Below are 144,179 nucleotides of genomic sequence, written 5' to 3'. Positions count from 1 at the left end.
ACACCAAGTCCAGCCACCTCAATTACTTCCAATAAATAGCAGGGTTATACAACGGGCAGCACATTGTCATTACCTCTAAAAATTACCTCCCCTCTTTGATAGTAAATTTCCATTTGACCCTTAGCTCCAGACAGTCCCTAATCTAGTATCTGTCTCCACACATGTAAATAGAGTTGAATGCACAGCGGCCTCCTTTGTGACCTGGCTTCTTTCAGTCAGCGTCATGGGCGACGATTAGTGAAACCACAGTGAGCACTGCACACAAGTCTTTGTACAGCAGCTTAACGTTGCTCCTCCGAGGCCCTCACTTCAGAAGGGCCTGTGTGTCAGTCTGTTTTTAAACTATCAGTCTATGTCCCAAGCACCTTACCATTTCGTCCCCACCAATGAGGTCTGAAAGTGGTCATTTTTCCAAGTCCAGTTCAACACTTGTTACCCCCTTTCTTTTTGGTTTTAGCTTTGCCAGTGGGACTGAAAAAACGTAACTAGTGAGGCTGGAGAGATGCCTCAGTGGTTAGGAGACTAACCTGTTGCTCTTGCAGAGGACCAGGTTCAGTTCCTGGCAACCACAAGGTGGTTCACAAGCATCCATAACTCCAGTTCTAGGGGATCAGACATCCTCTTCTGACCTTCACAGTCACCAGGCTTGCAGGTGCTGCACAAATCTACAAGCAGGCAAAACCCTCAGGCACTCCAAAAATAAAGTAAATGTTTTTAAAGAGACAGTCATGTCTTTAACTTGAATGTTCTCAATGTATATGTTCTTTGATTATTTGAAATTCCTATATCTTATTTAGTGAAATGTTTCTTTAGATCGGTTGACCACTTTTTGATTAGATTATTTTTCTTATTGTTGAGCTTTGAGTTCTTCATATGGTATGGAAGCCAGCCCCTTATTAGGTATATACTTTTCTTCCAGTGTATAAATGTTCTTTTTTTTTTTTTTTTTTTTTTTTTAAGGAGGATCTCTTAAAATTCAAAAGCTTTTTAAAATGATTACTCCTTTTGGATTGTGCTCTTGCTATGGTCAGTTCCCTTCTGGTTCTCCCATGAGCAATGGCACGAAAGCACTCACTCTCCCGTCTTCTCTGCTTTGTCACCAAAGCGGCTCCAAAAGATTTTGCCAAAGGAAAATAGTGACAAGCATTTCATATGGTCACAGTAAAAGAATTCACTTTGGATAGAGGATTGGGGGAGCTAAGACACAGCACAGAATTTATTATGAGAGGAACGTTGCACCAAACATAAACTAGAATGGATCGCAACAAGAAGATGAGAGCATAGGAAAGAAGGGTGTGGCTAACATTGAGCATCGTTGGTTTCTTTCTGGGGATAATGGAAAAACACCAGAAGCCTTTTGAAAGGTCTTGAGTGCAAGATGGCTAATGGGAATGCAATCTCCTCACCTTGGCTCTCTCATTCCCCCTTCCTCCCAAAATGGTGTGGCATGAGAGAGTGGTTCATAAATTATATTTAAAAAAGGAGGGAAGTGTGATACTTCTTGGTATTATATACAGAAAATAGTGATGTAAGGAAACACCTCGGGTGAGTAACGGCGAAGAATGAGGTTTATTTGGCTGCACATGGTTCCGGAAGTGCAAGGTGTAGAGGTGACATTGGGTGGTGGCTTCTTGTTTCCAGTACCCCAAGGCAGTGCAACGCCACAAGATTATGCTTTTCCTTTTGCTTATAAAGCGGCCAGGATTCTATCTCCACTTGACGAATGCACTTCATCACAGTCTTTACCCAGAAGCTCTGCTCCCAAACTTCACAGTCAGGTTGAAGTTCTCACCTTCTTAACCCTTCTCAATAGGGATCAGAGGTCTGCACACCATTGTTGGGTAACACTGAAAACATACCTGTGGTATACAGATGAGAAATATCTCCCATATCATCTATCCGGATACTTCGCTCTTAGTTGCTGGTGCTAGTTGGGATGGTTATGGAGCCTTTAGAAGATGGAGCCTTGATGGAATAAGATTATCACTGTTAGCCTGGCTCCACTTCCTGTTCTCTCTCATCTTGTGTGTGGATGGAAGTGTGGTCAGCCAGCTTTCTGCTCCTGGAGCCATGCTTTCCCTGTCATTACAGGCTCTCTCCCTCTGGAACTATAGGCCAAAATAAGAACCTATAGTTTCTCTCAGCTGACTGCTGAGAGAAATGTGAACTGTAGAGTCCTGGTCTGTTCAGAGGGGAAACCCTCTGTGCAGGCTAGTCTTATGTCAACTTGACACACAAACTAGAGCTGTATGCAAGGAGGGAACACCACTTGATAAAATGCTTCCATAAGATCCAATTGTGAGGCATTTTCTCAGTTAGTGATTGATGGGGGAGGGCACAGCCCATTGTGGGTGGAGCCATCCCTGGGCTGGTGGCCCTGGGTTCTATAAGAAAGCAGGCCGAACAAGCCAGGGGAAGCAAGCAAGTAAGCAGCATCCTCTGCATTACCTCCTGCCTCCAGGATCCTTGCCTGACTCCCTTCAGTGATGAACAGTGCTGTGGAAGTGTTAAACCGAATGACCGTTCCTCCTGCAACTTGCTATTTGGTCATATTATTTCATCGCAACAATAGAAACCCTAACTAAGGTTAACCCTTTATTAGAAACAGAGCTACAGGATACTTGTAATAATTTGACAAAAAAAAATATGGCTGTATTTTGTCACCTCTAGAGAATTTGTGTGAGGCTGAATTTAAAAGCATTGGACTAATTTCTTTGTCAGAGGAAATTTCAAAATGGCACAACACTGAGTCTGTGGGGTGGTACTTACTGAGAGCTCTTATTCAATTTATATGAAGAAGAACAACACGTGGGCAGGAAAAATGTGCCATTTGGGAGCTTGGGGTTGCAGGTGTCCCAAGAGCAAGACATTACCAAGGTAGGCCTCGAACTTGTGAACAGAGAGCCCACTTAGAAAGCAGCAGCCTAAGGGATGTCTTTCACCAGCGTCAGCTTACAGATGTTAGTGCCAGTGCCCTGGTGTGATCTGGGAGATCGGCTCTATCCCAACCTGGCATCCAAACATGGATTCTACCATTCTACCGTCCTAGCTCTGGAGACATGAAAGATACAGGGTTGAGGGGGCCATGGACTCTCTCCCCACTGTAGCAGAGAACCACTGAGACCAGGCAACACACAGCAAGGAGGCCTCAAAAGGCCACAGAATGAGGCTGTGAAGGTGAAGCCTGGATTGCGGCAGAGGGCTCAAGATGTTAGGGACAGCAGAGTCAAGTCGAGCGGAGCTGCAAAGAGTCCAAGAGAGATACGATTACTGTGGGCAGCCAAGCTGGAGGGGCGGGGCCATCTGAGACCCGCGAAACTGAGCTCACTCAGCTACTGGCGATGGACCTACAAATGTGGGGCCACCAATCTGAGTTTATTCCCGACTACCTTACAAATATATGAGACTCAGACTTTGGTTATTTTACTTGGCTTTGGCAATTACTGGGGGCATCACCCCAATCTACTTTCCTAACTGCTGGCCTGGCTATCTCCCTAGTGATGTGCCCAAGTACTTGCTGTTTCTCCGGGCCATGAGTTCATGGTCCATCTCCCCTCGTGGCGGCTTCCTCCTCTCCTCTTGTTCTTCCTCCTCCTCTCGAGGTCTCGTCTCCCAACCACGTGACTCAAAACACGCCTTCCTCTAATCCCTCCAGTAATTGGCTGTAGCCAATTTTATTTAACTGATAGTTTTAAATTAAGGAACAAAGTCTGCACAACAAAAGCTGGTAAGTGTGAGAATTCACTCGCAGGCTTAGACCCTTGGGTACAGAATTCAGCAGTATCATACATAGTGACAGACCAAACCTCAACATACATAATTTAGAAATTGCCCAGCTGTGTTTCCAGCTTAATCCAATATCTCTTTACTATGCCCTTATGACTCTTCTTCTTAAAATGTGAATGTGCAGTCCATGCTATTGTATGTTGAAAACTACACACACACACACACACACACACACACACACAGAGTCTTTATACATACATACATACATACATACATACATACATACATACATGTATATTAAAAACAGGGTGCCAGACCTGCCTTGAGTCTCAGAAGAAACTTTGGACTTTTGAACAATTAAAGCTTATGGGCTCTTTGAGTTCAGACTAAATGTATTTTGCATCATAAAAATCTCAGGGAGCCAACAGAGAGCAAGGACAGAATGTGGTTTGAATGAGAAATGTCCCCTCCAGGCTTGCGTGTTTGAAAATGCCACACCAGGTTAGCAGAGCTGTTTGGAAAAGCTGTGGGAACTTTAGGTGGGAGAGCTTGTTGGAGGAAGTCTGTCACTAGGGGTCGGCTTTGAGACGTTGACAGCTTGTTGCTCCCACTTCCTGTTAGCTCTTTTTCTGTTTCCTATGGAAGGATAGAAATGTGACCCACCAGTCCTGTCACCAAACTTTCCCTGTCTGTTGCTATTTTTCTCCCACCATGATGGGCCCTATCGATCCCTCCGGAACCACAAACCAAAAATGAACCCTTTTTTTCCCTTCGCTGTTTTTGATCATAGTATGTTATTACAGCAGAATGTGTAGAATTGGCATATTTTCTGACTCTATCCCCAGCTAGCTAAATTATCTCAGGATACCTGAGCTCAGAATCTTGCTTCTTTCCCTTTAAAATAAAGCAGTAATTGCACTTTGGACCAGACTGGGAATAGGAGCAGAGATACGCTTCAGAATGTACCGCTACACATCAAGAACCCAGCAGACCCACCACACAGATTCAGAAAAATTTTGTGCCAGAGCGTCTTCAGGTGGAGTTACCATGTGCTGGTTTCAGAAGCCTGGAGAGGAAATCGATGACCTAGGAAAAAATTGCGTTGCTACTATCTACCAGCTTGGAGGACCCTGGCACCACGTTGACTTAGGGAGTGCCATCTAGGGGGCGCACTGGGGGAGGAAGAGTGTTTTTGTTCCTATCTTAAATTTAGCTAGATTAATTGAGAGATGAATGATACTGGGAGGCAAGGTAGAAGTGTTTAGTTTAAATTTGGGGATTATAATAAAGAAAGAAAAACCAGGAAGATTTATATTAGGCAAATGAAGGCACTGGCAGGACCACCTGAGACTCTGCCTTGTTTCTAATTTCATCACAAGGGGGATTTCATTGTACAACTCTACCCACCAGGAGAGCGTCTAAAAAAGACAGGGGTGGCTAATGAAATATAACGTTGTCCTTTCGAAGTTGCCCAAGTCACACTTAGGAGACACAGCATTTTGAGCGATGTAAGATGACAGGAATAAAGACCTCCCACCTGAAGACACTACCAGTACTTATGAACTCCTGCTACGTTGTTGTTGTTGTTTGGATTTTTTGAGACAGAGCCTCTCTTTGTAATCCTAGCTCTGGAATTTACTGTGTAACTCCTGACTCCTGAGTACTGGGACTAAAGGTATGTATGCCATCACACCCAGCTTACATTAAAACATATTAAAGATACGATGATAATGGCTAGATTCTGTTTTCACAGAAACCTAGTTTTAAAAACAAACAAACAAACAAAAACCCAGAAACCCAATAAAAGCTGCAAGGGGTAGAAAACTTTGGATACAAACATTGGACACATCAGTGGAGTGTCCAAAGGCTTTGAGATTTGTAAGTAGCTTATGGGAATCAGGAAGCTGACTGAAAGGCAGATCACTTAGCCTGGCTGACATCTGAACTTGGAGCATTACAGTGACCCACACCTGTTAGCATTAAATAATAAATGCCATACAAAGAGAATTTCTAGAGACCAGAAGCTTCCTTTCCAACTCTCGAGGCCTGCAAATCTAACTGTTAGCCCCACCAGGGCTCAGACCCCGAAGGCAGATTTATTTGTGCCATACACAATGGCTCTCAATGAGTTTAAAAAAAATGCATGTTTCAATCCTTGCACATGATTGTGTATTAAAAAGCAACTATTAAAAAGCAGGCATCCATGCCTGTGCTGAATCTTCTCTTTCTGTCTCTTCCACTCACAGCGCTCATCCTAGAAGAAAGGCCAGTAGAGAGGACAATAGATGATGTCAACCCATCCACTGGCCTCTAATCTTCTGTGAGGACTCTGATATCCCCACACTTTAGTGAGAGGTATGTTCAAAGAACACCAATTAAATTCATTAGCCTTCAATTAGGGCAGGAGCCTTGAGTGTGTGTGTGTGTGTGTGTGTGTGTGTGTGTGTGTTGCATGCATGGCTTTTTGCCTGCAGGTTATTTTCTGTGTGTAAAATAATGTGTTTTATTGTACATCCCATTAAGTATAATATATATGTATGCATATATATGTTTTATATACATATACATGTTTTATATATAAATATATGTGTATATGTTTATAAATATGTTATATATTACAACTTCATATATATGTGTGCATATATATGTATATATATAGATGTGTGTGTGTAAAGAGTCTGCATAATAACAAGTTATAAAGTGTCTGTATAAGATTGAAACTACTTTGATAACCAGAGCTGCTTCGTGTGTGTGTGTGTGTGTGTGTGTGTGTGTGTGTGTGTGTAACAATAATAGCATCATATACAGGTTTTGAAAATGTTTTACTTGTATGGGGAGGGGATTGTGAAGTAGAATTTTCATTTGGCTTTCAACAGTATAACTGCCCACTTGGTTTTTTGTTTGTTTGTTTGTTTGTTTGTTTTAAGATTTATCTATTTTATTTATATGAGTAGCTGTCTTCAGACATACCAGAAGAGGGCACCGGATCCCATTACAGATGGTTGTGAGTCACTATGTGGTTGCTGGGAATTGAACTCAGGACCTCTGGAAAAGCAGTCATTGCTCTTAACCCTGAGCCATTTCTCCAACCTCTATTCGTTTTTTTTTGTTTGTTTGTTTTGTTTTGTTTTAAGATGGAGTCTCTCATTATGTTGCCAAAGCTAGTCTCAAACTCATGATTTTTCTGCTTTAGCCTCCTGTGTTCTGGGATTATAAGTGTGAATCGCCATGCCCAGATCAAAATAACATAACTTTTCTTATTTCATAAAAATTTAAATTATTTCTGTACTCATCTTTCAAAGGGTAATGGTCACAGCACACACACACACACACACACACACACACACACACACACGAGAGAGAGAGAGAGAGAGAGAGAGAGAGAGAGAGAGAGAGAGAGAGAGAGAGGAGGGGGAGCGGGGGGGGGGGACTATATCTTGCCCAATTAAAATGGGCAGAAAGGATTAGCACCTAAACAAAACAGATTTGCTGTCAGAACGGACTCTCACAAAATGGGAAGCAGAAAGGAAAAGAGGTATGGTCAGAAAAACAAAACAGAGGAAATGCACCCACAGAGAGGAATTCAACTCACTGGGGGGAAACTAAGAAGAGATTCAGTATTACCAAGTTTTAAGAATTGAAACTTCCAGAGAGAAGTAGAGACAGAGTGTGGTTCACATCACATGGGACTGTGAGGGCTTCTGCAGGACATGATAGGGTCTCCTGCGGGTGGCAGTGGGATGATGCTGGAGCTCGTTGCTGGCTACTCAAGCTTAACCACAGCTGGGTACCGTGTATCCAGTGCTGGAAAGGAAATAGTAGCATGAGCTGAAAGCAATTGGTAACGAGGAGCTATCAGGCAGGCAAGGAAACATCCTGCGAACAATGCTAAGGCTTCCACAATACATTGTTGCTGTTTAATAGCGGCTGCTGGTGATTATGTTTACAGGGTGTGGCTAAGAAAGACCTATGTGTTCATCAAGTCCTGCAGACACAGAACTCTTACTGTTTGGATTTACCAGTACGACTTTTCACAAGTTGTATCTTCTGAGATTTAAAACTAGTGCTCCTTTAGATTTCTTCCTCCAGATAACCAAAGCTAAATGCACTCTTAGAACCAGTCTAGTATTGGGATTGGAGCCCAACCTCCACTTGCATGAGAAAAGAAGATACCAGTGTCCTGCCTAGCTTTCACAGGACTAATTATGAGCTTCAGCCCATTTAGGAAAGACAGAGAAATCTTCTTTAAGGGGAAGTGGGAAGAAAAATGAGGAACAAAACTGCAAGAAAGAGGTAGAGGAGGGATGTTGATGTTGGCTAACTTTGCGTTATTGGTTTCTGACTGTGGTTTTTGTTTTTTGGTTTTTTTTTTTTTTTTTTAAAGAAGCAATAGACAACGAGTGAATAGAAAACGGTAAAGGCGAGGAAAGAGTGGATCCTCACTACTTTATTCCCATTGCTGACACTTGGGTATCAGTCAGGCTTGGAGATAGCTCCATCAGTAGAGTACCGCATGCATTCAGACATGAGTTCAGGTCCCCACAACCCCTGTAAAAATCTGAACCTGGCTGTGCAATCGATAACCCCAGGGGAGCTCCGGGACACAGAAGACCAGCAAACTTTGAGGCTTGTTGGTTAGCCAGCCTAGCTGAATCAATCAGTGAGCTCCAGGTTCCATGACAGACCTTGTTTCGAAAAAAAATAAACATGGAGAACAATCAAGTAAAGACATCTGATGTTGACCTCCGCCCCTACATGCTTGCATGCAGGTAACACATACATCTGCAAGCATGCATACTAACAATCGTGCACACCATACACACACTACAACACACATGCCCCACTCCCACCTAACCAAACCAAACCAAACCAAACCAAACCAGAACAAACACCAAACTGAACTAGTATTTCGAGAAATTGGACAATCGCCTTTCTTGGGGTAGGGGAGCTAAGCTTAGGGATGTCACCTTCCAAGAACCTTCTCAATAACCGAAGGGAGACCAGAAGAATGATGAGGGGGGATTTTAATGAAACCAGAGTACAGGAAAACACTAGCTAGCTTTGCATGAAGCAGGAGGGCAGGTGAATTAGGAAAACAGCAAAGAACCAACTGCCTGTGTCCACCGAGCCTTGTTCATTGAGGCTTTTACTGACTTGGGCACAAAATTGCATTCTATCCACAGAAGTGATCCTTGAACACCAAAATTTTGCCCCGGTTCCTTTGGCCAACCAGGAAGAAATGATCAACCGTGCTCTATTGCTTCAGTTTTAACTTTGCAGTTGTCTAACAGCCTTTCTGTGTGGCTCCAAACGTAGGGTGGGTATTGGAGAGAGTCCATCTCATTTGTCCCCATGAGTCTACAGCTTAGCTGGTGGCAGCTTTGTACTAGGAAGGAATCATTAATTGTATTTACCAGTATCAGTTGACCCTTCAGCTTTGAGCCAGCTTGAAGCACCTGTTGCTGGTCATCTCTGAGGTCACAGGTACAGACCCCAAGCTGTTCTTCTGGTTCGTGTCTCACTAAGCAGTCGTGAACGACCTGAGGATGGCTTGCTCAATTCTTAATGACCGAAACTTTGGGCTGCTCCTTCGAGAACTGGCCTCTTCTCCCCATCCCAGAATGCTTTGCTTTTCCAACAGCAGGTTTCTATTTCCCCCATCTAAGTATATGAACTGGGTATCTGGGAGGATACATGCTGTCTGTACTGTTTTGCCTGAGTTCTTTCATAATACTTTCCTCCCTAAAATATATTCCAACACCGGGTTAACATTTCACTTTTGGAAAACCGTCAGCCAGCAATTCCTTCTAGTTACCCTATAAATGGATGCTCACTGAGGAGCAGCAAACACCAGGAATTCAGAGCAAGATGAGCAGATGAAGGCCAATGAACAGGGATGCACACACTGTAACACACTGGGGGAAAAAAATTAGCTGCTTCCACTTGCAGTGGCTTAAATGCACCCAGACTATAAATGCTAAAGGTCAGTTAATCTACCAGATCCACCGCATGCTTCCTCTCACTGGCTTCATTTTTGATTTTCAGTTACTTAGGCAGAGGCTGGCCTTGAATTCCTGGACTCAAAGGATCTTCCTCCACAGCCCATTGAGCAGCTAGGACTGCAGGTACAGGCCACCAAAGGGCCTTTTAAGTGCATCTTAAATGATTAAATAAAAAATAAAAGACCCACTTGCCCCTCAGCCTGTTGAACACCTTGTTAGGGTTAGACCTGCTCTGGCAGTGAGGGGCAACGAGACCATGGGAAGCCCCAGCAGTCTGCTTGCTGGGCCAAGGGGAGGTGAGAAGCGAAGCAGCTGTGGCTGTGACCATCCTCCTACGCTCTCCTCAGTTCCTTCCTCCTCATCCTGCCCAGCCATGGGCAGTCTCACTGTCTTGGAATTCTCTTCCTTCATTTAGTCTGCTGGCCCCAGATCCTCTGGATTGCTCTGCATACCCCATCTCTTCTCCCATCTTCCTAACCATAGGCTGCAGCCGACCTTGGGCTGTTCTCTCCTCTCCTCCTAGGTCCCAGGTCCTGTTCTTAGGCGCAGCCACTTTTATGCAGACTCCCCGAGACTATGATGCCTGACCTCCCAGGACCACTAGTGGTAAACATTCCATCATGAGTGTTTCCACTCTGCATTGTAAATACCTGACAAAGCTCCCTACTCCCACCCCCATTCCTACCCCCGTACTCTCACCCCCCAACACACACACCTGCATCTCTCAAGGCAGGGGCAGTCCTTTGTCTTCCAGTGTTTCACACACAGCATAGAAACCTCTGTGAACGGCATGCCCCAGGGTGGCGCAGTGCCCTGTGACAAGGGGCTCTGTCAATATTTACTGAATGAATGGCTGAGTGGGTGGTTGAATCTGTTATTGACATTCAGCCATTACATGCCAGTTGTTTGTGCCGTTTGTCTTACAGCTGTCTTCCTTCTTTATGACATGTGTCAGGTTGGTTTGAGTCTAGATAGAGTTGAAGTTCACAATGCTGTAGCGCAAATTACTGACGGTCTAGCACTAACTAAAAGTTATAGCAACGGAAACGGCCCCGGCTCGTGTCTTGTTGTGGATTACTGACTGAGAATTCCAGTGGCAGATGCGATCCAAGTTGGCTGGGAAACAGCACGCTTTCAGAGTCGGCTTACAAAACTGGCTTTGTGCGTCCTCAGGAGGCAAGCTGTGCTTTGGATGTCAAATGATTCGACTGGCCGGTCGGACTTCCTCCCGCAGACACTCACGCCCCACTGGAGGAATTCACAGCACAGGGAGAGCAATGTCTTGTGATTCGTATTCTCATAATCTTAGGAATTTTTCCAGAGGCACATCTGTGCTCATCCTTTCAACAGCCTCGCAAAGCTTGGGCTTCGCCTCAGCTCTGCAGTCAGACTTCAGAAATTGGTTTTAATGTCTCTGATTTGACTTAATCATGGACTGTGAGCACCACACATCAGCCAGTGTTCACAATATAAAAATGGTCCATTTTATAGTTATTAGTTCCTGCAAGAGTCAGTTTCTATCCAGTTCCAACGAGACTTACTCTCTCTTACAGAAGGAGGGCAAACTGTGGCTTCGAACCTGGTATACTTCAGTCTCATACCGGCAGCCCCATCCAAGCTCCTTTCAGATTTTGTTTCTGAGCTTAGCTGTCATGGCTTCCGTGGGGCTTGTGAATTCTAGGCATGCCAACCTCAAAGAAAGTTGTGTTCTGTCTCTAGATGGGGATAGAAGGGAGAAGCACCATCCCTTTGATAGGTGGTGGGGTTTCCAGATCAACGCTCATTTCTAGCTCATGTGATTTTGTCCTCCTTGCTTCACAGGTCCAAATGTCCTCAAGTATTAGCTCCTCACTTCTATTTGTTGAACTTCATGCCAGCTTAAGGCTTAATTTCTCCCTTGGCTGGTTTCAGTGCACTTGATCGCGGATTATAGTTCTCGTTCAATCATCTCTTACTCAAAATAAAATTAAAAAAGAAAACTCCATGAAAGCCCAGGGGATGCTCTTAGACATGTGCTAAGAAAATTTCCAAGAAGCAAATACAGCTCTGGGGTGGGGAGAGCAGAGACAGCATCAAGTTAGTCATGATTAGATATGGCACTTAGGGGGCAAGCCTAAGAAACAGAAAAGTATACCCAACTCTTTGTTTATGATGGGAAGCCATGCAGCTGGTCATTAAGTATTTTGTTTTATTATTTTCTTTCTTTCTTTCTTTCTTTCTTTCTTTCTTTCTTTCTTTCTTTCTTTCTTTCTTTCTTTCTTCTTCTTCTTCTTCTTCTTCTTCTTCTTCTTCTTCTTCTTCTTCTTCTTCTTCTTCTTCTTTTTTGCTTTGTTTGGTTTTTGGTTTTTTGAGACAGGGTTTCTCTGTGTAGCCCTGGCTATCCTGGAACTCACTCTGTAGACCAGGTTGGCCTCGAACTCAGAAATCCTCCTGCCTCTGCCTCCCAAGTGCTGGAAATAAAGGCGTGCGCCACCACTGCCCAGTGTTTTATTAATTTCAACCTCTGCTTTTCATTTACAGATCCTTGTTTTGGATTTGATAAAAGCTTAAGGGGGTAGCTTGCAATTAAATTATTTCCTTTTATAGTATAAATAACCCAACTGGTAGCAATGTTGGCCGGTGGCCAACCTTACTTACAATGATCCAAGCCAAGATTTGCTCTTTCCTGGGTTAAGATTTTTCCAGAACTGTGTTGAGGAGCAACTGCATGGCTTCTTCCCTTATAAAGGCTTGAGCTTTACAGGAAAGAAGGGAAAGGGGGAAGCTTGTCTGTCAGCAGGATTACAAAATGTTCCATTCCAGAAAGCCAACTGGCACTTGGTCGGCCATTCAGAGAGGAAAGGCCTTGAGACACCTGGATCAGGTGCATCCTTCCGGAGTTGACAGTCCAGGAATCACATACTCAGCCGCTACCAACACCTCCCAAATCTCCCAGCAACTTGCCCTCCAGGCATGGTCAGGTGGTGCCAAGAATAGCTTTGGAAGCAAAAATATCCACTCCACTTTCCTGGTTCTCATGCCCAGAATACCACCATTAGGTATTTCTGTATTCATATTGTAGAGTCAAGTTCACAAGCCAGAGGCTTGGGACCCTGCTTTGCAATTTCGACAAGTCAAGTGTCCCTTTCTCATGTATAAAATCTGATTTATAATGCCATTCTTCAGGTCATTGTGAGGATTAAGAAAGATGCCAGTTATTTCCAAGCTCTGTTGAACATTGTTTTGTGGGTTTGTTAATGTTACTAATTATTAGATTCTCTTTAGATGACGGTGTATAACAGCTTCTTTTGTAAGTGCAAAGAAGTGTCAACGTCTGAGTAATTGCTCCCGTCAGGGGATTCCTGGACTGGTTAACATTTTGAGTGGCAAGTGGCTCATCTCATTCATATAACAGAATACCTGGGATATTTATAAAGAAGAGAAGCTAACTCTTACAGTTTTAGAGGACTGGGAGTCATCTTGTGTGGGCTTCCAGCTGGTGAAGACTCTGTGCAGAGGCCAAGACAACAGAAGGCATCAGTGAGACAGAGCAAACTTAGCAGAGGCCTTTGCTTCTTTTACAAAACCATTCTTCTCCCAACCATCATTTCAACAATTCAAAAATAGACTATTACTCCACTCACAAGGACACTGCCAGTCACCTTCAACAGATCCCGCTTCTCAAATACCCTCAACATGTGGCTTTGGGAGTTAAGGTTCCACCATGTGAAATTGGAGGAGAAACATTCACACTGTAGCAGAGTCCATGGCTCACCAGGAAAGAGTGGAGGGCTAAAGAAAGGGTCCACACCCTTGGCATGTGTCGCACTAAGTGTATGAAGCAGGTGCTAGCGCCCCCATTTTACAGTTGAGGGGATTGAAAATGAGGCTGAGGAGGTTGAGACTCTTATTCAGTATCATTGGCTGAACAAGCTGACAAATGACAAGGTCAGCTGGGAACCCCAGTTTACTTGTCCCACACATCCCAGCTCTTTCCACTTCCTGGAATTCATTTATTGATAAGATATAGAGACTTTCTGGTTTTTAATAAGACTTATTTATGTGTGGGGGCATTTTTCCGGCATGCATGTACGTGCACCACGTCTATGCCTGGTGGACAAGGAGGTGAGCAAAGGACATCCAATCCCCTGGAACTGGAACTGTGCATGGTTGTGTGCCATTGTGTATATGCTGGGAACCAAACCCTGGTCCTCTGTAAGAGCTGCCAGTTCTCGTAGGTGCTGAGCCATCTCACCAGCTCCATTGAACTTGTCTAAAAAAACTGTTCAGATTTTTTAAAGATTAAAGAATTATATAAACAAGAGGGTCTCAAGTATGGTTCCTTTGTCCTTGATAGCATGCCAGAGGCTTGTTAGAAATGATAATTTTTGAGTCCCACCTGGGACCTTCTGGATCATAAACTCTGGATGTGTGGCTCAGAGATAGGGTCCTTAAGAAGACCCCACCAATGTTTTCAACACATATTCATGCCTGATGACCACTGCCACAGACCTGAGACACTGAGGGTGACTGTCCATGTCGTGTGTACAGTGGGTAGGGGCGTTTCTGGAAAGCAATATGAAGCAGAAGTCACTTTGAGCAGAGAGAAGGTGAATGGAGATGGAGGTGAGCACCTCCAAGTGGGCTCCCGGATCAAGTTCTGGTCTACACACTGCACGCTGAGGATCGAAGGCTGTCAAGAGAGACGTCTCTACAATGTCCAGACTCACTATTCTTTCATTTTAGTCACAGGAGATTTAGAGCAAACCCACCAAGTTGAGCTCAAACTCAGAATGATGTCACAGTGAATGGAAACTAACACACACACACACACACACACAGAGAGAGAGAGAGAGAGAGAGAGAGAGAGAGAGAGAGAGAGAGAGAAAGTGGAGACAGAATCAGAGACAAAGAGACAGAGATAAAGAGGAGGGGGAGAGAGAGAGATAGAGAGAAGGAGGAAGGGGAGAGAGAGTGAGAGATGCTCTGTTTCCCTTCATATTTTTCATATCGCCCTTTCCTTTATTATCAGGTCAGCACAGGAACTAACCAGCTTCCTTTTAAATCTAAGAGTTCTGCCATCAGAGAGTTAATTGAAGTTTAAAAACTGGGAACTTAGAGGTCAGTGATCAAAGGCACAAGTTCGCTTTAAAGACCATTAAAAGAAGTCCTCAGGACTGGAATAACTAAAATGTAAATTTTGAGCTAGTCAGCTGAGGAATCAAACTTAATCGACGTGCCAGGAGTCGGCTTTCCATATAAATTCTTAATTTTTAAAAATCGTAGGTTTGAGCAAGTGGTCATATTCACATAGTTCAAACATTTTTACGTTCCGAGAGGGATACATGAAACATCTCTCCAGAAGCCCTCAGTCACCCACCTCCTTTCTCCACAGGTCACTGTGGCTACCGGATTATCATCAGGTTTTTTTTTTTTTTTTCTGGAGACACTCTGCCCTAGGTATTTAAACCATCTGCCATGATTTTCAGTATGTCTTGGGGTCTTCTGTGCCTCATTTCTTAAACTTAATGATACATCTTTCAGCGCATTAAAATGAAGTATTCTATATGCACCCGGGAGCCAATTATTCATTCAGTCTTCAGTGCTGGATTAAGACAAATGGGAGAAGGAGCTCCTTACTCAGCACCGCTCTGGAAGTGTCTAGACTCTGCTGCTCAAGACAAGGAGAGCTGAACGGGCGCCTCTGGGGAACACGCTCTGGAAGTTCCGGTGTCTGAACAAGAAGGGAGTGCCACATGCTAGCATCAGGTCCATCTATACTCTTTTCTGCCAGGACTTGGTCCAGCTCAGTGAGTCTCCTAGGGATTATTTATGTCTATAAATTCCATTTAAATATTTAATTCTGTATCTGGATGAATGTTTTGCTTGCATGCACGTCTGTATTCTGACCTGCATGCTTGGTGCCTGTGGAGGCCAGAAGAGGCTATCAGATCCCCCGGAACTGGGTAGAGTGACAGGTGGTTAGAAGGACCCTATGGCTAGGAACTGAACTGGGGTCCTATAGGAAAGCAGCTAGCGCTCTAAATTGCTGAGTCATCTCTCCAGCCCCATGTCAGTTCATTTTAAACAAGAGAGTCAGAATTCCTACTGTGTAGTCTATCTCTCTAGGTGTCTGTATAGGAAACCAAATTACTATCTAGAGAGTATTTGGTGAAGGTAAATCAAACTCAGAGGCATTAGTTGACCATATTAGCTTTTGTCATTGAGCTACCCTACACGGGGATAAGGATATTCTGGTACAGTTGTTTTTTTTTTTTTTAATTATATAGTTATCATTTATGCTTGTTATACGTCAAACACTGTACTCTTCTCACTATATCTGGCTTTCATATAGTGCTGTGCATCAGTATTAATATTCATATTACAGATAAAGAAGCTGGAGCTACGGAGACTTAAAGTGTACTGAGTGATGATGCATTCCTGTAAGCCCAGTACTCGGGAGGTGGAGACAGGAGGGTCGGGAGTTCAAGGTCACCGTTGGTTACACGATGAGTCTAAGGCCAACCTGGGCTGTACATGCCACTGTCTGATAAAACAAAACACAATTGGACAGACCACAAAGGAGCTGGCCGACCTACCCAACTCATCTAAAACTCCTCGCTAGTTCTCTCCACGCCTTTGTAATCTTCGAGCACGTCTTTCTGCAAGTGCGTGTGCTGATTTCACAGACAGAAGAATCTCAGAGACCATGGTATTCTTTATTATGTTCTGGTCCTATGGCACAGCTGGCTTTCTAGGAATCATTCATTTGCAAACCCAGCATCACTGTGGCTCCTTGGGTACCAGAGATACAGTACAAATAGCTTCATTTGGGTGCCCTGGTCTAGTGGTAAAGAAAGATTAATGTACAGTGAATGAAGCTTTATGGAGAAGGTGTATAAACATTACCCGTGGATATATCACAAACGCTTCTGGTGGCTAATGTGTCTTACATGTTTGTTACATAACAGGCACTAAACTAGGTTCTTGTTTTAAATATTTACTCAATCTTCTCGAAAAATCTCCCCAGGGAGGAGACAGCCATGAAGCAGCAGTCACCAAGAGGCTATATAACTGGCCTTCGAGAGAAAAACATGTCTGAGTTTTGTGATATCTTCCCATGACCTTCATGAGACACATGTGTCATTGCAGATCATGTTTTGTGATGTGCTTGATAACTGACATAATTTCTACGGAGAGAGAATGAAATACAAAGGTGCTCCAAAAAACTGCTTTGATTTCTTATATACCCGTGAACTCATTTGATTCAGGGTATGGATTTCATTAGGAAAAACTTTTCTCTGCCTGTGCCAACCAGATAGTTCTTTCACCAGGAAGAGTCTTCTTTTTGAGGTGACCTGTACACGGTGTCGATCAGACTATTCCCAACTCTGTAACAGCAGTCACAAAGGAAACCAGTTTGATTGACTTGCCTTGACCTGTTACTAGTGTTATATAAATAATTCAAGGCAGGATATATTAGCTCTGATTTTTCAGTGTTATTTGTACAAAAACAAACAAACAAACAAACCAGCATCATCCCACGGACCCTAAAGGAGTTCCCTTCAGAATGGAAAGTACACAGAAGCGAACTCCTGAGCCAGATGAACAAGAGTTGGTAATTCACATGGGTGAGAACCACAGTGTCTTAGTCAGGGTTTCTATTCCTGCATAAAACATCATGACCAAGAAGCAAGTTGGGGAGGAAAGGGTTTATTCAGCTTACACTTCCACATTGCTGTTCATCACCAGAGGAAGTCAGGACAGGAACTTGCACAGGGTAGGAACTTGGAGGCAGGAGATGATGCAGAAGCCATGGAGGAATGCTGTTCACTGGATTGCTTCTCCTGGCTTGCTCAGCTTGCTTTCTTCTAGAACCCAAGGGTATTAGCCCAGGTATGGCACCACTCACAATAGGCTGTGCCCTCTCCCACTGATCACTAATTGAGAAAATGCCTTACAGCTGGATCTCAAGGAAGCATTTCCTCAAAGGAGGTTCCTCTAACTCCAGCTTGTGTCAAGTTGACAGACAAAATCAGCCAGTACACATGGGGAAGGGAGCCCATGAAGCTTTTTAGCAATGGCTTGGTCTGTAAGGGAGTGTGGCAGTGGAGACGGGCAGATGGGAATGACTTATCTTAGGAGTCAGTTTAAGATCTACTCCCAGGTTAGGTAACCAAGGAAAGGCTCCAGAGAGTAGAGGTCCCTGTTAAGATCTGGACATAAACTGTTGCACACAGGCTTGTGTTTTAAATGCTTATCTCCCAGCTGCTGATGCTGTCTTCAGGTCTATAGAGTTGATAGGAGGCAGGGCCTAGCCTATAGGGGTAGTCTCTAGGGGCGGACATGTGGCAGTTACAAAGTTGGCCCCTAGTTCTTGTCTGATGCAGAGCTTCCTGGTCTGCTGTGATGTGAACAGTATCTGCCATGTGCCATGAAATAAGTGGCTCCCCACACCTTACCCACTGCAATGGACCAAAGCGCTTAGAAACCATCAGCCAATGTAAATCATTCCTCCCTTGTTTCTGGCAGGCATTTTAGTCATTTGTGTAGAAGTTACCAACACAGAAAATGGATGCCAGAGACACAGGGTAGTTACTGTGACCAAATTTCATCGTGTAGACATAGGCCTGAGGAATTAGTTTGAGAATCTGGAAAATTCTGGAGCGGAAAATTAGAGAATCCTTGGAATTCTATGACCAGAAATTAGTGAGTGACTCTGGTAGGAGTTCAGAAGCCAGGAACTAGGCCTTCAGTAGGCAGATAGACGGTAATGACAGCCAGCAGGGCTTTTAGGTGGAAACAAAGACTCTATTGGAAACTGGAGGCCATTCATATTACATTTTGTTAAAAAATGAAACAGTCTACAGTTTGCAGAAACAATAATAACCTTGGGGGGGGTGGAGGCTTCAAAAGCCCCCTGTCACAGCCAGTGTGCGCTCTGACTACTGCTTGTGGTTTGATACATGGGCACTCAGATCTTCTTGCTGCCATGCGTTTCCTCCACCATTTTGGACTCTAACCCTTGGAAACTATAAGCCAAATTAAACACTTTTTTTTTTTTTTTTTTTTTTTTTTTTTTTGCTAAGGGTTTTATCACAACAATAGAAAAGTAACAAAGTTATCTACCATGATAGGCTGAGGCCCCACTCAAACCAATTAAACTCCATTCAAGTAATTTCTGTCAGGGATATTTTGGTTACAGTGATACAAAACTAAAAACTTTACCTCTTATAGAGTCATCCCCTCCACATCCAGGGCCCTCACTTGCTGAGATGTTGACCCACATGACCCTCTCCCTGCTTAGCCATAGATGTCTTATGCAAGAGAGCCTTGACATAAATAGAGCCAATCAGGGTTGTCTCTGAGGACTTTGCAAGTTAGAAGTTAGAGATACAGACATGAATTATCCAGACTATTGAGTCCAGGCTTGGACTGTTGCTACTGGCTAGAGCTGCCCGGCGCCTAGCCTTCTCACAGGCTGCTCGTTCAGATTTTCCTTCCTTACCGACTTGTTTATATTTAAGCCCTCTGACTTTGATTTCTGTAATTTGAAAGTAGCAGAACCTTATTCAAGACAGCAACCCAGCTGGAGATACCTCTTCAGGCTTCAGTGGCATCTTCTCAACTTTGAAGAAAACCAATTTCTTCTAAGAAAGATTGACAGGCCAATTGGTTAGACATTAAGGGTCCACTAAGATCTGGAACTACTTGAGAGTAAAAACCGAGAAAAATGGCTTGCTCCTTCTCCTTAAATTATTTAAACTGTATTTCAGGGAATAAAATTAGGGTCCAGGTCTGACACCAACTAGGGTCTTGAGAACCCTGCTACCCGACGATCTCCAGAATACATTGTCTGCTGCTAGGCCAGAGTTAATGTTATCAGAATAGCCACCACAGGGCTGGTGAACCTCCACTGGAAAAATCTCTCCCGTTAATGTCAATGCCATTATTTAGATAGATTTTATTTATATAGAGGAATACACAGGGCAAAAGTTCTTCAAAAATGATTACCAGCTACTAGCTTACTGTTTTGTTTCCCAGGGTTTCCTAAACAAGAAAGCACAAACTAGGTCTTAAGCTCTGAAATTCACCACAAATTCCAGCAGTTGCTTTTCCTAGGGGACACTGCTCCCCAAGCCTGTATCTGAATATATTTCAAACAAAGCCATCCATTAACACATGGTGGAGTCAGACCAAATAAAAAGCTCTAGGAGTCAGTATAAAGGAAGTAGTTTTATGTCTGCACGTGACAATGTGTCAGGGACAGCGTGTCCCCATGCCCCCAGTCCCTGGGCTCAGGCTCCTTTAGAGCATAGCATCAGAGGCTTAGCAAATCAAAGGAGCAGACTGTTCTGGGGTTCCTGTCACTAGACCCTTATGTGTATTTCACTTCCTGCCATTACTAGTGTGATGACAATGAGGACACATGGCCACTGTAAGGGGTCAGGGGCATTTTGCTGCTCCATGGAAGCTTTGAAATATTTTCCCCAAAAGAGGTGAGCATAGTCAGTCTGGGTGCTCGCTGCTGTGGAAGGAGGTAGTTGTAAATTTGGAAGGCAGGTGGGGAGAAGAATACTCTCCGTATTAAGCCCAAATGAGGTAAAGTCTGTGTCCATAGATTCAACAAGCTGTGGGTGGAACAGTGTTTTAAAGAAAAGTTTGCATCTGTACAGGGAAAGTACAGACTTTTCCTTGTTATTATGCTGTAAACAATACAGTGTGACAACCACTTATATAACACTTGCATCATGTTAAGAATTATAAGTCTACAGATGGGTTGAGGAGACAGCTCAGTGAGCAAGCATGAGAACACTAGTTTGAGTTCATGACCCATGCAAAAATTTCTCTCTCTCTCTCTCTCTCTCTCTCTCTCTCTCTCTCTCTCTCTCTCTCACACACACACACACACACACACACACATTCATGCACACACACCAATAATAAAGAAATGAATTTGAGATGACCTGTAGGAGACATGGGAAAAACCGGAGGTTGGAGAGAGTTGGGTAAAAATTGCATAAATACAGCACTCATGTATGAGATTCTCAAAAATGGTTGCTTTTTATTTTTGTTTGTTTGTTTTTAAAGCCAGGCATGATGACACACATTTGAATTCCCACCAGTGAGGAGGTGGAAGCAGGAAGGTAACTGGGGCCTACTGGCCAGGCAGCCTAGCCTATGTGATGAAATCCAGGCCAATGAGAAAGCCTATCTCAAACCCAAGGTGGACAGTTCCCAGGGAACAACACCTGAAGCTGAGTTCTGGCCAATACACACACACACACACACACACACACGCGCGCGCGCGAGAAAGAGAGAGAGAGAGAGAGAGAGAGAGAGAGAGAGAGAGATATTGAGAGAGAAAGGTTTTACATTGGAAACTATGACTTGCCAATACTAAGGAGAGAGTCAGAGGAAGCCCAATAATGGGGCAATGCCATGCAGGGAGAAGGCTGGAGAGAAAGGACAGGGATGGCTGCACACACACACAGCAGGCAAAGGTTTGCTATCCACCAGAACAGAAAACAGAGCAAAGCTGGAGATGGCATGGGACGGGGGTGGGGGTGGGGCATATTTAAGAAGCAAAGTTATTATTTTTCTTTAGATAGTGTTTATTTATTAGTCACTGTTAACATCAGGTTAAAAAATTCAAAGAGGAGAGACAACAAGAAGAAATGTACTGGAAAAAAAACCCCAAAAAACAAAAAACAAGAAAACCCCTTTAACCCTACCATGATATTTGACCTCTGTAACATTTTGGTGTGTAGCCTCCTAGATTTTTCTCCCTTTTGTTCAAGCTGCCTTAGCATTACATTGGTAAGCATCCTCTTACATCAAGGCACACATTATCACCTTTATTAAAGGCTGGTATTCATTTATTTGAATATACCTAGATCCACTCAGTCAACTGAATAGCCTCAGTCAATTGCGTTCGTCCTCGGCATTAACCCATTTCTTTGTATCTGCATTTAGTTGCAAGTGTTCAGCGATTTCCCTAGAGCAAACCTAAAAAACTGAATTGCTGGGAGACAGTAGCAGGGTCCTGGCTTTTACTTTCTGAGAGCATAAGCATCGTATGACATGTTCTTCTTAACCAATATACCGTAAGTAGTCTCACAGTTTTCAGTTCAGAAATAAAAATGAATCCAAAGATCCAGAAGTGTTAAGTCTCAGGAACCCACGGGATCCCTTTTTCTCCTATGATCCTGGAGACCAAAGACCTCAGGAGAAACACTCCACTCTTGTATATTCAAAACATAAGTCTCTCATGCTGCGGCAATCCTTAGTTTTCTGAAAATAAGGCCTCTTGGAATCTGCGGCTCTCCTTGAACGTGTATGTGTGTGCATGTGATGGCATGGACACTCATAAAACTGCTGCTGGTGTGAGTATAAAAGACCTCACAGCCTTGCCTCTATTTGTGTGAGGATAGTAGAACCCCACTTTTGGAAAATTCTAGAGTGAGGGAAGGAAAACACAAGAATGACTCCAAGCAGTCATCTGCCGCACAAGCTCTGGAGTCAAAATCAGGACACATCTGGATTCCAAATCTGAAGTCACTGTTATCTAAGAGGATAGGGTGGACAGCAATGAATAGAGTAGCCAGCATTCCTGTGAATGGGGATATGGAGATGGCCATCATGTGTGGCGGGCCTCATGCCTGCCCAAATGCTAAGAGCTGGATGAGACTGGACAAGTAGACAGAATCACCAGGATTCTAACATGTTTCCCCACCAGAGCCATGACACGCTTTGTCTGCCGTCACCTCACCCAGATAACATCTACTTCTTCGGAAGACAGCTCATTTAGTATGCTAGAATAACAAAGGTAAACATGGCACCCAACCTCCCGGCTCCAAGCACATGGTTTTCACACCTAGAATTGCTACCCCCACCCCCACCGTAGACCATTGAAGGACCCAGATGAAAGGATCTTCAATTTTAAACTTTGGATCTTCCACATCAGTGTTACAGGAGGCTCTATTTTACCTGGATGCCCTCTCTCCAATGATTAATGATGGAAATTATATTTGTTCATAGATACAAGTGTCAGAATTACCATCTGGAGGGGTGTGTGTGTGTGTGTGTGTGTGTGTATTAATCCTTACAGATACCCTTTTAAGAGATACCTTTTAAACCCCTGTTTTGCAAATGAGAAAATTGAGAACATGACGCTAGCAGAGCTGAGATGTAAACTTAGATCTTTTGGCTGTAGAGTCCATGAGCTTAGTCCCTGTGGAGATTTGAATGGGATTGACCCTCATTGGCTCATATATCTGAGAATTTGGTTCCCAGTCCATGGAACTGTTTGGGAAGGATGAGGAGGTGTGGCCTTGTTGAAGGAGGTGTATCACTGGGTGTGGGCTTTGAGATTTTTAAAAACGTATACCATTCCTAGTCCCTCCCTCCCTCCCTCCCTCCCTCCCCACTCCCTCCGTCTATCCCTCTGTCAGTCTCTTCCCATAGTTGTGTCTCAATATGTGAGCTTGCAATTATTGCACTAGTGCCATGCCTGCCTGCCTGCATGCCTGCTGCCATGCTTTCCACCATGATGGTCACAGACTCTAACCCTCTGAAACTGTAAGCCTCAGATAAACTCAATTTCCTCCATAAGTTGCCTTGGTCATGGTGTCTTTTCCCCCCATTTATTTACCTATTTATTTGCTTTACATTTTGATCGCAGCCTCCTTCCCCCCTCTCCTCCCAGGCTTACCCTGCCATCCCCTTCTCCTATTCTTCTCTCCCTGTCTCCTCAGAAAAGTGGAGCCTCCCCCAGGTACCAACCTGCCCTAGCACATTAAGTCACATCAGGACCAGGCACATCTCTTCCACTGAGGCCAGACAAACCATCCTAGCTTGGGGAAAAGGACCCAAAGGCAGGCAACAGAGTCCAAGTCAGAGATAGCCATGCAACAGAGTCCAAGTTGGAGATAGCCCCTGTACCAATTGTTAAGAGACCCACATGAAGACCAAGCTGCACATCTGCTACATATGTGTAGGGGCCCTAGGTCCAGTCCATGCATGCATTCGGTTGGGGGTTCAGTCTCTGTGAGCCTCCATAGGCCCAGGCTTTGTAGGTCTTCTTGTAGTGTTCTTGAGCCCTCTGGCCGTCCTCAACATTTCCCCTTGACTCTTCCACAAGACTCCCTGAGCTCCACCTGATGTCTGGCTGTAGGTCGCTCCATCTGTTTTCATAAGCTGCCGGATGAAGCCTCTCGGACGACAGTTATGCTAGGCTCCTGTCTGCAAGCACAGCAGACTTTTATTAATAGTGTTAGAGACTGGCTCTCTCCTATGGGGTGGTGTTGGGCCAGTCATTGGTTGGTCATTCCTTCAACCTTTGCTCCATCTTTATCCCTAAATATCTTGTAGGCAAATTTTAGATCAGAGATTTTGTCCATTGGTAGGTGTTCACCTCCCTCCAGTGGAAGTCCTGCCTGGCCACCCCAGGCTCCATAGTGCAGTTAGGAGTCTCAGCTAAGATCATTCTAATGTCCTCCCAGGGGTCATCTCCATCCCAGGTCTTCAGCTTGTCCCAGAGATGCCCATCCAAATAATAATGGCTCTGGGAGGTGACTGTGCTACAAGCTCCCACCCGAGACCCTTTGGTCCACAGATAAAACACACATACACACACACACACACACACACAGAGAGAGAGAGAGAGAGAGAGAGAGAGAGAGAGAGAGAGAGAGAGAGAGAGAGAGAATTACTTTACAGTTTGTCTTCTTGGAACAATTGCTGGGCATTACTATCTTCTGCCTGGAAAAGTGTACCTTTACCAATTTATTACCTCCGTCTCCCACCTGCCCTAAACTTAGTGGCTAGTTCTACCTAGCCCTGCCAAACATCCTTGGCCACGCACCTGTAGCAGAGGCTGCAGGCCCTAGCTTTCTCCAAGACCTAAATGGTTGCTGCATTCTTCTTCCTCCAAAGCAGCGGAGAAAAGCCCCCTCTCTTTCCCTGCATCTGTTTTTGCCCCTGGGACCTGGAAGTCCCATCTGTACCTTCTGCCCAGCAATTGGCCCTGGCCTTCTTACTGACAAAACAAGAACCAATGGGGAACAGGATGCTAGCATCAGAACTTCCCCATATAATGTCCCCCTTTTTCTTTTCTTATTTTATTAATTTGGATACTGTCTTCTGTCTTTTGATCAGTTTGGCTAAGGACTTGTCTATCTTGTTAATTTCCTCAAAGAACCAGCTCTTGGTTTCATTGATTCTTTGTATTGTTTTCTTTGCTCCTAATTTATTGATTTCAGCCTTAAGTTTAATTTATTTCCTGTCATCTACTGCTCTTGGGTGTGCTCGTTTCAGAGCTTTCAGGTGTGCATTTAAATTGTTAAAATGAGATCTTTCTAATTTCTTTATGAAAGTACTTAATGCTATGAACTTTCCTCTTAGCACTGCTTTCGTTGTGTCCCATAAGTTTGGGTATGCTGTGTCTTCATTTTCATTGATGTCTAGAAAGTTTTTAATTTCTTTTTTTTTTTCTTTTTTTTCTTTTTTTAAGATTTATTTATTTATTTATTATGAGTACGCTGTAGCTGTCTTCAGACACACCAGAAGAGGGCATCAGATCTCATTACAGATGGTTGTGAGCCACCATGTGATTGCTGGGATTTGGACTCAGGACCTCTGGAAGTGCAGTCAGTGCTCTTAACCACTGAGCCATCTCTCCAGCCCCTAGTTTTTAATTTTTTTCTTTCTTTCTTCCCTGACCCAGTGGTCACTGAGTAGTTGTTCAGTTTCCATAATTTTTTACGCTTTCTATTGTTTCTGTTGTCGAAGTCTAGCTTTAATCCATGGTGATCTGATAAGATACAAGAGGATATTTCAATTTTCTTGTATCCATTAAGGCTTATTTTGTGTCCAAGTATATGGTCAATTTTAGAGGAGGTTCCATGATGTGCTGACGAGAAGGTACATTCTTTTGCATTTGGATGAAATGCTCTATAGTTATCTGTTAGTTCCATTTGAGTCATAACCTATGTTAATTTAATTAATTCATTAATTCTGTTGAGTTTCTGTGTCAGTGACCTGTCAGTTGGTGAAAGTGGGGTGTTAAAGTTCCCCACTATTAGTGTGTAGGCTTTGATACATGATTTAAGCTTTACGAATGCTTCTTTTAGGAATGTGGGTGCCCTTACATTTGTGGCATAAATATTCAGAATTGAGATGTCCTCTTGGTGGGTTTTTCCTTTGATGAGTATAAAGTGTCCTTCCACATCTCTTTTGATTAAATTTGGTTGAAAATCTATTTTATTAGATACTAGAATGGCTACTCCATCTTGCTTCTTGGGTCCATTTTCTTGGAAAACTTTTTTCCTAGCCCTTTACTTTTAGGTAATATCTATCTTTATTTCTGAAATGTGTTTCTTGTATGCTGGGGAATGATAGATCATGTTTTCACATACATTTGGTTGGCCTGTGTCTTTTATTGGGAAATTGAGTTCATTGATGTTGAGACATATTAAAGACCAATGATTGTTAATTCCTGTTATTTTGATGTTGGTGGTGGTAAAGAGAGAGAGAGAAGGAGAGAGAGAGATGAACGAGAGAGAAAGAGTGAGAGAGAGAGAGAGAGAGAGAGAGAGAGAGAGAGAGAGAAAGAGAGAGAGAGAGAGAGCCTGTGCATGTGTGTGTGCGTCTTTCCCTTCTTTCTGTTATGCTGGTGTGGGGTTATTTATTTCCTGTGTTTTCTTGGGTATAGTTAGCCTCCCTGGTTTGGAGTTTTCCTTTGAGTGTGTGAAGCTCTATTTGTGGATAGATATTGTTTAAATTTGGTTTTGTCATGGAATATCTGGCTTCCCTCATCTATGGTGAATAACAGTTTTGCTGGGTATAGTAGTCTGGGGTGACATCTGTGGTCTCTTAGGGTCTGCAAGATATCTGCCCAGGCCCTTTTGGCTTTTAGAGTCTCAGTTGAGAATTTGGGTGTAGTTCTGATAGGTCTGCCTTTGTGTATTACTTGGCCCTTTCCCCTTGTAGTTTTTAATATTCTTTCTTTGTTTTGTAGATTTAGTGTTTTGATTATTACGTGATGGGAAGATTTTCTTTTCTGGTCCAATCTATTTGGTATTCTGTAAACTTTTTATATGTTTAAAGGCATCTCTTTCTTTAAGTTAGGAAAGTTTTCTTCTATGATTTTGTTGAAATTTTTTTTCTGGGCTCTGGAGCTGGGACTCTTCACCTTTTCCTAGTACCATTTTCTTAGGTTAGAGCTTCTCATAGTATCACAGATTTCATGGGTATTTTATGTCAGGACTTTTTTTAGATTTAACATTTTCTTTGACCAATGTATCAGTTTATTCTGTTGTATCCTCTACAGTCTGTAGTTTCTGTTCTGGTCCCTAGGTTCTCCATCTCCAGGATTTCCTCAGTTTGTGTTTTCTTTAATGCTTCTATTTGCATTTTCAAGTCTTGGACAGTTTTATTCATTTCCTTCACCTGCTTAACTATTTTTCTGTATTTCTTTAAGGGGTTTATTCATTTCCTTTTCAGAGGCCTCTATCAACGTTATTAGATTGCATTTAAGGTCATTTTCTTGTGCTTCTGTTGTGCCAGATTATCTAGGGCTTGCTTAACAGGATAGCTGGGCTCTGGTGGTGCCACATTACCCTGGCTTTTGTTAATTATGGTCTTACGCTAGCCTTTAGCCATCGGTTGTCCCTGGATATTGCTGGTGTAATCGGTCTCAGAAAGGTAGTACAAGCCTTAGTGTTCCTGGTGCAGCTGGCTTTGGGTGGGTGTTCTTGGGCTGGGCAGTGCAACTCAAGGGGCAGTGTACATCTCAGGGGAGCTGGACAGGAGATTGAAAGAGAGGAGAAAGGGTCTAACCTGGATGTTCCAGGTCTGGTGAAGGTAGGTGGATTCATAACCAGACTGATGGTATTCAGGAGACTGCTTCAGTCATGGTATCTTAAAGCAGAGGAAAAGTAAGAGAGTTCCCCAAGCTAGTGGTCTTCAGTGCATTAGGATTTTAAAGGATATGCTCAAACATAGATTGCTGGGTGTCTCTGACCCACAAGTCTTAAGGAATGTGGTTGGGCATTTTCATCTCTAACTAGTTACTACGTGATATTGGTGGTGCTAGTTAGGAAACCACAATGAGGTCCAAGCACTATGACGGTAGGTGCCAACTGGACTCCTGACTCTCTTTTGGGACAGGATCTCTCTACATGTCCCTGGATGTCCTGGAACTCACTATGTAGACTAGGCTAGCCTCAAACTTATAGAGATCCACCTGCCTCTGCCTCCTGAGCTCTGGGATGGAAGACATGTGCCATCAAGCCCAGCCTAAATTCTTCTCTTGAATCCAATATTTTAATAGATTCATTTGTTGCATGTTTGCTATCCCAACTCCTTAGAGGTTGGGTAGTCCCTCTCCCTTTTAGATCTTCCAGAATGTTTCTGGGTCCTCATTACATTGTCAGACGTACACAATAGGACTTTCATTCATGGCTTCTGTTGTTGTCTTCAAGATCATCCTGTTTACTACTCATCTTCCCCAGCTTTCAGTTCCTGGTAACTTCCCCAACTGTAGTCACTCCACAGCGAGTTCATAGGGTCTGTGGGTCCTACTGTGTCTTTGTGCACCAGCTGCCAGTCTGTTCTATGAGACCTGACCCATATTTTTCCTTTTCCAGTCTCCTCTAACCCATCACAATTAAAACATAAACTTTTAGGCGACATCGACTTTCAAACTTATCTCTGTTCAGTTGATCTCTTCTATCCCCTTTCTGAAATGACAGTCCCCATGTTAGTGTATGGCACTCAGAAACAACCGGTGTTCTACATGAATCCTGACTACAGTTCATCAAACCACTATAGTCTTTCTCCAAAACTTTTGGGGCCATATGCATGTACCAAACACACACACACACACACACACACACACACACACACACACTGGCATGGAGGCAAAAGGTCAACCTTATGTGTTACTTCTCAAAATGCTGTCCACCAAATTTTTGTGGATGCAGAGTCTCTGCCTTGACTGGAAATTCACTGATTCAGCAGGCTGGCTGACTAGTGAGCTCCAGAGAACAAACTGCTTGTCTCTCCCTCCCTAACATGTGGAACTTAGCTTGTCAGTCATGTCTGCAAGTATCTTCACCCGCTGAACCATCTCTCCGGCCATGCTTTGGCTTTTAATACACAGGTTCTGGGGCTGGATGGAACTCAGCCTTCATGCTTGCTGGGCAAGCGCTTTCCTGACTGAGCCTGTGTTGCATCCATCTGCCCTTTGGAAAGCACTAACTTTGGGTTAAAGACTTGCAAATATTCTTCTCAGATCCGCCATACTTCTTTCACGCTTAGGGAAAGTACTTTCTTTGCTTGAGCCAGGACTTTACACAAATGTTCATCTGGTTGGTTTGTTTGTTTTGAATAATATTTCAACTAGTAGAGGGTTTTTTTTCTTTTAAAATATGTCTTTCCAAACTATTTTTTATTGTGAGAGGAATATTTGTTCACTACAAGTGTTATAAAGTAGAGATGAGCAGAAAAAGGATTAGCTTATGTTAAGCCACCCACCCGGTTTTGATCATCATGAATACTTTGTTTGATGGTTTATCTTCCTAGGACCTTACTCAATGCCTTTCCAGTAACCCATAAATGAATACATTTCTGAACATGAATGACACATAGAGGCTAGTTTGTGATGTGTTTGTATATATCAATTGTACAGGCTGCTCCTTCTAGCACTGAGTCAGCCTCAGAGAGACTCCAGTATTCTGTGAGAGTTGTTGATAAAACACTGCATGGGATGGGTAAGAACAGACTTCTGTAGCACAGCCCACCATCCACCCTCCCGGGCTTCTGACTCATATTTCAGTACTCACTGGGTGGGAGTTACCAGCCAGTTAGCAATGCACAAAGCTGGACTCAGGCACTTTCCACGCTGCTCTGAAGGGCAACACAAGGAGTTCTGTCTGTTTAAATCAGGTCTGTCGCTGTGAAGCCTGCAGATATGGTACCCTCCATGTCAAAATTCTCATCCCACCAGGCTTGACACCACATCAATTGTTTACAGATACCAACCCTGCTGTGCAAACTTCTTTCAGAAACAACCATGTTCCATCTGCACTTTTCAGGCACTTGCCCAGTTCTTTCTTATTTTCTAAAAAAAACCCTTCAGGTATTCTCCATGTCTTTGGCTAATTCCCTCAGCACCGTGGGATGAAATTCATTCAGGTCTGAAGAAGCAAACCCCTTACAGGGACATTCTTTTCCTTTCTTGGCCCCCCTCTGACATCACGATGATTGTTCTACCCATCCAGGTTTGAAGACTTTCACTTCCAAAGAGCAGACAGAAACTGGGAGCTATAAAAAAAAGTCCCCCCACCCCTAACTATCAGCTTTGGAATCTGAGCCTCAATGCACAGTTCTGTCCAGTGTCCTTTACCCATACCCAACAAAACAGTATTTTAATGCTTCTAGATGCTTCTATATACTTTGATTCTTTTATTCTCTTAGCTTCAGTTTTACAGGTATGACTTTCCTTCAGTGCCAGTCTTTCTCTGAATTGGCTGTTCTTTTCTTCCCCTCCCTCCCTTCAACCCCTGTGCACGTGCGTGCGTGCGTGCGTGCGTGCGTGTGTGTGTGTGTGTGTGTGTGTGTGTGTGATCCTTTCTACTCTGATTCCATTGACCTGACCATTATGCTCCCAAATTCCTGTCCGTCTTCCTTTACACCATGGTAATTTTTAAGATTATTCATCTCTATATTTTCCTCAAGTGTTAATCTATTTCTGCACCCATAGGTTCCAGCACTATCAGCATCCTATCACTGGCCAGAATTTTTGAACTTTCAGATGAATGTCTCAGAGCTTCCCCCTTTCCCTCTTGGCTATCACAACATAGAACAGTGTAGGGATTTCACATGCGTGGGTTTACTAGGTTCGTAGCGTCAGAAACAGAGTGTGGCTAAGTCAAAACGGAACTTGCTAGGAGGCTTCCAGAAAGTTCACTGTGATGGCAACCTCAGAACTGAGCTCCAAAGCAGTAGAACCAACGTGGCTCAGTCCACTCAGCGGAAACTAAGCTGCCCTTATGCCAATATACCTAAGATTGGAAGTCCTAAGAGAGACAGAGTCTGAATGGTCAAGGTTAATTTTGATATTTGTCTCTTGATCCGGGAAAAATGGGGAGCCTTAATTTGCATGTATAGTAAGAAGACTTGCAATGGAAGAGAGATTGTGTTCCTGCGAGGGACTGGGATGACATTACTCCCAGTGGGGTGGACACATGAAAGACTATTGTAAAACAACAGACATCCACCACAGCTCCCAGGGTTCCCTTCAATTCTAGTTTACTATTAAATTCTACTTTTTGTTTAGAATGAAGTTGATTGTATTGCTTTTATTGATTTTTCTGCTTCTGGGGAAATGTGTTACTAGAGAAAGGTACCAGATATTTATCTAGTGCTTTCTTTTGGCAGAATGAGACTTCCTGCAGGTAGCTTATTAGGAGAAATCCCATGAAGCAGTAACCTCTGCACCTATTTTAAGAACAATTATATAATATGTAATTCTATTACCCTGAGCACAAATAAGCAAATGCATTTACCTTATACTGACATAGTGAATAAGGGGCTGGAGAAATGGCTCAGTGGCTAAAGGCATACTACTTTTGTGAAGAATCTGCTCTTGTTTCCCAGCCCTTGTACCCCATCATGCAGGTCACAGTTGCTTATAACTCCAGTTCCAGGAGATCTGACTCTTTGCCCCATGTGGCCACCTGCACACACATGGTGCACATAAATTCAAGTAGACACATAGACACATAAATAAAACACATCTTTAAAAATATGGCATTAAGAAGGCGAGGCTAACCCCACGACATGCTTCAAATTGGCAGTTTAGGAGACTAGGCTTAAGAACTGGGCAAGTCTAGACAAGCCCAGATAAGTCAATTACTAGAAGAAAAACAAAACAAAACAAAAACAAACAAACAAACAAACAAACAAAAAAAAAAACCAGGCTTCAGTCAGCTAGTCAGAAACTGCCTTGCCCTCAGAAGCTGCCCAGCCACCTGACCTGAGGCAAGGACAATGGGGTCAACAGCAGTTTCTAGACTTCCTCAGCAACAGTTTCCAGACCTCCCCAGCAAGTTTCCAGTCCCCACATCCCAGTAATGGAATGTCCCTAGAGATGGACTGAGATAAAGGTCAACTACCCTGGAATCCCCTAATGTGCTTTAAATCTAGCATGTAAGTTCACTTGGCTGAATTTCTGTCTTGGTAATGGAAGACCCCAGCATGCTGGACTTCTGCAGAATAAAACACGCCAGGGTATCGCTCTTCAGTGAATCATGGACCCTTACAAAATCACTTTAACGAGCACATTTTAGATTATTACTATATAGACACTGAGAATAATAAGTATTGTTTCTAAACTTTATTATTATTTCTTCCTAAAAAGTATTGATTTCTTCTTGGAATGATTACTTGTCCTGTTAGCTCCCGTTTGGTTGTATGGACCTACTAGTCTTTAATCTTTCAGCATGTCAGATATACGTCATAACATCTGAGTTGATGGTTTTTCCTGGGCTCATTCTTCTTCCACAACACTTCAAATGTCTCATTTCTCTTTCCCTTATTTAATATGTCTCTCTGACACCTCATACTTTGAGTTCTGTCAGAAACTTACCCTAAACTATGTTAATCCATCCCTGTATCCAACCACTCCCTTCTCGTGTTTCCTTAAATGCAGATGTCAACAAGGATTAAAACATATATCCAATCGTGACTCGTCTTTAAACTTCCTCATTAGAATTGAAAACAAATGTGCTTCTCTTGACCTCTCTTTTGTTTCCATATGAGCACATAGATGCATGGTGACTGACTTAAGCCAGGCTCTGCTTTCTAAACACCTGCAAACAGATACTATTCTAAATTGACCAGGTGGACTGCAGGTATCATCACTATGGATAATAAGTTCCATACAACACAAAATCCACATAGAACATTAGTGCACACATAGCTATTGAGGGAGTTAAAAGAATGATTGGAACCATTGATTTAAAGTCAGGTGAGACTTTGTGGGAATTCTGGTAGGAAGCAAAGAATTAATGGCAGACCGTGATAACAGGAAAAAAGAAATCACTAGATCAACTTTATTTATTTATTTATTTAGAGACAGGGTTTCTCTATATATCCCTGGGCATCCTAAAACTTACTTTGTAAACCAGACTGACCTTGGACTCACAGATCTACCTGCCTCTGCCTCCTGAGTGCATGCACCACCACTGTTCTGGTTTCAATTTTCCTAGTTTTCTTTTTCTTTCTTTTTAAATATTTTATGTGTATGGTGTTTTGCCCGCAAGTGTGTCTGCATATGATGTGAGTATCTGGTGCCCACAGATAACAGAAGAAGGCATTAGATCCCCTGGAACTGGAGTTAAAACTGTCATAAGCCATCATGTCAGTACTAGGAATTCAGCCCAGGTTCTCTGGGAAAGCTGCCGGTGCTCTTAACTGATGAGGCCTGAATTTTCCTATGAATGAGTTTTCTCATACCATCTTGGAGCACTTCTGCTTTGCAAATCAGAATCACAGTAGAACTACAAGACTGCAAGAATATTCTTTCAAGCCTTCTGATTTCCAGGTACTATGTTGAAAATGAGGCAGAGCACACAAACAATCCCAAATATCATTTGCAGGAATCTTCAACCACATGAAGGCTAAGCCACAGTGCCAAGGTGAGTTGAGTCTCCACTGGAATTTGACACTGGGATTTATCACTAGAGTGACCATTTAGTTTCAAAGTCGTCTTGCGTGGACACCTGAGACTTTCTCATCATTTAGCTTTCATTGTAGCCATCTATAGTAAGATCTGAACCTGGACAAGCAGACGGCCACTGAAGGATTTGGTACTTACTTTACACAGCAGTTTTCTAACTGTGAGGCTAGGCATATGCAGAGAGCTGGGGGTAAAATACAGTTTAGGAGCGTGTCAGTGTTGGGGAAACCGAGTCTGTGGTTCAGGGATTCTAGAACAATGTAAGAGTGGACAAGAACATGGACATGCCATTTCTGCCATGAACAGGGCTGGAGGACTTCAGAGTTCTCTTATATGAACCACTGCCTGTGTCATGGCTAGGTGAGCCTATGTTAAAGGCACCCGGTCATTTCTACAAGAGCCATTGTGTCCAAAGAAACTTGCTTTATCAGAAGCAAAGTAAAACTCAAGACCCTCTGGAATCCCAGTGAGCAGTGTGCCCAAGAGCAGGAGCAGAAGTCAACAGCGTGGTCTTTCTTAAGGTATACCCAAATCTGTAACCATCTTTGGCATTTTTATAGGGTGGTACCGTTAGCATTCTGTTTAAACTCCACCCCCACAGTTACCTGGCAACAGCCAGGTAGGCCTGGCACACTATAAAAGGGACTGTTTGCCCCTTCTTTCTCTCTCTTGCTCTCTTGTCTCTTGCTTCTCCCTTCCCCTTGCCCCTCTTTCTTCCCTTCCCCCTCTCTCCACATGGTCATGGCCAGCCTCTACTTCTTTTCTCTCCTCTCCTCTCCTCTCCCCTCCCCGCCCCCCTCCCCTCCCCTCCCCTCCCCTCCCCTCCCTTCCTCTTTCCTCTTCTCCTCTCCTCTCCTCTCATTTCTCTTCTCTCCTCTTTTCTCTCCTCTCCTCTCCTCTCCTCTCCTCTCCTCTCCTCTCCTCTCCTCTCTTTTCTCTCCTTTCTCTCTCTCTCTCTCTCTCTCTCTCTCTCTCTCTCTCTCTCTCTCTTTCTCCCTCTCTTTGCTTTTACTACACTCTTAACTCCCCTCCCCATCCCCTGAATAAACTCTATTCTATAGTATATGGTCGTGTGGCTGGTTAACAGGGTCTGACACTTGCTAAAAATTGGATCAGATGGCCAGAGAGAGACCAGGGCCTCTAGCCCACTTTTGTACAACAGAATTCTTTCCTTCCACAATAGAATTTTTTACTTCAATCATGAGTAAGGCATGCTGGGAAAGATGTAGAGAAGACCTGTGCAAAGGTGCCTTTTGGGGGTATGGGTACGCGGATGACAATGGAGACTGGAACACATGAATACAGTGCCATACTACCTGGCCCCAGTTAATATATAAAATAGATACAAATTATTCCCAAGAGGCTGCATTCAGTCTCCAGTCTACATTTCTACCTTTATCTATGTACATAGTGAAGACCCTCTTACTCGGGAGACCCTTCCTCAAGTCTCAGGAAGTCACGACCACCCAAAGATTACAAGAAACCATACCTGGATGCAATCAGCAGAGGTTTATTAGGGGAGGAGCCGGCGGTCAAAACGACAAGCTCTTTAGCTCCAAGAGCAAGGTTTTGGCCTCGAGTGGTGGGTTAAAGGGTCTTTTATAGCATGGGGTGGGGAAAGGAAGGCATGAATGGTTGCATTTTCGCGAGGTTACACATGATTGGTTGTTTTACAAATTTTGAACATAGCACTGGGAAGACCAAGGGAGGGGTAACCAAGAACAGTAGAACATTTCAGAGAATCTAGCCCAAATGATCTAGAGTCATGTGGAAATCGCTCTGCACACTCATTCTTCTCAAAAATGTGGTTTTTACCATGCCATTGTGTCCTATCCTGCCATTTACCAACTATTTCAGATTAACTATCTTCCGGCTATAGTCCCACCTAAGTGGCAGCATCTTTATCTGTAGTCAGGAATGCCTTCCTGCCTTGGGCCTCTCCCACCCCATAGGTGGGAGAGGCTTGAGGAATGTAATCCAGCAAGTGTCCTTTACCTGGAATGTGAAGGCCTGAAATCTTATTTTCAGTTCCGCGTTCTGTAAGGCGAAAAATCTACACATATTTCATAAAATGGCCTTTATAATTTTTCACTCTACACAACCTCACTCTCTATGCTTGGAGAGGAATTAAAGCTCACTCTAGCCGGGCAGTGGTGGTGCATGCCTTTAATCCCAGCACTTGGGAGGCAGAGGCAGGCAGATTTCTGAGTTCGAGGCCAGCCTGGTCTACCGAGTGAGTTCCAGGACAGCCAAGGCTATACAGAGAAACCCTGTCTCGAAAAACCGTAAAAAAAAAAAAAAAAAAAAAAAAAAAAAAAAAAAAAAAAAAAAAAAAAAAAAAAAAAAGCTCACTCTCCACGCTCCTGCAGAGTTACTATGGGAAAGCAGGCTGCAGCCATTCTGCAGGAGAGATGATGGAGCAGGGTCACAGACTTTCCTGGGGTAGATCTAAGATGGCTCTGTGGGAGCTTTACCCACCTGCTGCCCTCCAGCCTCAGGCACCATACACGTAGCCATCCATTGGTACCAGGGAAACTTCCTTCCATCCTCTACCTGGTGTGGTGGAAACAGACCCAGGGGGCTTCTTAACCAGAATGACATGAAACACGTGCAGTATGACATGATCATCCACTTAGCAGCCCACAGGAGAATAATGCCTACTGTGGCAGTATTTTGCACAGCCACCAGGAAATTATGTGACACCCATGGAACAGAAAGGGCTGGAGCAGTTTGGATAGAAGGAGTAGTTGAGATCTGATATAATCTCCAGTGACCCTGTTAGAGTTTAGAGGTTATGAGAGCCACAATTATCCTTCTAAAGAACCAGAGGGGCTCTGTTTGTGTGGTAGTTTAATTAAGAATGGCCCCCATAGACTCATGTATATGAATGCTTAGTCACCAAGGAGTGGCATTATTTGAAAGGATTAGGAGGTAAGGCCTTGTTGGAGGAAGTGTGTTATAAGTGGTGATCTTTGAGGTTTTAAAAGCCCAAGCTAGGCTCAGTGGCTCTCCCTTCCTGTTGCCTTCAGATGCAAAACTCTCAGCTAAGAGTCTGCCTCTATATTCTCATGCTGTGCATGAGGATAATGGACTATACCTCAGAAACCAAGTCCCAATTAAATGCTTCTTTTATAAAAATTGTTGTTACCATGTGTTGTGAGAATAAATTGTAAAAATGAAAGTTTAGGTCTCAACGTGAAAGTTTCTTAGGTTCAGAGTTTCAATTTACACTCAAGTGTTAGCTGCCCCTGGGGTGCATTCCAAGGGCTTGAATAAACATTTCAAAGGCACAAAAGACCCAAGATAGAGGCAATGCAACACCTGGGTAAACGGAAGTCACTTGAAAGGAATTCTCCCAGGAGCAAGATACAGATGTAAATTAGGATAATTGGGATGGGGGCTAGATGGAAACCAGGCTTGGGAATGGATGTTTGAAATATCCAATCATATGTAACCCCCGCCAAATTTTCCCCCCCCCCGCTCTCCCCAACCCCTACCCATAAACATCCCAAGTTTCCTGGGCTAGGCGTCGGATCCTCTATCTCCTGCGTGAGAAATGTTCTGGCCTGAGGGCCCTAGCCATTAAACTACCTTTTGTTATTACATCAAGGCGGTCCTCGTGTGTCCTTGGGTGCGTGCAGGTCCGGACTTGGTGAGGGTCCCCTTTGGGGGTCTTACAGTGTCTCTTCATATCAACAGGACACTGACTAAGACATAGAGTCCATTCCATATGGGCACAGAAAGTGTGCCTTTACTGTTTTCTTTATGGGCTATTTCACACACAGAACAGTAGGGATATATACTGGCTGGATTTGTGTGTCAAGTTGACATAAGCTAGAGTCATCAGAGAGGAAGGAGCATCAATTGAGAAAATACCTTCATGAGATCCAGTTGTAAAGTATTTTTTTTTTCAATTAGTGATCAGTAGGGGAGGGCCCATTGTGGATGGTGCCACCCCTGGGCTTGTGGTCCTAGGTTCTATAAGAAAGCAGGCTGAGCAAGTCATGGGGAACAAGCCAGTAAGCAGCACCCCTCCATTGCCTCTGTATCAGGTCCTGCCTCCAGATTCCAGCCCTGTCCTGATTTCCTCCAATGATGGACTATAATCTGGAAATATAAACTGAATAAACACTTTCCTCCCCTACTTCAGTTTTGGCCATGGTGTATCTATGTCGTCACAGCAACAGAAACCCTAACTAGGACAGGAGTGTGTCACTGCGTGGAGCTAGTGTTCAGCTTCCTTTCTCTAACAACTTCCGGGAATAATCAGCATCTAAAAGCAAGAGACACTTTGTCTCATTATTCTGGAACTTTCCATCCAAGGCTGATTGGTACTGTTGTTCTTGGGCCTGTGACAAGGCAGCACTTGATAGTGGCAACACATGACAAATTATTTACCTCACAGCTGGGATGTAAAAGAGAGAAACAAGAGAGGTTTAGAGTCCTGTCATCCCCTTCCATGATATACCTTATCGTGACCTAAGTCATCCCACTAGGTTCCATCACGCTAAGCTTCCACCATCTCCTAGTAGCTGCTCAGCCTAGGACTAAACCTTTTACAAGGGGGTCTAATGGAGAAATTATTCTTCATATTCTCATTATTCCAGATCTCAACTATAACAGGTAGGCATCGTGATTTATTTAGATAATCCCTCCTTGTTGATGGACATTTAGATGACTTTGATATTTCAAAGTACGCTTCAAAGTACGCATCTGTGTGCTGGTGCATCTTAAAGTATTCAAGGAGATACAAAAGACACAAAGATACAAAAGAAACAAAAAGATTTTAAAGCATTCAAGAAGATCCTAGAATTAGAGGTGCAGAGAGCAGGCTCTCCAGCCATGATTTTCCAGGAGTTACCAGATCTTTTACCCAGAGTCTGCCCACTGCTGCTTCTCACCTAATTCCTGACACTTCACTTCTAACTTCCTGGAGATTTCCCTGTACTCACTGAACAGAAGCAGAGAGATAACACCTAAAGATGGTCCAGGTAAGTTACATAAACTAGAATAGCCCCTTCCAACATCTGTCACTGTGTCTCCCATAGACATTGTGTCGGTAAAAGTTCCCACTCACTGTGGCAAGGCACAGAGAGATAACCAAGGAAAGAAGGGTCTAATATTTGCCCTTCAAGTAGCTGAGAACCAACCCTACCCATTAGTTGGGACGCAGAAGAGCTGTGTCTGTTATCTGGCTTTTTTTCCCTGCCTGGCATGGTTCCAGTTATCAGAAGAGAAACTGTCAGAACATGAGGTAGACATTAGGGGAGGCTTTGCCCACCCTTGTGCAGTGATGTAAAACTGCAAGGCGTGAGCAGAAGCCATCGACTGAGAAACGGGTTTCTCTTACTATCACATACTCTTCCGATGCTGAGTGAGTTTTGTTTGCTTCGATAGGAAATGCTGTATGTTTACTTCCCTGTTTAAGTGACTTTCAGGCTTTGACCATAACCAACAATAAGAAAAACTTGAACAATGTAATTCATCTCCATCCCCATATATCAAACTCAAACCTCATCAAGACCACTTGGCTTTACTGCGTATGACATATTTCTGGCATTTTTCATCGAGGTCTATTTTGTTTTGCAAAAACACTGCTCTCAACCTACTTGATTTTATGGTCCATTAATGAGTCACGGATTGTTTCAAAAACATTGTTATTTATGCCACCCACAGGCCTGACAAATCATCCAGGGTTTGCCTGTGTAATAAAAACCTTAAAAGCCTCCATTTTCTGCCTGCTAAATTTGTTCTTCCTTTAGGAGTTAAGAGTTCCTCTGCACAAAGTGTACCAGATGCACAGGAATCATCATCTACCTGAGGATTTCTCCCTCCCAGCTGCAATAATGTGCTGTCATTGGGTGTGTGTGTGGGGACGTGGGGGCCCAGGGAATCCACAATTGCACCTGGCAATGCCATTCTACTTGATGGTCTGTCACAGCTGGGGGAGCTTTCTCTGCAGAGGTCCTTTGATGCAGCTTGAAGGAAAGGAATGAATGCAAATTCTAGCCAGAAATCTATCCCACACAACTGACTGGGTTCATGATCTGGAGTGATCTGCTTCAGGGAGAGGCCTAGGGGCATGAAGTCAAAGGAAAAGGCAGGAAAGATTCAGACAGACCTGTGTGGGTTCTTCTTTCTCTATGCTTTCACAAGGGACTCCACTCTAAGGATTAAGTAAGAAAGGACCCCAGTGTCCATCAACAAATAAGTAAGTGAACAAAAGATGGTATGCACATAGGATGGAACATTCTTCAGCCATGGAGAACGAAAGAAAGTTGTGGCTTAGGCTACCTACCACAGGCAAACCTTAAAAATATTATGCCAAAATAAATAAATAAATAATAAAAATATTATGCTAAGTAAAACTTGCCAGACAACAAGATAGTATTGTATGACTCATATTAGGTGAGGTGGTGTCCAGGCTGGTCAAATTTAGAGGTAAGAATAGAATAGAATAGAATAACCACTAGGCCAAGGTTGGGGCGGGGAAGGAGAAGGAGAGCAGGACTTACCGTTAGCCTTGTGAACTGTCGTGGTTGGTCTTCATTGTCAATTTGATGGGGCTTAGAGTCATCTTCTGAATCCTCCCACTCTAGAGGAATAGGCTTTTGCAAGCAAACCTTCTCCAGCAAGCCAGACAATATTCAAGGTATCAATGGCAGGTGGAGATAACTGTTTGGAACCTTTGACAGACCTCCATATATGGATCACAGTAGAGACCTGTGGCTTTTGGAGAAAGGCCCTGCTGTCATCTGCAGACAATTACTGCCCTTTGAGAAGCAGATCTTGGCCTTAGCACAAACTGGATGCTTGACAGCATGCTACCAAATTACTGTACAACCTGAGCTGCCAGTCACAAGCTAGAGGTTATTTGACACACCACACACACTACTGCAGCAATCCTTCGTAAGATGGGAGTGGTCTGTATGGGTCAAGAAAGGAGTTTCAGTGTCAGTGGGGGTGATTGATCCAGATTGGGGGCCATCAAACTGCTTTCCCCAGATGGACATGGGAAGAGTACCAAAGATCCTGTAGGACACTGATCAGTTATTTTTCTCATTTCTATGACCAAACACCTGGCAAAGAGCAATTTAATGGAGGAAGGATTTACTTTGGCTCACGGTTTAAGGGTACAGTGGGTAGGTCATGGTGGAGAAGGTGTCACAGTGGAGGTGGAGGCTGGTCACATTGTGTTCTTAGTCAGGACAAAGACAGAGACAAATGCTGGGAGTTGGCTTGCTTTGTTTTTCTTTTTTTCTTTTTTCCTTTTCACTCAGACCCAAGGCCATGGGTGGTGACACTCATGAAGTGTTGGCCTTACAGCCTCAGGTTAAACCTCTCAAGACAAATCATGGGAAGGCTGTGTCCAGAGTGGTTTTAAATATAGTCAAGTTGGCAATGAAAATTAGTCATCATGGGACATGGCTTGGAGACCTCAGGCCCTTCAGTTAAAGTTGATGGAAACCACAGCAGCTTCTATCTAGACGTGATGATAAAGGACCGAGACCCTTCAGGAATGAAGGTGTGGGTCACCCCTTGGGATAAACAGTGATGCTGCTGAGGTGTTTGTTGAGGGCAAGAGAATATGAGTGGGCAGTAAAGAGTCATCACAGATGCTCGCTAAGGACACAGGACCAGTTGTGGAGATAAGGGTCATTACAGATGTTCCCTAAGGACACAGGACCAGTTGTGAAGACAAGGAGTGTAATTGCCAGGGTTCTTATTTGTTAAGGAGATGTCTGTTCGTATTTACTATATTAGTCACACCTAGAAGCCTGCATCTTGTTTTCCTGACTCTCCTATTCCTCTGTCACACAACACAACAAATGAGTCAATACCATCAGTTACCTGTTGTTAAATCTATATTATTATATATGAACTACGGGCTACTAAAAGAGTAAGCTTTCCTCAGGGAATTTTTGCTATCTATTCTGAGAGAATTAGCATATTTTCAGTCCATGATAGGATAATTTTACTAGGTTAGGGGAATTATGACCTTGTTGTTGTGTGGATTTGCAGTCTGATCCTGGTATAAGGAGACAGGGTTGGGTGTCAGGTCCCTAAGGAGTAGACTTGGGAAAGCTGGTTTTCATTGTCAACTTGACAGTTTTTAGAACCAGGAGTCACACCTCTGAGCTTGTGTTTACAGAGATTAACTCAGGGAGAAGACTTGTCCTCAAGGTGAGCAGCACCTTCCGATGAGCAGCCCAGCTATGAGGAGCTCCAGGGAACGGCAGCACATGCCTGCCTTTGCTGCTTTTTTCTGACGAAGGGTGTCTACCGTTCCTGTCATTATCTGCCATTCTCCGGTGACACCACATTACACCCTAGTCAGCCTTCCAACATGGACTTGATATAAGTGAGTTCAAGGGATTTCCAGCTACCAACATTGGATTGGGTCTGCTGAGGCCCAGACTGAGGGGCTACAGGGTTCTCAGCCTCCAGTGTGCAGAGAGCTAGTGTTGGAGTATCTGGTTCCTGTTATTTAAGGCAATTTGACACCCTGCCTCTGTCTTTCTCAGACTGTCTCTCTGTCTCTCTGTCTGTCTGTCCCTCTCTCTCTCTCTTTTTCTCTGTCTGTCTTTCTCGGACTATCTCTCTGTCTCTCTGTCTCTCTCTGTCTCTGTCTGTCTCTGTCAGACTTTCTCCCTCTCCCTGTCCCTTTCCTTTCCCCTTCTGGCCCCCTTCCTCTCCCTCCCTCCCACTCTATCTTTTTCAGACTGTCTGTCTGTCTTTCTCAGACTTCTATCTGTCTCCCTATCCCTCTCCCTCCCTCAGCTATGTTCCTTTAGAGAACTCTGCTTACTAGACAGTTACAAAGTTTTTCTTTAGGATGATACTAATTTCCTGGCAATGAATGGAGGCGCCAGGGAAGGGAAGGTTACAGGATATTGTGTGAATGTTCTTAATGCCAGTGAACTTTTCACTAAAAACGGTCAAAACGGTAAAGGATGCGGTCTGTGTAACTCAGTACCAATCCGTGGCAACATTTGTGAGCGTCATAATTATATCCACCGTGCTGCACCACCAACACCACCAGCTGTCTCCTGGTGGTACCCGTTTCCCACAGCACAGAGCCAGGGGAAATGAGCTTGCCAATTTTTCCTGGCACTTAGAGTACCTATCTTTCCCAACAGACTAGGTGAGATGGGAGCCACTGAGGTCAGCTTCTTCCTGTGGATCTGGACCTGGGGCTGGGCTTTTGATGCCAATGTATGGCTTCCAGAGTATAGAATAGCTTTTTCTTTTGGAATTGGGAGATGGGACCTACCTCTTGGCTCACTGGATTCATCTTCTATAATATTAAAATGATAGGTGGCAAGCAGGCGCCCTGTTCTGTTCATATAACCTCCCACTGTCCTACTGAGCTACTAAAGATTTTGTTGCAAAACTCTCTCTTATTTTGTCCTAAGCCCTCTGGCCAGTTGCCAGATGTTGGATGAAGTATCTGCAAAGTTTTGCCTGTTTTATTTGATGTCTGAGCAACGCCAGTGTTTCTAGATTCCTCATGTCTCTATTCTGGAAATTTCCCCAGCCTCACAGAGTTTAAATTCACCATGTTGAGGGGCTAAGGATGTATTGCTCATTTTGGGAGAGTGTTTACCTAGCTCTGGATTTGATCCTAGCACCATATAAAGTGGGCATGGTAAAGCATGTCTGTAAACATCAGCACTCGTGGGGCAGAGGTAGGAGGATCAGAAGTCCAAGGCCATCCTTGGCTACATTTGAAAGGCTGAGGCCCACCTGAGTTACAGTAGATCCTGTCTCACAAAGTTGTCATAGTGTATATTTTATATATAAATTTTTATATATTATATTTATATATTATACTTATATGTTATAGAATATATATAATATGCAATATTTTATATATAATATACATAGATGTATATTTTTGTATATTTAGTGTATAATATTTTATATATAAAATATAATATATTTTATATATAATATACATAGATGTACATTTTTTAGTAGCAGCGTTTTGTGTATTCCTCTTAGGGACTTCCAGGTAAGTTCATGTACTAATCTTACCATCTTCTGAAAATCTCCCAGGGAGAACCAGAGACAGTGGCTCTGGTCAACATCTAGTTTCTCTAAAACCTGGCCCAGCTCTTTGTCCAGTGAGCTAACAGCTGGGGTAAAGCAAGACATTTGAACACAAACCGGAGATCAAACGTACAGAGGTCCTGCGGCTATGTAAGGAGACGACCGGCGAGAGATACCCAAGGCCCTGACAATCCAGGAAACTGTCCGCATCTTCAGATGAGGGCTTAGGGTGACTGCTGGGTAGCTCAGACTCTGTCGTCTGTGCTCTCTTTAGAGAAATGTGTCATTGCTTGATGACCGTTTATGGAACATCCCCTGGGAAGCGCCATTACCACAAGCAGTTTCTAAAGTTCTGCATAACCTCGCCTTGATTTTTGCTTTTCCTTCCCATAAGAATTTTCCACTGCCAGAGAATTTATATTTCTTTTGTTTTCCCATTGGTTTTTAAAGCGTAAGAAAAGGCAATTGGCTCACTCCTGTATGGTTACCGTCTTGCAAAGTGACAGCTGAGTATTTTACATATTATTCTGACTTGAATAACCTGCCACTCTAAGTGCGGCCGTTTTCTCTACTAGACTTGCTACAGGTTGGAAGGTAAGCCATCCGTACACCATAAAAGGAACGCGGTGATTGTCTCTATGAGTCTAGAATAATTAATTGGTTTTTACCTCATCTGTCCCCTCATCCCACACAAGGTTGGAGATAGTTTTACTCTTACCACTTTCTAGAAGAAGAAACAAAATTATTTGCTATCTTAATATGATGAGTTGCTACCTGGAAGTCATAGCTTTGTGATTCTTCCATATGCCTTTTAATATACCCATCTATTTTCCTTCCAAAGAGCATTCATTTATTAAGATCCACCATGTGAAGAGACTTACTACATAGGCCAAGCATCAGTTAAAAAGGATTCTACATACAATGCTAAAACGGAGCCCCTCCCCCACATGGTCCCTATCATTTTAGGGATAACTCAGCCAACCCCTCACTCTGTCACCTGCCCTGCCTAGGGGGCGCTGTGAAGAGGAAGGCTTCAGCTTGGATGTGTTGTTTGAGTCGGGCTAAGAGGATGTTCTTGCATTTTTCTCATCAGGTAATAAAGATGGGGGATGCAGGCTGGGGAGATGCTAGAGATGAGGGACAATCGAGATTTTTTGATTCGAGGTCATGGACTCTACTCCTTCTCTGACACTGAAATCCTATTTGTCCCGTGCTTGCCTGTGCAAATCACTTGGGAAGAGCATGACAATGCAGCAGACACAAGGACTTTTCCCACATGGTACTCCAAACACAGCCGCTCTCCAGGGAACATAAGAGAAACCTTTGGGCTTCTACTTCCTCTCCATTTGTTTGAAGGATCAAGAGAACATAGCCCTCTTTCAACAAAAATTTAAAAAAGGAAAATCATGAAAAGAGCCAGCCTCTTTTTTTTCCTCTCCTTCCCCTTAATATATTGTTGCATCCAGGGAAGAGGAAGCAGTGAGCGCCACTGATACTGAGCCCCCAGGGATCCCATAAGGGTCACACCCCAGCTACCACAGGGGCTTGTCTTCCTCCATTTGCAGAGAGAATTTGTAAGTTCTGGGTGTGGAAGTTGCTTTTGGCTCTGCACTGATGTGAAACAAAGAAAACACAAAAAGAAAGAAGAAAAAAGAAACGTGTGTGTGTGTTGTGTTTGTGTATGTGGTGTGTATGCATGTATGTGCAATGTGTGTGTATGTATGAGGTGTGTGTGTATATGTGTGGTGTGTGGTATATGTATATATGTGTATGTTGAGTGTTTGCATGTGTGTGTGGTGTGATGTATATCTATGTGAGAGATAACTGGAGGGAGAGAGTCAGAGAGAGGGGGGAGGGAAGAGAGGGAAGGAAGGAGAGAGAGAGAGAGAGAGAGAGAGAGAGAGAGAGAGAGAGAGAGCGAGCTCTTCCAACAAAGCAGGCTGTGAATGCACCTAGGTTTTCATGGGGCAGAGAGTTCTTAGATGCAAGGCTCTGGGGAAAGATTTGGATAATCTTCAGCTATGTCCTGCTGGTCTCCAGTCTGCCTCAGAACTATGTGTTCCTTAAGGGAGGAGACAAATTCCTTCCACATGTTTTTGTTTTTGGTTTCTTCCTAAAGTGCGATCAGGATGCCCAGGAACAATTGTCTCTGTGCCTTGTAACATAACAACACTGTTTATTCTCCACCTCACCAAGTAAGGTGTGCACTGAACCACATTTTTTGCATAACTAGACTTTTGAGAACTATTTTTTTTTTAAATGAAAATGTATTTGGGCCGTGAATTCTCTTTTAAGAATGAAAGCGTTTTCATGTTCTTGCTTTATTGACTGGATCAGAGGTAGCTTTGGGAGCTGGGGAGATAAAAGGACTCTTTCTAGTATCACAGGGTCTTAGGGTCTCACACTCTGTGCTCTGCCATCTCTTCCTGCCACTTTTGCCTGTGCAATTCTTGTTTGCTTCACTTTTCACCAACTGAAATCTAGAAGAAAACGGAAAACAGATGGACTTAAATTTGCACCATGTGGTACTTACTAAGTGTGCCCTTCACCCACCAAGCAGAGAGCATGGGCACCATGGGACCCACAGGCTCCAACCAATCCCTTTAGTCATTAGGACAGGAGATGGACTGCACAGCAGGGGCTGAGAAAAGTATGCATTTTATTTGTGTGTGTGTGTGTGTGTGTGTGTGTGTTTATATGTGCACATGTGTGAGGGCTATTCATCAGATGCTAGAGACCTTGGTTTGTGAGACAGGGTTTTCTGTCGGTCTGGCATGGAATGAAGCTTGCCAAGTTGCCTCATCTGGCTGGCCGGCAAGCACAGAAGATCCACCCCTCCCCTCCACTCCTGCTCTGGGATTACAATCACTACTGCATCCAGACCCTGTCCCAGCCTTGTTTGCAAGGCAGGCATTTCACCAACTGACACATCATCCCAGCCCGCTTTTGGTTCTTGCTATTAAGTCTTCCTTGAGTATAAGTCAAAGGATCTGAGAGAGAGAGAGAGAGAGAGAGAGAGAGAGAGAGAGAGAGAGAGAGAGAGAGAATCTTTCAGCTATCTATTTTTGTAGCTCAGGCTGCCCTTGAACTCTCTTCATCTTGCCCTCATGAATTCTGGGTTTACAGATCTGTGCAGTTGTACCCATTTTAAAATTGTTATCATGTTATCCTAATATTGTCTCTCACAGGATATTAGAGTAGACTCTTGAGTATCTCCCAGCATCTTTCAGGGTACCTTCCAAACCATCTTTTATGTGATAACTAAAACAAGTTTCAAAACTGTGAATATTATGTTCTTTGTTTCATGATTTTTTTTTTTTATTTCATCCTCACACTGCATCTATCTTTGTCTCTGGCTATGGCTTCCCTCCACCATGCTTTTTTATATGACAGGACCTTTGCCCATGTGGTAGACACTACCTAGAAAGCCCTTCCTTCCTTATTCCGTGGCTGCCTCTTTGTCCTTCAGTTTTCAAGTTAAATGTCATTTATTCAGAAGAGCAGTGGCTGATTAAATACTGATTATCCATGGTTTCATCACAGGGCAGACATGGAACTATGAAACCATCTTATCCTTAAGATGCTTGGTCATTGCAGTGGTTTTAAAGAATGACCCCCACAGGGTCATATATTTGAATGCTTAATCATTAGGGAAAGGCAGGATTAGAGGGATTAGGAGGTATGGACTTGCTGGAGAAAATGTTTCAAAAGCCCATGCCAAGCCCAGAGTCAGTCTCTCTCTCTCTCTCTCTCTCTCTCTCTCTCTCTCTCTCTCTCTCTCTCTCTCTGCCTATGGATCAGGAGGTAGCTCTCAGCTATTGCTCCAGAAACTGCACGCATGCTGCCATGCTTCCTGCCATGATAAAAATGGACCAAACCTCTCAAACCGTAAGCAAGCCCCCAGTGAAATGCTTTCTTTTGTAAGACTTGCCTTGGTCATGGGTCTCTCCAGAACAACACAACACGAAGGCAGCCGTGGCATTTTGTCACAGAAATGAGAAAAGTAATACAGAACATTTTTGACAAGAAGTGGGGCTGCTGCTGTGAATGTGTTTCTTAGACCTTCGGAACCATCTGTAGAGAAATGTGGAAGAATGGGGTAGAAAAGTCTCCAAATATTACTAGCAGAGATTCACCATTGTGGTGGGATTTAGGACTATAAGACTATTTGGCGAAATGCAGAAACTGGAGGCTCAGTTCAGATGGCTACAAAGACGCTCTCCAGAACTGAGCTACTTGCTACTCTTACTAACAGTGCAGTGGTATTCATTACCATCCATCTAGGACAGCTATGAGGGTGTGTGTATGGAAGTGAACAGAAGTGGGAAAACCTTTGTGTCACATGCTAACACCTCGCATGGGAGAGACATTCAGTGACATGGCAGATCAAATGACCTTGTCAGTGGACATCAGCCTCTGTCAGTAACTTCTCAGTGCTGGAACAAAAAGCACATTGCATGAAGCAGCCATGCATGGGTACAGAGGTGGAGGGGACCCTGAAAGCTTGGCACCCTGAATTACACCGACCAAGGCCTAAGGGGTTTCTACCATTCCTGAATGGACCATTTGTGAAAAGTGATGCCAAGCTCCACACATGAGTCCACTGCTCGAGAACAAACAATCATTTGGTAACAGGTTGGCCCTTCTCAAAGACACATCGGGAACAGACCCAGATTCCCTCTGTAAGTTGTTCTTGCTGCGTGTAAGAACTTGCTATTGTGCAAGTCGGTTATGGAGTTCTGATCTGCTAGCACAGAACCTCACACACCATCATATCAAACCATGAGCTCAACTTTACACAGTAAGTAAAACCAAGAGATGGGCCTACTGGTTGGTTGTATCACACATATGATACCCACGATTGAATGTTCCCTATGATGCTTTTTAGAGGAAACAGTCTGAGAGGGTTGGGTACCATTCTTCAGTTTATTTGTGGATCAAAGGCTTTTAAGGGTGTTACATACTCAGTAGGAAGACAGTGTGTGTCCAGAGACAAGGAGTCAAAACGGGCGTAGCCCCACACTTTGGACCCTGACACATTGCAGGTAAAGGAGCTGGAATTTCTTTCACCTTCCTCTTTTAAGATTCCCTCTCCATGAAAAACCTACCAGAACCTTCCAGTGGAGGTTCATGGATCTCTAGAAAGTGATTTAGAGTGATGCCAGAGGCAGCATCACTGAGAGATGCAGAGAAGATGCCACCAACCCTGGTTTTCCTCCAAGGAAAAACATGTAGCTGCTTGGAGAGAGCAGGTAGCAGCCAGCCCCAGATGTGTACCCTATAGGGTCAGTCCCAAATGCTGGGGTGTGATCTTCTCAGGGCAGCCCACTTCTGGTCCTGAGTGTGGGCTGAGAATAGTTGGATGGTGGTAGGGGAAACCTAGACATTCCTCCCCAATCTGGTCCAGCCCTGCTGGCTGGAAGGTCTTTGCCCCAGCTCCGCCTACCAGGACTAACTGTGGCTTAGAACTACACTGGAAGCTTTTCTGTCCTTGCTACATTTCTAATCTCTTCTTTTCACTTGTGTTAATCCTAAATAAATGTCTTACCTACCAAGTCGTCTTAGCATCTGCTTCCTGGAGAACAAATCTGCAACAGGTTTTGCCCTTTGAAGCAAGGGAAACCTTAGTAACTATGTATTTTGGTAGCTTCCTTTCCAATTTTTAAGTACTGGCAAATAAGTAACACCATTCTTTCAACTTTTTTTTTTATTTACTTAAATTAACAAAACACGGGTTATATGCCATTTCCCGGTAAATTGCCTGGAAACAGGAAGTAACATTAATGACTGGAGCTGCTAGATGCTGGGAACTTTAGTTTTTTACTGGTAAGCCCAAATTCTGTATAAAAAGCAACATTTGGTGTAACGTTGTCCAAATATGTGAAGGATTTTAAATGTTAGCTTGGTTACATTTTGTTTCAGCAAAGCAAAGAAAGATCATAACTCAAAACACAATGTTAATATTTTATTGAATGTCTTTGGGGGCTCAATAAATACAGAATGCACAGTGATTGAGCTTTCTTCTGCAACTGCTTACATCCAGATATACCCATTAGCTCCTTTTGACTTGAGAAAGATTGGCTCCAGTGTCATGGCCAAAGGGAGATTCGAGTCTAAAAAACATAAAAGAATGAAAGAGGGATACAAATAAACTAAGGGGGACCATCACAAGCCTGAGTAAAAAGGGCAGGAGTCAAATATGCCACTAGGCTGGATGGTTAGCCAGTTCAAAGTGATGTTGGTCCAAAGGCTGGGAGTCAAAGTAATGATGGTCCAAAGGCTGGGAGTCAAAGTGATGATGGTTCAAAGGCTGGGAGTCAAGTGATGATGGTCCAAAGGCTGGGAGTCAAAGTGATGATGGTTCAAAGGCTGGGAGTCAAGTGATGATGGTCCAAAGGCTGGGAGTCAAAGTGATGATGGTTCAAAGGCTGGGAGTCAAGTGATGATGGTCCAAAGGCTGGGAGTCAAAGTGATGATGGTCCAAAGGCTGGGAGTCAAAGTGATGATGGTCCAAAGGCTGGGAAGCATTTGGGTCTGACCTCTTTTCAGAATTCTATAATAGGATGAAGGGTGTGGCTTTGGAATACTGGTGAGCTTGGATGACTTTATTCTTTGGTTTGCCGAGGTGGGTTCCATGAGACCTACTTCAGATTTGTATCTGGTTAGTCAGATCAAGGTTGGCCACACCTTTTCCAGTGTCCAGGACCCGGATCTCACTCCTTGGGATGCTTTTGAGAAGCCAAGGAACAATACTAAAGGCTGTGTTGGGAAAACAGGTGTAAATGAAAGTTGCTGCCTTCTCTACACATGAAACCTGGGGCTGGCATTACTTTCAGGTGAGTGTTGGGCTCTCCTTCAGGTTATAGCCTACTAAGTCTTTCATACTGGGAAGTAAAAGCCAGAGCCAGGCTCAGGGGCATACTCCAGACCACACTGCAGTTCTTTCCTTGGGTCTTTCTTCTCCCTCCATGAAGTCTGCTGCTTTGAGTGAAATTGTCCTGGGATCTCTCTCTCTCTCTCTCTCTCTCTCTCTCTCTCTCTCTCTCTCTCCCCAGCTCTGGAGGGGCCTATGATGGGATATCCAACTCTTCAAAACTTATCCTCAAGCCACCATTCTAGACCATTCTCTTTCTGACACAACTGGTTTCTCAAACATTTCCACGAGATTTCCTCCTCTAGGTTTTCCTGGTTCCTTCTATTTCAGTGTGACACCCAGAGGCACCTGGAACTGTGTGTAACTGTGGTCAGGCACAGCCCATGTGCTCCAATTCTCCATTCATGGATGAGGCTTCCTGGACACTTGTATCTAAGACACCCTAGAGCTCCATTTGCAGTGAATAGAAGGGATCTTGCCCATCTGAAGACTTTCAACAGTTCTTTGTCCTGAGTTGCTCTTGTGGCCACAGAAACCCAGGGTAATCTCCCCACCATCCATCATCTTTGCAGATGTTAGGACCTAGAGATATGCACAGCTGGAAGTAGGAAACATACAAGCCTTTTGTCCTTCACAGGGGTAGTCATGACAAAGAAATGAATTTTGGGATGTTGGTAGGAGAAATGGCTGAGAGATTGTCCAGGCACATAGGTGAATGGTGGGGGCTGGGTGAGCCTCATGGGGAAGCAGCTTGGTTGGCAAGGAAAGCTGCATCCAGTAGTAAGAGGTAGACTGGATCTCTTAGACAAAGATGCTGGAAGTTTTGGGGAGGAGAGGAAGCAAGGCGGTCCCTAGAACCTTGCTTTACCAAGATTGTTGACACTCTCAACCAAAAAGACAGTAAACCAAAGGCTTTACAGAAACACAGTCTAGAACCTACCATGAGTCAGTGACATGAGAGCCCCATGCAGCGCTGCTTTCCATGGTGGCAGGGTCTAAGAAGGCCAGCCCAATAGGCCCAGCATAGCCATTATAATCCTCACAGTACATTGCAACAGCAGTTCACACATCTGGGCAAGAGTAAGAGTCATCATAGGCCAGCCATGAATCTTTCAACACACCAAGTAGCTACAAACATCACAGGTGTTGTCTTCTAGTATACACACGTGTGCACGTGTGCGTGCGTGTGCACACACACACACATATTTACAATGTGTAGATGTGTGTGGTGTGTTTGTGTGATGCGTGTGACTATGTGTGGTATGTGTGTGTGTGTGGTGTGTGTATGGTGTATGTGTGTATGTCTGTGTGGTGTGTATGTCTGTATGGTATGGTGTGTGTGTGTGTCCATGGTATGTGTGTGTATGTGTGCAGTGTGTGTGGGGGTGTATGTGTATGGTTTATGTGTGCAGTGTGTGTGTGTGTGTGTGTGTGGTGTGTGTGTCTGTGTGTGGTGTGATGTATGGTATGTGTTGTGTGATGTATGGTATGTGTGTATGTGAGGTGTGTGTGTGTGGTGTATCCTTAGGAGGATGACAAAAGAAGAACAAAGACCCAAGTCAGCATTGTGGTTGCAGGTCTTCTGCCTTTTACCTCACTGTATCTAAAGACAGGATCAAAACTATGTCTGAACAGTGGGAAGGCCCCGGGGACAGAACTGGGTGAAGACTAGGTGAGACCAGTGCTCTTCTTTTTCAAGAGGCACCTGGAGGTGCTTTGGAAACTCCCAGTGGTGGGCCCCACTCCAGGTGGATTAACCCAGAACCTTACAGGGTTTTGCTTACTTCCATTTTTTTTCCTTTAAGAGAAGGTTTGACCTTATAATCCAGGTTTCAAACATGAGGCCGTCCTCCTGCCTCAGCCTCCCAAGTGCTGGGATTACAGTTGTGAGCTACCGTGCCTAGCTACATCAGTGTTTTCTGAAGGATCTACTGGATGATTCTCACATGTAGCCAGCTCTCAGAGGATAGCTCAGATCTTGCTTATGGTGATGAACTGGCGACCATCCCTCTACCCAAATAAGTCAGAGTTTGTTTTAGGGAGCAGTCCTGGACCCCATTTCATAGCCCAAGCTCCACTGCTCACTCTGAAAGGCAATTCTCCTTCCAGTTGCTTCATGGGGCAGGAGGCCTCAGAGCAAGGTGAGGAAGTTCTTCTTTCGGAGAGGTTTGATCTGAAGAGCTGGGACTCCCCAAGCATCATCCAGATGTCTACGGGGTGACCCAAATGTCCCAATGACCAGGAGAGCTGAAGCAGAAGAGAGGACCCAACCAGGTGTCTGAGCAATATCTGGTTCTGTCTTAGTCAAAATGATTCAACTTCTTCTGAAACCCAACCTCACGTTTGCAGGAACGAACTACTTGAGCCTTCCCAACAGTTCATCTCTTGTGTCATTTCCTGTGTTTCTATTATTTAACAAAAGCTATATTTTTATATGTACAACTACTAATATTTTCATCTATGATACTGTAACCTTCATAAATGCAACTAAATAGTCACTAATTAAGGCAACATGAGCACCACAGTCTTGCAACTAGAAAGACGTTTGCATCACTGCGTGTTAGGAGAAAACAAATGTCTAAAAAGCACCTCGAAGTTCAGCTTGCAGTTAGGTATCTAGAAGAATGCACGGTTCATCATGTGGGTGATGTGTATAATAACACCAAAGGACCCCTGCACATGTATGGAATTGCCAAGTGACCAAGGAACGACCCGAGAAGCGAGTCTTATCCACGCATTTAGTCTGAGGCATTTTAAAAGATTGGCGTCATTCTCCCACCTGCCGCAAATGATAGTTTGCACGGAAAGCTATAGTTGAACCGCCTAGATCTCCTTTTCCAAATGTAATTTTAAAGCCGTTCACCTAGATACCCAAAAGAACTGCTTGTTTTTCCATTTTCCTCTCCAGTAATTCTTTTAAACCCTCATCTCTGTGCTTGAAGTATAAGTAATCGGAAAACGAGGGGCCCTGCCCGTCGCTTTGCAACAGCCCGCTGCCCAGGCGCTCGTCTCTGATGGCGCAGTCTATGTCTCTCTCCTCGCAGTCTAAGTCTCTGGCCTCGTGGTCCTCGCTACTGTCCTCCTGCTGCTCTTCCGGAGCATCCTGATCCCGGCATCCTTCTCCAGGGCTCTGTAGAGCCTGCTCCTGCTTGGTGGACAGATCCTCAGGCGCGCAGAGCTGCTGGCTCTCCGGGGCCAGGCTGGGGCTATAGGGCTCCACTTCGTAGCAGTTGTCCTCTTCACCGGCCTCCTCCTCATCCTGGCAGAGGCAGCCCTGCGTGCTGTCCACTTCGGACTGGAACATTGGCCCCTTCGCACTGCGCTTCTGGGAGAGGTCAAATGGCTCCTCCTGCTCCAGATTCCTCAGCACACCAGTGGACTGCGCCAGGACGAGTCGTCCCCTACCCAGACCTGAAGGACCAGAGCAGAATTTATGTATCTGAGAAAAGTTATGCCCGAGGCCCTTTAGGTATTCTCTTGTTCATTTTAAAAACTGGGGGGGGGGGGGGGGGGGTAATAGCTCCCATTAAGGACTTGGGCATGGGAAACTTGTAATCCATAGAACTCTTTAAGGCAAACCTGGCAATGTGTGGACCAACTTAGCATGTTTCTACTGAGAATTTAAAATAAGAAAAATTAAGGGGAGGGGCAGGAACACAGAGTATTGTGAAGTTTTTTTTTTTATTACATTAAAAATGAAAATAGTATCACCTAAATTGTGTTTTAAACACATAAATGGAACTACACAATGAACTTTATCTGGGTGATAAAAATGCCTACATACATGAGAATGCATACACTTATTCTCTGTATGTTCTAAAGTTAAAAACCTTTCTCCCTCCCTTCCTCTCCCCCCTCCTCCCAACTTCTCTATGTCACTTTCTTCCCCCCTTTTCCTTATCAAAACTGTCTGGAAGGATGTAGGCTCAGATCTCAAAACTGATGAACTCTGAAGTGGCTAACTGAACTTTCTCTTCACTTCTCAGATACTTCTCATTTTCTTTTCACAGGGAACGTTTAGTCCTCAATAAATATTGAGGTCTCAAGACCTCGAATAAAGCCACAGCAAAGATAGTTCATCTTCGAACAAAGACAAACAAACCTAGGCCACTCCATAGCCTGTGGCCCTATGCACCCATACGATGGGCAGGGTGATCTGGGGGTGGGTCCCTTTCAGTCTGGGTACCTAGAAGGATTAGGGATTAGCACTGGGCACAGACTGCTGCTCATTTCATCTCCAGTTCAAGGCCACTGCCTGTGGCGACCCAAACCAGATTGTCAGACACAGCAGGGACACTGAGGGTTTGAGAAACAGGAAGGGAGGTGTCCAGGATACAGCAGGTGGCAGGCTGCAGTGGGAGGGAAGAAAGGAAGGGTCGGGGCTCTGAGGGACAATAACGCCTGCTGTCCATGGCTTTAATCTTGTCAGGGACCAAAAGGAATCTTTTCATCTTTCTAATGATTTTTTTTTTTTGAGAAAAAATATTATAGATGAAGCCACCCAAATTGTTGAAAATATGTTTTTTTTTTTCAAAGCAATCCTCTGATACACAGTGATGCTCTCCCAGTCCCACAAAATGACAGAGCCACAGTGTGCCTGTTAGGATATGAGCTCCAGTGTGGGGTAATTCACAGTGACCACATTGGTTTCTAATGGATGACTTCCTCTTGTTATGTCTATTCCTCACCCAAGTGACAAAGCAAACTCTACCTTTAGAAAAACCCATGCCTTGCTTTGGAGAGGGCATGGCGAACCAGAGTCAATAAATGACTAAAGAGAAAGGGTATCTCAAGGAAAAGAGAAACATTCTCTTTTTAACCAGTATTTTTTTTAAAGGTTTGCATAAACTCCTTTGTATGACCATAGTTGACTGTGCGCCAGGGGTCACCAGAGGGGTTGTGGAATACAAACAACAAATTATTACAAACAAGTCAGCCATGGTTTTGACTGGGATGATGAGTGACTGTAGGCTTGACTGAGAAAACCGACCGGTTAGAGTCCCAGCTCTGCCTGCAAACCTCTGCTTGCCACAGATAGTTTATGTGACACCTGCAAGGTCTCCTCAGACGCAAAATGAGGACAGGCTCTCTTACTGACTTGGAAGAGGTGACTGAGGAGGCTGCTAAGTCTTATCCTGAACTGTCACCATCTTTGTGGTCAAAAAGCTGTTGATGTCATTTTGTAAATGCTTCATGTGACTGTCTTCTCTTTCGTCACTCAGACCTAGAGGGTCCAGGTGCTCTCTCCCATTCTCCTGCTTTGTGTCTGCATCGGCTTGTGGGGGGATGCATTCATTGTCTCTTTGTTTGTTTGTTTGTTTGTATATTTGTTTTGTTTTATTGTTTGTTTTTGTAGGGCTAGCTGATGAGGTGACTAGGTAGCCTGCTGCACTCAGGGGACCTGCGACATAAAGTCTTCACTGACAAGGGCCTGGAGCTAAGGAGATTAAATAAGCAAGAGGGTTTCATTAGTTCAGTCAAGAGACACAAACCCCTGCTCACGTGAGAGCTGGGGCCATAGGAAAGCTGCTCTTGTGTGAACAGAAAGGGCAACATCGCTCACTGCAAACATATCTCTGTTGGTGCATGGGATGCAGGGCCAGCATTTGGTTTTGAAAATGGAAGAAAACCACTACGTTATCTAGCTGTGTGACAAGTATATGTAATAATATAATAATGACTATATATAATAAAGTCAAAATATAATAAGGATATAATAAAGACTGAGTTGAAAAGGCCTGGGTTCAAATCCTGAATCTGCCTTTTCTCTCTTTCTTCTTCTTCTTTTTTTTTTTTAATTGAGCAACTTTGGAAGTCTCAGATTTCCAACCTGCAAAATGGGAATGATAGATCTTCTCTAGCTGGGAGTGACTGAGGATTTAAAGAAACAAAGCATACCATGCACTGCCTGAGACAAAGGAGACAAGGACAGTACCACTGCCATCATTATTGTGTTCCAGAGTTGCTCTGTGACTCTTTTACTCTTGCCTGCTCTGCTGCTCTGCTGTGGTCGTTAAAATAAACCCCCTGTTCTGGACAAGAATAACCCCACCCCCAAGAAGTGCCCCCCCCCCCATGAAAGCACACTGCTCTTCCATGTGCCATTCCCTGGGCATGGTGGACAGGGCTTCCAACCACAGTAGAGGCGGTACCTTGAGAATGAAGGCCTCGTTCCATCACTCCATGCTTGACCTTCATGTGGCGGGTCAGGTTCCCCTTCAGCGTGAACTTACTGGGACAGTAGAGACACTTGAAGGGCTTGCTATCCGAGTGCAGGTGCAGGTGGCCCATCAGGTTGTGCATCCTGTTGAATTCCTTCCCACACAGCTGTTGGAGACAGAGATCAGGGCACAGTGATCTTGCCAGGGAGAACCCATGTTCTAATGGTGTGGGGCTGGAGAGACCTGGCCACACCTGCTTGGTGCTATTACTACTTCCAAAGACAATGTCCCTCTGACAGGCAGGGAGGGGCCAGGTGCTACCTGGGTGTCAGAAGTGGAACAGGCAGAGTGGGTTGTGAGACACAGGTGTCCAGGATCTCTAAACTCAACACCCAGATTGCAAAGCTTGAAATTAAAGCTTTGTTGTTGTTGTTGTTGTTGTTGTTGTTGTTTTGTGGTGGGGTCTCATGTAGTTTAGGCTGACCTCAAACTTCTTATGTAGCTAGTTAAAAGAGACAGAAATATAAGAAAGGAGCCATCTTTTCTCTGGGTAGAGATATAAAGAAATGAGAATGTTGTCAGATATAAATATACATAGAGATAGATAAAAGCAAACTTTTAGAAATGTATTCATCTGTGTGTATGTCTGAGTCTATGGATGTGTACCTGTGTGGGCCTATGTGCATGCAGGTCAGCCACCCAGTGTCGGTGCATACATAACAGATCTCAAGAGGGGATCTGATACTTCTCCATAGAAGAAAATGCACAATGGTGACTCTGGAGTCCATTTTATCTCTGTGCCTCTGGAGAGCACCATTTGGAAGCTTTAGCTTTTCCTTGGTTGTGCAGTGCTTAGACCAGCGTGTTAAGTAATGGCAGAGCATTCTTCTCTGCCCTCAGTCCCTGAGAGAAACCACAAGGAGGATGTGAGGTGAAGCATCCCCTGGGGCTTAAATCAGCTCTCCCTTCTCACTGGCAGAGGTCTTTGAGGCTGATGCTGAAGAATCTAGACTGGAGTTGTATCACCAAAGACACTGTTTTCTTTAGGGAAGGGCAATGGAGCTGACCTTGGAAGAATGGGCAGAGCTGACAAGATTGACCCTGGGAGGCAAGGCAAAAAACTGTTGGGTGTATGAGGAGCAAGCCTGGGGCTGCACAGCAGACCCAACCATCCACAGGCAAACTATGAGTGGTTGGCTCTGTGCCTATCTGAGGACGTGGAAAACATTTCTCCCCTCTCATTCCTTACTAGCAAGAATGAATTTTTCGATCCTAGGCAGAGTTCTTCTTAGCTCAGAGTAAGTGTACACCATACACATTAAAAGACAGTGACCCAAAGCCTGGGCATACGGCTCAGAGGTCCAGTGTTTGCACAGCCTATGTAAACACTGGGTTTGAACCCCACCACGGATGTCGGACCAACAACAAGAAATGACAGCTTAAGAGGAGGAAAGAATGGGAAAGCTGACCAGTTCCAACTTCCACAAGAGAAGCCATATGTAGGATGGATACTTCCTTTATTCCCACTAGACAGAACTCATGAAGACACTGGCTAATCGGAGCTCAGTTTTGCACGCGCCTAAAGTTGTTTTCTTTTTAAAGTTATAATGGTTACCTTAGCTTTCCTGTTTTTCTATTACAGCTGAGGAACAAATCTTCAGATCTAAAGATCCATGTTAGGCATTTGTAGTCCAAGAACATTTTAAGGAAAAGAAATACAGCTCATATGTTTTGCAGGGTGACCGCTTGGTACTTAGAGGTGTGTTGCTGTTGCAATTGCTGAGACCAGGACTGAATCAACACTGGTCGTATGGGCCCCACCCGGAAAACTGAGTGTTCAGGCTCTCTCTGCCTGCCTTTTGATTGCAACTTGCCTTGTGTATGCTTGACACATGGCAGGTCCTCTGTTAGCTGGTGGGGCTTGTTGCAGTAGAAGAACTTGAGAAAAAAACTGCTAGTGGGAGAGCAGAAGGTGTGTAGGAGAGAGAAACTGAGGGCTGACAGATGACTTCAATCAACAAGCAAGTACAGCCATGGAGAGGCTCAGATGCTCCCCTGTAAAGCAGGCAGAGATGGGTCAGATGCTCCCCTGTAAAGCAGGCAGAGATGGGTCAGGTGCTTCCCTCTAATGCAAACACAGATGCTCTAAAGCAGAGCTGTATCACTGAAAGTGAAGGAAACAGGCCTACGTGCTGGCTTCCATGGTGGTAGGCATTCTTTCTTCTAGTTACTCTCGTGCTGCCCGGGTATTAGACTCTGGATTGGCCTGGAAAATGCTTCATTAGAGAGATAGATCTGGGGCAGCAGCTTAGTTGGTAAAGTGCTCTCTATGCAAGCACGAGAACCCAAGTCAGAATCCCAGCACTGAGTGTGATGATAGGCTGCTTTTGCAAACCTAGTGTTGAGGCGGTGGAGATGGGCAGGTCCCTGGGGCTCATTGGACAGACAGCCTAGCCTAACTGATGGTACTTAGGGGAGAGGGGGAAGAACCTGATGGCCTCTAAAGAATGACTTCTGAGCTTGACCTTTAGCCTCCACATGAACATGCACCAAATATACACACACACACACACACACACACACACACACACACACACCAGGTAGTTCATCCCTTTCTTGAAGGATGTGTGGTTTGTCCTTTACTTTTGATTTGGCACAAGTAATAAATTATCTTCATTAATATTTGTAGATACCTCACTCTCCCTTACACTACAGGTGAACTGCTGCCATTGTGAAAAGGGTCAACTGCTTAGAGTTGTCATACCCATCATGCCTGGGACTTGGGGTAGGAAGAAATCCTGCAATTCATCTACCCCAAGGTTCCACCCATCAACCTTCAAAGTTTTCTCACCACAAATCTGCCCTCAGAGTTCTGTGTTTGTCATAATGGCCACCTCTGGGTGTCTTGCAGGTTCCTCTTCAGCTTTAGACAAGTGTGCTGTCTAGTTTCACGTCAACTTGTCACCAGCTAGAGTTATGTGAAGAGAGGGAACCTAAATTAAGAAAATTTCTTCACGAGAGCCAACATTTTCTTAATTAGTGACTGATGGGGAGGGCTCAGCCCATTGTGGATGTGCCATCCCTGGGCTGATGGCCCTGGGTTCTATAATAAAGCAGGTTGAGCAAGTGGTGGTGAGCAAGCCAGTAAGCATCTTCCATGGCCTCTGCAGTAGCTCCTGCCTCCAGGTTCCTGCCTTGACTTCCTTCAGTGATGGGCTGTGATGATAGAATGTAAGCTGAAAAATAAACCCTCTCCTCCCCAAGTTGCTTTGGTTATGGTGTTTCATGACAGCAACAGAAACCCTGACTAGGATGATCTTTTCTGAGAGCCTAGTGAATTGATTGTTCACTGCTACAGATTTTCGGGCTCAGTTCACTCAACAGGAAACTTTTTGGGACATTTTAGTGGTTTATGGGAACGTTACGGCTTTAAAATTATATTGTCAGATCTGTGAGTTCAAGGCAAGGTGTGGTGTACTTAATGAACTTCAGGACAGCCAGGACCTCATAGAGAAACACTGTCTCAAAAAACCAAAATGACGATATATATGTATATATATAAATGACGACATATATATATATATATACATATACATATTTATGTATATACATATATATACATATATACATATATATATTGTATCCCTCAGTAATCCCAGTGGCCTGAAGAAAAAGTCCACCGTGAGTCACGATGGGTCAATTCTGATTCTAGTTTCTGTGCTGTTGGCAAGCTTAATTTTTTTTAATAATACAGTTGCCCTGCGTAACTCGGGGTAGCCTGTTGGTTATAACAATGTAGAGATACCACAGCCGTAAGTGGAGGTATGTCAACTCTAATAGGTGTCTGAAGGCCCAAAAGGGGCCCAGGCAGTTTTTAATGCAAGGGTCATCTCTATTTTCTTTGTAATCAACTTCAGTATCAGGGACAAGCCAGGAAAATAGCATCACCTTATACGAAGATCTTAAAATACAGCCATTACTGACTCTCCTCATCTCCCGGCTCACCTGCACGCACACCAGTTCGTAAACTAAAACCCTCACTGGCGGGAGGGTGGAGTCAGATCATGAAGGACCTGAAGCACTTGGCCTTCATTCACACATCAGCAGTAGCTACTCAAGTGTCTTCCTCCACCTCTGACCTCAACAGAGTCCTCTGGTTCTCGCTCAGAGCATTTGCTTCTTTACAGTTCCCAGAAGAGTGTCCTCACAGGACAATGCCAAGTATAGAGAGGTTTTGTTTTGTTTTTTTATGTCTGTGAAACACAGAGCCATCCCACTCAGACAAGGAAGAGGGGTCAGAAAAGGAGGTTGGGACCTGCTGCCGACAGAGTCCTGGAATGTCAGCTCTAAGCAGAGTCCCTGCAACTGGGGACAGAAGCAAGAGTACAGAGGGACCAGCAGAACTCATTTCTTCTCTGGGAAAAAAAAATATCAGTAGCTCAAGGCAAGGCTTCCTGAATTGAAAATGTAAGCACATCCCCAAACCGGGACTGGATGAAGGATCTCCTTCCTAACAAGGTCTGCATCAAAGTAAGAGAGACACTGGTGGAGGGCTGGGGATTCAGCTTCCATCTTTCCAGATGTGAGCCACGCACCTCAGCAAGGGTGCTGTGCTTTGCAAACATCAAAGGAACAGTAAGGGATCTTCTGGCTGAACCCCTGCCAGGTGACCTGGGGCTGAAGAGAAGCCCAACCCCAGAATCCATGGGTGGAAAGCAGAGATTCACTATAGATCACAGGCTTTTGGAAAGCCCACCATCTGTCTCTCTGATGTCCAGGATGTCCTTGAAACAGCTGGCATGTGTCCTCTTTGCTTCAGCCTCCTTGCTCTGGCCTCCTGGTGCCCTTCCCAACCTCCACCTGAGATACAGGGCCTAGAGCTGCTAGTTTCCCATGAGCCTCTGAGGCAGCAGCTGCCACAGAGAGGTCAGCAGTGGGCAGAGATGGAGCAATGACAGCCACCGCTTGGCTGAGTCCAGAGGCTCAGAAGGCCAAGCAGCCCTGGACCTGGCTATAACTGCCTGAGGTGAGCTTCAGAGCCAAGATGCACCAGGAAGCTATGTTTTCCTTTCCAGAGAGGAGAGGTCAAAGAGCTTCAGCCAGCCCAAGAGAATGGCCTCTGCTCAACCGCCCTTCCCTCACATTCTTCTCCCTCTCTCCTCTTTAATAAGAAGGGTGTTCCTTTCCTCAAAGGGAGAGGGAGGGAGGGAGGGAGGGAGAGAGAGTGTAAACTGTCCAAAAGGACCGTGAGAAAACAGGAAGCTTTGAAAAGTACAAGAGAAAGCAAGATGAAATCTATTTGCAGGCGGGCCCCTGGGGACATGTGAGGCATTGTTAAACAGGCAGTTCATGCAGCTATATCCTTCCTTCTGCCTAGGAGGAGGGCTTCGCTGCCAAAAGGCTGCTATCTGGTCACTGCCTTAACCCCCTCCACACCAACCTGAAAACCTTCATTGCGGGCACTGAATCCGTATAAGCTATCCAGTCTGATCGCCTTTCAGTGTGCCAAACAGCCCACAGTCTGGTGCAGGAAATAGAACCCCATTTCAAGGCAACTACCTTCACTCGTCTGCCCCACTCACAGGCCTCCCTCCCCTCAGCCCTCTGCTGTAGAAAAGGCTGGAGATGACCTGGTGATTCATAACTTAGGCAGCTCTGGGCTTCACCCACCTCAAAAGAGAATTTGTCCCGGAAATTCTGGATGGAAGCTTTTCCTGGACAGGTTTTCCAAAGACGGCAGCTGGTTCTTGGCTATTATGGAGTGCCGCCACTACACAGATAGTATCCAGATCAGGAGCTGCATGCTTACACCAAATCTGGGAAGCATATCTGTGAAACATAGCTTAAGCCTACAGGCTGGGTCTCTGGACAAACTCCAGCTGGCTGCCAGGAGCAAGGAGTCTAGAAGTCGAGCCAATAGCAAGAATGCAGAAGGGCAGTCATTTATATACATACAGAAAAAAGAAAGAAACATAGAATGGAAAACTGCCCTCTCCACTCATTTTCCATCCTATTGTTAATGCTTGATTCTACAGCCAGAGAACATTTCTGCTCACTGGGGACAGCTGTTTCCACTGAGAACTATTTCATGCTGCAATAGGGGGATTTATGTTGGGGAGGGGATTTTAATGGCAAAAATCCCAAGAAATTAGAATCTGTTGCTGAATCTTTCTTGTGGCTAATTGTTGGGGAAAGGCAATTGAGCTAGCTCGGGTCTGCAATGTGGCTGCAGGAAGCCTTCCCTGCCCCCCTTTTTAAGCCATCCATGTCAATCATGAGAAGAGAATAACTCTCTCTGTTATGACTATCAAACTTGGGTGTAACTGGCTAGGCTTGTTTCCCACCATCACTATGTGGTTGGCCAGACATTTGTCTCAATTGGCTATGATGTGCATAGCAATGAACAAGTGGGCTCCACCTCTCGTCTAACCCTTCCAATACCCTTCATCCAGGGACAGATTTCTATCCAGCTCAACATGGGTAGGAAGCAAGGATCACAGGACATCCCAAGATCACTGTAAACCAGGGTCTCGGGCTTTACAAATTTCTCTACTTTATGGTTTTCAGGCATGTGAAGAAACCTGTTTGACACGGCACCCACACACACCAGGGAAGTCTGTTGAAATGATGAAGAGTGATGATACCACAGGCTAGCCTAAAGGGTGCCACTGTGAGGAAGTGGTAACGAGGAGGAAAAGAACCTGACAGCATGCTTCTGGAGCTTTCAGGAAGAAAGTCAAGGTGACCTACATGGATTGTTATTTCAGAAATGTCTAAGTGTTGGAGAAGGGCCAGCTGAGTTTGGTGAGAACGCCTTTTATCCACCAAATTGCTTTTCCTGATAACAGACAATGCTCTCTAGGTGAAGAGCTATATTCTGGCCTTCTGAGAGAAGCCTGTAGAGGAGTCCAGCTCCTCTTCACCGTGTTCAGGGTAAACTGTCTCTTCTGTCAAAGCTGGGATTTCACTTTCTTATGGGATCTGGTGATGTGAGCCAGACATAAAGAGCCTCAGAAACCCTTAAGGAAAGTAAAATGAAGTTTCTGAGCCACACAGCTGACTATCCCGTGCCCTTGAAACCATGTATGCTACACAGTTATCAGGGTGGAGAAGGCCATAATTGTCTGAGGACAGAGGCCAAAAACACCTATCCAGGATGGGCCACTGAAGCATTAGGCCCCCCAGTACACTACTCTGAGAAGCTTTCATGCCCTTTACTACAGAGAACTTTGTGGATGTTGATGTACTATCAGGCCCAAGAAATCTTGTAGGCCTTTGAGGGTAGGGAAACAGAACTGTTCTAGAAATGCCCACACTGCTTAGACTGGCTTTGTCCTGACCTCCATCTTAGGGGCGCCCCCTGGGCTATGTCTGCTCTGACCCACCCCTCCACCTCAAGGGTTCCCCCAAGACAACATTTCTACCAAAGGATCAGAATAGATCCAGTATAGATGGAAGGGTGGCTGGAATGAGCAGCTGTGGGTTTCTTTGGAGAATAAACTAAGAGGTAGCTATCTGCCTTTGTATAATACCAATTGTACTGCAACCAAGAGTCGGTGAGATAATTAATGTGGTTCATGCTTGACGTTCAAGTGTAGGAAAGCCTGCTGGCACCTCTACTACAGGAGACAGTACATCTTTGCAGGCAGAGCAGATGCAGTGGTCAATCACTGAGGGGCTGGGGTTGATGGAGTGAGAAGGAAAATAGAGGGGTGTCTGAGATGAGAGGGAAGGGGTGTTTGTAGAGTCCAGAGAGTTAGAGGTGCTCACAGGCTTTTTGTCAGGAGGGTCCTGGGTCTGTCTGAGTTAATGCTCTTGAAGTTGCTCATCCCATGTGAAGAAGCCTTGTCTTTCCATTCCACACTGGGCCCTGACGCACACCTATCGGCCGCGCTGCCTTCTCCTCCTTTAGGACTCAAGACAGACATAATGTGGCCTTCAAACCACTGAAAGCTTGGAGAGAAGAAGGGGAAACAGGAGCTGGTGGCAGGAAAGGAGTCGGGGAGAAGGCCCCTCTCCAGACAATGTCTACACGGCCTAGGGAAGCTCTGGTTCCTGACCTCTCACCCTGTCGAGAAGCTGCCAACACAGGAAAAAAGTCCACTTCACAGGGATTCCTTCAAGTGGGGGCCACACTGCTGAGGGGTTAAGCCAGCAACCCCTCCCGGAAGAAGAGAATCCAACTGCAGGGATGTGGATTTGCAAGTGAGTCACCCACATGCTCGTCCACATGCAGTAGCAGAAAAGGAAAATTTAGGTTTCACACAGACACATTCTACTGTCTGAACACAGTATTTCCTCTTCCCCCTCTGCTCTCTCTTCCTGACTGGGATGATACCCACCCCTGAAGTCCTCCAACTACCCAGGCAGGCCTAAGCAACTCTCCTGGAAACAGGCATGGAGCAGGGCAGCCTTGGACAGCCACGGTCTTGTAAGGTCTCTAGCTCACACACCCTCTCAGTGATAAAATAAGAATAAACCAAAGTATAAGTAATCTGATACAGCTAGTCTGACAACAGAGCTTAGGCCCTGGGCCACCTGGTACTCGGCTATAAAGAAGAAAGACTTCAGAGACCCAGTCCACATTTGCTCCACCCAAGCATTTCTGGGTCCTTTGGAGGGCTAGCTTTTCAGAATGTTTTGAATTGACACATAGTAACTATTCGTCTATGTTGGGTATAGTGTATCTGTATCATGTGTAGAATATGTAGTGAGCAGATCATGGTCATCAGTATACCATCACTACAGAGGTCTTGATGTTGGAAGTACTTAAAAGCTTTCTTTCAGGGAAAACATTCGGTAATCCCTTCATAACTGGTCACCCTGCTGTGCTATGGAACACCAGACCATATTCCTCTCATTTAACGCTATTTCTGCACCTAACTAACCTCTGTCTCCTCTCCTTCCTCCCCTTCTCAAGCTCTTGCAACCACTCTTCTCAGCTCTACTTCTATGGGTCAACTCAGCTCTCATGTATGAGCTAGAGCATGCAATATCTGTCTCTCTGTGCCTTGTTTATTTCTCTCTTGTCCTCCACTATGATCTCCGTTCACGTTTGACATAGATCCAGGGTTTTGTTCCTTTTATGGCTGAATAGTACTCCATTGTGTATATGTACCAGCCCCTCTTCTCCTGATCATCCTCTGATGAGCCCGTAGGTTGGTTCCACAGCTATCGTGGATATAGTTGCAACTATCTTAAGAACTAGTAATCTGACCACCGAAGCTCTATTCAGAGAGCATGAGGTCAGCATGCCAGGATCCTCTTTGGGAAGTCTGCCCCCACATTGTAAGACTGAGCCCAAGTGTCAAGACAGGACAGGGGAGATGTGTTAGATTTTCAGATTCCTTTTTGTGACTATTCATTCGCTTATAAGAGAAAGAGGGCCAGCCTAGTTTCTCCTCTCTGGTCTGGTGTCCCCTCCCGTCACCTTCACTCTCTTTCTATCCATTCTGTAATGAACTTTCTATTCTTAGAGTTTTCATGACTGCCTGCCCACTCCCCACACCCCACCCAAGCAGTAAGGCCACAGTCACATGAACAGGAACCAGAGAAGGACTGCTGAGAGCTCGGGTGGCAGAATCGGGGTCAGAGTGGTGGGGTGACTTGGACTGGACCACAGACCTCCTCTGAGCCTCATACTACTGAAGAAATCTAATAGAAGGTTTCCCAGGGTCTTGCCTGTCAGACATTGTCACAGCCCCCGGAGTCCTTCCTTCTCCCCACCTTGCATTTGAAAGGCTTCACATCCGAGTGGACGATCATGTGTGCCTTGAGGGTCTGCTTCTGCACGAAGCTCTTGTAGCAGAGGTGACACTGGTAGGCACGGATGTTGGTGTGGATCAGCACATGTCTCTTCATGTTGGCCAGCAGGGTGAACTCACGCCCACAGATCCCACATTTGTGCTCTTTCACACCCTGTGCAGAGGCAAGAGTCAAGACCAGAGAGGGCTGCATGTTAACCAGGTTGTCCAGAGTGTGATAGGCTGTTGCTTCTTGGCACACAAATCCACAAGAAGTGTGGAGATCAAAGTGAAGTCTTAAATGACACAGCTTTAGCTGTGTTAAATTATGATTTCCTTGGAAGGGTTGATCACATAATCTACTGTTTTTCTTTCTTTTGAACACCATAAACTAGCCGACCACTAGAATAAAAGAAAGCCTCTGTTATTCCCGCCACTGCTGGGTTAATTCTACAGCAACAGGATGAGAGGATTAATATGATTTTGGTAAGAGCACTGTAAAATGGTATGTGAAATGAGTCTATAATCTGGCTTTCATGAGGATGGAAAAAAAAATCTAAACTGATAATGTCGTTTTCCAGAAGGAAGCCAATGTCTCACTAGTTCTCACTAATGGATTCAAAAGTCCCAAAAGAGCCATGCGTCCTCGCTTCAGTCAATCACAGCTAAACAATCACCCTCTCCTGTTGGTCCTCTGGGTTCCCACAGGCCATGCTGACCCGTGGGCCATAACTCCAGAGCCTCCTGTAGTCCAGCTGCTTCTGTTGTGGAAAATTGGCATGGATAACCTTCTAAATTGGAAAATAGAACAGAAGGTCGTCTGGTTTCCCCACTGTCTAGAGAGTAGTGTTTAAATGCTTGGGTCTTGAGACCTTCAATTCAGAGCCTTTCCAGGGACTCACAGACAGAATGTTAATAATCTCAGCAACCTTCATTTCCCAGAAAAGACCTGTGCAAAATGTCTCCATCCACAGTGACTTAAGAACACTGTCAGATTTTTTTATTTTATGTGTATGAATGCTTGTGGGTATGTATGTATGCATGCATGTATGTATGTATGTATGTATGTATGTATGTATATTATCTACATGCCTGAGGATGTCAGGATAGGGGATCAGATCTCCTGGAACTGGAGTTACAGATGGTTGTGAACCACGATGTGGATGCTGGGAAACATACTCAGGTCCTCTGCAAGAGCAACAAGTGCTCTAAACCACTTAGCATCTCTCTAGACCCCTAGTGACTCTGATACAGGGCTTCCCTATGTTGCTGAGGCTAATGCTGAATCCCTGAATTGAAGCAATCTTCCTGCTCCAGCCTCCTGGTTAGCTGGGACTACAGGTATAGACTGCTGTTTCAGTCAAGAATGACTTAAGAAGGAAGATTCAAAGAACCTTGGCACTAAAATAAGGATGAGAACAAGTTATCAAATTAGCACCTCAAGGATCCATACTGTCTGGTATCCATAAGTCTAAGGAAGGAGGGATTCCAGGTTAACTCTGATGTTAACCATACCCTCACTTATTTAAGTTGAGGGCACAGTAAGAGGTTAGCAGTCTTTAGTTTAGTGAGCTCAAAGCACTAAGGGATGGGTTTATGTCTCTGTCCAATTATCTACTGATTATGAAACCTTAAAGAATTAAGTCCCAGGGTCTTTCCTGGTGAAGATTTGTCTTCTCAAGATGAAGTGGTGGGGGCTGGGCACATAACTCTGGTAAAGTACTTGCCTTGTATGCATGAAGCCCTGGGTTGGAACCCTAGCCATGCATAGACAAGTACTGTGGCACATCCCTGTATCCCAGCTCCCAGGGGGCGGGAGGACCAGAAGTTCAAGTTTACTCTCTGCCTAAATGCAAATTTGAAATCAGCCTGGGAAACATGAGACCCTATCTCAGAAAAAGAGTCTTTAGACTCCTTGGGTTCCCTCTGATGCAAAGGCTTTCTATCCTAAATGATTACAGATAAGGACAGGTTTATGTTACTAAAAAGACCTGGAATCAACTGTCTCTCAAAACTAGGTTTTAATGCCTTCCGAGATAAGTTCAGTAAATGACCTATTAAATGCACATATTCAGTGCATTTAAAATCATAAAATCAACAATTATTTTCTTGATGGGCTTTCAAATTTACTATAGCAGCCTTTTCCTTCTGGCCTGCTGTTCTGTGGGGCTGAGAACAGCTCAGTGCTTGCACGCCTAAGTCCATAGGTTCAATTTTCAGAACTTATATGTAGTGGGGGAACAAAGGAGAAGAAAAAGGAATGATTTTTCTGGGCTTGGGTAAGATCCAGTTGTCCTGGGACTACAGAGAAGGTATTTATCACTGTCTTGGAAATACTTTAGAGAATTTTATCCCCAGACTAGGATTCATAAATGGCTGGAATAAAAGACAGTGAAGAAGACCTGGACACACCGGAACTTAAGAGAAACTACTGCCTCTCTGAAAGTACCAATGAAACCAGACTGAAGAAGGAGCCTGTAAGAGTGGTTAGAGCCAGGAGACAGTCTTGATAATGCAGTGTTTAAGAATTTGGTGTTGGCTGTTCTGTGGTGGTGCATGTCTTTAATCCCAGCCCTCAAGAGGCAGAGGCAAGTGGCTCTCTGTGAGTTCGAGGCCAGCCTGGTCTACAGAGGGAGTTCTGGGACAGCTGGGACTACACAGAAAATTTTCATCTTAAAAACCAATAAAGCAACACAAAAAAAAAAAACTCAAATAATTCAATGTTGGGTCTAGAGAGTTAGCCCAGTGGGTAAAATGCCCAGTGGGCAAGCATTCACAGACCCCACAGAAAAAGCCACACATAGCAGGGGTGTCTGTAATTCTAGTACTAGGAGGCAGAGTTCGGAAGATAGCCAGAGGCTCATTGAGAGAGCCGATCTCAAAAACATTACATGGAGAGCAACGGCAGACACCTGAAGTTAACCTCTGGCCTCTGTGTACACACACCGTGCATTTTGCACACCTAAGCAAACATTCACAAAATTAAAAATAAAATAAAATAAAATAAAATAAAAAAAAAAAAAAAAAAAAAACCTAAATAAATCAGACAAAGCTTTAGGTGCCAGTGCTGCTGCACTGAGAGACAGAATCATGTCTTGGTTCTTCACTTTCAGTCAGAAGCAGACCCAGCATCCTTGAGAGTCTGTAGGAATGAGTGCGAACCACCACAGAGCAAGCAACCTGTGTTTGCCCATGTGTCTACCAAAAGCACACCTTGTTTAACGATTTGAAGAAAACATATGTTGGACAAGAGGTTGTTTTTCCAATTTGAACTTCATTTTCTATTACCCAACTCCATATGGGCTAAAATCAGTAACCTTGGACTCCTTTCCCCCCCTCCCCACAGGAACCCCTGAACTAAGCCAGGGGTGCCTTTGTGGCCAAATTGAAGTCTAAGTCCTCTGTCGATGGTTCCCTCGCTTGTCAGCCAATTCCTCTCAGATGCGTCAATGAATGCCTTTTGTCCAGCAGGAAGCACATCTCTGCTGCAGTGCCAGAGAGCACTGTGTTTTGTCCTAACCTAATGAAGGGAACTCAGTAGAGCAGAGCTGCAGCTGGCCTCAGCTGGCCAGCCCTCTGATGACCTTTGGAAATAAACGATGTTTTAAAGACTCTGGTTTGCTAGAAGTCTTTCTTGCCAAGAAAACCACTGAGGTCAAGGATAAGACTAGAGGTCAGTAGAGGCAAAAATCCTCTCTTGGCAGACCTAAGTGAAAGCTCAGTTGGGTAAGACCTCAAGACGCTGCCAGGGGCATATTCCTGTGGTGGACTCCAAATCACTAGTTACAAATAAGGCAGAAACGTGAGCCTTGGATCTGCATTGCTCCATGAAGATCTGAGCCCAGAGAAATTAAAACCCAGCAGAGAAGGGTGCTTCCTTCTGCTTCCCAGAAAGATATCACAGACTACTGAACCCAAGCAGACAGAAGAGCAGGCCCCGGGAGACTAGGCTAAGCTCTGCTCCAATTTATAGCCACCTGAAGGAAGCAAGTGTCAGAGCAGGGCCAGCCAACGAACCAGAAATAGGCCCTGCTGCAGCTGGAAAGGGCTCTTATAGAATTCTCTAGAAAGAAGATTTCATTGGTATAGCCCAGGCATGGTGGGTGATGATCTGAGGTCTTATGACATGCGTGTTGTTGTTTGTTTTGTTTTTCCCCTAGTGCCCTAAAAGAAGTTTCTAGAAACAGAATTCCAGGGCTTCTTGGGGGCTAAGCAGAAATATCACAGCAACCAGCTGCTTCCTTCATCCTTCCTCACTGTCCTCTCCAAGAGTCTGCATTGGTCATTTCCAGTCGCACCTTAGACTCTACGGCTATTCCGGGAAAGGGCTTAATTGATCACGTGCTGGCCTGTCTCTCACTGTTTGCCATGTGAGGTGGGAAAGGGTCTCAGGGCTCAGGTTAAGTGAGCCTACTATCCAGGCTCACAGAACTCTGCATTTTAGGTAGGACCAGGGGTCATAGGTCCCCAGCTCTGTTCCTTTCTTGGTGACCCAGCAGCCCACCCGTGGTTGCCACCCCATTCGCCCCTCCCCTGTCTCTTATACCTTATGGGTGAGTGAGTGTTGCTTTAGGTGATGGGGTTGCACGAACTCCATGCCGCACTCGGAGCAGATGTAGGGGCGGATGTCCTTATGCTTCATCATGTGATTCTGCAGCTGACTTGGGTACTGGAAGGTCTTGTCGCACTCCGAGCAGTTGTACTGGATGGGGCCCCGATGCGTAGTGAGGTGCCTTTTCAGCTGAGCCAGGGTGGGGAAGTCGAGGCCGCACTCCACGCAAATGTTCTCACGCCCGCTGGCGTGTTTGGCCTCGTGGGCCTTGAGCTCGCTGGGGTAGGCAAAGCCTCGACTACACACGCGACAGTTGTGCGGCTTCACCTCACTGTGTTGCATCATGTGGCGCTTCAGGTGGCTGGTCTGCGTGAAGGCCTTGTGGCACACCTGGCATTTGTGGGGCCGCGTGCCCTGGTGTGTCAGCATGTGGGTATGCAGATGGCTGAGTTGCTTAAAGAGCTTCCCGCAACGAGAGCACGCGTGCGGCTTGATTCCGCTGTGGCCCAGGATGTGGGTCACCAGGTTGTACTTGGAGGTGTAGGACTTGTCACAGGTGGGGCACTGCCAGCGCTTCTGAGCCCCGCCCACATCCACGTAGTAGCTGTCATCGATCTGGACGTTCACGTCCACCCTCTCCACCTTCTGCTTGGTCTCCTCGCTCTCCAGGGGCTCCACTTTGCGGGGTAACACTGGCTCGGGGGGCTGCTTGGGCAGGAAGGTGTGTCTGCTGAAGGGGAAGGGCGAGGACGAGGGCACGAAGAAGGGGAACATGAGACCCGGGTGGACTTTGGGGTAGTAGGGGTAAGGCGCAGGCAGGAAGGCAGGAGGCGTGGGCTGGGGCCACATGGCACTGGGTTTCACTGGCTCCTGCTTGACAGTTTTGCCCCCCAGGTGCTCCAGGGTGCGGTAGAACTGCAAGCCCACATTGCACAAGTCGATCATCTGGGAGTCGCACTTGGGGCGCTGTGGCTGCGGGAAAAGCAGAGCGAGGTTCGGAGGGCCCAGACTCTTGCTTTCCTGGGCAATCGAAGCTTCTTCTGCAGGGTGATTGTAAGGGACCTTTGTGGGCATGCTCTTCCGTTTCCGGGACCCTCCTCCCTCGAAGACCTCGGGGAATCCATCAAGGTCTCCCGGAGAAGGTTCATACCTAAACTGGGAAAAGGGGCCCCGGAGGGCTTCCGGGAAGGGGTGTCTTTGAGGAACCTTCCCTCGGGAAGCCTCGGGCTGTAGGCAGTGGGGAAAGGAGGGGATGCTTTTTGCAGCAGCGTTGAGGGGCCCGTCCTCGTCTTTGACCATCTTCATTGCCTTCTGCATCCTCTGCAGTTTCCCTTTAAAGAAAAAGAAAACCATTGTGTGGTTTTGCTTTGCTTTATTTCCAATCTTCTTTTCTGAATTTAAGGGGTTTGGTTAAGGATCAATACTAACTTATACAAAGTAATACTTGTTTCTACTGACCCTCTGAGTTCTCGCAAATTCAGCAGCTAGTGTGGCTAGCCATCCTAGGGCCTATTGTAAACTACAGAACCACAGAATTTCAGTACCATAGTGGCTGGGAGTGGATTTGTTCTGACAAAACCTGAAAATTTATCTGTCCCCTGTGTTTCCTCCCTCTCCTCCCTTCTGTTTAAAGTGAGGGCCCCTGGGGCTGACATGATGTGTTCACGTTGCACAGCTACAGTGGGGGAGTCAGAACCCGGATGCAGACTGCAGCAGTTCTCAGTCCGGAGTCGGAGTTGTATCTACTCATGGATGTTTTAAATGTCTCATTGCCGAGTTTCTTGAATCTGAAAACCAGTTTCTACCGCTTGTGCTGAGTCTGTGCTACACCAGGTAAGGATAGTCCAAAACCACGAAAAGAGATAAACTTTAACACTGAGCTCACTTTGAGAAGGGTGAGTTAACGGAGGTACATCGAGTCAAGGAAGGTGATAAGAAGAGCAGACATGGGCATTCCCATGTTCCCAAGTCACTCTGTCAGTCATACATTCCAAACCGTCAATCAGAAGCAGTTTCAAGGGCGGTGGGGTTTAGGGAGTGGGTATTTCAAGGTTATGACTCGCTAAACCCTGCGCTTGTGTCTGTCCCTTCATACTGATGTTCAAGTTAAGGACAGCCTGTGGAGTATGACATCACTCCTTTGCATATGGGCTTGGTAACCAAATATTAAGTGGACACTATTTAAAGGTCTTCAGTGAATTGATCTGAGAACTAAAATAATAATTATTATTATAATAGTATTAATATACTATATTATATACTATAATAATATTATATAATATACATAATACTATAATAATATTATAGTAATAATAAATAATGCCTACTAGCATTTATTCTTCACTCAGCGAGTAGGGGGTATGCCCCTGGTTTCTTGTTCTTTCTTTGGGCTTAGGGCTTAGTAATTTAGAAAGAGAGCTTATGTATTCAACAAATGCAAGTCCTGCTTCCCTCACATAATTCTTATAAAAAATGCAGGATCTTTCAGCACCACAGGCCAATGTAGGAAGTGATGAGGGTTGAGGGAGATGCCTTGCTTTGCGTCTCCGGGAACTTGGGTGAGCATTAAACAAAAACTGGACACTGTTGCTGTCAGAACATGCAGACTGGAGGTGGGGACAGTAGAGGCTCTTTGATGTGTTTCCATGTTGGCTAGGTGGCCAGCAGGCTCTGATGTCTGGATTCACAGTTAGGGGAGCAAGGGTTTTCTCGATCGGGCTTCAGGAAAGGCTGTGGCATTGGACAGAGCAGTAATGATTCTCTGGGCCTCCATGTTGGCTGCTGTTGCTTTAGGAAGCCCTTTAGAGATTCTGTTTGGCAGAGAGGCTATTGAGACTGAAAGGGATCCCTGGAGGCCGTTAGTGCCTGCCACTGTCTGAAGAGCCTACACCAAACCAGAGTGGTTTTCTGTTTTACTCCAATGTACTTAAAATATGCACTTATTCCTAGATCATGCTAAGGAGCTTGTTGGAGAATGTTTAGCTAAGGGGCTTGCTGGAAGACAATGACTGCTTGTTTTTTTAGTTCTTAAGAAGGTACCGAAAAGGTTGTGTCTGGCGCTACATGGCCCGCCTTCTGTCACACGCTCTCTCTTACATGTGGAACCTTGGACAGGAACAGCGTCACAGATTTTGAAACTGAAGATGTTCTAGCTTATCCCCACTGTTATTATCTTCTTTAATATTTCTGTTTTAGTTTGGCATCACGAACTGGTTGACGCCTTTTTATGTATTCATAGTGACATTCCTAACATAAAACCAACCTCAAAAGCGCGTTTGCCTTTTTAGGTTGTCACCGATAATCTGGCAACTAGAAGAAATACCTTGAGCAAAGATTTTTTTATTTTAAATATAAATACCACCATCACGTTACCAAAGGCGGAGATTTTTATATGTCTATATCCTAATATCTTACTTAGCTTAGCATTTTAAAATTAATTTCCCACAGTTTGGGCTTTGTATCCTCTCAGTCCTAAAAGAGTGTTTTATGTGCCCTCGAATAGATTTCAGTGACCCCAGGAAGGTTTAAAGAGCAGGGGGATCCACCCAGGGATGTTTGGGCAGATCTTAAAAACAGCAGGCCTCTTCTGCCTTAGGGAACATGGCCAATCCCTACAGAGGCCAAGGAGCATTAGCCTTGCTTCCCCCTTGGCCTTCTTGGAGGGCAATCAACTGAAGCCGATGCTAGCTACTAATTCCCCTGTCTTTGAGGGCCAGGTGCTAGGAGACAGACTTGGGAGTAGAACAACAGAACAGATTTTGAAGCAATGCTGGGGATGGATGGATGAAGGGCAAGCTCACCTTCAGAGGAAATTCATCTTGAACTTAGCTGAGTTAAAATTCTGGGTGTCCTCAGCAAAAAAAAAGTATTATTAATAAACCCTAGAACACCCCAAATTCCTACCGCCCACACTTCCTTCGCTAGTTCTAAAAATACATGCACAGGCATCCAGGCAGCTGCAGGATTCCTGTGCTGGAGGCAAGAGAGACTTGAGTGGTGATTGACTGGGAGCCCTGTATCTGGGAACAGCAGAAATCGTCTATTCGGTGGCCATTACAGGCTGCTTCCCGAACCCTGAAGAAACTCTGCAGGCTGTAAGGCAGTTTCCCACCTGTTATGTATGTGTTGAAACAACACACAGAAAGAAAGAACTGACATTTTCAGATGGACAGCTGTGGGATTATGGGAGGAACATTACCTTGGAGCCTGGGGGATCTGGGCTTGAATCCTGGCTCGATATGGTGGCTGAGGAAGACTGAGCAAGTTAGGTCCGATGTTCCCATCTGTCAAACGGGAGCTTGGATATTCCCCATATGTTTACAGGCTTAAAACAGATTGTGAGAAAGGTGTGCCCTCGAGGGGAAGAGACCATGAATGAGTGGATTGATCTGGAAGTTACTTCTATATTCCAGACACTCTTGATTACCACTGATTGGCATCTTAGCCTCTGCTCTACAGTTTCAAACCCAAGTCTTTAACCTTTTCAGGCTGTGTTGGTCTTGTCACAGAGGCAAAGACGTACACACTCAAAGAGCCAATGAGTTTACTAATTGCACGTAGTGATAGCTTTTGAGTTTAAGACTTCCTCATCCTCCCCCATGCCTCTTTCCCTGTGTGGAAGATGCTCTCCTGCCTACATTTATACCTGACTGCTTAGGGAAGCAGAGTTGAAGAGAAGGATGGGAAGCTCCTAGGAGCTTTATTAGCTTGTGTGAGAGACCGGAAGACTGTCCCTATCTAACACTGAAGGTCACTTGCCTGGGAAACGGAAAGGTACAGATGCCAGGACAGTGCTGGATCAATATTGACAGACCAGTGCTTGCAATTCTTTCTAGACCAGTAGGTTTTACAACCTGTGGGTTGTGACCCCTTGGTGGGGATTGACTCATCCTCTCACAAGGGTCACCTAAGACCCTCCAGACACACGATATTCACATTTACAGTTATGAAGTAGCAGTGAAAATAATTTTATGGTCGGGGGTCACCACAGCATGAGGAACCGTTTTAAAGGGTTGTAGCATTAGGAAGGTTGAGAACCTTTTTTTTTTTTTTTTTTTGGTCCGATGCTGTGTCTCTAGAGTCTACCACAAGCTTGGCTCAAAGTAGCTTCTCAATAAGATGCTTTGAGAGAAGAGACAGTTCTTGTATGTAAAACTCCCATATGAACCCTAAATGTGTGCACTTTTTTCTTACATGATCCAGGTTATGGCAGACTTTTGGTATGTGATGATTGGTAGTATCCTCACAAGTTCTAGGGGAGACACTATACCTCCTATCCTATCCACTTCTCACCCCTCAAGGGCACACACTGTACAGCCAGCTACCACAGGTGGTACTCTGCACACAATCCCCAGTGAGCAGTTGTTTCTGGCTAACCCTCAGATGCTGTGTTGTCTACACTGACGTCATTCTCCAAGTGCCACCAAGTTCTCCAGCCCTGCCAGGAAGAGATTCCTGAAAAGTCCAAAGATCTTCGAGGATAGGCGCTGGGAATGGGCTGTGTGCTCTCTCTGCAGTCTTTTACCTTAGGAAGTTAGTCTGTCCTTTGTATCAACAGGAAAGAAGACTACCAAATGAATACCTGCCGGCTTGTTTCTTTGAGCAGAGAGTAATTTGCTCTTGACACTATGTGCTCAGTCACTGGACTCAGTGGGCACTAGATCAGGAAGCACAGTTTGAGGAGGAAGGTATTGGGGTTGGTTTGTCTTAAAGCGATCTGGAACTCATGTCTCCTCTGAGAGGCCACAGTCATGGGAGTCAGTTATGATGAAATAGGGAGGGGATGGATTTAAAACATAATGATAAGCATGAAGCACAGAGATGACACTGTGGAATTCGGAGGGAAATGCTTGTAATAATGCCCTTTCATTAGGAATTCACCTACTGTACCAAAATATAAATATTCCCCCAAATAAAATTACTGGTATTTTGTGGTTCTCATTTGAATTGAAGGTCATTCTGGTTAAGTGGTATTAGAAGAGTCACAGTGAGTCAGCACGTCTGGGACACATTTATCTCACTCTGACTTCTGTCCATCCTGAAGCAGAGCAAAGAACATCCACGCTCACACGTAGGAGAGGAACGGGGCTCTCCATTCTGTGGGGCTTGCCGATGTTTTTTTGTGGCAAGACGTTCCACGTTAAGAAGCCCCGCGGTTTGCTCCCGTGCTTTATCCTTGAGCTCTGCTCTCAACGGGGGTGAGGCAGGGAAAAGATGAGAATCAGGAAAAGTGTGAGCATGAGGAGCAGTGCCAAGGGGACAGAAGGAGGGGTGTGTGGGGGAGAACAACAGGAAGGCAGGACGGGGTAGGACACGCTGACTGTCCTCTCCTTATTCATAAAAGGACCTCGTTATGGGTCCCTCTGGAGCAAGGGTTTAATGGTTTTCCTGTTCTTTCCGAACCCAGCTGGAGTCTCTGAGACTTAAAATGCAGTTTCTAGTTGCCCAGCAAAATGAAGCAGGAGTCTGCTGGGCTTTTCAGTGCAGGTAATGGTGGACAGTGTCCTGGGGCTCACAGGAAGTTTGGGGTCTCCACGTACATCCTGCTGGTGGAGCACTGTGTTCTCAAAGCAGAGAATGTTCTACTGTGTTACTCCCTATGTCAGCAGTAAGGCCCAAAAGAGGTGACCAGGTGCCTAGGACCCAGACTCTGACAACCCTCCACATGCCCTTCTGATTCCCATTTAGCTTACAAACTTCATTTCTCTCACCGTTTAAAAGAAATAGTCTGTCTGCTGGTAGTGGACAAAATCCACTATTTTGTTGTAAGATTGGTCACATATGAAACAGTTAATTGAATGTGCACCAGAATCTTCAGTATGGGGCTGACAAGATGGCTCAGTGGTTAAGACACTGGCTCTTCTCCCAGATGACCTGAGTTCAATTCCCAGCACCTACTTGGGGCTCACAATAGTCTATAACTCCAATTTCAGGGAGTCGCGGGTACTAGGCATGCGCACACACTTTGTGGCCTCTACAGGTACCAGTCCGGGCACACTCATGGTGTACGGACATACATGCAGTCAAAACACTCACACATAAAAAATAAAATCAAAATTTTAGCCATGAGTGATGGTGCACATCTTCAATCCCAGCACTAGGGAGGCAGAGGCAGGTGGATCTCTGTGAATTTGATGCCAGCCTGGTCTACAGAGTGAGCTCCAGGGCAACTGGGGCTTTGTGGAGAGAGATCTTGTCTTGAAAAATCAAAATCGAAACAATTTTTTTTTCCCGAATCACCAAGAGACAACTGGAGTTTTGAATTGCTTGAAATCCTCCAGAACCAACATGGATAGATACTATTTTATACATGTATAAGAAAGTCTTAAAATTGTTTTACATTAGCTCTGTGTGCATGCATTGCACAAGCACACACACGCATGTGTGGATCTGTGTCATAGTGCACACTTGGAGGGCAGAACACAAATCTAGCAAGTTGGTTCTCTGCTTCTTCCTCGTGGACTGCAGGGATCCAGCTCAGGTTATTAGGCTTGGCAGCAAGTGCCTTCACCCCTAAGCCACCATGCCAGGCCCTATCTGAAAGGACGCCATCATTAAAACAAAACCAAACTAAACAAACAAAAAAAAAAAAACTTGAGTGATGAATTCAGACACTAACTTGTACAGTCAAAGTGAGTGTAGGTTCTTTTATGTCTGTCTGGGGCTACTGTCTAAGCAGGGTGACATGTGGCCTGGGTGCTTGGAGGTTTGGGGTTATCTCCGTGCATGTGGCTTGTTTAAAGGAAGGAAATGAATTGAAGATACTGTTAAGCAGTTCTCTTCCCAGGCTTCAGAGTTTGTGTACCACATTTGGTTGGAACTTGTCTCCAACTCTCTGGGGGAAAGTGTCCTTAGGATATCTGTCAACTTTTTGTTTTGCTTTATGTTCACAGATCAAAGGAGCTTAAAAGACTCACTTGTAGGTAAGCAAGCATGTACATGCGTGTCAGAAAGATTTATTCTCCCCATTGGCAAGCACAGCAGTCAGTATGTTGTAGAAAAGGTTAGAAAATATGACCTGCTGACTGACAACCAACTGTTGTTGGCTCTATTTAGAAGAAATGCATTTTGAAGATGTCATTCAACACAGTGTTTCTCTGGCAAGGAGGCGATGTAACGCTTTGTATTTTGATTGTGGAGTTACACAAGTCTGTAATTGTCAAAGCTTATAGATCTCATCTAAAAAACTATCCTCATTTATTTAGGAGTATATGTATATATATTACATATAAATATATACACATATATAAAGCAATTAATTAGGGAACTAGTATAACAACTAATTAAAGAAAAAGAGGCCATGAATTTGAGAGAGAGCAAGGGGCTTGGATGAGATGGATTGGAGGGAGGAAATAAAAGGAAGGAAGTGATGTAGTTATGATTTCAAAATATAAAAAAATAAAAATTATGTTGATATAAATTTCAAATAAGTTTTACAATGCAAAAGAAATACATACAAAATACCACTCCATGTGTGATTATTAAATGAATAACCAAAGATATTTGTCAAATGCCCAACAGCAGTCATGGCAACAAAGACTTCTTTAAGAAATTCTTCACTTTGGCGTGTATCTAATAATTTGCATATGGTTTATAGAAATGAACATGTCCTGTGTCATAATTCAACAGTAGTAATTCCTCTTTAGCTCAAAGGCAAAACCTTAAACATGACATATACTAGCAATGTATGTGCATGTGTATGCATGTGAGGGGGGGTGTGTGTGTGTATAAGGAGAAGGACAAACGGCCTTGAACCCTGAGCATTCAGACAGATGAAAGCAGTCATCTGGTCTCGATTGGTCAGGGCCTAATTACATACCAATTCAATTACTAACCCATTTTCTCCATCATACACCTTCTGTAGCTTTTCCTTAGTAGAGAGAACTCTGGGATACTAGGGTGACACCCTTGGATCTCTCCTCATGTCAGGTCCTCTCCCAGGGCTCTCACATCCCCAAGACGAAACTTCTTTCAGGCTAACATTAAAAAAAAATTCCAAACTATCTGTGCAGCTACTGAATAACTAAATGTTAAAGTGTCAAGTGTACTTCACCCCTCAGCTGGGTTGGTTCCTCCTTCGATCAGCTTCCATGGTCTGTGCTCTCTGGGTGAGGGAACTTCTGCACTGGTACTGGGATAAGCTGCCTCCTCATGACCCTGGGTTTCCCAAGGCCAGAAGCATCTTTTAACCTATCTGCATCTACTCTCTCTGGTGCTATGGTTGGTACCTTTTAAGGGATATGTTTTCACAGTCCAATAATTTTCTAGCCTTAAATTTGTGTTCTGTTCTTTTACAATTAACTAGTAAATAAAACTACAAAAAGAAGGAGAAGGAGAAAGAAAAGATGAAGGAGAAGAAGGTGGTGGTAGTAGTCTGTGGGATTCCTTCCTTTCCTTCTTTCCTTTCTCTCTGATCTGATTCCTGCTGATAGGCCCAATGCTTTCTTTGTTCTGGATGATTAGTCATGGAAAGGAATGTGCCTTGTTTCCAGGCCTGATTCTTCTTAAACACAGATGTGTTCCAGGGGTTTGCTCACTGTATCCCTGGAAAGAGAAGCTCGGTTTCCAAGACGGAGGATTGCTATAGAATCCCCTCTATTGGGCTTACTCATCCTTTTCCTGTCCCTCAGATGTTTTCTGTGTTAAAACATTGTAACACTCCAGGGCTTGTTGCTATTACAGTGTTTCTAATTCTGGAGTTTTCTTTACCAGCTTCTTCCTTCCAGTAAGTCCTTTCCTATCTGTTTCCAAATGTTAGCTTTGTGGATAGAGAGAAAATAGTGGGCCAGGAAGTCAATTTATCAACACCATCCATCTTGTCTACTGCTGGGCAGTTATCACAAAATCACGCGATGGTTCTTGAGACATGGATGATAGTTTGCCTCTCTCTTGGCATCGTCAAACCCTGAATGCTAGTCCAAATGTCTACTTCACACCCTGCTTGCTCTCAACATTTTCTGATCATCCTCCAGGGTATGTTTCCCTGGCCTTCCATGTTTCTTTCTTATAATGCCCAATCCACCCCAAAAAATATGTTGTTACTTTTTCTAGGCAGCTCTTCTGCTCAGGCATCTATAATGATGTTAGCTTATTGGGGTGGCTAGACATTGTATGGGGAGGTAATTGATTGTGCTCTGATATCCATGTTCCCTTTTCCATAAGAAACAGAACCCTGATTTTTCTTTTGGTGACAATGTGTCTGAGAGAAACACCAGCCTTCCCTTCCATCCTTTCAGCCATGATTGCCTTGCCCCCAGCGACACATAGAGGACCGCCTGTGAACGTTCTCATCATGTACCTCCCATGGCAGAGGCTTTCCTCTTTGCTGTTTTCCTTCTGTCTGGGATGTGAAGATGAGGCTGGGAGCAGAACAGCCACACTGCAGCCATGAACAGCCTGCTTCCCGACAGCTAAGGTAGAGGAGGGAGGGGAAGAGGCCATGCAGGGCTCATTTACCCAGGTGGAGCTGACATCCCACTCTTGGGGAAAATGAACCCTGTACTGTGTTGAGCAAAAGCATTCCTCTAAGAAGAACTTGTATGTGAGCAAATCAAGTACAAACTCCCCACCCTGGCTTTCAGGGGAGAAGGTAAGCTAATCCAGTAGGTTACCATCTTAAGTGTTCCATTCGTGTAGGCTAGATAACCACTCAGGGTTTGTGGTTTTGATTGATTCACTGCATTCTTTCAAGATGATCAGAAGCCTTTGCTCTAAGCTCTCACGCCTAATTATGTCTCCTTTCTTCCAAATCCTACTATAGAGAGCTCTCTCTCTCTCTCTCTCTCTCTCTCTCTCTCTCTGTCTCTCTCTCTCTCTCTGTCTCTCTCTCTTTCTGTCTCTGTCTCTCTCTCTGTCTCTCTTTCTCTCTGTCTCTGTCTCTCTCTCTCTCTCTCTTTCTCTCATACACACACACACACATACACACGCACATGCACTGAACCCAATATTAAATACAGGTTTCCCCGCATGTTGCACTCTGATTGGTGAACAAGTTTTGTTTTTCAACTATCGATTAAGTTCCCAGCAACCTGAAATCTATGATTTTGATCTCCCCTTCCACTCTTCATTGTGCTGGTCACCAAGACAATTTTGCTGCTTGACTCCTATTGTCTTACTCTATGCCTTAAAGCAGATTTGTCTGAGGCTATAAGATCATAGATGAATTGCAAGTTGTTTCTTCCTCTGATAAGTGTATATTTGCATTGATTGACAGTTCAGAGTCAGGGTGAATTAATTTGCCATGTGGAGAAATATGCAACAGCCCATGTTATCACTGTGTGTTATTTATTGCCATGAGAAGTATGTTGGGATTTGCAAACTGTTTGTAGGGTAGATCTTGATGTTGACAATAAACCTCTAACTCCTTATATCTGGGTGAGTTTTTTGGGTTTTTTGGTTTTGTTTTGTTGTTTGTTTGGTTTGGTTTTTTGCACCAAAGAGGAAGTGAGATCAAGACTTTGGCATCTTGACATTAAAAAGCAAAAACAAAAAATGACAAGGGCTAGAGAGATGGCTCAGCAGTTAAGAGCCCTAGCTGCTCTTCAAGAGGACCAGTGTTCAAGTCCCAGCAACTACCTGGCAGCTCACACCTGTCTGTAACTCCAGTTCTAGAAGATCTGGCATCTTCACACAAACATACATGCAGTAAAAACACCAATGCACATAAAAATAAATCTTAAAAAATACAACAGAAAAAAACCACAAAAGCCTTTGAAAAAACTCTCACTGCCTGGCTTCTGGAGGGCCTGGGGAAAGACTGGCTTGTGAGCCATCAATTCCAAGGGCTAGGTTTCCCTCTTATGCAAATGACCAGAGAAGAGGAGAGAAGGGATGAGGCCCCACTGATTTAACCTCTCAGTTTAAACTCTGCAAACTGATTGAAATTATCACAAATCTGTCATCTTAAAGAATGTTCCTTTGTCCCTCAGGTTATTATAACTTCTTAGTTTTCTGGTTTTCTTTTTTCTTTCTTTCTTTTTTTTTTTTTTTTAATGAAATATCATCATAGTCACATCCTTACTTTCTTCCCCTCTTTCTCAAATATGTACACACACTGACATACACACACTCACATACTCACACACTCAAGCATACACACTCACACATACTCACATACACACACACACACTCACAGACTCACACATACTCACATACACACTCACACACTCACACACATACATCACACACATACACACACACACATACATACATACATATATACTCACACACTCACACACATACATCACACACATATATCACACTCACACATACACACACACATACATACATACATACATATATACTCACACACTCACACACATACATCACACACATATATCACACTCACACATACATACATACATACATACATACATACATACATATACACTCACACACTCACACACACACACTTTAGGAAAAACACATTTTATATAACCTGCCATATTGTTTGTGTTAAATTAACAAAATTTGCTATTCCCTTTGAAGATTAAAAAAAAACCTTGCTTGAACTTCTCTCGGCATGGAGTCTCCTATTACCTAAAGTGCAGAGCACACTCAATTAAAACCTGCCTTACTGAATAATGCTCTCCTAACCTAAGGATGTCAATGACTCTATTTTGTGTTCTAATCTCATTTTTTTTTGTTTGTTTGTTTGTTTTTGTTTTTCGAGACAGGTTTTTTCTGTGTAGCCCTGGCTGTCCTGGACTAATCTCATTTTTAAAGGAAAGAAATAGTGAAAAAAAATTGCAAGAAAGAAGTTTCTTTTAGAAATTTCTTTCCAGGGAGCATAAATGTTGTCAATAGGACATTTCTTCAGAGGGTGGTTGAAGAAGTTTGCATTAGTGGAAGAAACAAGTGGAAATTGCTTTTTTTTTTTTTTTTTTTTTTTTAAGAAACAGAATAGTTCAAGGTGTCCTCAGTTTGAAGTTCACTAGGTGAAAGGTAAAGGGTTGAGGCATCCTAGAGCCAAGGTCTTCCCTGTGATATGACTTACTGTTCTGAGTGTCCTTGCCAGCAGCATCTATAAAGCTATGAAAACTGGGCTGGGGAAGGTAAGGAGGCCAAGGACCCCGGGCTAGGAACATGGCCTTATAGCTAGTCCTGAACACTAACAGAGTTCACCAAGCAAAGAAGCAAATTTTTGAACCAAGAATAACAGTCCAAGCAGAACTACAAGATAGCCTTACCCCAGCCTCATTCTTTTATAGCCTAAGTGTTTCTTTTCCTAGCCCCCCCGTGTGTGTGTGTGTGTGTGTGTGTGTATGTGTGTGTGTTCGCTTGTGCAAGCATGCACCTGTGTTGCATTATCAGAAAAGAATATAGAATATCTTGACCATTCACTTGTTATTTGACTTGTGACACTAGATCAGACAATTGATTGGGTTCTCTGTTTCATTCCCCTAGAAGAGACCAGCACATAGTAGGTCTCAATGCATTAAACCACTTGGAAAGTTTTAAGCATACACTATTCCTTGCCCTCTTTTCCTCCTTAGAGTCAATGACCTGAGGGCCTTTGGGCAAAGGCTTAGGCATCCATGTCTTTAAAGAGCTCAGTAACTGACTAGCGTTGTCACCCATGGCTGGGAACTACTGAAGGGAAGCGCTCACTAAGCCCGCCCCCACCCCTCCCTCAGTGTAAATGGCAGAGTCTAGGCAAAAAGAAAGCAAGCGTGACAGGGTGTGTGAGCGAGCAGTTGGTCAGTGGTGCCATCGGAGGCATTCTGAGTCAGAAAGCCCTCAGACTTCCCACCATTCCTGTCTTCCCACAACCCACTTAGACCACTGACGGACATGAGGGACAGGATGCTTCTCTGTGCCGAATCTGAGCTGATGAAGTATACACTCTGGCAATGGCCAGTCTGGGCTGTTTGATCCATAAATGGAGGTATCCTGAGCCAGCCTTGCTGTACCCTGATGGTGGTAGGGGTGCCACAGACGTGTTGCTTTTGTGTGCAGGAGTCTTCAGCTAGAGACACCGTCATACCCAACCCTTCCTTTCCCCACAGGCATCCCTGCTTTACAAAGCTGTGTCCTCCCCATGGTAGGAAGCCAGGCTGGTCTAAGGTTGGCTTTTTCTAATCTGCAAAGGTTGACAAGGAGGAAGGTTTCTCTCTGCCTGACTGGGACACTTCTGAAAGGCTGGGCTGTGGGATTCTGTTTTCTTTTCACTTCTCTCTTGGAAATCACCCCTGGTGTGATGGGACTTCAGGATGAGGCATGTTTTTTACATTGAGCAAGCATTTCCCACTGTACTGAGGATGCAAACAGAGGCTGCTGGGGTTTTCAGCTCCCCAAATAGCTTTCGGTGTTATTTGTCAAGAGGCTGATTTTTTTTTCTTCAAATTTTTACAACACCCCCAAACAACAGCAAGTAAATTCAAACTATCCTCTCACACTTGGATTGATGGTCACACCTTTTAGAATATTTAGCTCATATTTTGAGAAAGAAGCAGCTGGCAGCCTTGACATTTCATTCTAACAGACTGCCTCTCTCAGTGCCCCTCCTCCAGATAGGATGCACAGACTACTGGGAAACATTCAGTGACACCCATCCAAACGTCTGCATGGCATGTGGAGGAATGGGACAGGACGCTGAACTGATAGCATTGAGATGTCTGATCTTAAGAAATCACACTGGTGGTAGGGAAAGGTGACTATTTTAGCTGCAGTGATATCCGCTTGGGGGGGGGGGGGACGTTGAAAACCTGGCCCGGGTATTTTACACAAAAAGATCAGCTGTCAATCGGTGGCACCACCAATACTTTCGATGGCTGTTGTCCGCTGTGGGTTAGCGCATGCAAATCTCTTTACATGAGCCATCCAGTTTAAACAGTATACCTCTGCTTTCTTTTTCTTTCTTTCTTTCTTTCTTTCTTTCTTTCTTTCTTTCTTTCTTTCTTTCTTCCTTCCTTCCTTCCTTCCTTCCTTCCTTTCTTTCTTACTTTCCTTCTACAAGATCTTGCTATGTAGCTCAGTTTGGCCTCCAACACACCAGGTAACCAAGGCTGGCTTGAACGAGCTCTACCCTCTGAGTGCTTGAATTACAGGTGTGAGTTAACACACTCAGCCCATCCTTTTTATCCACTAGGAATCAGAGGCACTGAGAGTATAGGAGATCTGTGTAAGGTCACGTAGCCTGATAGTAATAGGTCTTTGCAGAGGCTGGCCAATTTTGCAGTAAAAGGACAGATGGTAAATATTTTTGGCTTTTTGAGACACATGATCTCTGTTGCAGCTGATCAAAATTGACATTAAAAAGAAAGAAGAGGGCAGCCAGAGTGATCACTAAACAAATGAAAGTGTCTGTGTTCTAATAAAACTTTATTTATAAAAACAGGTAATGGTCTGGGCTTGTTCTGAGGGCTGTTACTTGCTGACTTCTTTCTGATTTTAATCTTGACACCAAGCTCTCTTTGGACACTTACTTCAGAAATCCTGCAAAGGAGATCTCTTATGTCTGCATGTAAACTCTTGTCAGCAGTCACAGAGCTCAGAACACAACGTCTCCTGGGAAAATAACTGAGCTCTTTCAAGCGAGTCTTATTTTCATGCACCAGGCCACAAGGTGTGGGTACAAAACCACACAAGGACCCATCCAAGGAAAGCTTCCAGGGCATCTTGGGAATTTCATTCAACACCCACTGGATGCTAGGTTCCATCTCTACAGAACTGCTTCTCCTTAAGTTCCCAGACAGCATTCAAAACTACACGATGGCAAAATGAGTAAATGTAAGAATCAAGGGAAATGAAATACTGCGAAACCGAGGTCTCACATGAATCCTGCAAGAGAGGCGCCATTGTTCCATTCTGTAGGGGAGAGGTAAAATTACAGAGCGGAAGCTACCTGCCTGAGGTCAGAGCGCACAAGGTTGAACCCTGTGTTTGCTGTATGGCTTCCCTTAGGTCATGCAGGCTCTTTGGAACAGGCTGCTCACCCTGCCTTACCTGTCAACTCAGTCACGACCACATGAGCTCCGAAAGTCAGTTATAGTTGAAAGTCTTTCTTTTTACCCTCTACAAAAGGACAGGAAGCCCCGAGGTGCCCTATGCCCTTTCCATGGTTGCTAGAACAATCAAAGTCTGGCATGTGAAAGATCTTTACAAGGGGAAAACTTCATGCACATGTTAAGTAGGGGATCTGCGGGGGACTGGCCGTAGGACCCAGGCCAGCCTTTGCTTCCTTGTTACATTGCTGGCCCCAAAAAGGATTTACCCACTCACCCCAAGAAATCCCACCTCTGAAGCATTCAGTCTGGGAAGAAGTTATCTCTCTAAAAGGTTAGAGGATGACGTCACTCAATCTCTGGTCACCTGACTCTAAATCATGAAGTACCCGTGCACAGGCATCGCCATCACAACTTCCCCCAGAGGCCACTTCTCACTTCCACTCTTCCTGTTTCAGAGGCCTTCTCCTCCCTGGGATGATTGGACCATTAACCTCTCCTCCCAGACCTGCTCCCTGCCCACTGTTTGGATGTCAGTGACCCACGATGGGACCCTGTACCAGCTTCATCCACTTCAGACTCTCTACTCACTAGAAAACGGAACACTGGGGTCTTTGTCTCAAGCCTACAGTCTCTGAAACCCTTCACTAAAATGAGAACTAGAAAATTGGATAAAATGAATACTTAAAAAAAATCACATATGCCCCAAAGCACATAAAATCAATAAGAGAATAGCAGATAAAAAGATGTTCACATCATTTGACAAGTGCGATAACTCACTATGTGTGGATGTTTAGGTCAGGGAAGACCTGTTAGCCAAAAAGAATTATGTCTGCTGACACTGTAGCCGTAGAGGCTTGTGTAAGTGCACTCTGTGATGTATGCAGGTGATGAAACTGACGAGCAACATCTTTTTCAGAAAATATTCCCACCGTTAAAGGACATGACAGTAACATCCAACATCTAAAAATGTGCACAAATTAATTACAAATATAACTAAGGTGGAAAATTGGGTAAAATGAGTCAAACGGCAAGACAATAGAACAATATCAATGACTTGTTTTAAACAACAACAACTTTTAAATCAGATCTAGTGGTACCAACCTGAAATCCTGTTGACTCAAAAAACTGACAAATGAGATGGAAACCTCAAAGCCTGCCTAGCCTACAGAGCAAGTTCAAGGCCTGGCTGAGACAGTGAGCCTAGCATTGAAAACAATAACAAAACATTACATTCTTATATATTATGCACGCGCACACACTCATACACATACAGGGGAAAATGGAGGATTCTGGGAGGAAGGTGCTATCAGTTCCATGGACTGACTTGTCTTGTAGCAATGTATGGAACTTCATAGAGTCATCTCTAAGGTAGAACCACCAGTGTGAATCCACCATGCATCGGGATCTTTGCTTGAGGAGTGGCATTCTGTGAATGCAGACTAAAACCAAATCACAAAGAGCAGGTCAGTGCAAAGGTGTGAAACAGCTGGATCTGGACAGGGCCAGAAGTATGTGAAAACTGACCACGGTGTGACAATCCCGAGACACCTGTTTTGTAAGCCCAAATAGCCATAAGGCTTCTAGTTTGTCCTGTGTAAAAACTTTTCATGGAAGTTTTGTCTAAAGAGAGAGTTCTCTTAGAAATGGGTTTCTATAAGCCATTTGTTTTTTAATTCTTGGCATATTTTAATTTTAAGTGGTTGAGACTGATTCTTTAAAAAGTTTTATTAATTTCTACCAGTATCTTCACACACCCCACCTCCAGGCTAGTTCTATTAGATTATTAGCTGTCTCTGGCTTTCTTATGAAAACAGTCTGTCTGTGGTGGAAGTGGTGGGCATAGCTATAGGCCCAGCACTTGGGGGACCAGGGGTTCTAGGTCAAGCTGTACTGCAAGAGATCCCATGCCAAAACCAAAACAGAACACTCACAAGAAAACAAAAACAAATAGCTGTGCCCTTGTGAAGCTGAGGCAGGAGGATAGCCATGAGTTCATGACCAGCATGGATATTAAAAAAGGAAACAAAGAAAGAAGGAAAGAAGGACAAATGAAAGAAAGAAAAGAAAGAAGAAAAGCAGACGTAGGGGTATTCATTTGGAGGTATTTGTTAATAATAAAATATTATATTCCTAGCTTACAGCAATTTTCTGAAACTTCTGACATTCTCATTGTGAATAGCTATTTATTAACGAGAAATTCAATATGAAGGTAGGCTTCCAGGGAGGATTGAGCAAATCGAATTTTACAATGATTGTTCCATGGGGCAGTCTTCCCTTGAAGAAACAGGCTATGAGCTAAGTATCATGTGGACATGGTGGGAAGAACTGGTATACAGGAAAGAGAAGGGAGAGACACAATACAGACGTCCTAAAACCAACAGGTAATTCAGCTCTCTGGGTTTTAGAAAGCTTCTGGCAAAAACCAAACCAAACAAAACAAAGAACAACAAAAATAGCAAGGCTGTATCACAGAGATACATGTAGAATCTTTCTCCACCCAGAATGATGGCAAACAGAAAAGGCAGAAATACAGTTGAGATACCCCAGCTATCGATCATGACATATTAAACCCCAGGATGTGTTAGCAACGGCATTTGATTATGGTAAAGAATTCCACATAATTTGCTTTTAATGTCCTTTAAATAATATAAGTCCATTACCACTGTAAAATTTAATACTGAAGAAGAAAATTAAAATAATCAATAATCTCAAAGTAGCGATGTTAATATTTTGGTTTGTTCCTTTTACTATGCATGGGTATTTTTTTTCTGGCAGCGTTATTTAATCTAAATCTCTATGTGGTATACAAATAAATATAAAAAATAAGCAACGTCATCCATAAGTCTCTGTTGAATATTATTTCCTCAGACTAGAGTCTTCAGAACCAGAGTTATGGAGTAAAAGTCTGTGAGTTTCCAGGTCTTGGTACACAGTGCTAAATTATTTTACAGATCAACCTAATTCACATTATTCTTTTTCTCCTCAGATGTATCTTTCTATCTTTTATGACTATGTCCACCATCTACCTGAGATGAAGAAACCACCCAAATGTAACCCAACATTGAGATCGTGGTGGTGTGGTGACCCAGAGTTTTTTCTCAATACACTCGACCTGTCGTGGCCACAATAACATTTGGTTCTCACAAATCTTCCTGAGGAGAAGGTTCTTGTAGATGGTTCAAGACATAGGAAAGGGTTTCTGATACCATCTTGTTTAGATTTAATGGATGTTTCCATCTGACACAGGCATAAAAAAGATATGAAGGTTTTAATATTCTAGAACGCAGCTTTAAGAATCTCCTCTGCTCATTCATTACCTTACACTAGATCACCGGATCTCAACCTCTGGGTCAAGACCCCTTTGGAGGTCGCATATCAGATAGCCTGCATATCAGATATTTAAATTACAATTCATAGAAGTAACAAAACTACAGTTATGAACTAGCAATGAAATAACTTTACGGTCGGGAGTCACCACAACATGAGGAACTGTATTAAAGGGTCGCAGCGTTGGAAAGGTTGAAAACCACTGACCTAAATGATCATGGTTCTAACGTGGGTCCCTGTGAAGCCCTGTGGCATTCACCATTCCTTCCTCCCCATGCTGACTAACAAACCCACCAGGAAATACATGACTAAATTTCTTTCTGTGGTTCAGGTTGGAGCTCAGGGGTAGAGAGCTTGCCCAACAAGTGTGAGACTTCTCCCTCTGTGACAGGAATAAGAAAGAAACTGGAAATCTGGAATCAGAGTCAGAGAAGTCCAACACCCCTGAAATGAATGCAAGCATGGTGTGGCTGATTTCCCAGGAAGATCCCCCAGGGGCACACAGATGAGCCATAAAGCCAGTGATGGTGAAGAGTCAGCTCTGAACTCGACATGAACTCGGTAAAAACACAAGCTTCTCAAGGGAATTTTGGAAGAACACGTGTAGTTTCAGGCCTGATGTGTTTGAGTGTCAGACAGCTGACCACAAGGACTACTAACTGTTGGGTTTGTGAGGCAGGGGAAGTTCTTGCTTCTGGCTAATTCTCACCTGATCACCCAAAATATGTGGCACAAATGAGGTCTTTCAGTAGGTCATGAGATGTGTCGAAACTGTCTATGATTCTTCCAACACAAAGTTCTGAACCTTGGCTCTGTCCCGAGTCGTAGGTCACCATCTGAATAATTAGTGATAGGATTAAAGCCTAAGGCTTAGAAATCCGAGCAGCACCCTGCAGATGCTGGACGTTCAGCCAAGTGATCCATCCTGAACTCTAGTCAGAAGCTGCCTCATTTGGTCTCAAGGGTCAAATCCTTTTATAGAAGCATCACAGTAGCACATCCACGGTTCTTGTGTTCCGTTTTAAATTCGGAGAAATCATTTCGGAAGACGTCTGACATTTAAGAAAATCTGGCACTACACTGCTACCCACGGAGCCAAGTGTCCTATGCATGGAAGGAAATACAACTCAGTGTGCTGATGGTGCCAAGATACACTTAACAGCAACACTTGTGCCGTATGTTGGTACCCTAAATCCAATACTCCTTTGGCTGAAATGCAAAAGGATAACCTTCAGACTGAGTCCTGTTCTCTTTCTGTGTAGTCCCTGTTCTAAAGACACCAGCAATGGAACTCCTTCATAAAGACGATAGTCTTCTCTTTCATTCTTGGGGAGAGGTTAGGCACAGGAGCGTGCTGACCACAGGAAATCTAGGTTTGCCAGCCAGGTTTCCTGCGGTATCTGCCTGGCCATATGGTTCTCTGCTCCTAATATATTGGTGTCATTCCTCAGCAAGTCTTGGGTCATAAGTTGGAGGCAGAGGCCAGCCAGCCTCCTCATCCCCCACCATGGCGTTGGAGAAGTCATGGTGGATAGGAGGGCAGAGTATTTTCACTGAACTCACCAACAGCTTTATGCCAGCTACTCAGATAATGTACAGGCACAACCAGGATGAAAAGATCTCGATGCACACCCACTCCGGTCCCCAGAAGCTGGTCCTCTGAGAGAGACTCTGAGCTCACATTCCTTCTGAGTCCTTTGCTCAGTAGATTCTTCCCATCTCTATAACCTGCTGCCTCTGAAATGCAAGGAGGAAGCAACGGGCAAGTACCATCCACGTACCAGTCAGTGTCTTCCTGAGTGCAATTGCTTTGTCCAAATCAGTGCTATATTGCTGTGGTTTTTTTTGGGTTCCTCTGTGCCTCTGGCAGTATCGGTATCTGTGGCTCTCCTACTTTAAATATTGATCTCAAACAGTTTCAAAAGGAAGGACAATGAGGATTAAACTGGTGCAGTCACTAAAACTAGCAGAGATATGTAAACTGTGATTGGAGTCATATGCCTGGCGTTCATTGCATGGCATTAGGTAAGGGTTGTGCATTTCTGGAGATGCTGTGGCTTTTCCTGCAGTACCATGGGGTATACACAACATTGAAGGCGAACAGTTGAACTCCAACCAGTAGTGGAACCTAAGAAAGCCCAAAGAGTCTGAGGTTTTTTTAAATTTTATTTTACTGGGGAAACAGTCAACCCGTGAAAGCAGAGAGAATAATATAATATAATATAATATAATGGATACTTGGGTCTCCCACACAGTTTTAATCTATAACCAATTTTGTTTGACTCCTACCTACCCTCTCTGCCTTCTAATTAAATATACAATTTGGAAGTACATCCATGACATCCTATTAGTTCACCCATAAATACGGCCACCCCTAAGTCTCTAGAGGAGATTAAAGGCAAGAGCTCCCCAGTTATCAAAATTCCCTTAAAATGACACAGTCAGGTGGGCATGGTGGCCCATGTCCTCAATCCCAGCACCTGTGAGGCTGAGGCAGGCAGATCTCTGTGGGGTCAAGGCTAATCTGACCTACAAAATGAGCTCCCGGCCAGCCAAGGCTACATAGTGAGAGCATGTCTCAAAAATGAGAGAATTAATTAAATTGGATACTATTTGTATATACCCTACAATGCCCTCCCATAAACATACTCTCTAGATTACTTATTCTTAGTACAACATGTTATGGAAACTGTTCTGTTACCTAAGGAATGGCGGTGGGAAGGTCTGTGTGTGCTCAAGAGAAATACAATTTGAAAACTTTTGTTTTTAATAGCCAAGGTTGGTTGATCAGCGGAGGCAGAACCTGAAGATGCGGAAAGCTGATTCTATTTTAATCAAAGTTTTTCATCTGAAAATTTTGCCACAGTACTGGAGATACCAAACCAAACCAAAACAAAACAAACCAAACCAAAACAAAACAAAATAAAAACCCAATAGCTTCATTAGTCATTTAAGTGCCTAGTTATATTCAAATTTCCCTTCACAAAATCCTTTTGTTGCTAGTTGTTTTGTTGGGTATGAAAAGTCTACTGGGGGCTCTGCCACTTTTCCTTTAAGAGGCGATCCCCCACTTTTTAGTTGTCATAGAGGAGTCTACAGCGAAAGATTGGGACCAACAGAGAGCAAGCTAAGAAGGAAAAACCATTCAAACTTCCTTAGCCTAAGGCAGAGGTTCTCAACCTGGGGGGTCCAATGACCCTTTCACAGGGTTACCTGAGTACCATGCTACAAATCAGATAATTATATTACAACTCCTAGCAGTAGCAAAATTACAGTTATGAGATAGCAATGAAAATAATGTTATGGTTGAGGGTCACCACAACATGAGGAACTGCAGTAAAGGGTTGCAACAGTCAGAAGGCTGAGGACCACTGGTCTAGAGTCCATGATGGGAACCTTTCTTATGGAAAACTGAAGCACAGGGCGTTACATTTCCGCCCACAAATTCTACAGTTCATTGATGACAAGGTGTTCGATGTTTAAGTGAAAGAGGGACTGCTACTTAACTGCGGGGGAGGGGCCTGCACTTCTGGTACTTAGAGCATGGAGTCAAGACTCTGTGGTGTCTGTTGAGTACAGGGCTCTGCTGTCCAGACCAGGCCTCTGGCAGCCTGTGCCTTTTGAGCATACCAAATCGGGGCATTTCATTACTGAGACGTGCCAATGCTGGTGGAACACACCCTGGATTGCAAAGATTTGGGAAAAAGAAGTAAAATCTCTCATTCTTGATAATCCTATGGATGACATCCTGAAATGATATTTCTGATTTAATGGGTTCAATAAATAGATTATTTGAGTTGCTTTCACCTGTTTCTTTTTCACTGGGTTATACCGCTACAGAGACATACTAGACTAAATCAGGACTTGCGTAAGACAGGTGACAGCACCTGGGGTATATGGTGTTGGATTCGACGTTCTATGACCTCATCTCACAACACGCTGCCAGGTAGGAGAGGGCTGGAGCAGCTGTCTGCCTCACTCTATGTAAGGCTGAACACCATGCCACCTGAGAGTCCATTTTTCTCTTAAATTCTGGTAAAAAAAACAAAACAAAACAAAAAGTTTCACTCCTCCCCATGGTTATTAGCCTAATACAAGCTCTAGATGTAGGGGAGCCGCAGGCGTGGTTGTGCTCTGGGAATTACTCCTCAGTTTCCCCTCGGTCAAACCTCATGGCCAATCTAAAAGTGACAGGTGAGCTTGTCTATAGGCAAGACCACCGTGCCCTTCCCCTGTCCACAGCAGCTTCTTGCTTATCGAGGTATATAGTTCAAAAATCCATCCAGGACTCTGTAATTCTAGCACTGGACACTGGTGGGTGAAACAAGACAATGTCTTTGTGATCTTTGTGGTTTCAAGGCCAGTCTGATCTCTATAGTGAATTCCAGGCTAACCTGGGCTAGTCTAAAAAAAAAAAAAAAAAAAAAAAAAAACCAAACAAACAAAAAAAAACCAACTCTCAATGGTAACCTACAAGCCCACCTGGTCTGACCCCCATATAGCCTTATTCCTCGATCCCTAAATCCACTCAGGGCATCACCAATCTCAGCTCCCCTCACGTTCTGTTCTCTCTCCTTCAGAACCTTTGTATCATCCTTCCCACTGTCTACAGCACCATCCCCACCTCACCAGCTTCTTTTGGCTGGGATGACACTTAAATGTTCATGTCAGAGGTTGGTCTGGTGTTGCTTATATTCAAAGGCTAAATTCTGTACCCCAAGATCTGGTTGTTGCCAGACAAGCAGATCCTCACGGGTACCAGCCTTTGTGGTGTGAACCTTGCTCCCCAAGTTAATTGGTCAATAAAAGGCTAAAGCCTGTGATTGGGCGATAGATAGAGGCAGGCAGGTTTTCAGTTACCTGGCTGAGGGTGGCAGGGTTAGAGAGAAGGGGAAGACAGGAAGAGGCAGGCCACCATGAGAGAATATGGACCATGAGCACATGGCCAGGAGAAACAGCAAGTAACAGTTCCAAAACCTGCCCAAGCTAGGCTTCCAGCTTGTAAATAAAATACTTGGATTGTGTGCCCTTTTTATGGGCTAGCTAGAATATTTAATTCATTTTATACATTCGGATACTAGTTCGAGCATCCCTTCCTCCTGAACCCCCAACAAGACAGACGCACAGGTGCTGATACTTACACACCACAGTGGTGGTGTGACATTTATTAGGGGAAGATTGCTCACTTAACCTCTGGCTCTCTCAGTAGACAGTTTGCTCCATGGGGGTAGGGATCTTGTCGGTTCGGGTCGTTTGCTGTCTGATACATAACTGACTCTCAATGAACAGGAAGGGATGAAGGAAGGAAGAAGAGACGTGTCCCCTACAACTGATATACCTTCTTCCTACATTCCTCCAAGGCAGAGGGGGCAGACAGACTTCATAGGCATTTATCCACAGATCATTAGCCAGATCCTGGTCAGAGAACCTGAGATCCTTTGTATATAGGCAGGCAAAGCTCTGCTGGAATGTAGACTCCATGAACACATAGACATTGTTTTTTATCCCTGCCTCATCTTGAGCTAAACCTCCCATCCTAAACACACAGAACTGGCCTGTATCTTCAGGCGGACCCACTTCAGAAAAATTGGTAGCTTCCCAAGCTCAGATTGGCTGCCCAATCTCCCAGCACTGCACTGTGGTAATTTCATTCCAGACAGACTATAAAGGACTCCTCCCCCACATCCTCTCGGGCTCCCTTTCCTCATCCAACCTCAAACAAACACATCACACAACTCCCTTCTTTCCCAAGGACACAATTCAAGCAATTTCTGAAACCGAGATTCTGATCCAAAACAGTAGCCAACACGCAGTGAATCTCTCTGTTCACAGGAAGACAGGAGCCTCTGAGCAATTTCCTGAACCTAGGTTTTTCCATTCCAGTAAATGAAGCCCTTCTTCAGCTCAGGAATCCGCCTCTGGATGCAGCCAGTGCATTAATGTAGCGTGTCAATTGTTACAACCTGTCTGGTGTCTTTTGTTCTTATATATATTTTTTCCATTTTTAGTGAACAACAACTGGATCCTCTGCCCTGGGACTTCTAAGTGTTGATGATTCATTAGGGCAATGGATTGTGACTGCAGAGTTTCCTTCCTAAGAAGCCATTTTTGTTTAATAATACATGATACTTAAATCGCACCCTTCACCTTGAGAGAGTTTGTGCTTTCATGCTTCATTAGGTGGAGCAGCCCCTGAGTTGTGGATTGGACATAGCAAGGTTAAACAAGGTTAAACCATTTGCCGCAACCCATAGCTTGCTCTGCTTCTAACGAAGCACTTTGTCTTTTTTAAAACAAAGGAAGTATAATGAATTAAAAAAAATGTAGCGCTCTAATGACTGTGTAAATCAGTAAATTGGTTCAAAGCTATTTTCATGTGCTTTCTTCAGCAATGTTTGGGGCTCTCTCCTTGTCTGTACTGGCTCCTTTTTGTCTGCTGCTGTCATTTAATAGTCCTTGTTCTCTTCCTCCTCCTCCTCCTCCTCCTCCTCCTCCTCCTCCTCCTCCTCCTCCTCCTCCTCCTCCTCCTCCTCCTCCTGCCTCTCCTTCTCCTCCTGCTTCTCCTTTTCCTGATACCCTACTTCTATGCCTTATTCTCTCCTGCTTTTTAGGGTGCTGTAGCTGCTGAGGGGTACATCCATATTCCACAAATCTGACAGCAACCCTTATCTTACTCAGGGACCCCACTTTCATAAGATGAATATATTGTCATTGCTGAGATTCTGGGGAAGGGATGGTAGAAACCGCAGAATCTCATAGTCTGTAGTGTTGATTAACTTGAAACCTTTTCATTGTGAATTCAAGTATATTACAGAACATAGGAAACACAGACACTTTAAAGTCAAATTTGCCAGTTACAGACCATGCAGGATTTCTTCTCCAGACTTTCACTTCCATCAGGGATACTTGGAATAGAAAAGTCAGAGACAAACTGACATAACAGAACACTTCCTCCGTGTCCCAGGGAGTTGAGACACTGGGGTGGATCCTCTAAGAGCTGCTCTTGTTGTTTTACTGTTCCACTGAACAAGGGTTATTTTTTTTCTAGAAATCATTCCTCTGAAAGTAACTTAAGACTGGCCACCTTGCTTCTGTCTCTTAAAGATCCACCAGGCAAAAGCCTTGCTGAACTGAGGAGAAAGTGGCTGTTCTCTCATTACTGAACAAACCAAAGCAATAATCAAAGAAACCTGTGACACACAAAGACTAGCATCTGAAATGAAAGAAAAACATGTCATGTTTTCAAAACTAAAGATTCTGTTATCTAACAGTTGTATATCAGATGTGATGAAGTCCTTGGAAGGGACCCAAAACAGAGAAAATGATTTAATAGCAGGATTGCAATGATTTTGAGTTAACTTTAACACAGACAGTCTCAAGCACATGTGCTTATGCCCTCAAACCCCATGATTACTCTCTGAACAACAGCATACGTCATGTCTGAGTTGCTCTAGGAAACCACCTACGGCAGAGGAGCAGAGAGCTCAGGAGATAACATTACAAAATCTGACTTTGAAAGCCAGCCCTACTACCTATATATTCCAGTACTTTAGTAAACAAGAATCTTAACTCCCCACAATACCTGTTCGTTGGTGTTTGGGTTGGTCTTTTTTATCTCCGTTATAAGTAGGCATGAACACACACACACACACACACTCATACACACACTCACACACACATACACACATACACATACTCACACACATACACACACATACACACTCACACACACACTCACACACACATACACACATACACATACACACACATACACACACACACATACACTCACATACACACACACACACACACCTCTTGCTTTGGCCAACACAATATAAACACAAATGGCAATGGCCATTTCTTTAGAATGTTTGAGAAGGAGTTTACAATTCCACATCATTTTCTTTCCCTCTACCTTTGTGACATAAAACATTTTTCAATGACAGTTATCAGTTTGGCCTAGGACTCAAAGTTAAGATGTCAAGGTCAAAGCCATGCTTTATTCATTCAATGAATGCATGGTGAAGCAAAGAGTAAATTCTTGGTTTTCTCTCTCTTTCCCAGCAGAGAACTGGTGCTTTTTTTTTTTTTTTTTTTTTTTTTTTTGTATTGAAGCATAACCTAGTCTATCCTAACAAGTAAACACACTTTGGATCTGCAGGAAAATTAAAATGAGATACCCCATGGTTACTATGCACGGTAGAAGGTAAGGGCTAAGTAAATGTTAGTGCTTTTTTCTGTTAGCAAATGTGGTCCTTGCCTGCCTGTGCTTACTGGCCACAAGCTAGGCTACCCTTCCATGTGCTCTCAGTTTAGGAAGAATGAAAATGAACTCTAAGGCCTGCTAAAGTATTCCATAAAACCCTTTATTATAACAAGAGAATCTTAATGGAAAGGGGATTGGGCATTCCTATCCTGGGAAGAGAATTTTTTTCTCTTTGAAGATTACCAAGGGGATAGGAGCTACGGGTCTTCTCAAGAGGTTATTCAAAAGACAAGATTCTGATTCATGGATGCTTAAGGTACCACAGAGTATCTACTGTGAGGCACCATGCTCTGTTGCACTGAGATCAGGAGGTGAGCATCTCAGGGGGCAAAGTTCTGCCTCTTCCCTGATAGCTCGTCTGCCCTGGGGGAAGCTTTTGTCCTTGGCTGGCTTAACATTCATATTCCTGATATTTCAGCAAGCACCATAAAGACTGTCAGATCTCAATCTGCAATATTTTCCAGGCTCCTCAGAGGGAGAACCAGCACTGGCTGTAGCTACATCACTTAGCAATCATGGACTTACTTATTCACTGGTCAATATAATCAATTAAACAATCCATCCAAAACATTTTAGGGCACTTAAATCTACTTTGGAGAAAAAAAATCTCATACCTAAAATTACAAAGTCATGTCTTTGATCCGTACTGAAAAGGGTAATCTCGGTTGATCAGTTTAGAAGACTGTGACAGGACATTGTACTCAGCATGGAGGGACAATGCCCAGAAGGTAATGGAGGCCCTGACCTTCTCAAGGGGGTTTATGTTTCACCATACCAGAGAATGGTATGTGTGGCAAAAATGTAACACCGTTGCCCACCACTAATGACTACATGCCAAGAGTATGTCATTATGATCACCAAAAAGCACACTTTGCACTTCCGCATGCCTCCCAGGATGCTACGTTGCTCCCAGCTGAGAACCATTAGCCTTAAAATATGAGAGTTGTTGAAAGTGATGCAACACAAAGCTCTCAGCGGGTCACAGAGGACCCCACTGAAGAAGAAGGAGCCAAGAAAAAGCCCACCCTAAGACTACCTTCATCCCTGCCTGCATCCTGCCTGGCCCATGAGCTTGGAGTTCAGAGAAGGCAGGGGCATCGTAAAGTTCTATGGAGTCAAGGGACCAAATTCAACTGCATGCTGTGAGCACGGAATACAATGAGTTAGAAGGGGAGAAGGGCAAGTGTACGTTGTAAGTGGGGATGTTTAGAACACATTCTCTGATGATAGAAACCAGCTGGCCTAAGATCTGAGGCAGGGACCTCGTAGGCTGTCCTACAGAAAAGAATCAGGCCAGTCTAAGTATCATTTCAGCATCCATGGTATCTGCCCACCTGGGGACCTGTCATGCCTATTGGGAACTCTGCCTGTGTTTTAGGTTGTTGTGATTATTTGGGGAGAAGAGAACAGACGATGCAAGAAAGAGAAAGTAACACTTATGGTGTACCTAGTATGGCCAGACAAGGTTCTAAGTATGTTCAAGTGTCTTACATCACGAAGGTTGATGATAAAGAACAAACATGCATTCAGAAGGCGGGCGGGGCGGGGCGGGGCGGGGCGGGGCGGGGGCGGGGGCGGGGGCGGGGCTTAGATTTGAACTCTGTCTTCTTACCAACTATAACAATTGTTTAATCTCTAAGCCTCAGATTTTTGTCTTAATGCAGAAGAAAAATGAGTAGTGGAGAAAACCAATAACTCACCCTTTAGGGTGATTATAATATTTCATGAAGTGAGAAAGATAAAGGGTATCAAACAAGGGAGAAGTTCCACTAGCATTTGGTCTTTCCTAACACTGTTCGGATATTCTCGGGGCTATGCAGATGAAGGGAGGAGCCTGGAGACAAGGTTAGGGCTGGAGATTAAGAAAAAATTTTAAAAAAAGATAAATCTCTAGTTCTCACTCCAAGCTTCTCCAGTGCTTTGAAAGAGACAACCACAGTGGTTGCTCTCACCTTGAAAAGGGGCCCAGGATGCTTGTCTCTGTTCTTCACAGGTTAAGACTATTAGAACGACAAAGGGTAGGAAACGCTCTGTCTCAGGTCAATGGGCAGGACAGAGAGAGAGAGAGAGCACGCACGGGAATACAGGCTGCTGATAGGAAGACGGAGAGCTACCCCCTATGTACATGGCTGAGGTCACCTGTAAGTTATGGAATCACGTTAGAAGCCTGGAAACTTGGTGCCTTACGTTTAAATATTTGAAGAGATGACACTTAGAAAGAGTGTATGGCAGTGGGCAGAAACAGGGCTGGTAGAAGTGTTCATTTGAATTCCATCCCAGATCGCTACTAATTTTCTGGAGGCTTTGAATTCAATCTTATTTATTTGAAGGTCTGTAGCACCAGCAGGGAACCTCCCCAACATGGGGTGGCCAAGGAACAGTAGGGGACATGGTGGTGAGAATAATTGTTCTCAGTCCTCAGAAAGAGTTCTCAGAAAAGTGACTAACTCTCAGAAATGTATTATTTCTCCATTAGCTGACTTGCCTGCAATTCTGTTTTTTTAAAATGATGTCAGCCTGTACCGAACTCAGGACAAAGTGATCCACTTTTAAACTCTAACATTGGGCTCTTCTCTCTCATAGTCAGAAACCTCAAGTCACGCGACACCCTGTTAATATATGCAATTTTTATGTATCAATTAGATAAACTTAATTAACAATTTAACCCCCACCATTGCAAACACTGTAACACTCAAGCTAACTGTTTCTACTAAGCCAGAAGTTTACTGATACAAGGAGCTAAATATCCAACCATGAGATGATATGGAAGTGAAATTATCAGCTGGCTAAATATCAAGTCTGCTGTGCAACGAAAGGTCACTTAAGACCTTTGACCCTTGCTTAGCAAGCTTCCCTTTGACCCTCTGGTACTGTGGCCCTCAGCATTTGGTTTGTATCGAGAAGCACCATTCTGCTTTTCTCTTCCAGTTCAGGAAGAGCCCATGGGCCCATGGGCTTGTTTCCTCTCACGGCCACTGGTGATGGAGAGAAAAGTGTGCTACAAACCAGCTCTAAGCCCAAGCTCAAGATGTGGCTCCCTTGCGTGTGGATTTTGATGCAACAAATACATCAGGGACATAAACTTGGAAAGTCAACTGAACCTGAAGACCCAGAAACATGTCTGTCCTGTGGGCTGAGCTTCCCCAAAGACTCCTCCAGGGGAGCGAGCATCTGCACACAGCCTGCCTCTATGCCTGGCCGGGACCGAGGAACTGTGAGTGAGGAACTACATATCCCCAGCTGCCCTGCTTCCTTATTCACGTTTTCTCTCATTAACTCCATGTCAGAATGTCTGCTCAGCCTCAACCATGTGTCAAAAGCAGTTGACAAGCGGCGCCTAAGCAGTGTTTGCTGAGCGTTTCCCGTGTGACAAGACCATGTTAGAGATACCAAGTGTGCTTGTTCATGTGACTGTCAACAGCATCTTCATTTGTCAATGAGGGAACTAAACCATGAAGAGAGTGAAGGTTGCCCAAGGTCATATACAAAGTGAAAGAAAGAGCCGTGACTTTGGAGATGGTTTGAAGATAAAGAACTAGAACAAACACTTCTAAACAGTTTGGTCAAACACACGAGGTTGGAAAAGCTCGGTGTCATCAAAATCTTGCCACAAAGCAGACCTCTACCTCTGTGTTAGTAAACTGCAGGTTCAGTTTCAGAAATGGATCCCAGACTTCTCAGCATGCTGATGCTTCAAAAATTTGAAAACTAAATCTATTTTACAAAGCCCTGAGGAGTCTGAAAAAGTACAAAATAAATGAAAGCTCTTTTGAATTTAACATCTTTACATTAAAACAGCTTGTTTGTAGACACTGGGGAGCTGATACCTGTAGATCCCCTGAGATCCACTGTGCTAACCTCTGCTGAGGTACTTGTCGTCTCTGAGCCTTGGTTTCCCCATCTCTAAAGTAGGGATGATATGAGATGTTGTTTTAAGCCTCTCACAGAATTTGCGTGACATCATCATGAATCCAGAGGACTTACTTCTCTCTGGGACAGTGTGAAATGGTTCACCATACAGTCGTTGGCCTATCTAGTTCTCATGTGGTTAGAGAAAACAGACACCCTTGAGAGAACGGGTTCACAGAACAAAGCTCTAAACGTGCCTTTTAAGTTCTAGTTCAAGAATAAGACCTGATAACAGATAAAGTAGAGTCTGTGTCAAAGGGGCCAACTGCAACCTCACAGGCACACAGGGGACATTCACCCCACTTAAAAAGGCATCAGAGATATTACTGTAGCAAGGGGTGTGTGTTGGGGCAGACTGCTGTGTTTAGCGAAATGCTTGAAGTCACTGGGATCCAGAGAGAACCAGCTGGATTGAGATAGTCTCTCTGCAAACTAAAACTGCAGTTGAAACAGGAGGTGTCCACCTTATGGCGATAGGGGATTTTGGGTTCAATTCCGTTTGATTTGGAAACATAACTAAGACTTGCTGGTGACCACTGCGGAGAGGTTACACACAGTCCTGACATGAGTGTTTGACAGTATTTCACGCTGATAAAATTAAAGGCTCATTCAGCTTGCAAACTGAAACCCATGGTCACCTAGCTACTTCAAGCCTCTGCACAAAGTTACAATCGCATAGCTCTTGGCCACATCCAACTCAGTTCCAGGCTGTCACAGACTCCAAGAGACAGACTCCTAGAAGTCAGTTTCCCTAGGTAACATCAGCTTGATGGCAGCAGAACATATTGTAGCCTCTTCCTTTGACTTGTGGGAATGCAAAATAGATAGATAGATAGATAGATAGATAGATAGATAGATAGATAGATAGAATTAAGTCACCCCATCTACCTAACAAGCTCTAATTGCAGGCCTAATGAGTCCTCAGACTGACTTAAGGCCTCTCTTTTCTCTTGCCCTGAGCAAAGCAGCCATTTCATGGACAAGGACAGTTCCACTTCATAATCAAAGGTCTCCAATATAGCACTCAGATGTGAGGCCCTAACTGCTCTAAGCGATCACAAGGTCCTGTCCTCTCAGTTGTCATCTCAAGAGCACCCACTGTACCATCCAATTCCTGCCATTCGATATACCTGAGAGGTGAACAGTCTGTGGTTACAGTGCTGGCAAGCAAGATGGCTGCTATTCGTCTCAAGCAGCTAGCCTTAGCCTTAGCGGGTGCTTGGGATTCTTCCTGTCTTGCTGCTGTGCCCCCTGGCTTCCTAGGCTGCCAGCTCACCCAGCTTTTGCCTGCCAAGGGAACAGGAACTAATGGACAAGGAGGCTTTGCCCACTTTAGTTACATTTTGTTACATTTTACATTTTGTTACATTTTACATTTTGTTACACTTAGTTGCATTTTGTTACAAGTTGGTGGCAAGAGAAAAAGAAAACCATGAGGTCATTTTTAAAGAATGACAGGAATTAAAGCCAGATGCATCCTTAGACATTACTGGTCCAACCTGTTCACTTGTCAGCTGAGGCATGGCAGCTGCGTCACGTGGCTAAGGTCCCGGGATTAGTAACCTGCCATGCCTGAGGTGGAAATCAAGACTATTCTCTCTCTCTCTCTCTCTCTCTCTCTCTCTCTCTCTCTCTCTCTCTCTCTCTCTCTCTCTCTCTCATCTCTTTCCCAAAGGGAAATTCCATTAGTAAGTCTACCATATCTTTCTATAGATATCCTATCCTATGCAAACTAACTAGACTTTTGGTTTTGGTTCGCTTACAGAAATGATCCATCCACAGGACTGAGGCATTGTGGCCTTCTCCTGAACCATACAGGTTGAAGATTGTTCTTTCAGGAGGACAAAAAGATTTGCATAATTCTCCCTGCTCTTGTTATTTATTCAACTTTATTGAGGTATAATTTACATAGTATAAAACTAAGTGTTTTTTTAAATATTCAGTGTGATGCACTTTAGAAAGCTCAACTATCACCAAAATCCAGCTTTAGAGTAATGTCACCAATCTCAAACATTTCTTTATACCTACTGTACGTCCAACTCCAGCTCCAGAAAAGGGCAAATCAAATTTCTGTCTCTATCATTTTGTGCTTCTAGAAATTTTATATGGATAAAAGCTGTCAGCATTTCTTGTATGTCAGGATCCTTCAGTAGTATTGTGCCTGGATCCTTTGATTCAAGGGATGGCTCTGAGATTCACAGTACAGGCTGTATCAGGAGCCGTTTTCCAATCCTGAGCAGTATTCCATCGCATAAACATGACAGATTCTACTAACAAACTCATGGTCCAATGGATTATTGTTAGTTTGGAATTCTTATAAGCAATTCTCTTGTGACCAGGTCAAACTTTCATTTAAACATGCTATGAGTTCCATGGTGGGTATGTATCTTCTACCGTTCCCAACGTGTCAGTGCCTTTTATGTTCCCACCATAGGTGTTCAGCAAGAGTCCAGGCTGCACGCCCTTGCCTGCTCTGTCCATCCTCTTGTCTTGGAACATTTAAGTTTGTGCACAAACGCACCCCAGAATGAGTCAAGTCTGACAGTGCTCGTCCATTTCTGTATTTCCTCTTTAAGTACACATTCAGAAAATGTCATCCATTGTTAGTGGGGCTGATGTATCATTATTAAATTCAAACAGTACTTTTCTTTTGTTTTGTTTTGTGTTTTGAGACAGGTTTTCTCTGTGTAGCCCTGACTGTCCTGGAACTCACTCTGTAGACCAGGCTGCCCTTGACCTGACTCTACCTCCCCAAGTGCTGGCATTAAAGGCATGCACCACTGCCTCCTGGTTTAAACAGTTTTTTATATATTCTGGAAATAAAATCTTTAATGTCTGGTAATGTTTTGAAAATATTTCCCCTCCTTTGTGACACTTCATTTTTCGAATGCTATCTTTTTCTTTAAGGACAATTTTTTTTTTTTTTTTTTTTTTTTTTTTTTTAGTTTTTGTTAAATCCCAACTTATCTATTATTTCAATTGATTTTGTGTGTGTGTGTGTGTGTGTGTGTGTGTGTGTGTGTGTCATAATAAGACATCTTTGTCCAACCAAAGTTACAAGCATTTTTCATTTAGAAACCTGACATTTTTAGGTCACGGCAGAGCCTAGATACAAGTGTGTTAAAGTGCTATCTGTGTCAGTCATATGGGTGGAAACTGACATCTGGGTTTGTATTTTCCTATTATGCAATGGGTTGTGTATTGTTCACTTTTTATATGTTTACAAGTCAGCTACATCTCATTTTATGTGCAGTGTGTGTTCTGTGCCATTTCCTCCTGTTTCTGTTTCCGCAAAGCATTATGTGATACACTCTGCAAATGTTCCCACAGGTTTCTGGTTATTTGTTTATTGAGTTTAAGACTGAAGAAGCTTTTTGTTGTGATGCAATAAAATGTAGAATAAGTACCCAGGCTTCCTCTGGGTCAAACTGGAAAGAACGTCCCTAATCTTGGATTCAAAAACATGAATCTCTCATTTGTTCTAATGTTTTATACATATGTGTAAGGGTTAAAAAAACGTTTTTTGATACAGGGTCTCATTATGTGGCCCTGACTGGTCTGAAACTCCATATATAGGCTAGGTTGGCCTCGAACTCACGGAGATCTGTCTTTCTGTGTTTTCCAAGAGCTGGGATTATGTGCTTTAAAAAAATGTGTGTGTGTGTGTGTGTGTGTGTGTGTGTGTGTGTGTGTGTGGTTTTATTCACTTGAGTGCAGTATCCATGGAAACCAGGAGAAGTATCCAATTCTCTGGAGTTGGAATAACAGGCAGTTATGTACCATCTGTTATGGGTAGCTGGGGTCCTCTAGAAGAGCAGCAGAAACCCTTCCTTAACCCTTAAGCCACCTTCCCACTCCCTGTTCTTTCAGTTTTAAAAGACAACATGGTAATGCAACTTTAGAGTCATAGTATGTTTTGATTTTAACAGTTGATCTCTCTTGTCTATTTGAAATTTATTTTCATTTGAGAAATACAGCATGAAGTGGGTTCATTTTTCTCAAATAGCTGTCTGATTCTCATGACTTTTACTCTCTCCTTGGCCTCACACAGGAGGGCAGATGAAACACTTTATGAATTGTTTACAGGAGCCCTTAGCTCATCTCTGGCCTTTTCCTGGCGCCTCACGCTAATGAAATTCAAATTGTAGCAAACACCACCAAGAAAAATGCATGAAGCTCAGTGTATAGAGGACTAAGAATCGGCCCTTCTTCTCAGCTATGATGTTCTCAAGTTAAATACATAATTTATGGTTAATATTTGGGTTCTTCATCTTCTATGAAGGCTGGTGATTCTGAATAGGTGTGTGCTCTTACAGACTGTGTGTGTAAGACTCTGTGCCACGTTCACACGGGGCAGCAGTAAACCAGGTCTCCCTTCCAAGACAGCCAAGGCAATTGCAGAACAACTACATTTAGTATTTGACATCCAGAAAATGGGGTGGGATCGGCTCCACGGGAAACATCCTCAAAGGCACACACTGCAGATACAACCCTGAGACATTTCTCTATTAGGAGAGACTGAGGGCCTAAGGGAGTTAGTGTAAGTCACGCTGCATGGCCCTGCGACAGGGAAAGGTTTTGGAGACAAATGGAATGGGTTCATCTTCTTCCAAACAGTGTGTTAGGCAGGACCTTCTTTTCTAAAAGGTAGGCTCAACCTGCAAGCTCAGACCTGGGGCCTAGGCTGCAGCCAGGAGACGAGACTCTGTTTCTAAAGTTCTCCGACCCATGACCAGAGACAAGAGATTGCACAAGAAAGACCTGGTGTACCATGAGGGCTCTGGGCCACACAGGAGGGGATGCTCCATTGCATGTGCACTACCAGTGTTCCATAGGGGGCTGAAAAGATGATAGCCACAGTAGATGGGCCTTGTAAAACCTCCCCCTCCCAAAAAAAGTCTTAGGACTTCACGCATTCTTCTTGTCCCACAAAGCCCCATTCCAGTATTTTAGGAACTTCGTCTCAACAGACTAAGTACAGAACTCCTGAGTAAGCGCAATGGATCAATATATACATTTTTATCTTAATGCTAGAAGGTCCTGCTCTTTGTTACTTTACCTTCATTGAGAACCAAGAGGTAGAGAGGGATGCCACAACTAAGATTGGTCAGGAAAAAAAAATAGAGCATTGGGCCCTGCCGCAACAGATGCCCCACGGGAGATTTGAAACCCCCAAAGTTCCTCTGCTCCCCGCACTGCTGTGGACGTGGGCCAGTAAAGGAGGAGAAGCCACTGGGTCCCTCCAGGCAGAGGCCTCTTGGGTCCCAGCTGCAGCATGCAGAGGCTCTTCCTGTCCTCTCCCTGCTCTTTCCGCTGCTCCCTTTCCCCACCCTTGCAACAATAGCCCCTTCTTGACTTCTGTTCTGAGAGAGAACGGTGAGTCCCCAGCAAAAAGGAAACTCTAAGGATTCTTTCCGCAGACTTTTCTAGATGAGGGGAGTGAAGTATGTGTCCTGGCATCTCCTCTTTGGCTCTGATGCTGGACACAGAATCCCTGAGACGCTGGTCTGACAGTGGGGTTTGATGTCCTCATTCTGAAGATTTCTAGAGAGAAGACACGAGCAGAGCTTTCTCCCTCTCCCTGTCCCTCTGTCTGTCCCTTTCTCTGTCTTTTTCTCCCTGTCTCTCTGTCTGTCCTCCTCCCCCTCTTTTTCTCCCCCCCCCTTCTTTCTTACTCTTCCCCCCTCTCTCTTATTTTTAGCTGTCTTTTTCTGTGCTGGAAACTAAACCCAACAGTTTTATTTAATTGGTTCTCAGACTACTGTAATGGCAGATCTCCTTTTTAGAGTAGTGTATCCCCAGATTGTCACCACTGCCTGGCCTTTGGGTTTCTCCTTCCTGGGTTGCTGGCTTGGGCAATGGGCAAAGCCTTGCTTTGCTACCCCACCCCAGATTCCTGCTATCTTCCAGAAGGGATCTGCCTGGGTACTTCGATTTTTTTGGCACCTAAGGCACATTAGAAAACAATACCCTGGACTGGTACCCCCTGAGGATTGTGATCTTTGGGGAGGAGTCTGTGTGCTTGTCGATACCACAACATGCACGTCAAATGTTGCGCCGGTCCTATTGTCTTAGACAGGGTCACAGTTGACAGAGGTTTGGTAATGCTGAAACAGGGGCCTGCATCCCCCTGTGTACAGCAGTAAACCCCCTACACTGGTGCTGCCTGGATTAGAACACGAAGCAGAAGCATGTGGAATGGTGATTTGGAGTTTGATGGTTAAAAGAGACGAGCAGGTCTGGGGTGGGGCCTGAGGGTCCACATTACTAACAGATTTTGGGTGATGTCCTTCTGAGGATCCTCGGGCCACACTGCGGGGTCCTGCCTGAAGGAGTGTGCCAATTTTTAAGTGTGCCAATCTGTATGTCAGCTACAGATGCCCTTCCTTTCTTAATGAGGAAGTTGAATACAAGTGACATCACTTTGGGGAAACTCTCAGGTTGAAGATGAAAGAGAAAGACCCCTGCCGCCTACAGCAGGAAACACTGATGTACGTGGAGCTGAACAGGTCCAAACCTGGTCAGGACTCTGCCACAAATATGATCTCTGGTTACATCAGTCCCTGACTTGGTACCCACAGACACAGAGAAGGAGGTCATCATGGGGCCACAATATATAAAAGAAAACAGGTGAGTGGACCAGAACAGCTTTCCTGTGTTGACCCTGGTCCTAAGGAGACAGGGTTCATCAATACAAACAGACAGTGCTTTTTCAGGCCCTACTATAATAGCAAAAACCCTGGGCCCTGTTGTCAGATGTAATGAAATCACCTCCAATCCCACTGGCTGTTCAACATTTCTGTTTTCCACTCTAAATTTGCCAAATAAATGTGAGGCTGAAACCAGCCATTATTGCCTTGTCTTGACAGGTTTTCACTTGTCTTGACAGGTTTTAATGAAGTGAAACGTATTCAACAAGGGTCTCCCACTTCTCTCCTGAGTTTGCACCATGGTGTGCTGTGCTCCCCAGCCACGACCTCCTTTAATTGGCATGCACAGCCTTGCCTTCAAAATTCACAAGAGTATTGTGTTCATTCTCTCAAGGCTGAATCCTGCCTCATAGCTCTTCAGTCCAGGGAAAACAAACAGTCGTTCTTTCCCTTGCCAAAAACAATTTGCTAACCCATCATCTGCCCAGAAGATGAATGGAATATAAAATGCAGCCAATAGTCTCTCAGTATCTCTCCAGTAAGTATCTATCTCCCATGAGCAAGTAGACGGGTTACCTGCAATTGTGACCCTTTAACACACACGCAGTGGCCCCTTACGTTACAGTAGAAAAAAAAACCCGTAGAATTCCAGTCTGCTCCAGTGTGGAACTGCCAAGCTGGCAGTGTGAGGTTAGCTAGGCCTTCCCTTGGCCCAAAGCTTGACCTGTTTTTTATTCCCTTAACTAATTAATCGCTTCATTTGGCATGACATAAAGAGAGCTCATTCCACTGGACGGCCCATTCGTTTATAATTCATCGATTCAACAAATATTTGTTTTGCATGATTTTATGCTATGTGCTGTTCTAGACCCTGATATGACAAATGACAGAAGCCGGTCCCTCTCCTGTGGTTCTCACCTACTCTCATCTCTGACTTTATCCAGCCCTGTCATCTCCACACAGAAAACAGAGGTCCAAGCAAGTAAAGAAGTCTTATAAAGGAGCGGCAGAGGCTGGATCAGAACACATATGCTCTGGCGTCTGATCTGGCCTTTATCTTTAACACCACTCCACGCTGAAAGGCACTTTTTCACAGAGGTGTGGAGTGCCCAGCTCGAAATTGTTTTTCTTAGGTTGATGTCCGAATCAGTCTCCATTGTATCAGAACCTTTATTCTAAAGCAAGTGTCTCAAGAACTTGGGCTTTGGGTGGTAGAGTCCGGCTCATTTCCGCGTTGCCTGTTTTGTGTTTGAAAAGCAGAGGGAAGTTTGGGAGCTAAATAAAAGTATCATTTTTACTTGATGAGCTAACAGACTTGCTGCTGGTGAAGCTTAGAGAGAAAGAGAAACAACAGTTGGTTCACAAGCACCTCCTCCCCAACCCAAGGTGCACACACCCAGTGCTGGCTGACACCTTCCTACTGATGAATCTGAGGGGGAGAGCTTGCAGCTAATGGTTAGGAAGAGGGAGCAGCTCCTTGTGTCTCTTCTACTTGCTCTTCCCCCCTCCCCGAGTTGTGGCACGGCCACCATCATCTTCAGAATGAGTGTCTGCAATCCTGCAGAGCCAGGGAAAAGGTCACCGCAGTGAAAACCATGAACATGGGGAAGTGGGTGGAAGGAAGCACGGATGTCGGCAGCACCATCCAGCTATCTTCCCACATACATCTCAGTGCAGAAGTTTGGTCCCAAAGGAAGCCTTTCCCATCAGTGAAGGCTGGAGTGCAGATGTCACTATATGCAGCTAAGGCCGACCGAACTTCTGCCTTCAAGACAGATGGACATGGACCATTAGTGTGTCCAACAATACCAGACTTCTGTATCGTGTGATTTCAAGGCTCGGAATAGGTGTATTCAGTGTGTGCCCAACTTGAAAATTATAAGGAATGATCTCTTCTGATAGAATTTTTGGTATAGTGTCAAGCAAGAGTAAATACACGACAGGAATTTAGTCTTCCAATCTGTCCAAACACGAGCCACCTAAATATTAATATATGACTCTGAAAAAGAGCACAGCCAGAAATGGCTGACTCCTAAGAGTTCCTGAGTATTGGGCTAGCTGCTTTCTAGCCATGATTTCACTTAATCCTCAGGACACTTTGTGTTAAAGCAGTTTTACATTTGGGAGACACAGACTTAGGTTAGAGACCTGATCCAAACCCCCTCCATCAGTGAATGACAAATTTGAAACTCAAGCTCAATTTGTTTCTGTGTCCCATCCTCTTCACGTTCTGCTTGCTCTGACTTGAGACATGCATGCACACATAGCCCTGTGGGGTACAGACCATGATGTGATCTAAACAGTATTTAACTAAGCGTGGGGCAAAGACTAGGAGAAGAACATGTACCTAGCACGCACCCTAAGTTCAACCCTTAACACCCCCCAGATGCAGAAGACACACTGGTAATTTAGCCATTGGTACTGTAAATTAGCTATTATTAAAATGGTACCATTTTGGCATAAAATTAATTAGTGACCTATTGTATGAACTAGGTTCTGGATCATTCTGAACTGGAATTTCCCTTGCTATCAAAAGGGAGCCTATGATGTCCCTAAAGAGGAATCGATCTGGAAATTTCCACAAATGTCAACTCACTCTTTGGAGTTGAGGAAAAAATAGAGTAGCAGTGACCTAAGCTAATGTCACTGAAGTTTTTCCTGAACCCCACCCCCACCCCCACAGTATCCAGCAGCTATCCTAGCAATGACCTCACGACTCCCAGCTTCTTAGTCTTGGCCCCCAGGAAGGAACACAGCAAACATAGTCTTCCCCACATTTGCCTGACTTGTCTTTAAATAGAGTGGCCCTGAAGCTGTTTTTCTCTCCGTTGCATCCCATCGGGCATGGCATTAATAATATCAGGAGAAATGAAACCGAAAGGAGCGGAGCAGGATTGCGTGCTGCCCCGCACTTCTCCTGGGGTCACAATTGGCGAATCCTAGTGCAAAATGTCCTGGAAGCTGCTGCCCTGAGATGCATGGGCATGTGTTGGCTGGGGCAGGTGGTGGGAGAGTTGGGCACCTCTGGGAGAGCTGGGCACCACGGGGAGAGCTAGGCACCGCTGGCCACTACTCCTTAAGGGGCAACTGCTAATCCTGTATCTTTCGTGTAGCTTGTTTTATAGGGATTCTAGGGAAAGTCTCTTTAAAAAAAAAATTCATCTGTTAACAGAACATACCCTACATTAACCATCCAGTTCTACTAGACTGTCTCATCTTCATTAAGGTGACAGCTCAGTTTCGAATAAAGATTAATTACTCAATTGTGGTTAAAACATAATCTGGCCAAATTAATTTTAAAATGTCAAATTACTTTTATTATGCTGCTCATAGCCTGAGGATTTCAACACGTATATACCTTAGGAATGGATGGTTTGAGAAGTACGAATAGTCATTGCCTTCTATCCACCCAGCACCTCACTGGATTAAATTATTAATAGCAGCCATGCCCCAGTCTTGGCTTGACCTTACTAACCTATTTTTGACAGCGTGATGCCGACTCCCTCTTGGCTTGCCAGAATAAGTTCTTGGTAACATTATCCTCGCTGACAAATGCAATGGAAGCATCTTAGACATTTAACCGCTGGTGGCACAGTGTATGTATAAGCCCAACTACCTTGCTGTGTTCTATTTGGTGCTTTTAGAAAAGCAGATTCTCGGTGACTATTTTTCAATTGCATCCGTGGCTTAGCTTCTCATTCTTCCTGACACACGCAATCAATCTAAATCCTCCCACTCCAGTCGCACAGTGATTTCCAAAACTGAAGTTATATGCCCTCAAATCCCTGTCTTCCTTTGTGTGACACATGACACTCCGCATTGACAGTGGACAGTACATTTACATTCAACCCACATGGGGCACCTATCTCTCGAATCTCCAACACTCACTATTCCAAAGAGGTATTCCCTTCCTTTCCCTCCTTCCTCAGGGACAGAGCAATAGTCATATATGAACAGTTCTCTTTGACGAGGTGAACTACAGAATGGAAAGAAAAAAAAAAAAAAACAGGAGAAAGATACCTCAAGTCAGACAATATACCAAAACCCCTGAGTGGATCACAGTTCTCAACAGACACCCCAAGAGGGTTCCCAGGAGGCAGTCCTGGGAGCAGTGACCCACTCCAGTGGGGCACACCACATGTCCCAATGGTTCCCAGTTAACCCAAGTTGCCTGTGACAAAACAATTCCGATTTAACACAGCAACTTCCTCAGCCCCAACATAATTCCATCTCCACTTCTGCCAAGCCTCAGCTCTGCAAAGTGTTAGTATTCTCTTCTGCAAAGAGGCATGAGCGTACTCTCTAGGCCAGCCGTCAATCACACCTTTTGATTAAAGAGCAGGCCAGGGAGGTGGTTTCTGTGGAAGATGCCAGGTCAGTCTCCATTGCAAGGACATTGAAATGAAGGTAGAAAGGAATACGTGGTCACTTACCAGCTCCTGAGGCCTGAGAGGCAGCAGCCCCGCTGCTTTACCTGGTCTCTCGCTGTCTCTGTCTTTCCCTCTCTCTCTCCCTCTTTCTCTTGTGTACCGATTGCAGGGAACTTAAAGAACTCGCAGGGACAGTGTTTGAAATGACTTAAGAAGGAGAACAGGAACAATACTCCGTTCTCTTTTTCTCAGATGAGTACCTTCGGGAAGAAGGAAGGAAGGGAGGGGAGAGGGCGGAAGTCAACAACCCTTCGCTTTCCTGAAAAAAAAATAAGGAAACAGAAGATAGACATCTCATTTTCTCTTAAACAAAATGTTGGAAGGGGAGGGGGAAGAAAGAAAGAAAAGCTTTACAAAAGTGAATTCCTCAAATATGCTCTCTGCCCTGGGAGCTTTCATGACACAGAAACTCCTGAGTGGTCCTGTCCTGTTCAAACAAATGCAGGTTCTCCTGGTCACAGCCTCTGGTATCTGGCTTGCAGAACTGACACAGCCTAAAAGGAACAAATCATGTCGTGTCAACTCTGACTCTCAGCTGGGGAAAGTTTGGGCTGCTGTGCTAACCAAGAGGGAACCTGCAGCCTTTACCAAAGGGCACCGTGGCTGACCGCTCAGGCCTTTTCGACTTTTCCTAGCTGCTTTGAAACACCAGCATTGCTCCAGTTCCTTGGCCAGCTCTAGGTCCTTCAAGTTCCTCACAATCAAACAGCAGATTTATGCAGTGCCCACTAGGATCTGTGCACTGGGCCAAGTCCAGTTCCATCTTTGCTGAAGGATGAAAAAGGAAAAGAAGCCACTTAGCGCGGTGTTGCCAGCCACGGTTCGTTCCGACTGTTGTTTACACTGTCCTGTCCTTCTTGGCGGTAGTCACCTCTGGAGCACTGGAAGGAGGGTGCTAATTTGTTTTGAAAATACTGTGAAACAGCTGAAGTCTTAAATAAATCAATCTCTGTTTTTGGAAGAGGAGGGGAAAGCTGGGTAGGAGCAGAAAATGGGATGAGCATCGGTTACTGAAGATGGTAGCTGGGGAATGAACTGGCAGATTGAGCTGGGACTCAGTGGGCAGGCCTGGGCTCTGTGAGCAATGCTGCACTTACAGAAGGAGTTAGGGCTCAGTGGGCAAGCCTGGGCTTTCTGAAGGATACATGCACTGACAGAGGGAGCTGGGGCTCAGTGGTCAAGCCTGGGCTCTATGAGCAGTGCTGCAGTGACAGAGGGAGATGAGGCCAAATCATTTAATTAGCTCTGTGAGTCTTGTGCCCTCCATTCATTCAGTTAAGACCATTGTCACCACAAACAGGAACCAGCAGTTGTGTGGTTCTTTGTGGTGACACAAGAAACACTGGTCATAAGCTGCTTCCTTGATTTGCTTGATAGTGAAAAACTGGAGTGGGGACCGTACCTCATGGATTGCCACGGGAAGGGTGGGTTCACAGAAAGTGAGGCTTGGTTACGAATCCATGATATGCTTTAACTGGGTACTATGGTCTACAACACTGAGTGCTTGTCCCACATTTTCTGAGTATATATTTATCTGCTTCTATCTGCTTGCCTATGTGCCTGTCTGTCTGAACATGTGTAAGACCAGAGAAGCCATATAAGAAGGCTGCTCTGAATGTTTATGAGAACTGGGTGGGCTTCATTCTTGACATTTGACATGCATCCAACTCTGGCATCGAGTCTTCTGCCACAAGTGGCCCTGTCCCCATAGGTGAGAGCACCAACAGCAAGCAAAACTAGCTCTGCCCTTCAGCCAAACTCGCACAAAGCAGTGCAAAGCAAGCACTTATCTGCCTCCTGGGTCCTGTCCTGTGTTCTTGACCTCTGCCGGCTTCCTCTGCATCCTGCCTCTGCAGGGAGGGAAGGAGAAGGAAGCTGGAAAGTCAGGAAAGCCAGAGAAGGACACCAGAGAAGGGAGGTGGCCAGAACAGCAGAGGGCTTCAGAGGGGAGGAACATGGTGCCAAGCTGGGAGGAAGCCTGAGGCTTCCTAGCATGGAAGCTTACCATCCTAGGTGGGTTGTGAAAGAGCAATGAGTGGGGAGCCACAGGGAGAGGGTGGGCATCTGTCATCACAAGAACATAGGGATGGGGACAGACAAGAGTCCCTGCAGCCAAGAAACCTTCATCACCTAAAGAACCAGTCACAGCCATGGCCTTTCCTATTTGTTATTCTTCTTGTAGCCTCAGGACAAGCCAGGCCAGCCCCAGGAGTCCAGTCCCAATCCAAGGGTTTCCCTTTCAAGTCTTCAGCATGTGGGGATAGTCACGTTGGACCAGATTGTTTTCTCAAAGCGAACTGACCCACCCAAAAAGAGCATGAACGGGGACAAGTCCACTCCGTGTGCCAGGCTTTGATTCCAGCCATCAGCCTCTATAGGGCTTTAGGGTTGCTCACGGGACTCCCTGAGTTTGCTCCATGCAGACACCTGACTGTAACCTGCCTGCTAGAGCCACAGAAAAACTTCTTCCTCTTTCCCTGCACTGCCAGTCATATAGAAAGTCACCTATGATTCTCATCCCATCACCCAGTGGGTGTCAGAAACTGAAAATCCCTCGGTCCCTCCCATTAGGCCTCCTGCGAGAGATCTGAACCAGGCCCTAAACGCTGCTGAGCTCCCGGAGGCTGTTCTGAATCCTACTGAGGAAGAAGGGAACCGGCACTTGTGCCAAGCCAATGTGAAGATGCTCACGTGGTCTGGATGTAACTTGGGGATAGACTCCCTCCAAAATCTCCACATAGTATGGCTTGTTAGAGAGATCATTGGACCTGGCCAAAAAGGGCTTGCAGGTCCATCATCCTGGGAAAGAAATAATGATGGGACCCAATAGTAACCTAGCAACCCAACATCAGACCCAGCTTGCTCTCTCCTCATGTGCGCACAGCTCATCACAGCTTCCCAATTCTAAACCATCCCAACTTGGGCATCTCTAGCTACAGTGACAAGAACTCCAGGGTTCTCTGTTTAACCCGGTAGTAATTCAGCCCCAGATCCGGAGGTGGGGAGCCGGTATAAAAACAGAATGTACATTAGAAAAACTATATCAAATGCTTCACATACTGGCCAGAGAAAACTCCAGAAATCTGAGTGGTCAGTGTTCATAGCCAGAAGCAGGGCTTTCGTGCTCCTCTGGCTGCATGTGTCTAACAACAGGTATGCATACCTGCTTTTGAAGTTGCATAAAGTATGAAGATGGTTTTTGTTTATCTGCTCGGGGGTTTCTTGGCCTTGACATTTGCAAGATTACTTCCCAGGGCTGAGTGTGTGCTCCGTTCATTCCTGTCTCATTGCTGCCTGGTACTTCAAGCTGGGACTACACCACAATTTACATGTCTGCTTTCCTGAAGATGGACTTTTGAGGCATTTCTAAGTTACAGCATAGCATCTGTTCCTAGCAGATGTCTTCTGAAAGGTCAGAGATAGGACTCATTTCTCTCTGAGAAGAGATTCTGCTCCAGTGAGTCAACATTTTGTTGGCTGGTTGGTTGGTGGTTGGTTTGATTTCCCTTGGCATCCAGTTCCTCACACACGGGATATATGACATTCAGGGTTTCTTTCTTAATCATATATATTTGTTTTGAGGACATGATAAAACTTTGGAGATGCTTGCAGGGTGCCTGGGAAGCACCCTATCAGGGTGCTGTTCTTACTTCCTGTGGTATCCTGGAGAAGATGGCTCCTGATCTCCAGCCCCACGGAATAAACTTAATGTCCTCTTGGGGTTCTGTGGACAGTGAGTCTCCATTGACCTCTGGGGTCCATGTGAAACCATTTTAAAGTGCTGAAGGGTTGGTCAAATGCCCAGTCTGGAACTACCTTGAACCATCCATTGTCTCTTTGGCTTACTGTCTTTCTCATGCCAAGCCAAGATATTTTCTAAAACACAACTCTCAAAACAACTAAAACATTCATTTCTTTCTTTCTTTTCAGTTTTAGGGGTTTTTTGTTGTTGTTGTTGTTGTTTTGTTTTGTTTTGTTTGCCCAAAAAGTGGTATGAAGGACTCATTTGAACAAGTTATTGGGGAAGGAAGTCTATCCTACGCATCCAACACTGACTATGCACCGAGGATAACACGGTTGGCTTTTTGCATGTCGAGACCTACCTAAAGGCACAACGGCCCTGTATGGTAGGTGCCGCCATCCATCCCTCTGTGTTTGAGAACATGTGGTTCTCAACCAATAAGATCTCAAACCCCATGAATTCTGGCTCAGAGCTCTAATTTTAAGCCATGAAACCCAATGGCTTAGCCCTCTATACAAGTAACACCTATCAAGTAGTACAAACACAACACATGATTCCTAGAATTGGAGGAATTGTGATTTATAGTGTAGATGAAAAAAAAAAAAAAAAAAAAAAAAAAAAAAAAAAAACAAAACAAAACAAAAAAAAAAACGCATAGCCCAGAAGTTCACTAGGTGATTATTTACTGAGCAAGTCTGAGCTCCAGAAGGCTCCAGGCTGTGAGTGGCTAATGGGCTTTTGGAATTTGTCTGGTAGAGGAGAGAGATACATTAAGCAAATTAAACAAGCCATGCCTGGATACCTAAACAATTATCATTCCTTAGACTGTCTTTTCCAAGAAAATCTGCATGTCAATGAGGCCCAAAGAACAGGCAGGAGCCAAGCAAAGAAGGTGAGGTGAGACTCCTGTAGGGGACAGCATGGTAGGTCTGAGTGCAGACTGTGTACTTGGTCACAAGAAGGACGGAAAACCATCAAAGCTTTCATAGGAGAGATGGGATTGCCATGTAGGCATTTCAGAAATACTAGCTTGGTCACTGTGCAAAGGTGGGTTGTGGAGAGGCAGGAGTGAATGTAGATGGGCCATTGTATAGGCTACGTTGATAGTCCTGGTGAGGACTAGGAGAAATCCAGCTGGGCGTGCTAACATCTGGACTCAGGAGAACCATGACAACTTGCGAGATGGGTTGGTAGGTTGTATGACAAGAGGAAGAAGCTAGGCAATGTGTGGTATAAAGGTAAGTACCTTATGAATGTCTGTCAAGTAAGGACATCCACCATGACTCTAATTCCATCCCCGTTTTCAAAACTGAGTGCTTACCTTGACTGTATTCTGCTCCAATTTGCTATCTGCTCGCTGGCTTACTGTCTCAATATGTATTCTTATGCCTAGGCTTAACAGTCCCTACCCAGGAGAATTGTCCACCCAGTGCTGTCATCAGAAAGAGATCAAACATTCCCAAAGAGTGCCAGAAGGTGGTGAGTGTGAGTGATGGATTGAAAGTTGATGAAACTACTGGAGTTGAAGAGAATGCACGTTAGCTGTTCCATGTTAGAACTAAGGCTGACATTTCAATAAGCACACCCTGACGCACCAGGTGGATCCGTAGTTTAGAACTGGATACACATGGTTGCAGAGATCATCTTCAACTAAGAAAAGAAAAAAAAAACACACACACACACACACACTCAACTTCCCTGACCACACAAATTACTTACTATCTTCTCGAGCATGTAGGAACCAGGCACTAGTGGCACACACCTTTAATCCAGCACTGTAGAGGCAAAGACAGGCAGATCACTGTGAGTTTGGGGCTGGCTTGGTCTACAGGGCTAGTTCCAGGACAGCCAAGGCTACACAAAGAAGCTCAGTCTGGAAAAAACAAACTCTCTGACCTGCCCAAATCCACAAAGAAGCATGTGGGAATGTTTCCCTACACACCAAGCAAACAAACATGTCTGCATCAGACAGCAGTGTCCTCTAATTCACTTAAATCCAGACACAGTCTACGTAGAGAAAACATTTAATCCCAGAAGTTTGTGAGCCCAGTTTCATGAGCCTGTTCACGGTTCCAGGTACCAGTTGCAAAGCTGCAGGTGGTTTCTTGTGTGTTTTTAACCAACTGACGATGAACTGGGTTTTCCATAACCCTTTCTGGGGCTTAAATAATTTCTCAGAGCAGCTTTCAGAACTCAGGAAAGCACCAAGCTCTGTCTACTACTTTGCTATAAAGGATGCAACAAAGGATTTGTATGAAACCAGATAGAGTAGGAACGGATACATAAGACGGAAACAAAGTTTCCACCAGCTCTGGGCACACCATTGTCTAGGAACCTCTGTGGGGGCTATCTGGGAGCTCTCAGACCCCACAGGAGCTTCATTTATGTGATTATGGTTAAATTATTGGCTACTGGTGAACAACAATTCTTCAGGAATAATTTTAGAATATACATTTAGGAAACTAAAGAAGATATGCACACACACACACACACACACACACACACACACACACACAGCCTTTGAGCTTCACATATCTAGTTTGAACAACATGAGGTGGCATATCCCTATCTGCATCCTAAAGTCACTGGGTGCATTGTCAGGCCAGAGGTTAAGTGCTCATGTCCTCCAGGATTCACATCTGTAATTCAGAAAAGCCAACTCCAATGACACACAAGAAACAAGAAAACCTCTCTTTTATAGACACTAAATCACCTGACAGCTCTGTGTCACTATTTTTCATTGGTCCCACATACTTCATTGAGTTGTTCCAGACAGAAGGCACAAAGGGAATTAGCACTGAACCTTGGACTGATCTGGGCCTTGAAAGCTGACTGGCTTATTTGTGGCTCTGAGCTTTCCTCGTCAAGACTTGTCATAGGACTGTCTATTTGGAATCCCAAGACCTATTAACTAACTCCAGAATCTTCTCCCCAGAGAAAGACCCAAGGTCACTGATACTCTGATACAACTCAACTCCCAGTTGAGTTTCTCTTCCTGGTCTTTTGAGACTCAACTCATAAGGATCAGGTTCCTCTCTTCCCCAGCCTATCGCCTCACTAGCTCTAGACTATGGAATAGAAATGCAAACACTTGAATGAGTTGAGCAGCTGATACACATGTGTAGTGTAAGAGGGTGTGATGGGGAACAGGGTTAATTGAAGAGTCACAAATCACCAAAGATGCTCTATAGCCCCGGGAGAACACAGCCCTGGTGTGATGAGACCTTGCTTTTTAAGAATCAAAAGACAGAAATAAGAACCTCTCTGTGGAGTCTCTTTCAAAATGCCAGAATCGCAGGTAATTTCTTTAAGTTTTGTGGAGCTATCACTAACTTTGTAGGTGGTAATAATGAGAGAGCAGTTTTGCTTTAAAAATATGCAGTAAAGTATTAACAGATTAAAAATGCTATTTTGGGTTTCTGGATAGACCGCTCAGCAGTTAGGAGGGTTTGTTCTAGCAGAAGACAGGTGTTCAGTTCCCAGAACCTACACAGCCTCTCACTACGATCCACAATTCCAGTTCCAGGGGATCTGACACTTTCGTCTGACTTCTGTGTGTACCAGGCATGCACTTGGTGCACATACGTACATGCAGACAAAATACCCATACACATGAAATAAATAAATCATATTTTAACTAAAAATGCTACTATGCCTACGGTGTGTTATCAAATTCTCTAAGAAAAAAATTTTATATGTAAATAAACCCAAGGCTAGTCTTAAAATATGCCTACAAATTTTTTGATATCATTTTATTTGCTCGAAAACACCTGAATCTCTGTCCTTTCCTGTGTCGGTACTCTGTGATTTCTTTTTCTTAATGAAAAAAAAATTAGGCAATAGTGGTAGTGAGTGACCTAGGGGACAAGGTTATTAAAGTACCAGGCTGTCACATCGTCACACTCTTGTCCCATTGCTTGCTCTGAGGAATCAGCTGCTTGTCACAACATCCTAGCAATCTCTGGAGCACAGGAGGACAGTAGAGGCCATCTGCTGGCTGTCCTGGTGCCTTCAGGTGACAGCAGCCCTTGCAGCCCTTGCAGCCCCTGTCATTTCCACTGCACCCTCATGAGAGATTCTGAGACAAAACAGCCACACATTTAAAATTCCTAATCTACAGAGTCTCAAACATAATAATTACTTATTATCCTCACCCATTTGCTGTTGTGTGTGTAAAACACAGTTTATTTAGCTCCGTTTTACAGACTCTAAGTCCGAGCTGAGGCGACTATAGTTGGCAATGACCTTCCTCTGCCTCAGCCTGACAGAAGTGAAGGCCAAGCAGCACTTGTAGGAGAGACAGAACACAGAGGACGTCCTAGTTCATAACAGCCCAATCTTGAGGTGGCCGATCTAGTCCTGTGAGAAGAACATTAATCCATTCATGAAGGCAGGCACCCCTGACCTAATCACTCCTAGAGACCCTACCACCTGCTACTATCACCACACTCGGGTCTGACTCCCTGACACATGAGTTGAGGGAATATATTCAGGTCCCAATATCATTGTTTTGTTTCTGCTTTCATAGCTCTTGTTTTTAGTGGCAAGTTTCTATTCAATTTGCTACGCAGCAGAAGATAACTAACACAGTAAGTACCCAGGAGGCTTCTGGCTTAGAACTTTCGGCTCTGCCTTTTTAAAGCAAATATCCCAGCTGAGACTCTTCATAGACTCCTCTCAAAGTCTGACTCTGACACTAGATTAACTGCTAAATCATTGCATCCTGAACACTGACCAAGGAAGGTTGAGCTCAGTCTTCTCGGAGTTTTCAAACATGTGACCTATGGGACAACAGGTAGACACAGTGCAGGACTCTTGCAAGATGACAGTCCACCACTCACGACATCTTTCTGCTGCTTCACTTTCTCTCTCTGCATCTTTGGGGTTGTGGAGGGTGAAGGAGATGGCTAGGCGAGCTCTTTTTAAGTGTCTTTTGTGTGTAGCTTTTACACCGTGACCGAATTATTAATCTGCTTTATATGGTAAAAGAGACACACCTGTCTCGTGTATACCAGTGAATGCTCGGAAAGTTAGACATCAGAAATCTGTCATTTTCTAAGTAGGGGAAAAAAAATCCACAGAGCCCTTTGACCAAAGGCTCATATTACTTAAAATCAAAGAGAGACAACAGAATGTAAATTTCATGGGAGTTTACTGGGCCCTGTCAGGAAGTCACTTCTGGTCACAAGCTGCTCCTTAGTCATTCAGTGATTGACTGAATCAAAAATTAAAATGACACCAGAAAAAGGAGGTGAAGTGGAGCTCTGACCCCCAGCTGTTCTCCCTGAATCCCCATGAATCCCACTCCTGAGGTGTCCCTGGTGCCGAGTCACCTGTGTGACAGGCTGAGCCTCCTCCAGAAACAGTGCTAAATCCAAGGAGTGGGGAGAACTAGATGAGACACGCTCAGGTCTGCCTTTGTCCTCATCTTTCCTGTCCTGGCCACAAGGCCCCAGAAGGAGACACCACTATTCTTCGGTTCTTATTTCTTCTTTCAGCCTTAATATCACAGGTTTTGTAACTCTGGCCCTGGCTTCCTCTTCTTCCACCCCGAAGAAGGCAAGTTACCACTTGTGCAGGACTTTGAAGCTAACACATGGGAGTCCTCAGAACGATGTGACCACAGGCACACAGCTTGGCAGGTGACCTGCTATGACTGATGTTCAAAGTACTTGTCAGGGAGTGAATGGGAGGTGGCCTGCACAACGGAGCCAGCCAAAAATAACGCAAGAGGTGAAGAGAGAAACAAGAAGAAGAAAGAGCCACAGCAGGGCAGCCTCTGGGGTCACTGTGTCTCCTCCTGTCTAACCTCCTCCCTCCCTTCCTCCACCCAGTCCTCAAGCGACCCCCTTCTTCCTCCTCCAAAAGAAAAGTTAAAAGCTTTCTTTTGGGAACAGAGAGGATTGCCCAGACTTCTGCTGTTTACTTTTGACAGGACAGCCATTGGTGGCAAGTTCAAACACAGGAAAAGACCTCTGGTTACAGGAAGAGCTGCAGACTGGCTGGGAGGCTGGTCTTGGCTGTGCTGGGTCCTTAGTCTCTGAGGTAGTGTTCAACTCTGGGATCTGACAGCAGTCCCTTGTCTTGATTGACACCAGGCACCCAGTATACAACAATTCCCTGGATTATTTCCTTCCCTTAGGGTTATTGCTAAAAGATAATACTGCTGAGAACTGGAGAGGTGGGACTGGGGGAGGATAAGCCTTATATTACAAACAGATACAGCATTACCTTTCTCTCTCTCTCTCTCTCTCTCTCTCTCTCTCTCTCTCTCTCTTTGTGTGTGTGTGTGTGTGTGTGTGTGTGTGTGTGTGGAGTGCTGTGAGTGAGTGTTTATGTTTGTGTGTGCATGTATGCTTGTACCTGAGTATGTGTGTGTAATATGTGTGTGTCAGTTCATGTATGGGTGTGTAACTGCACGTGTGTGTGTGTGTGTGTGTGTGTGTGTGTGTGTGTGTGTGTATCCAGTGCTGGAATCCCATGCCATGCCTCTACCATTCCCATTTCTCCAGACTTCCCCGATCTCATATTAAAATCAACATCACAAAAATTAACAAATTCAGGAGTTATATTTGACAGCTGTTTCTTTTCATTCACTCAAATGGGACTCCATTTACTAAGGAGGCCACAGTCAGCAAAACTGGGTGACAACCCAGAGAAACTGACTTCTCTGTATCTCTCTCCGGAGCTGTGACTTGTTGGGGGAGAGGGTAGGGAGGGTTCCACCTTCTCACAGTTCAAAGCTCCTGCTCAGGAATCTTCCCTAGGCTGAGGAGGGATGCAGCAAGCTGTGGAGGAGGGAAGGGAGCCTACTGAGAGACAACCCCTGTGAAGTAATCAGAGCCTTCTGGGCTTTCCCCCACTCCACCCCAATTTCTTTCCTCTGATTCCATTACAAAAAACCCCTGGCTCCAAGAAGCACAAGACTTTCTGGACAGGTCATTTTCAAGCCAATCACGAGCATCTCACTTCTCTTTCCCTAGTCAGTCTCTCTCTCTCTCTCTCTCTCTCTCTCTCTCTCTCTCTCTCTCCCTTCCTTCCTTTCTTTTGACATGGTTTCTCTATGTGGCCCAGACAGATGCGCATCTCACAATCCTCCTGCCTCAGCTTCTCAGATGGTGGGAATCACAGGCCTGTGCCATCCTTTCTGATTCTGAATTTAATTATTTGTTTCATCATTTCTCTGTCTTCCAACCAGCTCACAGCTTCACCACAGGAAGGCATTCCTCCATCAGAATGCAAGTGAAGAGTTTGACTCTCCTCCCTGAGGAGGGGGAGATTTCCTGATGCCCTTCTGACACTGTACTGATGGTGTCATGAGAAGCAGTGACTTTTCTTCCACCGACCCATTCAGGAAACTCGTGCAGTATTTTATTTGAGATGGAGAACTTCTGTGTTGCTTTAGACTTTTGCCTTAACTTGTTTGTTTGTTTGTTTGTTTGTTTTTTGTTTTTTTTTTTTTTTAGCAATTTACTCCAGATATCTCTCCCTTTCCCCATTTTGCTTGGGATTGTCTCTCCTTTGAAACAGTTTTTAGAAAGATGTTATTTAATGTCTGTGTGTATCTTACCTGAATACACATCTGTGCACACATCTGTGCAGTGTCCTTGGAGGTCAGGAGAGGGCATCAGAGTCCTTGGAACTGGAATTACAGAGTTGTGAGCAGCCATGTGGTTGCTAGGAATTAAACCCAGGTCCTCTGGAAGAGCAATCAGTGCTCTTAACCACTGAAACCTCGCTTCAGGCCCCTCTCCTTGTGTTGGCATGGACATCTCTACATGTGGATAGTGTCCATTTTTAGACAGATTAGTAAGAGGGAATGCTACAAGAACACTTGAGCTCTTCCCTGGAAGCACACACGGTGTCATTTCTACTGTGTCATGGTCTGAATATGATGCCCCAATATGATTCATACTTCTTACTATTTTGGAAGCTTGTGGAACCTTCTGGAAAGTGGGGCTTTGATGAAGGAAATGAGTTATGTGGGTCTTGGAAATTATGGCCCAGCTCCACTTCCTGCTCTGCAGAGATCTGCTTTCTATTCTATGGAGATGCAGCAAGGTGAGAGAGAAGTCATGACTGGGGGCTGCTCCCACCTCCGTGCCTTCTCCAAAATGGTAAACTGTGCTCTCAAACCATGCGCCAAAATAAACTCTCCCTCCCTTGAGTTATTTCTGGTACTTTAAATCCTTTGTGTGTGAACAGTGGCTGAGAGGAGCTGAAAAGTTCACAATCATGATGTGAGAATAGAAAACCAAGATTTTCCTTTAAGACTGTCTATAGAAACTTCAGTTTCTAATAATTGAAGACTAGGAAATCTGGACAAGTGTCACATTAAAGGTGCCCAAAGAAATTGATGAAGACCTTTGAATTGCTTAAAGCAGTGAAATATTAACAAGATATTGAGGGTTTACAAAATGAAAAGTTAGATGTGGAAAAGCCAGAAAACAAGACTAACATTCAGATTGGATTTCATCCTAAGGGCATTTGCCAATCCTTACAAAACTGGTTAGTAACTCAACTGTACTTTTGTGGAATGTGGGTGCCAGCAAGAAAAAGCCAAGACCTGCTATCTACCAAAGGTGAGGACTCTAATTACCCACCCTACTTAAAGATGTCATTGCAGAATGGCAGCTTCTTCAGACAACATGAAATATAAGTAGACAATTCCTGAAAAGAATTTCTGACCTGATTTATATCATACAGGTGGTCCAGAAAAGCCATTAACCTTGGCCTTGGTTTGATCTGTAGCTGAAGTGCCTCAAGAATTTGTTAGAAGAAGATGAAAATTCTCTTTGGAAAATATGCTATGGCACTCACAAATACCTTAAAACAGGAGTGTCAAGAATAACTCATACACAGATACAAACACACTGAGGAAAATAAAATACAACAGAGATAACAGACAACACAAACAGACCCAAGAGCACTGGAGACGGCAGTTTCTGGTATTTTTAGTCACCAATCATAAGGTAGTATAAAAATTGATGAAAGACATAAATCCATAGATCAGGAACACTAGCATGTCAACCCAGAGCACTCCTAGATATAACATAGTGAAGCCACAGGAACTGATGGTGTGTGTATACACAAGGAGAACATCTTACCTTCAAAAGTGTAAAATAGCCGATTTTTAAAGTCAACAATGGAAGTTAAAAGACAATAAAACTATGTAATCAACAGTGAAAGAAAACATATACTCACTTAGACTCATAACATTCTTGTGTCAAAAATTCTATTATCATTTGTTTAAATGAGTTTTGGAAGCCCCAGAACTCATACTTAAGGGTGAAATAAAAGCCTCCGGATGAAAGGCCCAAAGTCCAAGACCCAAGATGCAAAAAGAAATAAAGACAAAAGTATCTAGTAAAATTTTTTTTAATTGCATAGAATTATAACCTGATAAATAGCAAGTTAGTTGAGATGTAAGTGAGTGGGTTTAAAGTTTTGATATTACCAAACTACATAGAACAGTGTTAAGATCAATAACGCAAGGTTAAAATAAAAATATTAGGTAGAAACTATATTTTTAGACTAGCTACCAAAAAATAGGTGATTCTAAAATAACAAAATTTCTAAACAAATAAAAGAGAAAAATAGTACTTTAAAAATTTAGCCAATCCAGAAGAAGTCAAGGAGAGAGGGCGGGGAGGGGAGAGAGAGAGAGAGAGAGAGAGAGAGAGAGAGAGAGAGAGAGATAAATAGTAAGTGAGGTAGACATTCTGGAATCCCCAAATAACATGACAAATGTCCAAGACACATGTAATTATATTAAGTGTAAATGTGCTAAGTTCACTCTTACTTAGTAAATGCACAGTTAGACGACTGTGGTATCAGCCAACTCTACACTGGGTTCATGGTAGTCTAACTTCCAGTTCATAGCTAAGCATCAACAGAACATGGGATTCTGAGGAATACCTACATGGGAAATGAGGCCGTTAGGCTGGATAATGAGTGTGCCTCAGCCCATTCTTTCCAATTTTGAAACTGTACTTACGAAATTCTTTTAGAGTCTTAGTCTTCTGTGACTGAGAGCTGGTTATGATCCCAGAAGGAAAGGACGCCCTCTGCTGAGATAAAATGGAATTATTTTAACTTCACGTGTCTTATGGGGCAAGATATCTGAGAAAGCTCATGGAAATGGAATTTGCGAGAGGTGGCTGGGAGAAACATTGCCAAGACAACATCCCTTCTGAGAGAGATAAAGGAAGGCAATCTTTGCATGGTTTTATTTCCCCTGGACATTGACAACATCTGGGTGTGACCCTTAAGACGTCACAATCCACTGACTGAGCTGTGCCAGATGAGGGCGGAGTGGGAACATGACAAGCATGTATCAGGACCCACTGAGATGCTAAGTCAATAACCTGCATCTTCAACTTTGGACACATCATATCTCTCCTCTTTTTACTACTTTGAGTGGAGATTATGTTTTGTGGACTGGAAACCTGCCACCCGATACTACCTGCTTCCACGTGAGCTAGTTAAGAGGGTCACCTAGTCCAGTGACAATGGATATAAATAAACATAGATGATATATATGAGTTCAAGTGTTTTTAGTGACCACGTTAGAAAGAAATTCATTTCAATGATATATTTCATCCAATACAGTGTGTGTTAAACTATCATCACTTAGACACAGAATCAACACAAATATTGAAGAGATGCTTTGCAATCATTTTTACATTAACACTTCAAAAGTGTTACCTTTAGTACATGTCTAGCCAGATATCAGGTGCTTGAAAGTTGTATGTGGGTAGTGGTTGCCCATCTAGATGGTTCTCCACAGCCCCGGGTGGCACAGCCATGGCCCTGACACTGCTGCATCCAGGGTTAGCAGTGAATGAACGGCATAACCATTTGGAGTGCAACTTGCCTAGTCAGCCTTGCGTGCCTGGGAAGCCAGGGTGTGCTCACTTTTCAGCCATGTCAGAGCTTCTCCCAGAAACACCCGGGGTTGGGAGTGTACCCAAGTCACTTGGCAGGCCCCTTCTCTGGCTGTGGATCATTCTGGCGGGACTGTGTTTTGTCCCGCCCACAGACTGCAATCGTGACCACACTTGTAATCACAAGGAGGAGCCATCTTGCCTCTCTGTTTCTGTCACAGTTGATCTTCATGGTCAGTGTAAGCGATTTAAAAGTGGCCTAGGAGACAAACTCTGTAGAGCGCGTCTGAGTGTGTTGCAAGGCATTCCCAGAGAGCACTGGCAGCAGTGGGAGGACCAATCTTGATTGTGAGGAGCACTATCCTGTGGAGGATCTTAGACGGAATGAAAGGACAAAGAAAGTAAGCAAAGCACCCATATCCATCCCTCTCTGCTTCCTGAGGCAGAGGCTGCGTGGCCAACTGTCACACACCCGGTGACCATGCCTTAGCGCCGTGATGACTCAAATCCCTTCTTTCACACGTATCTATACACATTATTAAGTAGACTTTAATTTCTTTAAAAAAATTATTTATCCTCTCACAGTTTGAAATGTATATCATCATTTTGATTACGTTCACCGCTGTTTCCCCCTCCCACTGAACCCCTCCTTGCCAACAGGGCATCCTCTCACTTCCGGTGTCTTTTCTTTCTGATGCCCACTGTGTTTAGTTATGGGTTGCATGGGCTGGGGGTTGTTTATCTGAACATAGAAAACTTACACCACTAAGGAATGTGACTCTACCTCCCCCAGCCCTCATTAGCTGCCTGTAGCCCTTCAGGTAGGATGGAGTTTCAAAAGCCCCTCTCCCATTCATGAAATGACTCCTATCTAACGTAATTCCTGTGTAGACAGCCACACGTGCTGCCTGTGCGTGGGTCTACCAGCCAGGTCAGGTCCACAGGACAGCCACTGCTTCACATCCTGTCCACCTCCTTTGGGGGTGGGGTGCTACTTAAGGGTTGAGCATTCAGCATTCATTCTCTTCCCTTGGAGCAATTATGAGTCTGTGTGAACTGTCTTCCAGTGCAAACAGAAGCTTCTCTGGCCAAGACTGAATGCGGCACCAACATGGGTGTATAAACATAAATATTTAGAAGAATTTTTATATACAATGTACTTTAGCAAAGCAACAGTAGCGTATTACCATCTAGGGCCTATCACTTCTCCACTGAACTCTGGGCGAGGTTTACAGAACCGGGCACAAATCTCTCCTGTGAAGGAGGCTCAGGTCCAGTCAGGAATTGGTGACCACACAATGGTCATACCACCACTGCACTGTGGGGACCTCTTGCCCGGTGCGTTGACACTGCAGTCTTCGATGTTCACATCGGAGAACAATAGTTGATGCTGTTTCTCCTCCAACAGCCTGCATAGCGCCATCCAGCACTGTGAAAGCCAGCCAGGTGGAGGCTGCCAGCTCAGTTGCAGCTTGATTTCTCTGTCTGGCAACCCAAGTGTGTGGTGTCTTCAGCGATGGAGTATTGTCACTATCCTAGAGGGCAATCAAGAGCAATGGCAACCGGCTGTGTTGTTCTGGAGGTCTCTGGGAGGTCCCACATGGAGCCGTGGGATTTTCATGTAATAACACAACTTCTGAGAACAGCATTGTCCACATATGGCGGGAACCTTCCTTCAAACTCACCCCCTCTTCCTTCTCCTCTTCACTATCATCTCCTCCTTCTAATATATTTTTAACTAGGTTATTAAGTAAGTTTCTACATATCTTAGTTTTGATTAGCTTTCCCCCTCCAACTCCTCTCTCTCCCCCTAACCCCCGCATCCTCATTTAAACTTTGCATTCCCAATACCCTTGTCTTCTTTCATGTAAGGTGTTCTCCTTTTGTCTGTCCCATAAGACCCCTATGCCTTCGACCCTCCCATTCCCTCCCCCCACCCGCCCCACTTACTCCCTCCCTCCCAGGCTCCCTTCTGGCACCTTCACCTCTCCAGACACTCCAAGTTAAACATATAAATCTGAAAATTCAAAGGTAGCCTCACATTTGAGAAAAGACATTTGTCTCTATGGAGCTCAGTTGCATAACCCAGTAATAATGTTTCCCATCTCAATCCATTTCCTGCAGACTTAATGATTTTATTTTTCTTTACATTTAAATAAAATTCCATGGTGTAGATATACTACATTTTTATTATCTATCTGTTGTTGGGTGCCTAGGTTGATTTTATTTCCTAGCTATTGTGAATAGAGTAACAGTGAACATTGGTGTATAGTTATTCCCATAGCAGGTTAGAGAGTCCTTTGGGGTATTTCCAAGAACATTCAAGCTGTGGCATATGGTAGCTCTGTTGTTGTTGTTGTTGGTGGTGGTGGTGGTGTTGCTGCTGCTGCTGCTGCTGCTGTTGTAATGACTGGTGATATGTGGGAGAGGCATTGAATGCTCTAATGCATATGTGGCAGTTAGTGAATAAACTTCATGAGCTAGTTTTTTCATTCCACCTTGTTAAGGCTGAGTCTCTGCTGGTATTCCTGTCATGCTGTGTACTCCAAACTAGCTGGCCCACAAGCTTCCAGGAAACAGTGTCTCTGTCTTACATCTGGTGGTACAAAGGCTGGGTTACAGCAGCATGCCAGTATGTCAGAATTTTCTTTCTTTCTTTCTTTCTTTCTTTCTTTCTTTCTTTCTTTCTTTCTTCTTCTTCTTCTTCTTCTTCTTCTTCTTCTTCTTCTTCTTCTTCTTCTTCTTCTTCTTCTTCTTCTTCTTCTCCTTCTCCTTCTCCTTCTCCTCCTCCTCCTCCTCCTCCTCCTCCTCCTCCTCCTCCTCCTCCTCTTCCTCCTTCTCCTCCTCCTCTTCCTCCTTCTTCTCCTTCTCCTCCTCCTTTGCATTTTGAGAGTCAACATTCATTTCTACTTTTTATCTTTTTATTTTCTTGATTTGTTTTCATTCTTTGAATAGTCTAGTTACTAACGCTGTGGCAGATAAATATCTGGTCAGTGTTTCCCCCCTTCTTTAGGTAGTGTCTTTGCTCCCTTGTCCGCCTCCTTTGTTGAATAGAGGTTTTTCAGTTCCATGAGATTCCAGATGTCCAGTTGTTCATTCTGAGAAGCTGGAGGTAAATATGAGGACAATTACAGCAGCTGGGAAGTGAGCGGAGAAATTCTTATAAGAAATATCACAGAGGAAGAATCTCAAAATCAGCTTATAAACTCAGCTCACCCTCCATCTGCCCCTGGATCCCCCATGTGCTCAGACTCACAGAAATCTGATTAGGGCCAACTGACCTGATATCTAATACTTTGCTTCTACCTGCTTTTTTTTTAAATCAATATTCTTTGGAGGAACACAGAAAAATTAAATATCTCAATGATGTGTTTCTCATGGTGCTAAGGATTCAATAAAAGTTACTAGATATATACAACGAAAGAAGAAATGGAACAGGAGTCAAGAGAAAAATAAGTTACGGGAAGACAGGGTAGGGTAGCCCAGATGGCATCTAAAGACAAGGGTTTTAAAACCACCATTAAACTATGCTTGACGACTTAGGGAGACAATGCTCTCACATGGAAAAACAGCCAACTTTGCTAGATCTGTGGACTGAACATACACAGACTGGGATAATTTTGAAGACTGTCAAAATATTTGAGGTTATAGTGAACCTAAAATTTCCTAATGTTTACCAACTTTTTTTGGGAGGGAACCAGGAGGCCAGAGAGAGGGCATCATTTATAAGATGAAACGTGTTCAAGGGAAGAAGCAGGCCTGCCAAGCAGCAAGTAAAGGCTGGTTCTGCTTGTTTGCTAGGTGATTGCTAGTGGGAAGGCAACGTTGTACAACTAGCATAAGGAAATAGTTCACTGTTTCCTACAAAGGCATCCACGGGTGTTTGCCAAAGCTCATGACTGTGCAAAGAATTTCATCAAATGCTCATGGTGACTTTATAGCTCAAAACACACAGTAACCCATTTTTTTAATCAATCAAACATTAATGAATATTTTAAAAGAAAAAAAAACTGAGGCACATTAGTGTGATGGAATAACACTGAACAATAAAAGGAACAAGTTAATGAACACGTTAAGGACAATGCGGCCATTGAAAGCAATTTGTTCCCTAAGCCTCTAAATGTTGATGACCTGAAGCTTAGTACAGCTGAGTTTGTGTACCGTGACCTTTAAGAAGTGAGGCCTAAGCGAGCATGCGGTGGCGCACGGCTTGGGTGCCCGCCGAATCTTGTGTTCCCGTGTGACTCTACCAGAGTCTCATGGGGGAAAAAAAAAAGTGAGGCCTAGTGAGAGGTCCTTAGGCAGACTGGAGAGATCTCTCTCTGTCTCTCTCCCTGTGTGTTTCTGTCTTTGTCTCCCTGAGTGTCTCTCTGTCTCTGTCTCTCTGTCTCTCTCTTTGTCTGTCTATCTCTCTCTCCCAGCCAAACATCCAGGAAATAAAAATAAACAGGAAACCCCTGATAATATGTATTTCTAAATCCTGAGTGCCTTTTCAGTCATGGCTTCACTGTTTTATTTGAGACCCTGGAATTTTTTTAGGATTCTGGTTATTTTTTATCAGCTGATGAAAAAAAAAAATACTACTGTCTTTCAAAGCTAACTTGGAAATTTTTAATTAGTTTAAAATTGTAATGTACTACATCTATGCATCCTATATTCGGCATGATCATAAAAATTCCACACAGAGGAAATGTAATCTGTTTGTCAGTGTGTATGGTTTTCCATATTCTGATCAGAGATTTATTTATATGTTGTCACACATAGAATCTGAGGCAAGGATTGGAAGGAAATATACTGGGGACACTCTGGGGTCCAGTCATCTCCTAGTGGGTGGGGTCTGGGATATTTACACTACTGTCAGTCATCCACAGAAATCCCAGAAAAACAACACAGCTTGGGTTTAAAGGATAGCACATGAAGGGGAAGTTGTTTCTGGGGGTCACCTTTTCCTCTACAGAAAAGGCAAAAAAAAAAAGAAAAAAGAAAAAAGAAAAAAGAAAAAAGAAAAAATTTAAAGACATAGAAAAGGGAAATAAATATCAGAACAGAGAAATTTAAAATAATAATTTCTTAGCAAATTCCGAACAGAAGTTAAAAATCGTTTTGATGCCAATAAAAAATGGGATTTACTGTGGCAGAGGCAGCCAGCGCAGACAGCTGGGATTCTGTTCTGCCCAGCTGGCCCACTCTCTTTCTTCCCCTTACCAACTGCATCCTCCAGGGCTTCCTGCTCCACTTTCCCATGGTTCATTTTTCTCTGCCTAGGGTGCCTTCCTTAGTGGACAGCATCTTAACATCTACATGTTCTTGGTTGGAGTCTGTTTACTGAGAAGCCCAACCACTTTCAAGCACATACAGAATGCTCCCTGACAGTGTCCCAACTCGGATTTCTCTAAAATCTGTAAGCTGGGCTAAGGGGGAATACCTGCTGGCTTTACAATAAGCATGCCACAGAACTAAGCATGGCACAGAACTAGGAACAAAGTAACCAACGGCTGTGTTAAGTGTGGTAACAGAAGGCAGGGATGTGGCTTGGTGAGTCTACAGGAAATGGTGGCCTCAGAGTATAGGTCACAATCCTGACTGGGGGTCTATAGCTTCTGTCCCCTCCCTTCAAGGTTCTACATCTACAAACAGGGAAATGAAAAGGTCCCATCAGAGATTCACAGTCAGAGTCAGTTAGATAAATACACAGCAAGTACCCTCCGCGGGGAGTAAGCCTTACCTCTTTTCCTTCTCCTTTCTGCTAGAAATCGATAAGTCCCATATTAGGGCAGAAAGTCGGCTCTTAGGTTGTAGTGTCGCCTGGATTCCTTACTAAATCTGATATTCCCTTTGCTCTGGGTTTTGAGTATTCACAGAGGCATTTCCATTTATATTCCCTCCGTTCTCCAAAACAAAATCCTATCTCTATGTAAATTGTTCTGAGAGAGAAATGTTTATTCTAACTCACCCTCGGTGTTTGGGGATAATCAGAACATGCTCATGTGTCCGTTTCTAAAACATAAGAAGGAAGGAGGTTTGGTCATGCAGAAGGAAAGTGACCACTGGAGCGCAGAGTTTAGGGGGATTTACAAGGTACAAAGTAGGAAGGACATCGGGCGATTCTGAAAGCGTCCAATTCCACCCAGAATTCTTTGCCAGGACATTCCCATCTCTCCCTCCCTCCTTCCCTCCCTCTGTCCCCTGCTCTCCTCCTGTCTGGTTCATTTAATACAAGGTCTTGCTCTGCGGCCCAGGCTGACCTTGGACTCACATTTCCTCCGGCTTCAGCTCCCAAGCACTCACTGGGACTGTGTTGTGTGCCCTACGGTGCCTGGCCCTGAACTTCTATGTCCATTCCTGCCAGACTCTGCTCCAGAAATCTCTGATTTGCTTTAATTTACTCTCCCTGGGTGTCACTGTCACATGCTTGGTCTGCCTTCACCACTACACAGGACCAGGAATGAAAGCCAGCCTCCCATGGCAGCAAGAGAAAAGCAGCCTTGGGTTACGGTCTTTGTTTCAGCAAGTTCAGGACAGAAAATGGGCTGTGGGTTATACCCGGTAACAAGGAGATGCCCAAGGGATCAAAATGAAGATGCATTCTGACTCATCAGTAGCAAGGTGGGAGACAGACAGAGATACAGGGCACAGAGAAACAGACAGAGGTCATCAGGGTTTCTTTGGCTGGGCAGAGCTCCATTCATACATCCCCCACTGTACAAGGTTATATATGGAAAACTCCCCCAACAAAGGCCCAAGGTTTGGAGTAGGGAGAACCTTAGTTGGTCAGGCCTGTTGAGAGGCACTTAGGTGACTGTGTGCCCTCCTGACTTGGACAATGTGGCCCTTTGGCTTCCTGGCTGACGAGCTGATAAGCAGTTTTGCTCTTTCATCACATGCCAGCTGCCACCTCATCATAGATGCAAAGCAATGAGAGGCTCATCATGGAGGGGAATCTTCAAGCCATGAGCCATCTAAACCTTTCACCTGTAAAAATGGATAGCCTTGGGTATTCCATCACAGTGACAGACAGCTGACTAATACACACCAGCTCTGGAATAATCTAGGGTTTCCTGCCACAAGTGGCCCTGTCCCCATAGGTGAGAGTACCAACAGCAAGCAAAACTAGCTCTGCCCTTCAGCCAAACTCGCACAAAGCAGCGCAAAGCAAGCACTTATCTGCCTCCTGGGTCCTGTCCTGTGTTCTTGACCTCTGCCGGCTTCCTCTGCATCCTGCCTCTGCAGGGAGGGAAGGAGAAGGAAGCTGGAAAGTCAGGAAAGCCAGAGAAGGACACCAGAGAAGGGAGGTGGCCAGAACAGCAGAGGCCTTCAGAGGGGAGGAACATGGTGCCAAGCTGGGAGGAAGCCTGAGGCTTCCTAGCATGGAAGCTTACCATCCTAGGTGGGTTGTGAGAGAGCAATGAGTGGGGAACCACAGGGAGAGGGTGGGCATCTGTCATCACAAGAACATAGGGATGGGGACAGACAAGAGTCCCTGCAGCCAAGAAACCTAAATCACCTAAAGAACCAGTCACAGCCATGGCCTTTCCTATTTGTTAGTCTTCTTATAGCCTCAGGCCAAGCCAGGCCAGCCCCAGGAGTCCAGTCCCAATCTAAGGGTTTCAACTTTTGACTTACTTAACACCAGTCCATTGTGGGTTGTTGTTGCTGTTGTTTACAGTTTAAGTAGGTGTGTGTGTGTGTGTGTGTGTGTGTGTGTGTGTGTGTGTGTGTGTGTGTATTTTTATGCAATGTGTTGTGGGTCTCTGAAGAGGCTCAGATCTCCTGGAGTTACAGATGGTGAGCCACAGAAGTGGGTGCTGAGAGACCTCAACTCCAGTCCTCTGTAAGAACAAGTGCTTTTTCATTGATGAGCCATCTCTTCAGCCCCAGTGAGGTTTTATTTTTAATTGTTATCAAGATGCTCCCGAATCATAGTCACGCTATTTATTAGTTTTCCTGGGATAAGCACAGGTCTATACATTGTCTCTGAGTTCAGAGACAGAGCACTGTAGCACTTGGGAGTCCTTCTTCATCCTTCTCAGCAGCTCCCTCCCCGGGGCTCCTCACTGACTTCTGACCACGGCAACACATTTTGTCTGTTCCTGACTTTAAAAGCATGGAATCACAGTTTATGCTTATTTATGGTTCCTGTCAATGAACACTGTGCATGAGACTCATCTGTGTTGTTCATTATTGCAGCTTGTTGACTTTTGGTGTGAACATTCTCCTGTTGTAAGTCAATGCTTTAAGTCATTTTTTAAAATTTGAACTAGCAAGGATTTTGGCCAATAGAATTCATAGAAACTGTCTATCATCTTAATTAATTTTAAAAGCTGTTCTCAAACTAAGTAGCAAAACTAGGCTTACCTTCATTCACAAATGCCTTTTTGTCATTTAAAAAAAATAATCTTAAACAAATTTTATATATATTAAATATATATTTATATGTATATTTATATATACCCATATATATCATTATGTATAATTAACAAATTATATATATATAATTAAACAAATACATATGTGAATATATATATCCATCCATCCTTTGGCAATATCACATATAAATGATAAACTTCATAGATGGATAGATGGATGAATGGATGGGTGGATAGAAGGGTAGATGGGTGGATGGATAAATGTATGAGTGGATGGATGTGTGGATGGAAGGGCAGATGGGTGGATGGATGGATGGATGGATGGATGGATAGATGGATGGATGGATGGATAGATGGGCTGATAGAAGGGTAGATGGGTGAAGAGATGGGTAGATAGATGGATAGATAGATGGATGGGTGGGTGGATGGATGGATGGATGGATGGGCTGATAGAAGGGTAGATGGGTGAAGGGATGAATGGATGGGTGGATGGAAGGGTAGATGGAAGGATGGGTAGAGATATACAAACTCACAAGGTCGTTTTCACTCAAATGAAGCAAAATGTCACACCTTTAATATTGCCTCTCTAATTTGCTTCTTCTATGTTACCCTCTAGAGGGTGTGCCTTCCTCAATCCTTTGTTTTGATTGATGTCCAGAACACAAAGACAGCAAAACGCCACAGTAAGATCCAGAGTGTGAGAGAAGTCCAGTTTCCTCTATCCCAAGGTCAGGCCAGAGAAAGGGTGAAAGATCGATGAGAAGCTGTGCTTGAAAGCACCTTGCTCTGGACCAACTTGTTATAAACCAGCTGTGCTCTGGACCAACTTGCTCTATGCTTGCATAATTTCTCAAAACCATGCAAAAGAAAAGTGTTTGGCATTTTGAAACTACTGGTCATCTTATTTTCTCACACTTCCAGGCCCATTTCTGACCCTCAGTTCCACTATATCAACTGTAAATGACCCACAGCAGGACCCACGGAAGGAGGACAGAGAACTGACCACCCAGTTCCTCAAGAAAATGGCCAGTACAAGGTTTTCTAACCACACTGTTTACCTGACATATTTGGAAAATTCCCCCTTTGAGTTATTTTTTCTATTTTGCTTGTTTATTCCGAGTTCAGGTGTTTTCTAGGTGGTGTTAGAATCAGAACTATTATTGTTTTGTAATTATCTAACAATTTTTTATTTTGTTCATTACTTGAGGTCAATTTTTAAATTGGGTTGACTTGTCTGGAAATTTAGCACAATAAACATCTTAGCTCATTTGCCCCCTGCAGCTCAACTGGTTTGAGCTTGTGGGATGAAAACTAATTTTAAAATAAGCAAGAGACGTTGAAAGGCAAGCTTTTGCTGGCAAGGGAGAAAAAGGGAGTGGAAAAGAAGAAGAAAAAAGAAAATAACGCAGCATTAATAGCTGGTATTCTTCAGACATCTGGTGCTCTCTATTCTTCAGAAAAACTGCTAACTAAAATACCTCCCAAAGGCCTTTGGGAGTGAGCAGTGGTTCAACTCTGGGAAGATGAAAACCTTGAAGGTTACACAAGACAGCAAGCAGCAACTGGCTCCTCCCCCGGGACAGCAACGCACCGATCGGTGTCTCTGAAGGCTGAGGAAGGCAGTCATTGAGCACGGAACATCAGGAGTAACAGTGGGGTCAGAAAGAATGGAGAAAGTGATGAGCAATACAAGTTTAATCATAGGAATGTCAGTGGCTCTAAGTAAACATAAATCCCCCAAGAGCATGGAGAGACTCTGTAAAGTCATACCTGACCCAAGACCCGAGCAGACAGGGCATAGCAGCTGCTTGACCCTCAGGTTACAAATTATAAGTCTCCCTTCTGCAGGAAAGAGCAGAGATCTCTTGCCTGTCAGTATCTCAGTCCCCTCACCCCCAGCCAGCCCTGTGCCTGCTTCATCTCACTGGCTACACCTCCTCACAGATTTGATCACCTACCCCCATCATGGACTCTTCAGCCCCAACATTTATGTCTCCAGTTTTCGTTCTCCTTCTACTGCAAAGTTCTATCTCTTTCCATGTCCGATTTGATTACTGAGCTGCCTGTTTGCACAAGCGAGCTTTTGAGGGCAAACTATAGGCCTCTACTCATTGGCTCACTTGTGGACTGATTGCTGTTGGAAGAGGATTCCATTGTAACCAACCACTTGTAACCAGGTTTAGGAGAACCATATGATTCAAAACGTAGTCACCCTGGACGAACCTATGGGTCACAGCCAATACACCTGATGTTTATATTGTAATTCACAACAGTAGCAAAATTACAGTTATAAAGAAGCAGCAAAAATAATTTTATTGTTGGGGGTCACTGCAACATAAGGAACTGTATTTAAGGGTCACAACATTAGGAGGGTTGAGAACCACTGATCTAGGCTGCCAATTGGCAGAGATTGAATTGAGGAGGCATTGTAAAATATGTCTAGTGAGATCTGGGACCCCCTAAAATGCTAATTTGGTTTAATATACATTGTTTACATGTAAAAAGGGCCCATATAATCCAATGAAGATTAAAGTTAAAGACCTTCAAGTTATATAAAAGTTCCCTTACTCCAAGCACCCCGTGCCAGAGACAGCAGGGGGCGCTATTCTTTCCTGGGGATTTAGATTTATCAGCATTTTTTTCTCTTTTACCCATAAGTTAAAATAAAGTAGCTGTAGTGACATTCACTCCTTTTCTACTTGATGCAGCTTCCCTTTCCAACTGGAATTTCCAACGGGACTGCTTCCCGACAACATTCCTAAATCCATTTTGCCTGCAGCTTGTCACAGCTGCAGGGAACACGACTCACATCTTTTTTTTTTTTTTTTTTTTTTTTTTTTTTGCACCTTCAGTAGGATGGAGTGTGGGCTGAATCTACAATGATCACACCGCAGGAAATAAACGTGTACATTCATAGTCAGGAGTTCTAAGTTGCTTTCTGTTACTGGAATAAGCATGGTGACCAAAGACAACTTAGAGGAGGTTTGGTTTGTTCCGGTTTACACTTCCAGGTCATAGTCTGTCACTGAGGGAAGTCAAGCAGAAACTCCGGGGTCCAGAGGCAAAAACTGAAAGACTGATGCTTAGTAGCTTGTTCCTTCTGGCTTGCTCAACTTGATTTTTTTTTTTATATAGCCCAGGCCTTCCTGCCTAGGGATGCACCACTCACAGTGGGCTGTCTCACCCTACAGCAATCCTCAATCAAGACATTCCCTCCACATATATGACTACAGGCCAATCTGATAGAGGGGATTTCTCAGCCAAGTTTCCTTCTTCCCAAATGACTCTAGTTCATGACAAATTGACAATTAAAATAAGCCAGTATACTGGTCAATATGGTAACACGTTTCTCCTCATCCTTTCAAAATAATATCATGTTCTTACTAAAACCGTGAGCATAATTTAAAGGCCAGTGGGAGGAATGAAGCTGGTATAAAACAGTAGCATTTTCCTGTCTCCTCCTGTCCCTCTGCCAAGCCACACCTTCCAAAGCCAGTCAAGTGCCACTTGGTCTGTAAAATTCTTAGGATAATAACGGTTCAAATAAGAAGCACAGAAGAGAAAGATGCTAGGGAGAAGTTTTGGTGGCTTTGAGAGGTCCCAAAGCCAACAGTAAAGAATGATTATAGAAAATGTCTTAGTTACTGTTCTATTGCTGTGAAGAGATACCGTGACCAAGGCAACTCTTACTTGAAAAAACATTTACTTGAGAGCTTGCTTACAGTGTCAGAGGTTTAGGTCATTATCATCAAAGCAAGGAGCATGGTGGTCCACATGGCAGTGGAGCAATAGAGTCACATGGGCCATTCTTGTTCAAACACCACGGGGAGCTAGATGGCCAACGTCAGGAGGAAGCTCAGCAGGCAGCGAGAAACGTCCTCAAGAACGGATGCCACGGCACTGCCAATCCTGGAAGCTCTACACAGAAGGAAGAGGAAACAGAGGTCCAGGAAAGTAGACGTCGAGGATATCAATTCAAAAGATAAAGATCCTAGTCTGGACCAACAGAGAGGAGGATAGGATGCTGGGCTGCTAGGGACCAAAGTGAGGGTGAAGAGATGCAGGCTGTGAAGTCTGAAGTGTGGTGGGCAGAAACAGTGCAGCAGGGTATTGGAACCTATCACCAAGTTTGGAAAACAGAAATGTAGACGGATCAAGATTTTTCACTGACCTCTTGTCTCGGATCTCTTGTGTGTTCTTACTATGCACTAACTTGATCTCACTTTGTCTCCTAATCTAATTTGGGCACTAGATTGCAAGGGCCACTCACCTATTCAAATCAGCTCAAGTCAAAGCAATGTTAACTGCAGGAGTTCAGGAAGTGGTACGACTCTGGAGGAAGAAGCCAGGATTGGGGCCTGCCACTCTTCTCTATGATGGTGGATTTGTTGGTTTGCATAACTATTCCGTTATCTATATGCCTACAGTTCTTGACCTACTCCAACTGTACTTCTGTTCTTCAAATCAAACGGCCTCAATTACCTGCTCAAATCTTACATCATGCTCTCTCCTTCAAGCGCTCATCACCAACCTGCTGAATGTCTCTATTTCTCAGGGATAACTCTGTGCTAAAGGAATCCAACAGATCAGGGTGTTTGTTTCTAGAATGTTTCTAAGACATGGGCAACTGTGGGCTAGATACTCACTCAGGTGACCTGGGAGAGGGGACAGAATTCCTTGATTCTAAACAAGGTTTTAGGACAGAGACCTGTGTATGGTAGGTAAGGCTTGTGGGGGTTATATTTCTAGGGCATATTCTCAATGGGTTGTAGAATTCTGGAGGGCTGGGATGGCAATATATCTGAAGTACATGTGCAGGAGAATCTCTCTTCATCAGCCTCTACTTAGCTGTTTTTCTAAGCTTATTTTTTTCTCTATATAAAACTAATCATCCAGTGTCCACAGAAAAGAGAAATACCTCAGCCAGTCCCCTCCCTGATGTCCCCACTCATTACTACTGGTTTGAGTTGTGAGCTTGCCAAGGATCAGCCTGTGTTGTAACTATGCCTGTTTATACTGGCTTTTCTTATAATAATTATGTGGCTAATGAATCAACACCAAGCATTGATAGAAAAAATAATCGTTTCTATGAAAACCAATTTGAGTGCTTTGAAAAGACTCATTAAATTGAATTGAACACATATACAAAAGCTTCACTATAAATTAGGTATGAGAAAGACAGCTCTTCAGAGATTGAAGGAAATGCATGCAGTGTATCACACACACATGCACTCTGAACTCTGCTTTCTTGAAAACTGATTTTTAAGTTATTGATTCACTTGAAAAAGTTCAAAAAAAATCATGAACGCCTCACTCACTACCAATAGGCTTTATTTATTATCCAATCTGCCAATCTAGAATCAATGCAAAGGTTTCAGCCTTCATGAAAGAGCAGTCTGTGGATTATATGCATTTCATATGAATTTATGTATTTACATATTAATTTGCAGGCATATTGCTGTGCTTTGGGTGTGAAATGTTTCCCATAGGCTCGGCTGCTGAGTACTTGGTTCCCAGCTGCTGGTGTTGTCTGGGAGGTCATAGAAAGGAGGGCTGTGCAAGGTAGCAAGGTAGCAATACTCTAGCTAGCAAGGGTGTTGCTAGGAGTAGGCCTTGAAAGTCTTACCTGCTGCTGGTTCCCACCACCAAAGAGCTTCTAGATCCATACTGTGTCTCATGCTTCCATTGCTAGAGATGAGCTATTCCAGCCAGCATGCCTTCTTCACCATGATGGACTGTCTCCTCTGAAACTGTGAGCTGAAATAAACCTTTGCTATCTGGAGTCACTTCTGTCAAGTATTTGGTCATAACAATGAGAAAAGGTAGCTAATTCATATAGACACAACTCCATGGGTGGTGTTGTTGTTATTCTCTTCAATAGCCACAAACCATCACTACAGGCAGATTCACTAAGCAGACTTGTACAGTAATTTTAATCTTAGTCAGTGCTGGTATCTAACAGTCATCAACAAATCCTTATTCTTTGGCAGGCTCAAAGGAAGTATATAAGGCAAACACTGAGTAGCAATGCTTTAATCACCCTTACAACCCAACACTCCTGAAGAAATGAGGTGACTGCCAATAACAACAAACTGTTGTGTGGGTGGGACTGGGGGTCTAGTGATCACTTGCATTGGATTCCTTTTTAGATGTGTTTACCTTTGCCTGGTGTAGTGGCTCATGCCTTTAGTCTCAGTACTTGGGAGGCAGAGACAGGCAAGTTTCTGTGAGTTCAAGGTCAGCCTTGTCTATAGCTCGAGTTCCAGGACAGCCAGAGCTACACAAAAAGATCCTGTCTCAAAAACAAGCAACAAAAGTAATGTTTGCCCTTTCCAGGAGAGAAGGAAAGTTACCTGCAAAGACTAAGTGTCTTCGTGCCTTTGCTATTTGTAACGAAGGACGCAGGGATTTTTGTCAGGGTCAGCAGCCAGCCAACCAGGGACTGAGGGGTCTGCTTCTCTTCCTGTAGTTATCTCGTGTCCCCAAAGGTCATTCCAACCCTCCATTCCCCTAGAGTCTTTCTGCCTCTGTCATCCAGTCTGAATACACTGCTTCCAAAGATCAGTTTCTCACCTTCTCAGAACATGTCTCCTGAGAAAGCACAGGAAGAGCCCCGAGCTCATTTCTCCTGAAGCTTGCAGGTCGTTTTGTTTCATTTCATTTTGGTTTGTTTTATCATAGGACATGTTTCTAGTTTCCAACATTTTTAACTCAGAGCCCGGCTCAGCCACTGCTGTGACCTCAAGAACATCCTTGCCAGGTAGTTTTCTCATGGACAAACGAGACTTCTAAGGTCCTATAAGGCTTTGAAGTTGGAAGATGATCCAAGGAGAACTAGCTTTGGTGTATTGTACAAAGCCACCCTAACGACAGCATATTGGGTTCTACATGCAGTTTAGGGGTCCCTGGAGGGTGAAATCTGTGGGGTGTCACTAGAAAAAGGAGCCAGTGTTGATCTCTGATTTCTTCCATCCTGATCACTCACATGTGCACCTGTTTGTTCTTCATGTACACATGAAGCCCTGTGGTGGCCGAGGTGGGGAAGGAAATGGACTTTTCTGTGGGTTTAACTTGGAAAGGGGGTTGTTAAATTTTCTCTCGGCTATTAAGTGATAGGCACAGAAGCACTGAGGTATCCCCCTTAGAACATCCATTTATATAGATGACTTCAATAAAACACAGTCACTGGCTAACAAACTTAAGGCAATCTTAAATCCAGGTCATTTCCCTCGGCTGACCTATGAAGGGCCAAGCACAGGCTGCTCTGTAGCAAACATGATTAGATCCATACAGGAAACAGCACGGCTTCAGAATCATACATGTGTGACCCTGACTCCATTTCTGTTGGTTTGTGTCTGGCTGACCTTGTCTGAGCATCTCTGATTCTCCACATTTTCTATTAAATTAGACAGTGTCTCTTATCCCATGTATCTCAGTTAGGACAGTGCTTGCATAACTCTCTTGAAGCCCCAGGATTCACCCAGTGAGTGAGGGATAAAACTGGGATGGTGTTAAGGAAGGAAGGAGGGAGAGAATGAAGGTCCTTCAGAATTATTAATGGTGAATAATTTACTTCTATTGGTTTAACACAATAGCAGTTTGTGGAGAGAACTCAAACCCTAGGTGGTCCAGGAATCCAGCATGGAGGCGTCCCAAGTTACACCTGCCACCAAAGCTGGCAGGAGCCAGTTTGCAGTGCCTGTCCCAGACCTTCAGGGCAACACCCTGGTTTCCTGCTGCTGCTCTGACCTTTCTTAGGTCCCCAGATCAAACGAAGACACCTATTGGTGCCCTCTTCCATGCCTGCAACCTCCTCACTG

The 144,179-nt window shown here is 44.2% G+C and overlaps 1 protein-coding gene across 1 annotated transcript; it reads right to left on the bottom strand.

Annotated features, from left to right (window-relative positions):
* Nucleotides 1–49,458: 49,458 nt before the first annotated feature.
* Znf366 (zinc finger protein 366) lies at nucleotides 49,459–114,026 on the bottom strand. Its single transcript, XM_076927270.1, has 6 exons — nucleotides 113,954–114,026; nucleotides 113,369–113,859; nucleotides 70,831–72,167; nucleotides 66,268–66,459; nucleotides 56,533–56,707; nucleotides 49,459–53,791 (listed from the first exon to the last, which is right to left on the bottom strand). Exons 3-6 carry the CDS (start codon nucleotides 72,151–72,153, stop codon nucleotides 53,244–53,246), a joined length of 2,238 nt encoding a protein of 745 aa, XP_076783385.1. The 5' UTR covers nucleotides 72,154–72,167; nucleotides 113,369–113,859; nucleotides 113,954–114,026; the 3' UTR covers nucleotides 49,459–53,243.
* Nucleotides 114,027–144,179: the final 30,153 nt, after the last annotated feature.

The sequence above is a fragment of the Arvicanthis niloticus genome, chromosome 29 (genome assembly GCF_011762505.2).
Source record: "Arvicanthis niloticus isolate mArvNil1 chromosome 29, mArvNil1.pat.X, whole genome shotgun sequence".
In the NCBI taxonomy this organism is placed as follows: Eukaryota; Metazoa; Chordata; class Mammalia; order Rodentia; family Muridae; genus Arvicanthis; species Arvicanthis niloticus.
Note: the sequence above shows the minus strand (reverse complement) of the source record. Positions and strands in the feature narration are given on the sequence as shown.

Excerpts from the sequence above, each read along its gene's own strand:
- Znf366 (XM_076927270.1), bottom strand. The coding sequence starts at position 72,153 with ATGCAGAAGGCAATGAAGATGGTCAAAGACGAGGACGGGCCCCTCAAC. Across the intron at positions 66,460-70,830 it reads AACACTCACTCACCCATAAG|GGTGTGAAAGAGCACAAATG; the intron begins GTATAAGAGACA and ends GCCTCTGCACAG. Across the intron at positions 56,708-66,267 it reads TGAAGCCTTTCAAATGCAAG|CTGTGTGGGAAGGAATTCAA; the intron begins GTGGGGAGAAGG and ends TGTCTCCAACAG.